General features: G+C 44.2%; 3 protein-coding genes, 2 long non-coding RNA genes and 1 pseudogene across 38 annotated transcripts; 4 read left to right on the top strand and 2 right to left on the bottom strand.

Moving 5' to 3' along the window:
* The first annotated feature begins 32,977 nt into the window (after window positions 1-32,977).
* Window positions 32,978-106,046, top strand: TSR2 (TSR2 ribosome maturation factor). Of its 4 annotated transcripts, XM_086388558.1 has the most exons (5): window positions 32,978-33,076; window positions 33,240-33,330; window positions 35,907-35,998; window positions 36,556-36,729; window positions 36,956-37,938. In XM_086388558.1, the coding sequence occupies exons 1-5, from the start codon at window positions 32,993-32,995 to the stop codon at window positions 37,088-37,090; spliced, it is 576 nt and encodes a 191-aa protein (XP_086244684.1). In that variant the 5' UTR covers window positions 32,978-32,992; the 3' UTR covers window positions 37,091-37,938. The 4 variants fall into 4 exon arrangements, with proteins under 4 accessions (XP_086244684.1, XP_086244686.1, XP_086244685.1 ...); XM_086388560.1 differs by lacking the exons at window positions 35,907-35,998; window positions 36,556-36,729; window positions 36,956-37,938 and adding exons at window positions 80,838-80,910; window positions 105,739-106,046; XM_086388559.1 differs by lacking the exons at window positions 35,907-35,998; window positions 36,556-36,729; window positions 36,956-37,938 and adding exons at window positions 80,838-80,910; window positions 105,715-106,046.
* FGD1 (FYVE, RhoGEF and PH domain containing 1) lies at window positions 37,893-76,067 on the bottom strand. Of its 5 annotated transcripts, none has more exons than XM_086388550.1 (19): window positions 75,055-75,502; window positions 57,841-57,945; window positions 57,588-57,761; window positions 57,105-57,282; window positions 56,541-56,979; window positions 55,166-55,255; window positions 54,341-54,489; window positions 52,285-52,441; window positions 52,041-52,179; window positions 47,531-47,589; window positions 47,251-47,397; window positions 46,757-46,849; window positions 46,505-46,584; window positions 42,486-42,516; window positions 41,878-41,979; window positions 41,393-41,518; window positions 41,054-41,215; window positions 39,337-39,480; window positions 37,893-38,830 (listed from the first exon to the last, which is right to left on the bottom strand). In XM_086388550.1, exons 1-19 carry the CDS (start codon window positions 75,359-75,361, stop codon window positions 38,525-38,527), a joined length of 2,988 nt encoding a protein of 995 aa, XP_086244676.1. In that variant the 5' UTR covers window positions 75,362-75,502; the 3' UTR covers window positions 37,893-38,524. The 5 variants fall into 5 exon arrangements, 3 of the variants coding, with proteins under 3 accessions (XP_086244676.1, XP_086244678.1, XP_086244677.1); XM_086388552.1 differs by lacking the exon at window positions 75,055-75,502 and adding an exon at window positions 59,795-59,829; XR_015159271.1 differs by lacking the exon at window positions 42,486-42,516.
* On the top strand, window positions 65,293-69,096 carry LOC147340311 (uncharacterized). The gene is made up of 2 exons (XR_015159298.1): window positions 65,293-65,386; window positions 68,890-69,096. It is a non-coding gene; the product is annotated as an uncharacterized LOC147340311 (long non-coding RNA).
* Window positions 93,366-105,920, bottom strand: LOC147340308 (uncharacterized). 5 transcript variants are annotated; one of them, XR_015159296.1, is made up of 4 exons: window positions 105,648-105,701; window positions 105,219-105,268; window positions 104,674-104,770; window positions 93,366-94,755 (listed from the first exon to the last, which is right to left on the bottom strand). It is a non-coding gene; the product is annotated as an uncharacterized LOC147340308 (long non-coding RNA). The 5 variants fall into 5 exon arrangements; XR_015159292.1 differs by lacking the exons at window positions 105,219-105,268; window positions 105,648-105,701 and adding an exon at window positions 105,727-105,920; XR_015159293.1 differs by lacking the exon at window positions 105,219-105,268 and having other exon boundaries at window positions 105,648-105,732.
* On the top strand, window positions 98,538-99,997 carry LOC147340309 (ras-related protein Rab-21 pseudogene; annotated as a pseudogene). Its single transcript, XR_015159291.1, has one exon. The product of XR_015159291.1 is annotated as a ras-related protein Rab-21 pseudogene (transcript).
* Window positions 105,850-133,370, top strand: GNL3L (G protein nucleolar 3 like). 22 transcript variants are annotated; one of them, XR_015159278.1, is made up of 18 exons: window positions 105,850-105,939; window positions 108,213-108,280; window positions 112,839-112,972; window positions 115,338-115,378; window positions 116,294-116,401; window positions 117,541-117,657; window positions 118,389-118,472; window positions 118,635-118,770; window positions 119,685-119,788; window positions 121,534-121,678; window positions 124,098-124,185; window positions 124,681-124,855; window positions 124,937-125,079; window positions 125,719-125,855; window positions 127,767-127,796; window positions 127,983-128,110; window positions 131,266-131,485; window positions 133,061-133,370. XR_015159278.1 is itself a non-coding variant. In XM_086388554.1 (17 exons), the coding sequence occupies exons 3-17, from the start codon at window positions 112,924-112,926 to the stop codon at window positions 133,141-133,143; spliced, it is 1,758 nt and encodes a 585-aa protein (XP_086244680.1). In that variant the 5' UTR covers window positions 105,850-105,939; window positions 108,213-108,280; window positions 112,839-112,923; the 3' UTR covers window positions 133,144-133,370. The 22 variants fall into 22 exon arrangements, 4 of the variants coding, with proteins under 4 accessions (XP_086244680.1, XP_086244679.1, XP_086244681.1 ...); XR_015159277.1 differs by having other exon boundaries at window positions 105,850-106,045; XR_015159283.1 differs by lacking the exon at window positions 112,839-112,972 and having other exon boundaries at window positions 131,349-131,485.
* Window positions 133,371-142,883: the final 9,513 nt, after the last annotated feature.

Genomic DNA, 142,883 nt, shown 5'->3' with positions numbered 1-142,883 from the left:
GACAGTAAAACTCATGAAGGGTGAAAACTTCAGTAGGCTAGATATTAATTCTTTGCTCCCTAGTGTGTTGAAGGGAGTTGATTTCTAACCTTAGTCAACTAGGTGCTCTTTTTGAATTATAAGCAAAGAATACAAGAATAGGGGCAGGGGAAGAGGATAAAGTTTTTCACTTCTCAGAGCATTCCTATAGCTCTCTTTCTTATTCCTGCCCTGTTCTTAACCTGGTCCTCCAATCATGCATAGATTCTAGAAGCACAGAGTTGATTTTTGTTGTTCATAACCAACAACCTTAATGGAGATGCAGGATCAGAGATAGGAATATACTAATCACTAAGTTGTGCACTCTATTTCCTTTGTTTCATCAGACAAATATAACTCAAGGCTCTTCATCCCTGGGGGAATTTCCTGGCAGTCCAGTGGTTAGAACTCTGCACATCCACTGTAGGGGGTATGAGTTTGATCCCTGGTCAGGGAACTAAGATCTCACATGCCGTGTGGTGCAACCAAAAAAAAAAAAAAAAACCTTCTCCATCTCTGTTGGTACTGGTTCTCTGCTCAACCAAGCAGCCACTCCATAAGTGCCTGGCTGGGTTGCAAAGAGTCAGACACAACTGAGTGACTTTCACACATAACATAAAATTTACCACCTTAACCATTTTTAAGTATACAGTTCAGTAGTATTAAGTATATTCACATTGCTGTGCAACCATCACCACCATCTATTTCCAGAACTCTTTACCTCTTTCAAAACTGAAACCTTGTACCCATTAAACAATCACTCCCCATTATCCTATACCCCAGCCCCTGGCAACCATCATTCTACCTTCTGTCTCTATGGATTTTGCCTATTCTATGTATCTCATATATTTGGAATCTTACAGTATTTGTCTTTTTGTTACAGGCTTATTTCACCCAGCATAATTTCCTCAAGGTTCATGCATGTTGTAGCATGTGACAGTATTTTCTTGGATAAACCCTTCTTAAACCATAATTCTGCTGCTTCTTGGACCCACTTTGATTAGCAAGATAGTAGGCCATACTAAAAATCTCAGGATAAGGTCTTGAAATCTTAATCTTTGTGTTTTACTTTTTTGGCTTACCCTTTTTAACTCTTTCACTGGGAAACAAGAGCATCCATGTTTGTGTTAGTTTGTAATAATTAGTAATTATTGTATAATTAGGACTTCCCTGGTGGTTCAGATGGTTAAGTGTCTGTTTGTATTAGTCTGTAATAATTAGTAATTATTGTATAATTACAATACAGTTATTTGTATTCGCTGTTGTAACAAAATACCACAAACTGGATGGCTTCAAACAGCAGGAATTTATCCTCTCACAGTTTTAGAGGCCAGAGATCCAAAATCAAAGCGTCAGCAGGGTTAGTTCTTTTAGAAGGCTCTAAGGGAGAATCTGATATATGACTCTCTCCTAGTTTCTGGTCACTGCTGGCAATCCTTGGTGTTCCTTGACTTATAGATCCATCACTCCAATCTTTGCCTCTGTCTTTATATAGTTTTCTCCCTATGTGTCTGTCTTCTGTGTTTCTGTGTCCTAAATTCCCTCTTCTTATAAGGACATTGGCCAGTGGATTTATGGCCCACCTCAGTCCAGTATGACTGCATCTTAACCTTGCTATATCTGCAAAGACCGTATTTCCAAAGAAGGTCGTATTCATAGATTCTCAGATCAGATGAGATCAATCGCTCAGTCGTGTCCGACTCTTTGTGACCCCATGAATCGCAGCACGCCAGGCCTCCCTGTCCATCACCAACTCCCGGAGTTCACTCAGACTCACGTCCATCGAGTCAGTGATGCCATCCAGCCATCTCATCCTCTGTCATCCCCTTCTCCTCCTGCCCCCAATCCCTCCCAGCATCAGAGTCTTTTCCAATGAGTCAACTCTTCACATTAGGTGGCCAAAGTACTAGAGTTTCAGCTTTAGCATCATTCCTTCCAAAGAAATCCCAGGGCTGATCTCCTTCAGAATGGACTGGTTGGATCTCCTTGCCATCCAAGGGACTCTCAAGAGTCTTCTCCAACACCACAGTTCAAAAGCATCAATTCTTCGGCGCTCAGCCTTCTTCACAGTCCAACTCTCACATCCATACATGACCACAGGAAAAACCATAGCCTTGACTAGACGAACCTTTGTTGGCAAAGTAATGTCTCTGCCTTTCAATATGCTATCTAGGTTGGTCATAACTTTCCTTCCAAGGAGTAAGCGTCTTTTAATTTCATGGCTGCAGTCACCATCTGTAGTGATTTTGGAGCCCCCCAAAATAAAGTCTGACACTGTTTCCCCATCTATTTCCCATGAAGTGGTGGGACCGGATGCCATGATCTTCATTTTCTGAATGTTGAGCTTTAAGCCAACTTTTTCACTCTCCACTTTCACTTTCATCAAGAGGCTTTTTAGTTCCTCTTCACTTTATGCCATAAGGGTGGTGTCATCTGCATATCTGAGGTTATTGATATTTCTCCCGGCAATCTTGATTCCAGTTTGTGTTTCTTCCAGTCCAGCGTTTCTCATGAGGTACTCTGCATATAAGTTGAATAAGCAGGGTGACAATATACAGCCTTGATGTACTCCTTTTCCTATTTGGAACCAGTCTGTTGTTCCATGTGCAGTTCTAACTGTTGTTTCCTGACCTGCATACAAATTTCTCAAGAGGCAGATCAGGTGGTCTGGTATTTCCATCTCTTTCAGAATTTTCCACAGTTTATTGTGATCCACACAGTCAAAGGCTTTGGCATAGTCAATAAAGCAGAGGTAGTTGTTTTTCTGGAACTCTCTTGCTTTTTCTATGATCCAGCGGATGTTGGCAATTTGATCTCTGGTTCCTCTGCCTTTTCTAAAACCAGCTTGAACATCAGGAAGTTCACGGTTCACATACTGCTGAAGCCTGGCTTGGAGAATTTTGAGCATTACTTTACTAGCATGTAAGATGAGTGCAATTGTGTGGTAGTTTGAGCATTCTTTGGAATTGCCTTTCTTTGGAATTGGTATGAAAACTGACCTTTTCCAGTCCTGTGGCCACTGCTGAGTTTTCCAAATTTGCTGGCATATTGAGTGCAGCACTTTCATCATCTTTCAGGATTTGGAATAGTTCAACTGGAATTCCATCACCTCCACTAGCTTTGTTCGTAGTGATGCTTTCTAAGGCCCACTTGACTTCACATTCCAGGATGTCTGGCTCTAGGTCAGTGATCACACCATTGTGATTATCTGGGTCGTGAAGATCTTTTTAGTACAGTTCTTCTGTGTATTATTGCCATCTCTTCTTAATATCTTCTGCTTCTGTTAGGTCCATACCATTTCTGTCCTTTATCGAGCTCATCTTTGCATGAAATGTTCCTTTGGTATCTCTGATTTTCTTGAAGAGATCCCTAGTCTTTCCCATTCTGTTGTTTTCCTCTATTTCTTTGCATTGATCACTGAAGAAGGCTTTCTTATCTCTTCTTGGTGGATGTAAATTTGGGGAGACAATGCTATTCAATGCAGTACATTGTTGCCTCTAAGGAAATTTGGAATTAAGATCATTAGAGAAGGAACATAAAGAGAAGGAAATAGATAACACTCAGCTTTTTGTTTTGTTTTGCTCCTAACTTAGACCATTGTACAAAGTTAATGCACTTTGTGCAAAAGAAAAATCCTTGATTGGAACAGAACATAGTATAATAAAGATTAGAAAAAGAGGAGAGGAAAATAGAGACTGCCTTGTGGGGCTCTCCCCCTACCAAATGCTGCCTGAGAGTCTGGTAAGGGGGAGGAAAGAGTAGAGACAGTGGCCTTAGAGGAGGTTAAGGGGGCCTAAGAAGAAAGGATTGAATGGTGGGACCATGAAGAGGAGCAGGAACAGGGTGAAAATAGTGTCAAGCACTGTTGCTGGCAGCTCAGGGAAGCCCCCATTGAAAAGGGCAAGAGTGGCTATGCCACCTACCAGGGCAGTGCAAAGCAGAGGTAGAGCCCAGAATAAGTAGGCAATCTGACCAGAATAAATGAAATTTTGCCAAGAATTTTCAGCAGTTTTAAGGGAAATACTGGGTTTTTCAAGTGGCTAGGATTTGAGTCATTTTTTGAGAATGTTGAAGTAAGAGACCACATTGGGATGTACTTTTCAGATATATTTAGGCAGAAGGCATTTGGATAACTTTTGGATTTGTCCAATATCAATGCTTTTGTCTTGAGACCCCTACAACATTAACATCCCTACCACAGTCATTCATTCAACAAATATTTGTTGAGCATCTACCATGTGCTTGATACTGGAGGTCCAGGGATGAGAGAGTCAGACAATCTCCCTGTCCTTCTTGGTGTCTTCTGGTTGGAAAGAGAGGCAGTGAACTAACAATTTATATAAGAACACATGTAGACTATATGAATAGCTTTATGACTCTTGAAGAGCAAGAAGAGTCACATCTTTCTTATTTCTCCAAATTAGATGAAAACTGACTTGAGCTTTCAGGAGCCAGAAGAGCAAGAAGCTCAATACCATCCTCTTTGGCTCTTCTCTTCCTCTGGTTTATCTATTAGCTTATTTAGATTACAAAGGAGGTTGGTCTGTTTGTCCATGCCTCAGCAGAGAAAAGCCTCTACTGCCATGCCTTCCATTGTACCTCATTGCCACAATATATGACTAGTGAACACAGGTCTGCTTCCTTCCATCTGACACTGCTGGTCCACTCCTGAGCAAAGCTTCCGGTGCAGGTCAGCAAAGTCCTTCAAAGTCTTCCCAAGTGGCAACTCTAGTTTTGACCAGTGTTTCTGGGCATACTTTCAGCTCTTCTCAGAGACCTCACTGCCTCAGAGGCCTTGGATTTCAATTGAATCAGGCATTTGCCCATCACAGACACTTTTACTTTCCATTCTTTAGGGATTCATCCCAGGAGTTGAGAGACTTTCCTTTTTAGGCCTCTGAAATTCCCTTTATTGGGCAAAATAACCCCATTACCTCCAAGGAAGGCCCAGATCTAATCAACACACAATTTTGTTAACACTTCCTAGGAGAAAAACCTTACAAACCTCACTCTCCCAAAGAAGTACAAGAGTGAAATGGATATTTAATTGGTTCTCAACCACCCAGCATTCATTCCTCACTATTTTGATAACAGCACCCTGATTTGGGAGATTTGAATGATTATTCTCCTATTGGATATAGTCTGGTCGGACTGTCAACTATTGGATATAGTAAACTATTGAATATAGTCTGGATATATCCAACTATTGGATACAGTCTGGTAGGACTGGCAAAGCATGACTATCATGCTTTCCTCTAGTCAAGGGAGTGGCACATGACCCAAACCAAACCAGCTGGATCTTGAAGAGGTCAGCGCTTTACTGAACTGTAATGTGCATATGAATCACTTGAGGGTCTTGTTACAGTGCATATTCTGAGCCAGTGGGGCCTGAAATCCTGCATTTCTAAAAAACTCCCAGATGATGCCAGTGCTGCTGTCCCACAGATCACCTTTTGAGTAGAAAGGGAGTAGGGTAAGCAAACAGTACTTTCATCTAAAACTGGATGGAATACCTTCATTCAGATGGAATAGCCTTAAAAGCTCATCAGTCTACAATTGCTCTGGATCCTGTCCTCTCTGACCTGAATGTTCAGCCTTTCCTTCCATTTCTACAAGCTTTCTATATCCTTAGAGTAAATTATATTTCATATTCAAGATGACAGAATTTATTTCTGATATTTGCAACCAAAGTACAGAAGGAGAAGAAGGAATGAGGGAAGAAGGGAGAGAGAGAGCAATTTCCCTCCAGCTTGTAACTAGGTCAAAGTACCATTGTCTCTCTATACAGCTAGCAACTAGTTTTCAGCCTTTATGTGCTGCTGATTTCAGCAAAGACATTCTGTTTTGTGAACCTCTTTGGGAGACTATTAAGGATCTTGGGCTTCTTCAAAACAGTAGAAAGCTTCTTCATCTAGCAACAACTGAAGGAAAACATTGGGGAACTATGTGCATAGATGCTTGAATATTCATCTTGTTTTGGTGTTTTGATAAAGGAAAAAATTCTGCACATCACTGTGATTTTTTGGATTGATGTCAAAGTCTCCATTAATAATTGTTCAGGTTCATCAAATTTCTGGAAGGCCATATTTGAAGGAATTGGCATTATAAATGCTATAGCTTATTAAAGGCTTCCTGGCAGGAAGGAGATATGGTTAAGGATGATCTGAGCTTGACGTCCCAAACTCACTGTTCTCACAACTCAGGTACAAAGCTGCGAGACAAAATATGAGTTTCTCAGTGTGTACCTGAGAGATTGTTACTAGTTGATAAGAACAGTTCAGAAAGCTCCTCTTTAAAAATAAAAATAAAACCAGACTTAACATCTCTGCCAGGGTTAATCTTTGAATAAAGCCCTCATATGAAGCCCTGGTTCCCAGAGATGGAATGAATGCCTGAGGACATTGGCATTATTGTGGATGAAGCCCAGCAGCTGGGAATTCCAGGAAATGTTCAGCTCTGGTTTCTCCTAGGCAAGTAATGTAACACTCTTATAGAGTTTCCATCTAGGACCATATTTGGAATGGAGCAGAATCTGTAATGGATAAAGCAAAAATATGGATGAGTTTTGCTTGTCCACACTGTTTTCATAATCAATGGTTCTTGCCCGCCCAACATTTTGCCAAGATGACTCTGTTTCCAAGGCTCCAGAAATTTTCTGACAGCAAATAATATGAGGTATTATGTTCATTTGAAATTTGGTTTGTAATAGGCTTGTTATTCCATATCACATAGTAATTTGAGTTCACTCATAAGTAGCAAAATTTGAATCTATAAGACATCATTCATTAGTACTCAGAATGATATATTTAAGGGTCTCCTCTCAAAATCATTCTTGTAAGGTTGGCAGTTCAGCCCAACCTCATCTCCTCTCTTGTAACTGTGAGGGTTTAAAAAAAGTTTATTAATTTATTTGTATTTTTGGCTGTACTGGGCCTTAGTTTTAGCACACAGGATCCCTCGTTTCAGCACAGAGGCTTAGTTGCTCCCTGGCCTGTGGGATCTTAGTTCCCAACCAGGGATGGAACCTGCATCCCCGGCATTGCAAGGCAGATTCTTAACCACTGGACCACCAGGGAAGTCCACAACTGTGAGTTTTGATCATAAGTCTTTGCTTGCAAGTAACAGTAAGTGACCCTGGCTACCTTAAACAAAAAGGGAATTATTTCAAGGCTGGGGTCGAGAACTCACTGGATTGAAAGGAAGGCTAGGTAGACAGAAACCATTTAGCTACCAAGGGAACTTCAGAATAGCAAAAAATTTATTAACAGTTTTCCCTAGATACCGCTCCTAGAGTGAATGAACACCAATCATTTTTTCTATCTTTGCATCACTGTATACAAATCCCTGACATTCCAATAGAAGAATAAGCAAGGAAGATGGTCAAACCAAAATCAGATGGATTATATTCTTTGTAGCTGAGGATGGAGAAGCTCTATACAGTCAGCAAAAACAAGACCAGGATCTGACTGTGGCTCAGATTATGAACTCCTTATTGTAAAATTCAGGCTTAAATTGAATAAAGTAGGGAAAATCAATAGGCCATTTGGGTATGACTTAAATCAAATCCTTTACGATACAGTGGAAGAGACATAGAGATTCAAGGGATTAGATCTGATAGACTGCCTGAAGAACAATGGATGGAGGTTCATAATATTATACAGGAGGTAGTGATCAAAACTATCCCCAAGAAAAAGAAATGCAAAAATGCAAAATGGCTGTCTAAGGAGGCCTTACAAATAGCTGGGAAAAGAAGAGAAGTGAAAGGCAAAGGAGAAAAGGAAAGATATACCCATCTGAATGCAGAGTTCCAAAGAATAACAAGGAGAGATAAGAAAGCCTTCCTCAGTGATCAGTGCAAAGAAATAGAGGAAAACAATAGAATGGGAAAGACTAGAGATCTCTTCAAGAAAATTAGAGATATCAAGGGAACTTTTCATGCAAAGATGGGCACAATAAAGGACAGAAACGGTAAGGACCTAACAGAAGCAGAAGAGATTAAAAAGACGTGGCAAGAATACACAGAAGAACTATACAAAAGTATCTGAATGACCTGGATAACCATGATGTTGTGATCACTCACCTAGAGCCAGACACCCTGAAGCACAAAATCAAGTGGGCCTTAGGAAGCATTCCTACAAACAAAGCTACTATAGGTGATGGAATTCCAGCTGAGCTATTTCAAATCCTAAAACATGATGCTGTGAAAGTGCTGCATTCAATATGCCAGCAAATTTGGAAAACTCAGCAGTGGCCACAGGACTGGAAAAGGTCAGTTTTCATTCATTCCAATCCTAAAGAAGGGTAATACCAAAGAATGTTCACACTACCACACAGTTGCACTCATTTCACCTAACAAGGTAATGCTCAAAATCCTTCAAGCTAGGCTTCAACAGTTTATGAGCGGAGAACTTCCAGATGTACAAGCTGGATTTATAAAAGACAGAGGAACCAGAGACCAAATTGCCAACTTCACCTGGATCACAGAAAAAGCAAAAGAATTCCAGAAAACATCTACTTTTGCTTCACTGACTACACTAAAGTCTTTGACTGTGTGGATCACAACAAACTGGAAAATTCTTAAAGAGATGGGAATACAAGATCACCTTACCTGCCTTCTGAAAAACCTGTATGCAGATCAAGAAGCAACAGTTAGAACCGGATGTGGAACAACAGACTGGTTCCAAATCAGGAAAGGGGTACGTCAAGGCTGTATATTGTCACCCTGCTTATTTAACTTATATTTAGAGTACATCATGTGAAACGCTGGGCTGGATGAAGCAAAATCTGAAATCAGGTTTGCTGGGAGAAATATCAACAACCTCAGATATGCAGATGATATCACTTTTATGGCAGAAAGCAAATAGGAACTAAAGAGCCTCTTGATGAAGGTGAAAGAGGAGAGTGAAAAAGCTGGCTTAAAACTCAACATTTAAAAAATTAAGATCATGGCATCTGGTCCCATCACTTCATGGCAAATAGATGGGGAAACGGTGACAGACTTTATTTTCTTGGGCTCCAAAATCACTGCAGACAATGCCTGCAGCCTTGAAACTAAAAGACACTTGCTCCTTGGAAGAAAAGCAATGACAAACTGAGACAATGTACTGAAAAGCAGAGACATCACTTTGCTGACAAAGGTTCATCTAGTCAAAGCTATGGTTTTTCCAGTAGTCATGTATGGATGTGAGTTGGACCATCAAGAAGGCTGAGCACTGAAAAATTGATGATTTTGAATTGTGGTTCTGGAGAAGACTCTTGAGAGTCCCTTGGATGACAAGGAGATCAGATCAGTCAATCCTAAAGGAAATCAACCCTGAATATTCATTGGAAGGACTGATGCTGAAGCTGAAGCTCCAATACTTTGGCCACCTGATGCGAAGAGCTGAATCATTGGAAAAGACCCTGATGCTAGGAAAAATTGAAAGCAGGAGGAGAAGGGAACAACAGAGGACAAGATGGTTGGATGCATCACCGACTCAATTGACATGAGTTTGCGCAAACTCTGAGAGATAGTGAAGGACAGAGAAGCCTGGCATGCTGCAGTCTATGGGATCTCAAAGAGTCGGACATGACTGAGCTACTGAACAACAATGAACAGACCATTTGCAGAAAGTACAGTGGAGGAATGACTATATGAATAGAGATAGTCCCTGCCCACAAAGGGTCACATACACTATCAAGCTGAGTGCTCCCTAGGGCAGGGCCCTGGGCCCAGGGCCCACAGCCTTCTCAAGGACTCCCCATCAGATGCTTTGTTTATATCAGCTCCTTTAATCCTCACAGCAACACTGTAGAATAAGTATGATTATGTCCCATTTGTCCAACAAAGGAACATGCTCAGACAATGAAAATGACTAGCCCTAGATTGTCTAGATATGAGGTGGCAGAGCTGAGGTTGACCTTACACTGATCATTTTTCCTACACATGCTGCCTTGGCTGCCATACATGGTTGTGCAGTTTATGCATTGTACAAAGTGCCCAGTCCAGAGGGCTTCTCAGGCGGTGTTAGTGGTAAGGAACCCGCCTGCTAATGCAGGAGACATAAGAGATGTGGGTCCCATCCCTGGGTTGGAAAGATCCCCTGGAGGAGGGAAATGGCAACCCACTGCTTGCCCGAGAATCCCACCAGGCTCCTCTCCTCTGTCCATGGGATTCTCAAGGCAAAGATAGTGGAGCAGATAGCCATTCCCTTCTCCAGGAGATCTTCCCAACCCAGGGATTGAACCCGAGTCTCTGCAGTCCATAGAGTCGCAAAATGTCAGACATGACTGACGCAATTTAGCATGCATACCCAGCCCAGAGGGCTTCCCCAATAGCTCAGTTGGTAAAGAATCTGCCTGCAATGCAGGAGACCCCAGTTCAATTCCTGGGTCAAGGAGATAGGCTACCCATTCCAGTATTCTTGGAGTTCCCTTGTGGCTCAGCTGGTAAAGAATCTGTCCACAATGTGGGAGACCTGGACTCGATCCCTGGGTTGGGAAGATCCCCTAGAGAAGGGAAAGGTTACCTACTCCAGTATTCTGGCCTGAAGAATTCCATGGACTGTATAGTTCCATGGGGTCGCAAAGAGTCAGATACAACTGAGCAACGTTCACTTTCACTTTCACTTTCCAAGTCCAGAGGACTGGGGCTAAGCTGAAATCTAACCTGTGATTCACTCAAGAAGCCTACTGCCCCTTTGTAAACCTGTGCCTATCTGGAAGAAGGGGCTCATTTTTCTAATTTGTCCATCCAAGGGAGTGTCTTTTTCACTCTATTCAGGGAACAGGGCTAGTAGAAGTCTTACCTGTTGCATCTCTTTGAAGAAGGTGTGCAGAGGGGGTCGTTAGAGGTGGCTGAATAAGGAAGAGATGGCATAGGATGAGTGGCTGTTAGCTTGACAGAGGTGGAGGAAAACATGAAACATTGCATGAGACCCAGGAGGTACTCAGAGCAGGAACTTCTACATAGGGAAAAGGACAAACAAGGGGCATTGCCTCTCCCTGGTAATTTATTCAGGCTTATGTGAGCTTCTCAGTACAATCTTGGGGCTTGATCTGAGGGGCATGCAATCTGTGGTGTTCTACTTTAGGATCTCAGTTTGAAGGCTCCACTTGAGGGGACAGGGCTCAGTTTATAAGGCATAGATGACCCATCCACCATCCTGGCCTCTCAATTTTCTGACCTCTTCAGCTTTACCTTATCCTTCAGCCATCTCAACCTCCTCCTTCCATGGTCACAGCCTAGCCCTTGTCCTCAGTGAAAAAAGGAGACTCCTCCCTGAACCTCAATTTCAAATGTACCACTCTAATCATCATTTCCTGGTCCTCTAGTTGATCTACTCTTTTACCTACCGTGCATAATAATTCTTCGATCACATCTCAACCTCTGATTCTTCCACTCCATCACCCTTTCACTGCCCCTCACTCATCTCTTGTCCTCCCTTACTTTCTTAACTAGTGTGACAGGAAGAATTTTGAGATGACCTCTGTGATCTGTACTCACCTGGTATTACTCCTATATAGTCCCCTTCCCTAGAATATAAGCAGGACTTGTGACTTGCTTCTAACTCAAACCTGGGTCTCCTGCATTGCAGGCAGATTCTTTATCATCTGAGCCACCAGGGAAGCCCTTCTAACCAACAGAATATGGCAAATATGATGGGAATTTATATATTATGGCTCCATTTTGTTACCATGTGAGGAATGTAGCTGCAGGCCTTGAAGAGATAAGCTGCTAGACTGTGAACTTCCTATTGATAGGGCCACATGGCAGGAAATTTCAAGAAGACCATAGGATCTGAAGGCCTCAGCTCTATAACCCCCCCCCAAAAAAAACGAAATTCTACCAATAATCATGTAAGCCTGGAAGAGAATATGGAATAATACATGGCTTCATATGAGACCACACCCCTGGCCAGTATCTTGATTTCAACTTGTGAGACCCTGAACAAAGAATTCTGATAAGTTGTGTCTGGACTTCCAACACATGGAAACTGTGAGTAATAAACATGTGTTGTTTTAAGTTGCTAAGTTTGTGGCAATATGTTCTGTAGCAATAGAAAACTAATATGCCCAGCTTAGGTTTTCATTATCCATCATTGTAATCACTCCCTTGCAAACATCCTTACTATTCTAGCCCTTGTGGCTGACAGACCCTAAAGTAACCCCCAGTAATCCCCACCACCTGGTGTTCATGCCCTGTGCAATCCCTTACCCTGAGCAGAACCTCTGAGCTGCTTCTAGCCAAAAGAATATGACAAGAATGATAAGATGTCACTCCCCTAAGACTCCATCTTATCAGACTAGAGTTTAAGAGACTCTTTTTTTCTAGCTTTCAGAAGTAAGCTGCCATATTGTGAGAGGGCCAATGGAAAGGACCACATGGTGAGGAATTTGGATTCTAGCAACTGAGAGCCATCTCTGCCTGAAAGCTAGCAAGAAAATTAGGACCTCAAAGACAAAAAAAATGAACAAAAAATAATAAAATAGGACCAAAAAAACTTAAAAAAAAAAGAAATTTAAAAAAAGAACCCCCCCAAAAAGAAAAAGAAAATGTGGACCTCAGTCCTGGAGCTTCGAGGAGATGAATTCTTCCAACAAGCTGAGGGAGCTTGGAATTGGATATTTTACCTAGTCAAGCCTCTGATGTGACTGCAGCCCCAGCTGATATTGGAGCCTGATGAGACCCTGAAAGAGAAGACCCAGCTATTTGTTCCCAGATTCCTGGTGCATAGAAAATGTGAGATGATAAATGCATATAGTTTTAAACCTCTAAGTTATGGTAATGTGATATGCAGTATAGAAAACTAATACAGTCTTCCTCTTCCATCTTTATACTGACTTGACCAAATATAACCCAGGTTGGCAAGAACCTAACAGAAGCAGAAGAGTTGAATAAGAGATGCAAAGAATATACAAAATAATTATACAAAATAAACCCAAAGATTTTAATGACTCAGATAAGAATGATGATGTGGTCACTCATCTAGAGACAGACATCCTGGAGTGTGAAGTCAAGTAGGCCTTAAGGAAGCATTCCTACAAACAAAGCTACTGGAGGTGATGGAATTCCAGCTGAGGCATTTCAAATCCTAAAACATGATGCTGTGAAAGTGCCACACTCAATATGCCAGCAAATCAGGAAAACTCAGCAGTGGCCACAGGACTGGCAAATGCCAGTTTTCATTCCAATCCCAAAGAAAGGCAGTACCAAATGATGTTCAAACTACCACACAATTGCACTCATTTCATATGCTAGCAAGATAATCCTCAAAATCCTTCAACTAGGCTTCAACAGTATGTGAACCAAGAACTTCTAGATATACAAGCTGGATTTAGAAAAGGCAGAGCAACAAGAGATCAAATTGCCAACATCCATTGGATCATAGAAAAAGCAAGGGAATTAAAAAAAAAGAACACCTACTTCTGCTTCATTTATTACATTAAAGCCTTTGACTGTGTGGACCACAACAAACTGTGGAAAATTCATAAAGGTATGGGAATACCAAGCCACCTTACCTGCCTCCTGAGAAACCTGTTTGCAGGTCAAGAAGCAACAGTTAGAACCAGACATGGAACAGCAGCCTGGTTCCAAATTGGGAAAGGAGTACTTCAAGGCTGTACATTGTCACCTTGGTTATTTAACATATATGCAGAGTACATCACATGAAATTCTGGGCTGGATGAAGCATAAACTAGAATCAAGATGGCTGGGGGTGGGGAGATTGCCGGGAGAAGTATTAACAACCTCAGATATGCAGATGATACCACCCTAATAGCAGAAAACAAAAAGGGGCTAAAGAGCCTCTTGATGAAGATGAAAGAGGAGAGTGAAAAAGCTGGCTTAAAACTCAACATTCAAAAAACTAAGATCATGGCATCCGGTCCCATCGCTTCATGACAAATAGATGGAGAAAAATTAGAAACAGTGACAGACTTTATTTTGCTGGGCTCCACAATCACTATGGATGATGAATGCAGCCACAAAATTAAAAGATGTTTACTTTTTCAAAGAAAAGGTATAACAAATTTATGTTGTTGTTGTTCAGTTGCTTAGTTGTGTCCAACTCTTTATGACCCCATGGACTGCAGCATGCCAGGCTTCCCTTCCTTCACTATTTCTCAGAGTTTGTTCAAACTCACATCCATTGAGTTGATGATGCCATCCAACCATCTCATCCTCTGCCATCCGTTTTTCCATGCCCTCAATCTCTCCCAGCATTGGGGTCTTTTCCAATGAGTTGGCTTTTTGCATCAGGTGGCCAAAGTATTGAAGCCTCAGCTTCAGCATCAGTCCTTCCAATGAATATTCAGGATTGATTTCCTTTAGGATTGACTGATCTGATCTCCTTGTCATCCAAGGGACTCTCAAGAGTCTTCTCCAGAACCACAATTCAAAATCATCAATTTTTCAGTGCTCAGCCTTCTTGATGGTCCAACTCACATCCATACATGACTACTGGAAAAACCATAGCTTTGACTAGATGAACCTTTGTCAGCAAAGTGATGTCTCTGCTTTTCAGTACATTGTCTCAGTTTGTCATTGCTTTTCTTCCAAGGAGCAAGTGTCTTTTAGTTTCAAGGCTGCAGGCATTGTCCGCAGTGATTTTGGAGCCCAAGAAAATAAAGTCTGTCACCGTTTCCCCATCTATTTGCCATGAAGTGATGGGACCAGATGCCATGATCTTAATTTTTTAAATGTTGAGTTTTAAGCCAGCTTTTTCACTCTCCTCTTTCACCTTCATCAAGAGGCTCTTTAGTTCCTCTTTGCTATCTGTCATGAGGGGAGTGTCATCTGCATATCTGAGGTTGTTGATATTTCTCCCTGCAATCTTGATTCCAGCCTGTGATTAATCCAGGCCAGAATTTCTCATGTAGTCTTCATATAAGTTAAATAAGCAGGGTGACAATATACAGCTTTGATGTACTCCTTTCCCAATTTGGAACCAGTTTACTGTTCCATGTCCGGTTGTAACCATTGCTTCTTGTCCTACATATAGGTTTCTCAGGAAGCAGGTAAAGTGATACGGTATTCCCATATCTTTAAGAATTTTCCATAGTTTGTTGTGGTCCACACAGTCAAAGGCTTTAGTATAGTCAATGAAGCAGAAGTAGATTGTTTTTTTGGGAATTCCTTTGCTTTTTCTATGATTCAGTAGATGTTGGAAATTTGTTCTCTAGTTCTTCTGCCCTTTCTAAATCCAGCTTGTACATCTGGAAGTTCTCAGTTCATGTACTGTTGAAGCCTAGCTTGAAGGATTTTGAGCATTATCTTGCTAGCATGTGAAATGAGCATAATTGTCCAGTAGTTTGAACATTCTTTGAATTTGCCCTTCTTTGGGATTGGAATGAAAACTGAACTTTTCCAGTCCTGTGGCCACTGCTGAGTTTTCCAAATTTTTTGGCATATTGAGTGAAGCACCTTCACAGCATCATCTTTTAGGATTTGAATGCCTCAGCTGGAATTCCATCACCTCCACTAGCTTAGTTCTTAGTAATTCTTCCCTAAGGCCCACTTGACTTCACACTCCAGCATGTCTGACTCTAGGTGAGTGACCACACCATTGTGGTTTTCCAAGTCATTAAGACCTTTTTCGTACAGTTCTGTGTATTCTTGTTACCTCTTAATCTCTTCTGCTTCTGTTAGGTCCTTACCATTTCTGTCCTTTATTGTGCCCATTTTTGCATCAAATATTCCCTTGGTATCTCCAATTTTCTTGAAGACATCTCTAGTCTTTCCCATTCTATTGTTTTCCTCTATTTTTTTGCATTGTTCACTTAAGGCTTTCTTATCTCTCCTTGGTATTCTTTGGAATTCTGCGTTCAGTTGGGTATATATTTCCCTTTGAAACAGGACAGAAAGGTGCAGGGCACACCTTTTGAAAGAATGCCATAGCCCAAGGACACAACATAAACTGATTAAAATCAAATGGTCCAAGATGGCAGACAACACAACTTTGACTAGATCTTTCTCCTCAACCAGCAAGCTAAATGACACACCCAGAGGTGCCATGAAAGTTCCAAGGCACCATCATAAGACCAAAAAGTGGATGGTGGCCCAATTCCTGGAAATCTCCACCCCTTCCCCAAATAGTTGGAAAAATCCTCCCACTCATTAGTTTATGAAATTACCCAGCCCATAAAAACTTAGCAGGCCACATTTCACGGCCGTACTCACTCTCTATGGTGACCCATAGTCTGTCTATGGAGTGTGTTTCTCTCTGAATAAATCCACTTCTTACCTATCACTTTGTCTCTCATTGAATTCTTTCTGCCCTGAGACATCAAGAACCTGAGCTTCATTACTGTGGGTTTTGGTTGGGTTCGAGTCCCAACTACATAGGTTCAAGTCCCAATAAGAGGTAAACGGTTTTACCTTTCTCCTTTGCCTTTTGCCTCTCTTCTTTTCTCAGCTGTTTGTAATAACAAACCTAGACAGTGTATTAAAAAGCAGAGAAATCACTTTGCTGACAAAGGTCCATATAGTCAAAGCTTTGAGAATAGTAGTCTTGTGAGAGTTGGACCATAAAGAAGACTGAGCAGCAAAGAAATGATGTTTTTGAAATTCGGTGCTGGAAAAGACTCTTGAGAGTCCTTTGGACAGCGAGGAGATCAAGCCAGTCAATCCTAAAGAAATCAACCTTGAATATTGATTGAAAGGACTGGTGCTGAAGTTGAAGCTCCAATACTTTGGCCACCTGATACAATGAGCTAACTCATTGGAAAAGACTGTGATGCTGGGAAAGATTGAGGGCCAGAGGAGAAGGGGATGACAGAGGATGAGATGGTTGAGTGGTACATCCATGTGGTGGACATCCATGTCTACCAACTCAATGGACATGAGTTTGAGCAAACTCTAGGAGATAGCGAAGGACAGGGAAGCCTGGCATACTGCAATCTATGGGTCACAGAGTCAGCCATGACTTATCAACCGAACAACAACAACCCAGGTTAATTGTAATGCCCTACCCATTCTGCATCTGTATCAGACCAGCTGAATGTTATCGGAGGAAACCAAAACCACACAGGTCAATTGATTTCACTCTAAATTATTGGTTGCATACCTCAGATGGGCATTGGTAGCATTGCAATTCTGCTATGCTCACAGAGAGAACTATTTCATACTTTCTCTTCTTCTCCCAAATCTCCCACATCCCAGCTTCTGACCTCACCTTTAGCTGATGACCACACATCACCCTTCATTAAGAAGATAGATGTATTCAAACAGGAATTTCCTTATCTTACCACCAGATCTACTATCCTCTCTATACACAACTTCCTCTTCACAGGGAAAAACTCTCCCTCCTCATATAAGACCAGTCCCTCCACCTTTGCTTTGGACTCCTCCCACCTACTCAAGGACTGCATTCCTTCAGTCAGTCCCATCTCATGTCATCATGCATGCACCTGCTCTATCATCTACCATCTTTAAGAATCCCCCTTGAGATTTCCTGGTGGTCCAGTGGTTAAGAATCTGCCTTCCAATGTAGGGGTCTCAGGTTTGATCCGTGGTATGATGCTAAAGCTGAAACTCCAGTACTTTGGCCACCTTATGTGAAGAGTTGACTCATTGGAAAAGACTCTGATGCTGGGAGGGATTGGGGACAGGAGGAGAAGGGGACAACAGAGGATGAGATGGCTGGATGGCATCACTGACTCGATGGACGTGAGTCTGAGTGAACTCCGGGAGTTGGTGATGGACAGGGAGGCCTAGCGTGCTGTGATTCATGGGGTCGCAAAGAGTCAGACACGACTGAGCGACTGAACTGAACTGACTGACTGACTGGGTAACTAGATCCCACAGGTTTCAGGACAACTAAGCACCCACATGCTGCAACTAGAGAAGCCCAAGCAGCACCCCCCTCAAAAAAAAAGAGTTCCCGTTGAATTCCACAAGCTCTTCCTGCTATGCATTATTTCTGTTTCTTTCATGGCAAAACTTCTCAAGATTACACGTTGATTTCTCCACTTCACCTCCCAGTCACTTTTCAACCAACTCCTGTTTAGTTTTGCACCACTCAGTGGAAATTGCTCTTGTCAAAGTCAGGAAAGACTATGTTGTCAAATCCAACAGACAGATACTTTCCTTTTTTCACCTTACTTGTCTCCCAATAGCATCTGACACAGTTAACCAGCCCCTCCTTCTTGAAACATGTCCATTTCTTCTCATTCTCCTTTACACACTTCTAAATGTTGACATTCTCTGAGCTTATAAACCTAATTGCCCCCTTATCATCTGCACTTGAATATCTCACAGGCACCTCAAATTGACCATGTCTAAAACAAAAATCTTGATATTCCCCTGAAATCTGTTCTTCCTGCTTCCTTTCCCTACTTCAGTACAACTGAGACAGGAGATAAGGGGACAGGAAACAACCTTTAGAAGAATGACATAGCCATTGAGGATGTGATATAACCTGGTCAAAACCAACTAGGCTCAAGATGGTGGAAGATTTGACTTCCAATGGACTTTGAGCCTCACTCTACTCTGATACATTAGCATATGCTAAATGACACACCCACAGGTACCATGACAGTTTTGAGGCTGATTGTAAAAGGCAGCAAAGTGGATGATGCCCCAGGTCCTCAAAATCCCTGACTCTTCTCAAAGATAATTAGATTATTCCTCCCACTTGTTATCTTATGAAATTACCCAGCACATAAAAACTAACCACCCCCACACTTTGGGCTGCTCTCCCCTTCTGAAATGGCCCACAGTCTGTCTGTGGAGTGCGTATCTCTCTAATTAAACCTGTTTTCACTTTACTATGGCTTGCTCTTGAATTCTTTCCTGCTCGAAGCCAAGGACCCTCACTTGGCAGCCCATCCAAGGGATTCACCAGAGACCTGGGATATGACTATCCTCTTGTGCCCCATTTTTCCTACAACACAATCACCAGTTATGGAACTAGAAAGCTGAGAATCAGGAACTCCCTGGCGGTCCAGTGGTTAGGACTCTGTGCTTTTACCACTGAGGACATGGGTTCAAAATCCTGCAAGCCATGTGTTAGAGACAAAAAAAAAAAAAAAAGAAACTGAGAATCATCTGTTTCCCTCAACTCCTCCATACTCAGTTCTTATTATGGAGTACTATTGGGTTTATCTCTAAAATTTATCTTGAATTTGTCCACATCTCTCTGTCTCCACTATCACTAACCTATACCAAACCACCGTTGTCTCTTGTCTGAACTATTATAATAGCTTCCCAATGGTCTTTCTGTGTCCACTTTTGCTTCTTTATAATTAATTCCTTCTCTGTATAAATAGGTAGAGTGGTCTTTCAAAAAAAGTAAATTACATCATTTTATCCCCCTGCATACAACAGTTTCCACTGCATTTCAAATAAAATTCAAACTTCTTACCATGACTAACAAAGCCATTGCTGGGTGATGAGCCACACCTCATCTCCTGTAGGTCTTTTTTTTTTTTTTTCTTTCCTGTAGCTCTTTTCATCTCATACTAAGTTCTGATTCCCTGGCTTTTGCTCTTGTCCCTTTTCTTGGAACCATCTTCCTTGTCCTCTGTCTTCTCCTTAAGGGCACAGCTTAAATGTTATATTCTCAGAGGTGCTTATTCCCAGGTAATGCTAGTGGTAAAGAACCTGCCTGCCAATGCAGGTAGACATAAGAGTTGTGGGTTTGATCCCTAGGCTGGGAAGATCCCTTGGAGGAGGGCATGGCAACCCACTCCAGTATTCTTGCCTGGAGAATGCCACGGACAGAGATCCTGGTGGGCTGCCATCCTTGGGGTCGCAAAGAGTTGGACATGACCTCTGCTTGCACGCAGAGGTGCTTTCCCTGACCACCCTATTAAAAACTGTTCCTCTCTCCACTGTTATCCTCACTCACATTGTAAATCCTGTGAAAGCAGAGCCTTTGTCTGTCTTGTTAGCTCCCCCGTGCTTAGTGCAGTGCCTGGCATTCATTCAGCACTCAATTAATATTTGGTTAATGAATGACTGGATGAATGACTGAGTGAGGCAGTTTCTCTGAGGATCTGGCTACCTCAATGTGGTAGCCATTGTTGTAGCCTACCTCAATGAGATTGGCATAAAAGACAAAATGCACTGGACAATTAAGGAGATGATTTTATTCATGTTGGTGCAATAGAGAAACTGTACAACAGGAGAAATGTTTGAAAGAACAGGGATACTGGGATACTATGGAGGCAAGTAGACAAGGGTAGATGATTTGGGAGCTTCATGAAGTGATGAGGAAGGAAAGAGACAGGTTTTATCTGAGTCATTAAAGAAAGGTGGTGTTGAGCCTTATCTTGGTCAACACAGGAGCAGGGAAGTCCTTTGCTGTTAACCCTTTCTTAGAGCCCAAAAGAGAGGGAGAATTTGGGGACCATGTTGCTTTACAGAAACAAAGGGCTCAGATAAGTTTCAATATTGTTGCTGTTTATCTCAGCTTTCCAGATGACACCACCCTAATGGCAGAAAGCAGAGAGGAACTAAAAAGCCTCTTGATGAAGGTGAAAGAAGAGAGTGAAAAAGCTGGCCTAAAACTCAGTATTCTAAAAACTAAGATCATGGTATCCAGTCCCAACACTTCATGGCAAATAGAGAGAGAAAAAGTGGAAACAGTGACAGATTTTATTTTCTTGGGCTCCAAAGTCACTGTGGATGGTGATTGCAGCCATGAAATTAAAAGACACTTGCTCCTTGGAAAAAAAGCTATGACAAACCTAGACAGTGTATTAAAAAGCAAAGACATTACTTTGCCAACAAAGGTCCATCTAGTCAAAGCTATGGTTTTTCCAGTAGTCATGTATGGATGTGAGAGTTGGACTATAAAGCTGAGCACTGAAGCATTGATGTTTTGGAACTGTAGTGTTGGAGAAGACTGTTGAGAGTCCCTTGGACTGCAAGGAGATGAAATCAGTCAATCCTAAAGGAAATCAGTTCTAAATATTCATTGGAAGGACTGATGCTGAAGCTGAATCTCCAATACTTTGGCCAGCTGATGACTCATTGGAAAAGACCCTGATTCTGGGAAAGACTGAGGGCAGGAGAAGAAGAGAGCAACAGAGGATGAGATGGCTGAATGGCATCACTGACTTAATGGACAGGAGTTTTAGCAAAGTCTGGGAGATAGTGAAGGACAGGGAAGCCTGGCGTGCTGCAGTCCATGCGGTTGCAAAGAGTTGGACACGACTGAGTGACTGAACAACAACAACAATCTCAGGTTCAGTATAGGAGCTTAGCCTGAAGATTTCAATGTGAAAAAATAAGTTCAGGGGTCTAGTCCATGCAGTCACTCTGTGGACCTTTATTTGGGTTCAATCTGAACAACCCAAGTGGACCACGTAGGGCTATCATCGCATGTAAATTAATATGGAGTCCTAACCCTAGAGACTCAAACTTGGGGCCTCAGTTTGGCAGATCAATTTCAGGGACCTCTATCTGGGAATTATACTCTGAAGAACTCAATTTGGAGGCATCAGCTGGTCTACCCTGTTTACTAGGCATAGTTAAAGGGGGCTTTCCTGGTGGCTCAGTTGGTAAAGAATCTGCCTGCAATCAGGAGACCTGGGTTCCATCCCTGGGATGGGAAGATCCCTTGGAGAAGAGAAAAGGTACCCACTCCAGTATTCTGGCCTGTAGAATCCCCATGGACTGAGCCTGGTGTGCTACAATCCACAGGGTTGCAAAGAGTCAGATACAACTGAGAGACTTTTACTTCACTCACTGGATGTGAGAGACTGGTACTCCATCTGGCAGTTTATTCTGATGTTACTCTGATGTACCCTGAGTTTTGTTTTGGTGGGGGTTCAGTGTGGTCTCAGTATGGGGGTCTGAAACTTTATTCTGAAACCTAAATCTCTAGTACACAGCCTGGGGAACTTCTTCAGGAAGGTTAGGCAAGATATTTGTTCTGGAGACATCATTTTGGTGGTTTGACGTAGAAACTGTTTGAGTCACCTACCTTATGGTTGCCTGTCTAGGGACTCAGGCATTGCTACCTTAGTACCAGGATCAATCTCACAATACTGATCAATCAGGAGTTCTATCTGAATCATTCATTGTTGGGTGCTCAGCATGAGAATTTGGGTTTAGAGTGCTGACTCACTGTGGCTCAGATATCAGCCCATTCTAGAGGGTTCGGCATCTCATCAGAGACACTAAGGATGGTTTGAGCCATAAATGAATAGTTTGAACCATATGTGAATGGTTTGAACCATATGTGAATGGTTTGAATATGATGAAAGCCTTTATTTATTTCAAGTAAAAACAATCCCAAGGAACTGCCCCTCTCTTCTGTTCAGATCTCATTAGCCAAAGCCTATATATCACATATCAAATAGCTGTACCCAGTTGCAAGGAAGACTTGGAAATGTCTTTTAGTGGGGCTTGCTTATGCCCACTCAGCTAAAAATATGGATTCTGTTCCAAAGAAGGAAAGGGGCAGTGTAAGTTGGAGTGTAAAGCTAGCAGTCTCGCTACACAGGTAGCAAGAATCCTGGGATTCCCAGTCTGAATCCCTGGTTCTGTGAATACAATTTTGTGTACTGATTCTGAGGGTATGAACTTAAGGACTAGATGATTGAAAGCTCATTCTGGGGAATCAGTTTCATGATCACAGCTGGGGGACGTTGGTCTACAAACCTACTCTAAAGGATTCAGTTCAATTTCTGAATCTTTGGACAGTATGATAGATTCAGCCCACATAATCCCATTCTTGACGTTCATTTTATAGGGGGTTTGGTCTGGGGGTGCTCGAGATCATAGTAGTATTTCAATATGAGAGTTCAGGGGCTTTCCGGCAGTCCAGTGGTTAAGAATCCACACTTCCACTGCAGGGGAGCTCAAGTTCAATCCCTGGTAAGGGAACTAAGATCCTGCATGCCACACTGCACAGCAAAAAAAGAAAAAAACCATTAGAGTTCAGAGCTCAGTTTAGGAGCTTGATTATTTGGATTCTACCTGAGGGCTCAGTCCAGGGTCTGTCTGATCTATATCACCAGTCTGGTGCTTCATTCTGGGCTTTGGGTTTGTTTTATGGGCCCAGAGTTTGGAGGTTCAATCTAAGGAAAGTGGCTCAATTTGGAGGATTAACCTTCAGTCATCAATTTCAGGAGTCAGTGTAGGGTTCTCATTCTGGAGTGTTAGGACTCCCTCTCGGGATATTTGTCTAGGAATTCATTTTTGGATTATGTCATGACAGCTCAGACATTGGTAGCTGTCTGGGGGCTCACTGTGGGAGCTTCCTCAGTGGGGGTCTTAAGAGGAGCCCATTCAGTGGCAGTTAGACTGGGGGCTCAGTTTTGGCAGGTAGCCCTGTGAACCTAAGCTTAAAGTTTTCAGAGTGAGAATTTCATCCGGAAGCCTTTGGGGGTCCACCAGGCTCACTCCTTCTTTCATACAAGCCTGTGAGAACTCACTCAGACTGGGCTGTTAGTCTGAGACTGAGACCTTGGAAGTTCATCTGGGAGCGTGCTGGCTCCTGATCTCAATCTATAGGCTCACTCTGAAAATGGGAGTTATGGTTCTTAAACATTGACAGCTCAGTCTGGAGCAATTAACTTCACTGTCTCATTCCTTGGAGCTTGTGTTAGTTCTGAGAAGCAGACACTAAGATGGGGTTAGTGTCACAAAAGTGAGTACACGTTTATCAGGGGGGATGCCCATGAGAGAAAAGTCACTGGAACATAATGCAGTCTGATCCAGACTAAGAAGAGAAGGAGGGAAGGTTGAGTGAAAGAGCTCTAGAGTGCTGTGCAATGTATGGGAGATTTGGCAAGACTGTCTGGGATTCCTTGAACCAGTCACCAAAGTATCCCTGCCACACTCAGTCATTGACTGAGAGTAGCTCATGGGAAGTATGGTCTCTGCACAAATGAGAGGATGGATTTAAGAACACATCAGCTGGGGCTCTTGATCAATTATGCTTCCTGAAGTTCAAAGTCTATAAGATGCATCCTCATAGCTTTCATGGGGTGCATACTGGTTGTTCTCTCTGAGGATTCCCTCTAGGGCTCATTCTGGGCATGTTATTTGGGACATTAAGTTTTCAGTCTGAGGGAATCTGTTTCAGAATATGGGATTAGTTTGTACTTTTGGTGGGGGGATATCTGTGGCCTCAGTGTGTGAGGGGTCCTTCTGGGAACTCAATCTGGGCCCACTTCCAAGGTATCACCCCCATTCTCCTTCAAGGAGCTAAGTTTGAGGTCTTAGTTCTATGGCTCTGCCTAGAGGCTCATTATGGAGAACCTGACTTTGAGGGTTTAAATGTTGACAATTCACTCTTGAGACACCTAAGGATTCAATATGGGAGCCTGATTTGTGGTTTAAGATATGACTGAGCCTCTCACCAAGTGAGTGCCAGGCTCAGGGCTCAGTCTGGGTGGCTGAGTCTGGCTGGCTTTGGGAGGCTCAGATACTGGGGGCTCAGTCTGGGATATTTTAGCCTTAAGGAGTCATGCCTAAGGTATCTCAGTGTGATGACCTTACCTGGGAATTTCTGCCTGGTGGGCTGTCTTGGAATCCTAAGTAGGGTCCTTGACTGAAAATTTTCATCTGGAAATACACTCTGCATTTATACTCTAGCAGTTCAATTTGGCAGTTCAACCTGCATTTCAGTCTTGGAGCTCTGTCTGAGGTCTCATGCTGGGGACTGAATTTTGGTTTAGGTTTTGGGAGTTCAGGTTTTACCATATCAATATGGTCATCTTCATCTGAAGGCCTAAGGTAGCCTGAAATGTTCCCTCTAGAGGGGTCTAGGAGTATTAAACCTGGGATTCATGTATTTATAAAGCATCATGTATATAATTTGGAATGTCTATGTATATGGATGCTAAAAAATTTTATTTTCACCAACTTCCATTTGAAACTTGACATTTTTTCCATAATGAATGTAGGCAACTGAACACAGTAGTATTAGCAGTACATATGACTTGTCTGACAGAATGTGGTCCACTGGAGAAGGGAATGCAAACCACTTCAGTATTCTTGCCCTGAGAACCCCATGAACAGTATGAAAAGGCAAAATGATAGGATACTGAAAGAGGAACTCCCCAGGTCAGTAGGTGCCCAGTATGCTACTGGAGATCAGTGGAGAAATAACTCCAGAAAGAATGAAGGGATGGAGCCAAAGCAAAAAGAATACCCAGCTGTGGATGTGACTGGTGATAGAAGCAAGGTCCGATGCTGTAAACAGCAATATTGCATAGGAACCTGGAATGTCAAGTCCATGAATCAAGGCAAATTGGAAGTGGTCAAACAGGAGATGGCAAGAGTGAATGTCGACATTCTAGGAATCAGCAAACTGAAATGGACTGGAATGGGTGAATTTAACTCAGATGACCATTATATCTACTACTGCGGGCAGGAATCCCTTAGAAGAAATGGAGTAGCCATCATGGTCAACAAGAGTCCGAAATGCAGTACTTGGATGCAATCTCAAAAACAACAGAATGATCTCTGTTTGTTTCCAAGGCAAACCATTCAATATCACAGTAATCCAAGTCTATGCCCCAACCAGTAATGCTGAAGAAGCTGAAGTTGAACGATTCTATGAAGACCTACAAGACCTTTTAGAACTAACACCCAAAAAAGATGTCCTTTTCATTATAGGGGACTGTCATGGCACTGGTGGGTGAGTCATTTAGCATGCTAATGTGTTTCAATGAGCAAATAATGAAGCTCAGGGTCTACTGGATAGTCGACTATTCTGCTCTCTTGGACCTAGTTGGTTCCAACCAGCTTATGTTGTGTCCTCAATGGCTGTCATTCTTTTAAAGGTTGTGCCCTGCTCCTTCCCTCCTGTTTCATTAGTTGTTGTTGTTCAGTCACTAAGTTGTGTCCGACTCTTTTTGACCCCATGGATGGTAGGTAGCTCACCAGTCTCCTCTGTTCTCTACTATCTCCCAGAGTTTGCTCAAATGCATATTCATTGAGCTGGTGATGCTATCTAGCCATCTCATCCTCTGCTGCCCCCTTTTCCTTTTGCTTTCAATCTTTATTAGCATCGAGGTCTTTTCCAGTGAGTCAGCTGGTCACATCAGGTGGCCAAAGTATGGGAGCTTCAACTTCAGCTCCAATGAATATTACTTCCAATGAGTATTCAGAGTTGATTTCCTTTAGTATTGACTGATTTGATCTCCCTGGAGTCCAAGAGACTCTCAAGAGTCTTCTTCAGCACCACAATTTGAAAGCATCAATTCTTCAGCACTCAGCCTTCTTCACAGTCCAACTCTCATATCCATACATGACTACTGGAAAAACCATTAGTAGATCATGGTATTTAATGCATTAATAAGGAAATATATATACTGGGAATTCCCTGACGGTCCAGTGCTTAGGACTTGGTGCTTTCACTGCTAGGTCCTAGGTTGTATCCCTGGTTGGGGAACTAAGATACTACAAGGCATGCTCAAAAAGAAAAGTATGTTACAATAAATGCTTATAGTATTTTGGTAACTGTATTTTAATATAATTGGTTTCCTCTGTAACTCTATATTTTAGTTTATGCATTTAAAAACATTATTCTGAGAAAAAGTATACTGTCTACACCAGATTGTTAGATGCTAGATGGGTTCAAAGCACAGAAAAGGTGAAATTTGTCACTTTCAGTCTCACGGCAAAGTCTCAGGGTTCATTCAGAGGCCTTGGTTTGTTGGAGCCTAGAATTGGGCTCCCTATGTGGGAATTTCTAGTGGGTCTATCGTGATATTGTGATTTACAATAAAAATATATATTGGAGAGTCCCTTGGACAGCAAGAAGATTAAGCAAATCAATCCTAAAGGAAATCAACCCTGAATATTCATTGGAAGGACTGATGCTGAAGTTGAAGTTGAAGTTTGGCCACCTGGTGGGAAAAGCTGACTCATTGCAAAAGACTGTGATGCTGGAAAAGATTGAGGGCAGCAGGTGGAGGCGACAGGGGATGAAATGGTTGGATGGTGTCACTGACTCAACGGACAGGAGTTTGAACAAATTCCAGGAGATGGTGAAGGACAGAGAAGCCTGGTGTACTGCAGTCCATGGCATCCCAAAGAGTTGGACACGACTGAAGGACTAAGCAACAACATTGAGTCTTCAGTTCAGTTGCTCTTTGAGACCCCCTGACTGCAGCACACCAGGCTTCCTTGTCCATCACCAACTCCTGGAGATTGCTCAAACCATTCCTAACACAGAATTCCTAAAACCTTTGGAATTTCCTCTGAGAAGAGAGTGATGAAAGGTGTGTTTTGTTATGTTAATGAAGTGACTTTTTTGTGGAGCCAACCACACGATTAGGGTTGGCACTTTCAGTCCCTCCCCTCTACCTCTAGGAGGGGAGAGAGGCTGGAGTTTGAGTTCAGTTACCAATGACCGATCATCTAATCAATCGTACTCTGTGCTGGAACCTCCATAAAACCCCAAAGGAACAGGTTCTGAGAGCTTCTGGGTTGATGAACAAGTGAAGATTCCAGCAGAGTTTCATGCTCAGAGAGCTTGGAATCTCCTTGTTCTCTTCCATGTGGCTGTTCCTGAGTTATATCCTTTTATAATAAACCAATAATCTAGTAAGTAAAATGTTTCTTTGAGTTATGTGAGCCAGTCTAGTGAGGTGAGGGTCACTGGGACTCTGATCTGTGGGCCTGGGCCTGTGGGTCAGAAGCACAGGTGACAACCTTGAACTTGGGGATCGATGTCTGTAGTGCGTGGTGGGGGGGTGGTCGGTGGAGAGGGTGCAGAGAGAGGCAGTCTGGTGACTGAGCCCTTAACCTGTGGGATCTTCTATGATCTAGCACTATCTCCAGGCTTCCCTGGTGGCTCAGACAGTAAAGAATCTGCCTGCTGGGTTTGACCCCTGAGTCAGGAAGATACCCGGAAGAAGGGAATGGCTACCCACTCTAGTATTTTTGCCTGGGAAATCCCATGCACAGAGGAGCCTGGCGAGCTAAAGTCCATGGGATCACAAAGAATCGGACACAACTGAGGTATTTTCACTTTCTTTCTTTCCAGGTAGATAGTATTGTTGCAGAAACCAGTAATCAAGAAACCAAGCACCACATTTGGAGAGTTGGAGAACTCAGGTTTATTATGCCAATGGGCCCAGAGGAGTTAACACTCTAAGCTCTGAGCCCCAAACAAAGGGGTTACAGAGTTTTTATAGACCTACTATAGTGGGCAACACTAGCTGGTAATAGGCTGGTTTAAACTAAGGAGTTTCACACAAATAGGAACAGCAGTCAAGATGGGGAGGGGGATGCCTGACCTTTACACGGACAGGCATGATTAAGCAGGTTGGCAGGGGCTGGGCAATTGCAAAGAGCAGGACCAGGGTGAGTGAGATAAGCTCCAGTTCCTAGTACTGTAAGTCCCCACTTTCTGAGACTTTGTGACTTAAGTGATCCAGACTTTGCAAGGAGCAAGCTGAGTTACAGAGGCAGAATGAGCAGAAGGTTATGTAAAATTTTAACTTTTCCTCTTCAGTATCAGAATTGAGTTGAATTGTAGGACACCCAGCTGATGTTGAAGAATTGCTTGGTGATGTGGGAAAACCCAAGACACATACACTGCAACTGGTGACTAGAATCTTACCTACTCTCTCTATGTACGTTTGAGGCTTTGGGAAGTCACTCAAAAGTGGGAAGTCACTGGGAAGTGCTTAATCTCAGTTTTTCTGTTTGGGCCTCTTTGAACTCAATTTAAGTTGGTGAGTCTGCAGGAATGAGTCTCTAGAGCCCCGTAGGAGTTGACGCCTCCTGAGATGATCAGTCTGGGAGTGCTCATGATTATCATCATACACCACATTATTTTCTGCTTCTGTTTTTTGGTATAGTTTTCTCAGCATTAAAGGCTGTTTCTTTTAGAAACACACTCCTATCCTCATCTATACAAACTTTATCACCTGGCAAAATTCCACTCAAACTTTGAGGTATTATCTCTCATAGGCTTACCATAATCCCCAAAGCTGGATCAGGAACCCCCTCTGCTGGACTCACATAGGCCCCCGTGCTCCTTTCTCCTCTAGCACTGCACAGAGATGGACTTATCATAGAACTAGTAAAATTTAGCTTCCCTAGTGGCTTAGATGGTAAAGCGTCTGTCTGCAACGCAGGAGACCTGGGTTCGATCCCTGGGTTGGGAAGATCCCCTGGAGAAGGAAATGGCAGCTCACTCCAGTATTCTTGCCTGGAAAATCCCATGGATTGCAGAGCCTGGTAGGCTACCGTCCATGGGGTTGCAAAGAGTCGGACACTACTGAGCGACTTCACTTTCAGACTTTCAGTAAAATTTAAGCCTCATCTCCTCACACTTGCAAAGACCACATTCAAGTCTTTGGTGGTTGAGCATTGTAAATTTGAGAAGTACTTAAGACTTGTCACTGTACAACAACAATCAAAATATCATGGAATTTTACACCTCACATGTAAAAAAAAACTATATAGAAGTTTTCCCAAATTTAACAACAGTCTCAAATTTTGTATTACTAATAATGAGCTGTGAAGTAGAAATTTTCCTAAACTACCAATAACAAAATATTTTGATCAGTTGAATGGAATTTAATTCAATTGAATTCTTTTTATTCTCTCTTGAAAATGTTATAAAATAATTGTTCTTTGCTTACAGAAGGATATCAAAGTGCACCCAAAAAGAAAAAAGGCAACATTAGTAGAGAGATGAGTTAGGAAATTAATAAAAATATTTTATTTTTCTAGTTTTGAGGATGTTTTGTGGCACTTCTCCATTTTTTAAATTGGAATTTGTAAATTTTAAAATTTGTTTGATAAATCTAAATTACTTTCACTCTAAATTTGTACTATTTTTCTTAAAGACAGCTTTCAAAATTCTGTCAACCTCAGGCCTTTCAAAATCTGCATTCACCATGAGCACTGATCATAGTCTATGGTCCTGACAATCTTGCATGCCAGGCTGTAAGCTCCTTGAGAATCTGACCAAACCCTGTGACCCAGCAGCACTCAGCATAGGACCAGACACAGAAGCATCAGTACTGTTTGTTAACCTAGTCTAGCCCAGAGTTTGCATCCTTTGCTGTGAGAGGGGATCACCTATAACTCTTTTATAAAAACAATTTTATTGGAATATTATATACTATAAACTTCATCCATTTAAAAAGTACAATTAAATGGTTTTTAGTATATTTTCAGAGTTGTGCAACTATATTTGTTTGCTAGGGCTGCCATAAGAAAATACTCCAGACTGGTGGTTTTAACAACAAAACTTTATTTTCTCAAAGTTCTAGAAGCTAGAGGTTCAAGATCAAGGTGTTGCTAGGTTTGGTTTCTTATGGGGCCATTTTCCTTGGCTTGCAGATGTGTGTTCACATGGTCATCTCTCTGTGCATGCATCTGGTGTCTGTCTCTGAATCGCCTCTTTTCTTTTTTTTGGCCTCACCACACTTCTTGCAGAGTACATGAAAGAAATGCTGGGCTGGAAGAAGCACAAGCTGGAATCAAGATTGCCAGGAGAAATATCAATAACCTCAGATATGCAGATGACACCACCCTTATGGCAGAAAGTGAAGAGGATCTAAAAAGCCTCTTGATGAAAGTGAAAGAGGAGAGTGAAAAGGTTGGCTTAAAGCTCAACATTCAGAAAACGAAGATCATGGCATCTGGTCCCATCATTTCATGGGAAATAGATGGGGAAACAGTGGAAACAGTGTCAGACTTTATTTTGGGGGGCTCCAAAATCACTGCCGATGGTGACTGCAGCCATGAAATTAAAAGACGCTTACTCCTTGGAAGAAAAGTTATGACCAACCTAGATAGCATATTGAAAAGCAGAGCCATTACTTTGCCAACAAAGGTCCGTCTAGTCAAGGCTATGGTTTTTCCTGTGGTCATGTATGGATGTGAGAGTTGGACTGTGAAGAAAGCTGAGCGCTGAAGAATTGATGCTTTTGAACTGTGGTGTTGGAGATGACTCTTGAGAGTCCCTTGGACTGCAAGGAGATCCAACCAGTCCATTCTAAAGGAGATCAGCCCTGGGATTTCTTTGGAAGGACTGATGCTAAAGCTGAAACTCCAGTATTTTGGCCACCTCATGCGACGAGTTGACTCATTGGAAAAGACTGATGCTGGGAGGGATTGGGGGCCAGAGGAAAAGGGGGTGACAGAGGATGAGATGGTTGGATGGCATCACTGACTTGATAGACGTGAGTTTGAGTGGACTCCGGGAGTTGGTGATGGACAGGAAGGCCTGGTGTGCTGCAATTCATGGGGTCACAAAGAGTCGGACACGACTGAGCGACTGAACTGAGCTGAACTGAACTGACACTTCTTGTGGGGTCTTAGTTCCCCGACCACGGATCAAAACCCCCTGTGTCCCCTACAGTGGAAGCTTGGAATCCTAACTGCTGGGCCATAATCTTCTCTTCTTCTAAGGTCACCAATCATGTTGGACTAGGGTTCACTGTATGGCCTCATTTTACCTTAATCATCTCTTTAAAGACTCTGCCTCCAGATACAGTCACATTCTTGGGGGTAGGGCTTGAATATATGAATGAGAGAGGGGTGCAGGGAGGACAAAACTCAGGCCCTAACAGCAGGTGTCACCACACCTAATTTCAAAGCATTTTCATTTTCACTAAAAGAAACCCTATACTCCTTAGCAATCAGGCCCCATTTCCTCCCTTCCCCTACTCCTGCTGCTGCTGCTGCCTAGTCACTTCAGTCGTGTCCGACTCTGTGCAACCCCATAGATAGCAGCCCACCAGGCTCCTCCGTCCCTGGGATTCTCCAGGCAAGAACACTGGAGTGGGTTGCCATTTCCTTCTCCAATGCATCAAAGTGAAAAGTGAAAGTGAAGTCACTCAGTCGTGTCCGACTCCTAGCGACCCCGTGGACTGCAGCCCACCAGGCTCCTCCATCCATGGGATTTTCCAGGCTAGAGTACTGGAGTAGGGTGCCATTGCCTTCTCCGTGCCCTATTCCTAGGCAACAATTAATCTATTTTCTGTCTCTATAGATTGGCTTATTCTGTACATTTCAGATAAATGATACCATATAATATATGGGCTTTTTTTGACTAGTTGGGAGTGATGTCACTTTTCATTCCTGATTTCAGTAATTTGAATCTTCTCTTTTTTCACTTAGTCTATCTAGCTAAAATTTTGTCAATTTTGTTGATCTTTCTTAAAAACACTACTTTTGGTTTTATTGATTTTCTCTATTGTTTTTCTACTTTCTGTTACATTTATTTCCTCTCCAATTTTATTTTCTTCCTTCCTTCTGCTTGCTTTGGGATTACTCTATTCTTTTTCTAGTTTCTGAAGGTGGCGTATCAGGTTATTCATTTAAGATTTTTCTTTTTTAATAGGGATGTTTATATCTATAAGATTCCATTTAAGCATTGCTTTAGCTGCACCTCATGAATTTTGGTGTGCTGTGCCTTAGTTTCAAGTTATTTCAAGATGTCTCGTTTTCCCTTGTGATTTTTTTTTTTTTTTACTCATTTGTTATTTAGAAGTGTGTTAAAATACACATATTTGTGAATTCCACAAACGCCTTTCTGTTATTGAATTCTAATTTCACCCCACTGTGGTTGAAGAACCATCTTTATATGGTTTTAATCCTTTTAAACTTATTGAGGGCTGCTTTAGGACATAACATATGGTCTATCCTGGAACACGTTCCACTTGCACTTCAGAAAAATGTGTATTCTGCTGCCGTTGGGTGGAGTGTTCTGGATACATTATTAAATGCAGATTTGTAGGCATTGCTATCTGAGGTTGCTGTCCAAGGGCCTGAAATCTGCATCCTTAGTAAGTTCCCCACATCTTCTCTACGCAGTACCCTGTGTCCCGAATTCATGGACCTAGGGGTCCTCCACTCCTGGTTTCCTTAGATTTAATTATAGGTGAGCAACAGTGTTGGTGTCATCGATTCCTCGACAGACTTTTCTATTGCTCTTGTCTTGCTACCAGGTCAGCGGAAAGGCGAATCTGCATTCTCAGGCTCGGCTTTCGACTCCTTCTGTCTGGGCGGTACTGCGCAGGTATTGGCCCGCCTGGGCGTCACGTGGTCCGCGGCCGGATGATGGCGGACGCTGCTGAAGATTCGCGAGCGCTCTTCGGGGCGGCAGTCCGTGCGGCGCTGGAGGCCTGGCCCGCCTTGCAGGTGAGCGGAGTCGCGGCTGGGATAAAGGTTAGCGACCGGGAGAGAACAGGAGTTGGTTTAGCGAGCCGCCTGGGGCTTGGTTGGGCGGCATAAACAGCGGAATTCTGCGCCACTGCAGGCGGGCTCCCAGACTGACGTGATGGGCTTGGGTCTGTATTCGCAGATCGCTGTGGAGAACGGCTTCGGAGGTGTGTATAGCCAAGAGAAGGCTGAGTGGCTCGGGGGTGCAGTGGAGGAGTATTTCTTCCGCAATGGTGAGTGAATGTAAGGCTCTGGGACTTGTCTCTGTGGGGGCGTGAGGAGGCGGCGGCTGCCGATTCTAGTGAATCCGCACTTCTTGAGCAATTGTCGGTTGGTACCTGAGGGCGAGGTGGAATGAACGCAGGCTTTGAAGTCAGAATCCTGAGTTCGAATGCCTCGTTGGCCGTGCCATTGACTCAGGGTATCATGCTGGACAACTATTATCGCCCTGCCTCGATACTCAGTTTCCTAATTTGTAAAATGGATGTAAAAGTATCCACCAGCGTGATCCTATATATTAGTCGCGTCATGTAATTTAAAATTTTTCAGCCGCCACATTAATAAAGTAAAAAGAAGCAGATGAAATGAACTGCTCACCTCAATAGATCCAAAATATTTCAACATGTAGTCAGTATAAAGCGCTGTTAATGAGATGTTTTACATCCTTTTTTAGTATTAAATTTTCAAAATCTGGTGGGTATTTTGCAGTTTTAGCACGTCTCATTGTTTTTTTGCCTAGCCACATTTTAAGTGCTCAGTAACCACATTTGACTATTTGGACAGCAGAGATCTACATCTTTGATGCGTCTTGAGGGTCGTATAAGAACAAAGGGTCCTACAGGGAGTCTTTTACGAAATAAGGTTTTTTACAGTATTCTTCATTTAGTTTTTTAGTCTTGGAGGTGACATTAGGCAGAGTCCTTTCTCTCAAGGAAATTTACCATCTAGTGAGAGATCCAGATAAGTAAATAGGCATTTGCAGATAGGGTGATAGGTGTTCTAATAATGAGGAGCTCAGGATGCTTGGGTAATGTGAGCTGGGGGAGAAGCCGTCTTTCGGAGATCTTTAGGGAGTGGTGGTGATTGGGCTGAATCTTAAGGGATGAGAAGGAGTTAACAAGGAGGGGAGGCAGAGAGAGCAACACTCAGAAATAAGTCCTGTGGTATGAGGAGATTATGTGTTATATTTGGATAGTGGCAGGGAGCTCAGTGTTAGAATAGGGATGTGTGTGTGTGCTTGTGGGTATGTGGAAGGGAGGAATGGTGGAGAATGAAGATGGGAGATGGGGAAGCCCCTGGAAAAAGAGTGAGACATGGAAGGACTTATGTGCCTTTGATTTTTGTCCTTTAGGCCAGCGTTTGCCAGAATGCATGGTTTGGAAGACTAGTTCTATTAGATGTTCTGTGAAGAAAAAGCTTCTCCAGTCAAATTATATAAGGAAAGCTCTTTTCTTCAGCTCTTACTTAAGAGTCACAGTAATCATTAACATATTAAAGGCTTGGATAAGGACAAGAACCACCGAAAAGAAACCTGTTTACCTTTGTTTCCCTTTAGTTTTTTTTTTTTAATAACTTCCCTTAAAATCAAGGAGGCCAGTTATTTTTCAAAAGCAGAATATGAAACACTGCAGTTAGGTGATTAAAAATTCATGAGCAGGATCTAATAGGATGGGGTTTTCTGGCTAGAAAGTTCAGAAAGTAGTCAGTATGGAGCATGGACTTTAGAGGGAAAGACTAAGGAGAGGGCTGTGTTTGTCTAGAGAACGATGAGGCCTGAATTAGGGCATTAGTTATGGGAAAGAAGGGATGGCTCTAAGGAAATTGTTTGACTGTAGAGGGGGAGGGAAAATGGGGCAGGTTTCTAGTTTCTAGTCACTGGGTGGCTTAGGTGCCTTTCATGGACTAGAAGAACACTGGAGAATGAAAATTAGGTTTGGAGGGTAAGATGATGAATCTGGCTTTGGATATGGAGGGTCTGAAGCACCTGTGGAACAGGTGGAGTGTAGCCTGGGTTGGAGACTGATTTGGGGGGTATTTGAATGGTAGGGAAAGCGAAGAGGGTGAATGAGCTCTCCCAGAGGGAAGAGAGAGCAAGGAGCTTTGTGGAAGACTTTCTTATTTTCTAATTCAGAAAAAGCAGAGCATGGGCCCCTAAGGTAACTGAAGCTGAGAGAGGAAGTCTCAGCTAAAGTCATACAATAGGACATTGAGGTCAAGGCTGTGATGATTTCATCATGGCAAGTACTGAACATCTGTTTCTTCTTACCTATCCCATTGGTGTGTGGCCTCCTGTGTCAGTGGAACCACAGTTGTGAAGTCTTTACATTTCAAAAACTTCAGCCCTTGAGTAATGGAAATGAACATGGATTTCCATTGTTCCAAACAAACAATGCCTGTCTAGGCATTGTTTGGGTGAATTCTCATAACAGACCTTCAAGGAGGTTACCATTAACCTCACTTTGCAGAAGAGAAAACAGTCTTGGAGATGAGTAACTCACATGCTCAAGGTCATGTGAGGAGGAGGCTGGTTAAAATAGGCCAGCTGAAAAGAGGGTGAGTGTGGATGGAATGCTCCAGGAATAGAGGACTTGGTAGAGTGCAGGTTGGAAATTAGGTATTTAATGTTTTTTTTTCTTTTTAAAAATCATGTTAAAACCTGGAATGTAGAACACTTTAGCAAATAAAAAGCTCATTCAATCTTAATCCACCAATCAGATGTGGATCCACCAAGTAGGTACTTAAGAGTAGTGGGCAAGGGTGATGAAGTTGGCTGGTCTTTGACCAGAGGACTTTATCCTTTCATACTCAGCTGACTTGGAGCTAGATGAGGTGGAGGACTTCCTCGGGGAGCTAATGATGAACGAGTTTGATACAGTTGTGGAGGATGGGAGTCTGCCCCAGGTGAGCATGTCATGGATACAACTACCATCTTCCTGCCTGCAGCCTTTCTTCTCCCTAGCTGTCTGTTTTAGATGAACACTTTTGGCTGTAACCATTCTTTTCTTGAGTCCTGTGCAAGAACTTGCTATGACCCCCGTTGCCTAAAGGAAAATCTAGTCTTCCCAGGCCTTTCAAATCCTGCTTGTGTTATTTCTCTCCATGTATCATTCTCAGTCAGGTCTGTTTGTCACCTCCATCTCAGGGGCACACCATGCAGGTACATTTCCAAATGTTCTGGTTAAATCACTACTCCTGCTAGTATTGCTTTCCCTTTTTACGTCTTCTGTCTTTCAAACCCAGTTCTAGTGCCTTCTGTGGTAGGAGGGCCTCCTTCAACACTTCAGGCCCTTAATGAGCCCTTCATATGTGGTTGCTTCAGTAGTGAACTCCTTGGGGAGGAAAGATCCCCATTCTCTTCTGGAAAATTCCAGACCCCTCCCCACTCTTGTTGCAAACACGAGCTGGTTGTATTGTAGGTTCTCTAGAAAATCGAAGTTGGTTGAATGTTTTCTTGGTAGGTGAGCCAGCAGCTGCAGACCATGTTCCACCACTTCCAGAAGGGTGATAGGGCTGCTCTGAAGGAGATGGCCTCTCTCATCACCCAAAGAAAGTGCAAGGTCAGAGCCACTGCACTGCCGACAGCTGGAGAGACCGATGAGGATGATGATGCAAACAGCGTGGAGGAGATGGAGGTGAAAGGGGTGCAACTCTTGGGTGTGGAGATGTAGATATTTTCAGTCTTATGGGAGATCAGCTAATTTCGCAGGGAAGTGATGGGGGGTGGTGGTTGTATTATCCATAAAGGGCAGGAAATTTTCCCAAGGTCTCATGGCCAGTCCTGGCAAAGCTAGGAGAGCCTGGGTCTCCATTGGCCATAGCTGGGGGTTTATTTAGCTCTCTCTTGTATTTCTCCCCTAGGTTGCAGCTACGAATGATGGGGCAGCTACAGATGGGGTCTGCCCCCAGCCTGAACCCTCTGGTCCAGACTCCCAGACTATTAAGGAAGAGGATATAGTGGAGGATGGCTGGACCATTGTCCGGAGAAAGAAGTGAATGGGGCTGGAAATGGTCTGGGTCCTTGTATGTTAGTTGTTTGGGATTTGTTTGTAGGGTTTTTGTTGGAGGGTTGCAGACCTGTGGACTGGTTATCCCATATCCACCCTCTCCCCATTCCCTTGTCCAGCTCCTTCCAGGGGAAGAAGAGCCCAAGGGTCCTTGGACTTGGGGTGGTCTGAGTGATGAGGCCTGATTTCCTAGCAAAGTGCCTCTTGGGTGCAACCAGTGTGAAGAGGGAGGGATGAGTGGGTGTGGGAATGACTGGAGGAGAAGCTAAATGCTGGTTGATAGTAGGCAGGTGAATGTGTGAAGGGGGAGAGCCAGCAGGAGAACCAATATTCCTGCTGGGTAAGGAGTGGTGAGATGAGCTTGCAAATAGAAGAGAGATCAGTTGAAGATATGAAAGTAGCTGTGGTACCTGCTCCCTCCCAACCCCCACACAGAACAGCTCTGTGCTCCTGAACCTCCCAGGGATATTTCCTTCCTGCAGCCCAGGGTCTGGCCCTAGGTTCCTTCAGGATGTCTAAGACCTTGTCTAGGCAGTGAGTTCAGGGGACCTGGGCTTTGTTTTCTGTCTCCTCCAACCTCTTTCCAAACACCTCATCCCATTGAAGTCACCTCAATAAATAATACCTTATTGTTTAATTTGTGGCTTGACCTGTGAGTAGTTTTGGAAGCATCGTTCTGGGAGCTGAGCTTCGGAGCTCAACAAGGGAGCAGTTTCTGGGCCTACCCCAACAACCTGTTACTTTGGACAAACAAACAGATGGACAAATGGAGCACAGCTGCGCTCTGAAAGTTTCTGTAAGCTTGAAATAAACTGTATTTTTCTTTAAAAAACAAAACAGAGTATTCTTTGTCCTCCCCCGTGTTCCCCTGTCCTGCCCAGTGGCCCTGCCATGGGTCTAGACGATAAAATACTGGGTAGCCCTGGGGGCCAGGTAGAAGCTGTAAGCCATGGGAGAGGCAGGAGGGGTCTGGTCACCACCCCACATAGCATCATACATATGAAGACACTAGTTGAAGGGGCAGGGGTGGGCCAGGGCCATGGGATCTGTGGCAGAGCTGGCACTTGAATCCAGATCTCCTGCCTCTGGTGCTTTGGAGGGAATTGGGTGGAGGCAGGATCTGTAGGGTATTGAGGGGTTGGGGGAAGATGGCCTAATTCAGGAAGGTCTAGCAACAGCCCCCACCCTCCCTGGGGGGACAGGGTTTAAAAAAAATTAACCACACTGTACGAATATTTTTTTTAAAAGCCCAGGTTTTGTGAAAAGATGAATTAAAAAAACCCGAGACCCAGCATTCAGGATTGAAAGTGCCCATGATGGGAGTTCAAGTATTGACTGAGCTGGGAGGGTGGGGGCTGGGGCCCTTAATTGGACATGGGCAGCTAGAGTGTAGGGCAGGGGGTACCAGTTACCCACAAACCCCCTAGGTCTTATCTCGGGTCTGGGGGGCTTCGGAGGGTTCAGCAGTGGCTCCTGAAGCTGCCACTGGCACCTCTTCCATCTCCCTGTCCTCAGACAGTGTGGGCCCTGGGCAGAACGTGTCCCCACGGCCTGCCCGGCCAAGCACAGCCATCCAGCGCCGCTGTAGCTCCTCTGTCTCAGGACTGAAGTACCAGCTCAGGTGGCTCTGGGTGATCTTGAAGACATGCCGTCTGTCAGGCCGCTCCCCAGCCTCAGGAGGCCCCACCTCAAAGCCAATGAGGGGCAGGCTGCGCTGCGCTTTCACATCCTGGGGGACAGGGACAGAGCTAGGGTCACCTTGGGGTTGGGCTTCTCACTGGTTTTACATCTTCTAAACCCCTCTTTTTCTTTCCCTGCTCAAGAACCTTAAATGGTTTAACTGAGCAATAGGAAAATGAACTGGGGCTAGAACTGCAGGCTGATTCAAATACCTCTTTCCTTCCACACCCCAAGCCAGCTAGGCTAGTTTAGAGCCTATAATGTTTTCAGGCCTTTGCCCTCTTCTCCATCTTGCTCACTCCAAATTGGATTAAGCAGTATCTCGTCTCCACTTCAGCTTCCTTCCCCCATAACTCACCCGACTTATCCTTACATACGTTGATCCATAATCACTCCTTGTCTCGAGCCTGTCTTTGTCTCATAAGGGTGGGGGCTTCTGATTTCCCCTTAGGTTCACACTATCCTCCAAGGCCAAGGAGAGGTGAAGGACTGAGAAGAAAGGAGAGTAGCCTGGCTTTGCCAGGTGGCTGAAAGGACCAGGAGTAGGATACATACCTGAGGGGCTCCGTAGATGTACAGCACCAAGGGTTCGTTCTCAGGGACCACAAACCATGCCTTGTGCCAGCCTTTTCCACCCTTCTCCATGTAGTGTAGGAAGCTGCAGATGACACTGTTCTCCGCAGCCACTGAGGCCTGTTTCTGTGACCAGAGACATGAGGGGCATCAATATTGATAGGAGGCCTACCTTGGCTCCAGCACCACCTCAGCATAGGGATTGCTATTCACATGTCTCAGGAGAATATTGAAGCTCAGGTGGCAGGAGTGATTTGCCCACTGTCAACCCAGTGAGGGAGAAGGCAATGGCACCCCACTCCAGTACTCTTGCCTGGAAAATCCCATGGACGGAGGAGCCTGGTAGGCTGCAGTCCATGGGGTTGCTAAGAGTCGGACATGACTGAACGACTTCACTTTCACTTTTCCTTTCATGGAGAAGGAAATGGCAACCCACTCTAGTGTTCTTGCCTGGAGAATCCCTAGGACGGGGGAGCCTGGTGGGCTGCTGTCTATGGGGTCGCACAGAGTCAGACCGGACTGAAGCGACTTAGCAGCAGCAGCAGCAACCCAGTGAGAGTTGAAATTCAAAGCCAGGCTTATCTGCTGGATTCGGGCCATGGCTACTGCCTCTAAGGCTTGGTGGGAGGGGTGTGTAACTCTCAGTGGAAGCCCCTAAATGTCAGTCAGGCATTCTTCCATCAGTCCATTTATTCCTCAAGTCATTTATGCATTTACACTTCATCTTTTTTTCAGTCTTCCATCACATGCATTCCCTATACTCAGTGAGAAGCAACTTAGCACTGTGGTTAAGGGGTTGGGTGGGTGGGTGGGTAAGGTAGTCAGGCTCAGAATCCCAGCCCTAGATGGAAATGTTGACTTGGAAGGAGAGCATATAGGGCTGTTCTGAGGATTAAATTAGTTACTATATGTAAAGTGCTTAGAAGAGTGCCTGGCATGGAGTTAGCTTTCTTTAAGTGTTAAATAAATACCTCAATTTAGTTACAAAGCATAAGTTTATGTATGTGCATGTATCTAGAAAGATAGGAAGCATAAGCATTAATGGTGGTAATCTCTGGGTCGAAGGAATTTGTAGTAGTAGTTTAGTCACTAAGTGATGTCCAACTCTTTTGCGACCCCATGGACTGTAGCCCACCATGCTCCTCTGTCCGTGGGATTTCCCAGGTGAAAATACTGGAGTGGTTTGCCGTTTCCTTCTCCAGGGGATCTTTCCAACTCAGGGATTGAACCTGTGTCTCCTGCATTGGCAGGTAGATTCTTTACCACTGAGTTACCAGGGAAGCCCTGGGTTAAAGGAATATGGTATTTTTATTATTTTTGGTTATGATGTCTAACTTTCTTCAATGCACATATCCATTGTAATAAGAAAAGGTATTTTGTTAGTCAAAAGAAAATCCCAGCTCTGCCACTCACTGTGTAACTTGGGCAAATATACCTCCCTGGGCCTCAGTTTCCTCCTTTGTAAAACAAGAATAGGAAAAGCATTGATAGATAAGTTACTGTGAAGATTAAACATCTAAAGCACTTAAATAAAAATTACTCTTTGATTCACTTTTGTACTCATTTTATTCACTCGAAGCCTGGGGTCACTTGTTCAGCGCATGCACATGGTATTACAATTTCAGAGATGCCCAGGCCTTAGTCACCACTGCATGAGTGGCTGGTGCCCCTGTGGTCAGTTGAGGGGCCTGGGTCTTACCTCCAGGATGGACCTCCGGCGCTGGGGTGTATGCTGGCTGCAGGCTGGGCTGCTCCCGGGTACCCCATGCAAGGCCACGTAGCAGTCAGTGCACACACGGTTGGAACGGTTGTTGTCATAGACAAGGCGAGCCCGGAACTCGGAGCACTTCCCACAAACCACCTGGGGTGGCAAGTGGGTAAGAACAGCCTGATTCCAGTGGGTCTTCCCCTTCAGTGTACCAACTCCCACAGTGAACTTCACAACCTCCCCCCACTTAGAGGGTGCCCTCTTAGAAGTGGGCCTTTGGGTTGCCAGCCTGTCTGTTCCATAGCTCTGCCCCTGCCTCTCAACACTTACATGTCCACAGGCCTTGCAGTGGTGCCTGCGTTTTGTGATGGAATTGAAGGGCTCCTGGCAGCGCATGCACATGGTGACTTCCTTTTCTCGGATGGGCGTAGGTGCCCGCTTTCCAAGATCCACATTCTGGAGAGAGGGCCAGGTCTCCAGTCAGAGAGTCAAACTCAGACTCCCCAGCCCAGTCCATCCAGCCCTCGCCCAGGCTTGGATCATCATTGGTAGGCAACCGACAGATTCCGAAGACCTGCCTTTGAGTCCTGGCTCTGCTCTACTTCACTGTGCTATTGAAAACCTGTCACTTGTACCAATACTTTTCGGGCATTAGTTTCCCCAATAATTTCTCTATGACCCTACCAACAGAAGCCTGTGCTTCTGCAGTCATCTACTGCCTCTCTGGGAAGAGGAGAGGAGTATCTCAAGGTAAGGTGGGCACCTGGAGGTCTGGAGGGGATCCTGGTGCAGAAGGAGGGGATGTGGACTCTTACCGGAGAGTTGGGGGGTGTGTCTTCATCTTCCCTGTTTGTGGAGTTTAACAGCTTGAAGGTCTCCAGCGTCTGTTCGTGCTTCAGGAGGGTAGAGTTGATGGCCTGGGAGAGGTATAAGAAATAAGAGGTCAAAACCCAACTATCTATTTCCACCCTTACCTCACTGTCCTATAAACTAGCTTGGAGTCAGAAAAGTTGGATTCTAGACCCAGCTCTATACCTTGCTAGATGTATGACCTTGGGTAAGTCCCTTCCCAAAATCCAGGTCTCAGTTCTTATATTTGTGAAATGGGGGAAGGGGATTGATCAGTGGCTGAAAAGCCACAGAAGGCCTTCCTGACAAATGTCTGGGGTTAAATGTTTTACAGGGCTTAACTCACTGAGGTTACACCTTCAGAGGAGCCAGCTTTCTAAAGAACTGGGTAGTTTCTCCTTAACCTCTGGACCTCAGTTTGCTTATCTGTAAAATGGGGATGGTAAAATTTATTGGAAGGCAGATGTCCAGGCCCATTATGGTCAGATGTGAATATTAGGGTTGAGCCCCCCACCCCCAGAAGACCTGTTAATACTCTTCCAGCCCCCTACCACAAAGCCTTCTTAGATGTTACCTGGACCCAGTCTTTCTTCTCTTCCTCAGTCCTTGGGTAGGGAAGGTGGTGGGGGCAGGGGGAAAGAAAGATGTTGGGTTAGGCAGGCCAACCAAAAGCAATTGGAGTGGTAAAGAGCAGATGTTTTGGAGTTGGAAAGATCTGAGTTTGACCTTCTTGCTCCTTCACTTACCACTTATGTGACCTTTAGGCAAGTCATATAACCTGAGTTTACTTATTGAACAGTTATTAATACTTTCCAGACCCTGTGTTAGGAGCCTGGGCCTCAGAGCAGACCCTACATCAAGGAAGGAGCTCACGGGGGCAGACATGGACAATACAGGGGAATCAGTGCTGTGACAGAGGGAAAATGGGGCTGAGGAGCCCAGGAAACCTGTCCCATCCTGGAGTTTGGGTGGGGGCTACTAAAGATGTTTTCCTCAAGGAGGTGCTAGCCCTCAAGTAGAGGGGGTTAGGTTGAAGTGTGTGAATTAGCATATAGAATGTACAGGAAACCATGAACAGTTCCCTGTTTGTGCTAGAATGTCAAGTTTGAGAAAGGAGGGCAGTTTATTTTTCTTCACTTGTAAGAATGGATGATAATTATCGGCCTGGGTTGTTCTGAGCAGTAACTGGAAAGTGAAAGTTGTTCAGTCATGTCTGACTCTTTGTGACCCCATGGACTATACAGTCCATGGAATTCTCCAGGGCAGAATACTGGAGAATTTCCCTTCTCCAGGGGATCTTCCTGATCCAGGAATCGAACTGGGGTCTCCTGCATTGCAGGCAGATTCTTTACCAACTGAGCTATTAAAGCAGTAACTGAGGTGATGTGTAAAGTGCCCAGCACAATCCTTGATACACTAGGTGCTCAGTCAGTGTGTTGCTCCTTCCTTTTGCCTTCCTTCCTCAACTCTCCTGTCTGCCCTGGTGCAGGCCCATTAACAGCTCACTAGGAGTAGGAGCCAGCCTCTTGGCTGACTCCCACCTGGCCTCCTCTAATCTCCTTCCACAGTTACACTCCAGTGAAAGCCACTCAATCATGTCCGACTCTTTGTGACCCCATGGACTATACAGTCCATGGAGTTCTCCAGGCCAGAATACTAGAATGGGTAGCCTTTTCCTTCTCCAGTGGATCTTCCCAACCCAAGGATCGAACCCAGGTCTCCCGCATTGCAGGTGGATTCTTTACCTGCTGAGCCACAAAGGAAGCCTTTGTTGATAGACTTTAGACATCAAAAGTATTTTTCTAATATGAAAATATGACTGTATCCTTAGGATCATTTCATGAAAAATCAAGGATGTGAGTCAATATTTAGCTACAAGAATATCCACTGCAATGCTGTTTTATTGTCATGAAAAATTAGAAGCAGTCTATGTGTCCAACAACAGGGGCTCAGGTTTTAAAAAAAGAAATGATAGTATATATCACTACTTCCACACAACATAAGTGAAAAAGCTGTTTATAATATGTTAACTCAAAGCAACATATATAAAATAAACATAGCATTCCCTTTTTGTTTAAAAACACATGTGCCATGAGTGTTTACATTTGTCAGAACTCATCGGTGGTACACTTAAGACCTGTGCATTTCACTCTGAAAATTTGCCTCAAGAAAAAGGAGGAGATCTTAAACAAATATTGAATGCTAGTTAACGATATGCATGCCAAAGTCTTTAGGAGTGAGGTGTATGATATCTGCAATTTACTTGGTGAAATGCATTAAAAAAATTGGATTGGTAGGTGGATGAAATGATAGATTTATGATCAAGTAAATATACCACAATATTAACACTTGAATCTACATGGTGAGCTTGGGTGTTCACTGTATTTAAACTTTCCTTTATTTTGGAAAATACTCATAATAAAATATGGAAAGGAAACATTGTGTGTTTCTGTGTGTGTATACATATGCAAATAGAGGAGAAGTCAGAAAGACTTTCTGCCAACACATCAGCACTGACTGTCTCTGGGTGGTATGGTTCTAGGGGATTTTACTTTATTCTGATTGTACTCTTTTTTACAAATTCTTTTTTATTTATCTATATTTTCTAACTTCTTTGCACTAAACAATATTGCATTTGATGTTTAAGAGCCACAATAGTGTTTTTGGCAGTTCATACTTAAGTATATAGGGGTGAAGAGTCATGTCTGTAATTTACTTTAAAATGGTTCAGCAAAATATTTATATGGCAAAAATATATACTGATTCCTAAGTCAGTGGTTCTAAACCCTGGTGCCAAGTTGAATCATACGAGCAACATCACCTTCTTTGTTCCTGCTGGCAGAGCAAAGTGAAAGTAAAAGTCGCTCAGTGGTATCTAACTCTTTGCAACCCCATGGACTGTAGTCCATGAATTCTCCAGGCCCTGGTGCACATAATATTAAAATCATTTGGGGAGCTTTTGAAACTCCCCATCTTCAGGCTATACCCCAGACAAATTAAACCAAAGTCTCCAGGGGTGGGTCCCAGACATCAGTATTTTTTAAAGCTCCTCAGTTGATTCCTATGTCACCAAAGTTGAGAATCAGTTAAGTGGTGGGCATATGAGTGTTTGTATTTCTACTTTTGTGGTTATTTGAAAATTTTCATTAAAAACAACTTTTTAAAGGGCAAAAAAGCAACTGCAAAGCAAACTCTCCATGCCTTCCCTCTGCTACTAGGAGAAAACCCTACACTGCTCGGTGCACCCTTCTGGGCCCAGTATCCCTCTTCAGCCCTCTCCTTCCCATCCTAGCTGATGACCTGTCCCAGTCACTTAGGCTCTGTTGAGCCCTGACTGGGCCCCACATCTGCCCTCCCCTGGCTGTGCCTGTTGTCACGTTTGTTCTCACTTTTCTGGCTTCAGGCCTCTGAGATGCTTAGTCTCTCAGAGCATCAAACCCAATTCCCTTCTCTCATCTTCCAGGACACCCTCTAGCCCACATTCATCTCTTTCTCCTGCCTCCATGCAGTCCCAGCAATGAGAGTTCTGACTCTGATTTCTTAATTCTTTGCTGCCTCTCAGAAGTAGATCATCTACCCACGTGCATTCACTCTCCAGCCCTGACCATGGCCTCGATACCCTATCACCAATTCCAGCTCTGCTTCTTTCTAGCTGTGGGATCTTGGGAAAGGTGTATAACTCTTCTGTGCCTCAGTTTCCTCATCTGTAAAATGGGGTTGATAGTAACAGAGGCTACTTCAAGGGTTTTGAGAGTTCAACTATTAAATTTAAACTTAAGTTAAAGTTAACTTAAAACTGTGCCTCTGGCACAAGAGCAAGTCTTCATTAAATGTGAACTATTATTATAATCATTCAAGTAGAGAATGGATATGAAGGCCCCTTTGTTAAATGGCTGGAAATTATTCTAAAATTTGTTCTTTAAAGATTTTTTATTATGCAAGATTTCAAGCATACAGAAAAGTAGATAGGATAACACAAATACATTAAATATATATTCACTAAATAGATGCAAATTTAAAAAATATTTTGCTATATCTTATACATATGTGTGTGTGTGTATATATATATATATATATATAGGCTGATATAAATCATTTAAAAATAAGTTACAGATATCATGATACTAAATCATCATACATCACCAAAAAAAAAAAAAGGCCATTCCCCTATATCCTCGTATACCATTATCACACCTGAGAAAGTTAGCAATAATGCCCTGGTAGCTAATGCCCAGTTCATGTTTAGGATTTTCCCTACTGTCTTGAAAATGTCTCTTAGGGCTGTTTTTCTCAAACAAGACTCCTATCATGGACCAGGCATTGCATTTGGTTGTTATTTCTCTTAAATCTCTCAATCCACAATAAACTATTTGTGCTCCTGTTACTCATGTTTGGATTACTATCTCATTCTTCCCTCTCCTCTAACAAAACCCATCAGAAGAGCAAGCATCTTTGGGGAAAGGGACCCATCCTTTCTCTGGAATACTCTCTTCTCTAGGGAGGTAGCCAGTGCCCTGGCACTAGGTCTAGAATGCCTCAGCATATCTGAAGGCAACAGGAGGCTGGAGAGAAGATATAGGCAAGGGCAAGTACCTGGCCTGGAGCTCCAGGGAGCGCTGCTTTCCTGACACCAGGAAGGTCCGAGGCAGATTGAGGTTGGAACTTTCCTTCAGCTGGATGGAGAGAGAAAAGGGCTTGGTGAACTACTGAGCTCACCTACTGAGCTCCACAGGGCCCTTGCCCTCTGCACACATGCACACACTTGGGGTCAGAGTCAGAACATCTTTGTTTCTCCCAGCACCAAGGTCCCACGCCAGGTTCCCCTTCCCACCTCCCGGTGCTCACCTCCATGCCATCTACATCAATGCGTGCCCGCACGCTAAACTTCTGGCCAAGGAGCCGCAGCCTGGGCACACAGTAAAGGAGGCGGTCGTTGAACTAGGAAGGAAAAGGTTTTGGATGTATGTGTGGAGGCCCCACAAGGCCTATGGCTCAGCTCCTTTCCCTTACAGGACTCCTGAAGCTTTACTGCTGGGGACTCAAAGCAATAGATGGAGAAAACAGACCAGATTGGGCACAAAGGTTGCAAGGAAAGAGCCTAGGCATGGGAGTCACTTCCTAGTTGGTTGGCCTTGGGCAAGTCAGTTCTCTCTAAGTCTTAGTTACATAATCTGTAAAGTTGAGAAAAAAAATGCCCAGTATAGGTGGTAAAAATACAGTGCATTAGTAGAGGAAGGAATGGAGAGCAGGAAGTACAGCCTTGAGTGAGTACCGGGTCAATGTGGCATGGCAGGGTAGGGGTGGTGTAGCCCACTTGCACCCCTACCCCTGGCACTTACTAGTATGAGGTATCGGTCTTGAGTGGTCCCATTTTTTGCTGACAGCTTAAGGATGTGGCCTTCTTTTATGAGCTCTTTGGTGGGGCTGACAATGTCTTCCTCACCTCCTAGCAACTCGTATACCTTCAGCAGCTTGTGCATTCGCTCCTGGTAGTGAGTAAAGGGCAAGGTTTGAGGTTCCGGCCTCCCCTCAGATGTCCACAAGTTGCAAGCCTCCCACTCCCCAGGATGGAGATAGGTGGCTGGCCAAGGAAAGGCAGGGGCTAGAAGGGCCACTCACCATTTTGCGGATGGCAGCATTAGAGTGCTCTGCTGCTGTGGCTATCAGCTCCAGAGACTCTGCAGACAGAGTGGGAGGTCAGATAGGGGCTAGCAGAAAAAAAGGCTTTGGGAGCTTTTCTGCTCCCTGAATACCTCCTCCTGGCCTGACCACACCCTCCCCATTCCAGAAAGTGCGAGCCTCAAAGATGTCCATAGCAACATCACTTAAAATCAGAAAACGACTCGATTAATGCCACAGTAGTAGCAGAACCACAGGACATGAAATAGCTGGCAGCCAATAAAATGGAAGCTTAAGATTATTATTACCACTAACAAAATAACTGTAATAGTTACATCTGTAACTGGAAGGACATATACCCATGTTTAACAAATTATCTCAGGAGCTTCCCTGGTGGCTCAGTGGTAAAGAATCTGCCTGCCAATGCAGGGTTTTATGGGTTTGATCCCTGTTCCGAGAAGATCCCATGTCAGAGGACAACTAGGCCCATGTGCCATAGCTATTGACTTGTGCTCTAGAGCGGTTAGCTGCAACTACTAAAGCCCACGCACCTAGAGCCCATGCTTTGCAACAAGAAAAACCACTGTAACTAGAAGCCTGAGCACTGCAGCTAGAGAGTAGCTCCTGTTCACCACTAGAGAAAGCCCACCTGCAGCAAGGAAGACCCAGTGCAGCAAAAAATAAATAAATAATTAAAAAAAAAAAGTTGTCTCTGCAGCAAAAGAGACACAGATATATAGAACAGTCTTTTGGACTCTGTGGGATAAGGCGAGGGTGGGATGATTTGAGAGAATAACATTGAAATATGTATATTATCATATGTGAAACAGATCGCCAGCCCAGGTTCGATGCATGAGACAGGATGCTCAGGGCTGGTGCACTGGGATGACCCGGAGGGATGGGATGGGGAGGGAGGTGGGAGAGGGGTTCAGGATAGGGAACACATGTACACCCATGGCTGATTCATGTCAATGTATGGCACAAACCACTACAATATTGTAAAGTAACTAGCCTCCAATTAAATAAATTAAAAAAAAAGTTGTCTCTGGATGATGGGACTATGGGTGATTTCACTGTCTTCTTTTTCCAAATTTTTGGCAAAGAATACGTATTAACTTTTATAATCAGAAAACAAGTCATATAAAGAAACAGAGACAGTTCTATTCTTTGTCTCAATAATTCTGATGATAGGAATCTATACTAAGAAAATACGTGTTCTGTGTACAAATACACTTTGTTGCAGTGGTGTTTACAGTAATGTCAAACCAGAAATAATGCAACTGTAGGGGTTCAGTTAAACAGAGTAATGTGCATTCATATAACACAATACTAAACAACCTTTGCAAATGATGCTTTTGTAGGATTTTTCGTGATCTGTGAAATGCTCAGGGTATTTTAGGAAAAGGAAAGGATACAAACTTGTGTATACCACATGATTTCAATGCCACAAATATATGTATAAAAAATACCAGTAAGGAATTATGTCAAAATGTTCCTCACTCTTATTCTCTTATTTGTATCATAGATGATTTTCTTCCTTGCCTCTTTCAGCTTTCCTGTATTTCCATACTTCCTATTGTGACTAGGTATCAGAAAAAAATACGAAATAAATCCCTATGCATCTCCACACACTAATGAATCTTGTCCATGCTTGAGGCCCAGCTGCACTGTACCCCACTCTTGTTTGCATGGTGCTGGATTTTCCCATTCAGAAAATATGCACAGGTGCTTCTGAAGAGAGTCCACATGGTTGACCAAGCAAGTGTTATTTTCCCAGGAGGCTGTCTCTCAATGACCAAGTCTTGGTGCTCAAGATCTGTGATCCCTAACCCAGTTCAGGCCTTTCAGGTGCCAGTCTCCAAGTTCCCAGCCCTTTTCCACCCTAGCTGTCAGAGGGCGCGTTTTTACACACAGCTTGCTGTCACTCCTCTGTTCAAATCTGTCAGTGGTTCTCCTATGCCTGCAGGGTAAAGACCCAGTCCTTTAGCCTGGCATTCTAAGCCCTTGGTCAACAGAGGCGTCTGTTGACCTCTCCAGCCTTCTCCACTTGCACCTCCCTAAACATGTCCTGTCTTGCTTCATCTGGCCAACTCAGTCTTCTGGATTCAGCTCACCTCCTCCAAAAAGCCTTCCCTCAGTACCCAGGCTGGGTTAGGACACTGTCTGGGTTCCCACCTTCCCCTTTGCTCCCTTCTGTCCTGCCAGTCACACTATGTATTCACCATGTATTTACCTATCTGTATCCCTCAGCAGACGAGGAGCTCCCTAGGATGGGGAAAAGGTTCTACCACCTTTTCCTGGGCTCCTGAATAGATGCTTTGCCTAGCATTCTTCAACCCTCATAACAACCTTATGTGCCTTGTTTGTCCAATGAGGAAACTGAGAATCAGAGAGAAGAGGTGCAACCCTAGGCTGTGTGCCCCAGGAGGCAGCAGAGCTGACATTAGAGCTGCCCTTTCTTCCACACATTCTGCATGGAGTATGCTGGGTCGTGGAGGTGGGCAGTGCCCAGGAAAGGGGGCAGGAAGAAGACTCTGGCAAGCTGTGGTCATATAAGCTCAGGCCTGTAGAGGCCACTGGGCTCAGACTAATTTGCTATCAGGAACTCTGTCTGGAGGTATCCTGTGTGAGGGTATAGATGGGCTTTTCCAGGGGTCCAGTGGGTACAGGCTCTGTCTGGTGATTCAGTGTGGGGATTTCAGTCCAGGATTTCTTTTGGGGGTTCAGGCTAGGGAGTGTGGTTTGGGGAGCTTTGTCTAGGAGCTTGGTAGTTTGATCTGGAAGCTCTGATGGGGCCTGGTCTGGGCTGGGCAGTCTAGGATCTTGGTTAGAGTTCAGTCTTGGACTCGGGGGTTGCTGCTCAGGCCAGGAGTTCCAGCTGGCCTGGTTTGGGGAACTCAGTCTAGGGTCCAGGCTCCAGAGTTCAGTCTGGGAAATATAAAGTAGGAAAGTCACTGTGAAATCAGAGATACAATTCAGTGGGGCTCAGATCTGGAGGCACTTTCTGGGGCTCTACCTGGGGATTTTAGTTTGAGGGGTAAAAAAAAAATAGGGAGGTCAACTTAAGATCTTGGACTGGGGAGCCTAGTGAGCACATCTCAGGCTGGCTGTCCTTCAGAAATTCTCATTCTGAGCACCTCAGAAAACTGGACTGGGAAGTTTTCTGAGAGGCTCATCTTTGGGCTCAGTGTGGGGAGTTCAGCTGGCCAAACTCAAGCTCTGAAGTTTATTCTAGGAACTCATATAGGGCTGAGATTGGTATAAAACAGGAAACTAAGTTAGGTGAACTCAATCTGAGGGCTGATTTTAGGAACTCTGTACCTGCTATTGCTTCTGCCTGGGACATGCTCCTCCCTACTCAGCACATGGCTCTCCTCTTCTTATTATTCAGATTTGATTCAAATATCCTCTCTTTTAAGAGGTCACCCAGTCTAAGGTTGGCCCCCCCAGTCATTGTCACATCACCCTCTCATTCTCTGAATCACACATAGCACCTATCTAATGTTCTCCTGTGTATTTATGACTTTTGTCTACTGTCTATCTCCCCGACTAGAATACACATTCCCTGAGTGAGATCAAGGACCTTGTCTGTCTTGTTCACCTTCCATATCCCCTGTGCCTAGGACAACGCACAGAGCACCAAGGTACTCAGTAAATAGATGAAGGAATGATCTATTATGTTAATGAAGGAATAAATGGAAATAACAGTCTGGGGAGAGAAAGCTGGGAAGACTCTGGGGAGCACTCTTGGGGTATAACCCTGAGGAGTGGGTCTCATATTGAAAGAATCAGAATGAAATCCTTGCTAGTGGTTCAATGTGTGAGTACTTGTCTAGGGAGGTGGTATTTTAGCCTAGAGATCCAAATCTGGGAGGCAGAAAATATGGAGTCCAGTCTGGGGTACTCAGTACTAGGGAGGTGATTTTATGGGGTTCTGATGAAAGACTTGGAGGTTCTTTTGGGAGGGTTATTCTGGGTAGTGACTGGTGGGTATGGAATGAAGCTCTAAATGTGGAGAATGGAAAGTCAGGGGCTTGATGAGACACGTCTCTTTCTGGGGAGCTCAGCAGTGGAGATTCAGTAAAGAAAACTTGGCGTGAGAGGGTCAGTCTGGGCTCTTAGCCTGTTGGCTCAGTCCCTGAGGGTTTAAGCTCAGCTTCATTTTGGATTGGGGACAACTTCATTTGAGACCCAGTCAAGGGGTCAGCCTTGGGGTCTTAACCTAGGGAAGAGATCCCTTTAGGGGATCTTTCTGAGTACACCCATCAAACTCTGGAGTTCCAGTTGGAAACTTCAGGCTGGGGGACTCATGAATGTCCTGTCTAGGTGCTCAGGCAGAGACCTCAACCTGGAGGTTCATCTTGGGGTCTCATTCCAGACACTCAAGGTGGGCTTTTCAGTTTGGAGGTCCTACTCTGAGATCTCAATTACATGGCAATGGAAGGCTGACCCTGTTAGTTGTCTTTGGCGGGGGTGGGGTGGGGAGGAGGGCCCAGTTGTATGTACTCACTTTGGGCGTCCTTGCTGTCTGGGGAGCCATGGGGCAGCTTTAACAGATAGTCCTTGAGAAGCAGCTCATAACGGGGGATGCGCTGCACGGGCTCCAGCATGTGGTGCTGCAATGTCAGGTTGCCACAGGCTTCCTCCTTCTGTGACAGGCAGAAGCAGGAGGGTTCAGGTCTGGCCCAAAACCCCTGACCAGGTCCCCACAGACTTGTCCATCTCAGCTGGTCCCATCCAGCTTCACTGCTTACCTGCACCTCATGGATGATCACTTTAAACTGGGTGGAGCGCTCTGTCCAGGTGTTGACCAGCTCCACAGCTCGGTCAAAGTTCTTCACATACTCGCCATACATTTTGAGGAAGGGTGCCAGCTTCTGCAGGATGTCTCCGATGCGTGGGTAGCGGTCCCTGGGGTGGAAACAGGGGCTGACCTGGTTCTGCTGATCCTTGTCCCACACAGTGCCCCCACTCTACAGGCTATTCTTATCCCAGTCCTGGAAATCTACTTCTCAGCCAGTCTGTTCCTTTGGAAATGCTGCTTATATTATAGAATAAGTAGGCTGAAAGGCTCAGCATGACCTAAGACCACAGCCTGGGCCCACCCACCCCAACTCTGCCCTGCCCTGAGCACAAGGGAAGACTCGTCCTGGGATACCTGAAAGGGCCACTTCATACACTGCCTATTGATTCTGTGCCCAGCCTTGTACTGGGTTATTCTGGTGACACAAATAAGCCACACTTAGCTGATCCCTGAGAAGGTCATGGTCTGGTAGGGGAGTCAAAGTAACCAGACCTGGTTGCACTCCTCAAGAGTCACAGTCTATTGGAGGACACACAGAACCAGACCTTCATTGGTCACAGTCTGCTGGGGGAGACAACAAGAAGTGGCCTTGGTTCAGCCCTCAGTGGTCATAGTAGTTGGGGAGATGTAGGAAGTGACTTCATGTAGCATGAACATGCACTTTATCCTGTGGGTGTGGGGAGCATGGAGATGATTTAATCAGGAAGTAAAATGGTCTGGTCTGATTGTTGTTCAGAAAGACCATTATGGAAGGTGGTATAGACACTAAAGGATGAATTGGAAGAGGCGAGCCTGGAAGCCAGGAGACTGCCTATGAACCTTGCCTTTCTACCCCAGGACTCAGCTCAGATCTCACCTCTTCACTGAATCCTTTGTTAACCCCTAAGCTAGTTTTGGTCCCTTTGATTCCCACAGCCTCCCATTCTCAGCTCTATCATAGTACTGATGTGAAAGTGAAACACGGCTGCTCAGTCGTGTTTGTGACCCCATGAACTATAGCCCACCAGTCCTCTGTCCATGGAATTGTTCAGGCAAGAATACTGGAATGGGTAGCCATTCCCTTCTCCAGGGGATCTTCCTGACACAGGGATTGAACCCAGGTATCCTGAATTGCAGGCAGATTCTTTACTGTCTAAGCCACCAGGGAATAACAACAACAACAATCATAGCACTGATTAAAAAATGGCTCACATTCACTTCAGTTCAATTCAGTCACTCAGTCGTGTCCGACTCTTTGCGACCCCACGGACCGCAGCACGCCAGGCCTCCCTGTCCATCACCAACTCCCGGAGTCTACCCAAACTCATGTCCATTGAGTTGGTGATGCCATCCAACCATGTCATCCTTTGTCGTCCCCTTCTCCTTCTGCCTTCAATCTTTCCCAGCATCAGGGTCTTTTCAAATGAGTCAGCTCTTCGCATCAGGTGGCCAAAGTATTGGAGTTTCAGCTTCAACATCAGTCCTTCCAATGAACACTCAGGACTGATCTCCTTCAGAATGGACTGGTTGGATCTCCTTGCAGTCCAAGGGACTCTCAAGAGTCTTCTCCAACACCACAGTTCAAAACTTAGCACTTAACTATATACTGGGTACTATTTTAAGCTCTCTACATGTATCAACTCATTCAGTCCTTAAAATAACCCTACAAGGTAGGCCATTATTATTACCCTCATTTCACAGCTGAGGAAACTAAAGCGCAGTAACTTAAGAAACTTGCTTAACATTACAAATTTAGCAAGTGGCAGAATTGGAATTTGACCCCAACCAATTTGGCTCCTAACCTTATACTTTTTAGGGCTTTGCTATTCTGTTGTAATTTTCTGAGTCCTGATCTTGTTTCATTCTAGATTGAGAGGGCCTGGAAAGCAGAGTTCAGGCCTGATTCTTTTTGTGAAAGGCGATGAGGGGAGAGGGCAGGTAGGAACAAACTCTAGTGCACACATTGGGCCTGGGCTCAGCAGGCAAGTGGACAGGAAGATGGGCAGCCTAGATCTGGGGCCCCTCACCATTCCTCCATGCGCTTCTCTAGCTCAGGCAGCAGGAACTGCTGGTGGAAGCAATAGATGGAGCAGATGTTAGAGAAGATGCCGTGGACGACGTCAGCTGGGAAGGAACTGCGGTTCCGAGCTTCTTCTAGCAGCCGAGCGCAGAACACCTGTGGGGCAGGGCATGTGTGCTCAGCCCAGTGGGGCCTGGGGCTTGGCTGGGAAAGGAGCAGCTTGCAGGTGAGGGCAGTGTTTGTGGGCAGCTCTATGGAGCTTTGGGATCAGCACTGATCTTGATACTGAGGAGTGAGGGAACGGAGTGAGGCTTGTGTGTGGGGTTGATTTCAGGTTGTCAAGGTTAGGATCTAGAGGTAGACATTGGAACAATTAAGTCAGGATCAAGGTCAAGGTAAGAATTTGACTCAGGGTCAGAGAGAAGGTTGGAATTAGATCCATTCATTTAACAAATATTTTTGAGTGTCTACTGTGTGCCAGGCAGTGAACAGACAAAAATTCCTACCCCTAGGGATTCTAGTGGATTTGGGGGTCAGGAATAGGGCCAGGTTTAGAATGAGGGTCAGAGTCTGGTTCACAGCCAGGTTAATTCAGGATCTGGATTAGAGTTGTAGTTAGGGCTTAGGAATGAGGGTTGATACAAAGATCAAGCTTAGGGTGATGAATCAGAGTTGGCTTTAGGGGGACAGGATGGGGGTCAAGGTCAGAGAGGAGCCTTACCACCTCTAGATTCTGGCCCCACTGATAGGGTTAGGCTCAGGCCCTCTCACTTCCTCTTTGGCACCCACCTACCAGATCCTGGTGCCCTGGTGCCCTTGCAGGACCATTCACCTGATCCAGGAGATGGAGCCTGGAAACGTAAGCCTTCTCAGTTTGCAGGAGTTCATTGGCAATGTGGAACACCTTCTGCTGCACAGTCAACTGAAGAGAGAAGAGGCAACTGCTGGTCTATCATCCTGTACCCTAACCTTCACCCAAACCCCTAGAATTCTCAGAATACCATAAATGCTGCTCTATACCTAATGCCACTTAAAGATAACTGTACCTCCCATCCCTGAAGCCATAAGCCCCACAGCTTCACTCCAACTCCCCTGTGTGTCATAAAGGCCACCCCTCAATTCTGATACTGTGTACTTCTCATTCAGCCACTCATTCACCAGGCCACCTGCTCCCTCTATTCACTCTGCATAGTGTAGTGGGTAAGGTGTGGGCTAGAAAGTCAGACTTCCTAGCTAGGTTCAAATTGTAGCTCTGCCATTTACTAGCTTGAATAAGTTGTATAAATGTTCTGTATTTAAGTTTCTTCATCTACATATACAGATAATAATAGGACCTAAGTCCATTTTTAATTTAGTCAACTAAATGATTTAATGTAAGTGAAACATAGCACGCTATGGATTAAGTAGACTATAAATGTTAGTTATTCACCCACTCAGTTCATTGTCAGTAAAGGCTTGCTGAGTACCTGGGGTGCGAGGAAAACCCAAAAGAATAAAAGTGTATAAAACTCATTGCCTGTTGGCCTTCTTGCCTGTTTACTGGACACACATTTGCTGAGTCCCAGACCTTGGCTCCCACATCTGAGCTGGGTTCTGGTGACACAGGTATTCTGGCTATGACCTAATTAAGTGCAAGGATACCTCAGAAGCAGTGTTAGGCTGCTGGGGCACAGAAAGGGATTCCTGCTGCCAAGAGCTTTTGTCCCACAGCCTCAGGCTCCTAGGGGGCTCTAAGTTCTTGTGCCCTTCCAGAGGCCAGCTGTCTGGAAGTCTCTCTGGATGTGACTTTCCATTTTACAAATAAGGAAACTAACATTATGGTGGGGCAGCAGAGGCTTGCCCAACCTCACATAGCTACTGAATCTGGGGATTGTCCAGCTGGAGCAGGACTCTAAAGATCCCCAACCAGAATGCCCATCTTTAAGATGGAAAAACTGAGGCCCAGCTGGTGGTTCTCAGATGAGGGTACAATTTTCCTCATGGGCACTTGGAACTGTGAATGGTCATTTTTGTAGTTACAGTGATGCAGGGACACGGTACAGGTCTGCTACTGATATTTAGTACCAGGGAACCAGGGAAGCCAAACATTCCAAGTGGAAACAATGCCCTATTTTGAGAAATACTGAGCTGGGGAAAGAATCAAGTGTAAAACCCAGGCTTCTGGTTTCTCCACACAGTCCTGCCTCTCAGTGAACGTGGGTCAATACCTCCACGGACTCCTGTCTCTCCACCAGGGGTGCTGGGACTTCTCTGTCCTTCTCATCCTCCTCCTCGTCGTCCTCCTCCTCCAGGTCACTATCAACCTCCTGGGAGCTGGGCCGGTGGGGGTCGGCCAAGGCAACAGGGACACTGGCCAGGGCAGGGGGCCCAGGGCAGAGGCCGTGGCTAGGGGGCCCGTCATCACTGATGAAGCAGGTCTCCTCGCTGTTGGATGGTGAGCTGATGCTGTCAATGCCGCTGTCCCGATTGGGTACCTTCTCGCCATCCCGGGGCCCAGGAGCCAGCAGGAACAGGCAGCGGGATGCCTCGCCCTCGGGGAGCTGGGGCACTGGTGGCTGTGGGGGTGGCTGTGGCAACATGGCTGGCTCTGTGGGACTTGGGCTGGGGCCAGGGGCTGGCCTATCCGAGGCAACAATCACAGGCTCTCTGAGGTGGGTGGTAGACACACATGGAGGCAGGGCATGAGCTTGACTGAGAGGCCTGTCTTACAACTGTCCTTTCTATTCCAGGCCCACCCTCCCCCCACAGGGTCCCCTGGGAGCTGGACTCACCTTTCAAATTTCTCAATCAGTGAGGATACTGCTGCAGAACTGGGGCTGGCCTCTGTCCTGGAGGCCAGGCCCTTGGCTACTCGGGGGTCTGCAGGCAGTGGGCGTGATGGTGGGGGTGGGATGGGCTCAGGTGGTGGGGGCATCCGGGGCATCTGCAGGTAGCTGGGCTTCGGGGGGACTAGAGAGATGGATGGGATAAAGAGGGGAGATCCCAATAGGCTGAGTTTGAAGTTGGCTGTTGCAGCCAGGCCACAAGCCCCTCCACAAACCCCCGGTCTGCACCTTTGCCTGAGACAGGCACAGAACTGGCCTGAGGTGAGATGCCAGTATGTGCTCATTAGCTTTAGGTCATAGCCCTCTGCTCCTAGACTGTGGTGCTTCCTGTCCTTCTAACAAGCCTTCTCCTTGGCCACTGGCAAACCTTCCCCTTCCTCTGTCCCCTCTCCTGGGACATTTCTTTATCCCCTCTCTGGAACCACTTACCCTGTGGCTTTGGGCCCGGTGCCCGCTTCAGTGGCGAAGGACGCTGGCTGGGGGTTTCAGTGGGGGGGCCTGGGTCTGAGCGAAGTCGCTGGGGACCTTCTGGATGAGGCTCAAGGCCCTGGCCAGGGTCAAGGGACAAACTTTTAACCAAGATCCGGTTTCCCTGGTGCATCCCTGCAGAAAGGGAGAAACTGTGCGTTAAGCAACTGATTATCCCAAAGGAGACTGGAAAGTTGTATGTCTTAGCAGGTACCTGTGGTATCGAGTTCCTCTGAACCCCTCTCCTGGCTACATTGTCTTTCTGGGAAACCTTTACTCCAGCAGTCAGATGGGGAGCCAGGCCCAGGGTTGTGGCTAGCTGTTTTCATTAATAGACAAGAGTTCTTTGTGGTTAGTACATTGATTTCTTGTATGTCAGCAGGCATCATTACTAGGGAGTTTAACCAGGCTGGGGGCAGGCACGAGAAGCCTACGGTTTGTGTACATGCTTGCACCGTTTTTTATATAGTCATAGTGAGATGCTGAGCCTAAACCGTTCTTCACATTTTCTTCAGTTCCTGAGGATATCTGGACTCCCTTTTCTACAATTTTATATAGCTGAAAATAATGAAATTATATTTCATGAATAAAAGTTTTGCTTCTTAAAATCCAAGCTTCTCACTAATCTGTACTATCCTCCTCTATTTCCACACCTACACACACCCACACACAGCCAGCACACAGAGTTCAGGTTACAGGAACATCTTTAGGACACCAGGCAAAAAAATTCAGTAAAGTGAGGCCTTTCTGCATTGTCCCTCTTCCTTCACTGTGGGGTCCCTAAACCCACCTCTGTCTTTGGTCCTGGGGGAGATGATGGTCACCCTGAGGTGAGAAGATTCAGTCTGGGAGGTGTGAGGGGACCTCTGCACCCAGAGATGACACATTCTAAGGCAAAGAGTGTGGCAGGGATCTGTGTGTGGCAGGTCTCAGATGATAGAGAAGTCAGGGAGGAAGCAGAGTAGAGAGGGCAAGCCCCGGATGGCAGTTTGATGAGCTGGGTGACCAGCCTGTGGGCAGAAGAGAGCTATGAAAGACCATCGTGTAGGGAAGGATGCAGCAAATAGGTGTCAGGACAAGAGAGGGAGTGGCAGCCAAGAGCCCCCAGAACTCACACCCACACATGGTGCCAATTTTGCCATGCCACAGTCACATGACCTCTCATAGCCACCGAGAGTCTGTTACCCTGTGTCACAGTTTCATACGTGACCAGTCACAAATGGGTTCACTCAGTCACAGAGACACAGGTGTTATTCACACTGTTTCACTGAACTTTGGGGACACAAAATTCAAACATCCAATCGTGCCAAAACGCTTCTGAAAGCCTGGTCACACATAGTCACAAAGATCCACAGTCACAGCTTCACATATTATCATACACCCTCACAGTATTACATGCACTGTCAAACATGGCCATGCACAGTCACAAAGACATAAGTCACACAGTGGCAAATCTACAATTTCACACATAGGCTCATATAACAATCACCTAACCACTTACCATCGTATACCCACTTATATACTCCTCAAATATGGTTCCACTGAGTCACAAAGATATACAGTGCCATTTACACCGTATCTCACAATCTCAGGGCCACAGTGTCATACACACCAGGATATGGTGTTACAGGTTTACACCTGCAAATGGTTCACACAGTCACAAGACTATAGCCATCGGGGGTTATTATACCATGTCATACACAACCTTGCACAATGACTAAACAATACAAAGTCACCTGCCACCATGTACCCAAAATCACAGACACACAATCACACATGGCGTAACTTACTATGTCATACTCATGAAACAAACATGTCCGTGGAGCCCCTGGGTCTTAGGGGCTGAGGTATACACACGACATTTGCCTCCTGGTCTATATAGTCATGGTGTCACATGCAGCCTCTGTTGCAAAAACATACAGCTACAACACAGAAATACTCTACTGGGTCACAGGCAAAAAGAGGAGCAGGAAATTTCAGGTCTCCTAGTCCTGGAGGGAGGGAGTAGCCCAACCTACAGGGTTCCAACAGGTTCCCAGGGTCTCTGACTCCATCAGGCCACAATCCAGTCACAAAGACCCGGGGGTCTCAGGCCATGGTCCCCTCCCAGCCCTGAAGGAACAAGGTGCCCTAGGCCCTGAGCTGAGCCCCCCTCCCCCACTCAGTACCTGGCTTTGGGTGCAGTTTCCTCACTTCCTTTCCCATAGCAGGCAGGGCCCTGGCTGGGAGGGAGGAGGTGCTCCTCTCAGCTCAGCTGGGCTGCTTACCCTGCTCTGCTCAGCATATCCTGGCCTGGTCCTGCCCTGCCCTCCCCCTGGGCGTGGGGTTGATGAGGATGAATCACCTTGAGGGCGGCACATACAGAGACATACTTTGAGAGACCACATGGCCAGAGAAAGTGAAAGACAGAGAGAGAACAGCTGAGAGGTCCAGAGATCCACAGAGCAAAGCCAGACACCCCACCATGCAGACCCCTCTCAGGGTAACACACACGGGTGCCAGGGTCCCAGCAGGTACCTTTTGTCTGCCTCCTTGGGCCTGGAGGCACTCACCTGGCCCTGTCTCCATACCTCAAAGAAGGCAGGCCTCCCTGGGTAAGCCCTCCCTACCCAGTCCATCCAGGGTGGTCAAGCCCCTCTCTAGTTAGGACCCCTCTCTCTCTCTCCACTGTTTGTCCTGGGGATAGGGTAACCATGCCACCCTCTGTGGCCCTGCTCTGGCTCACTCTCTGCTCCCTTCCCACCCACTTCACCTGGGAGCTCACAGGTGAGCTTGCCTCTCCTTTCTCTCTGTCTCCTTGCAGGCAGCCCTGCAGAATGGGACTGATATATTCAGGGACACCCTGGATTCCTAGGTGAGAGGGGCAGATTCTAGCAAAGAGACGAAGGCAGTGAGAGGAGCAGTGACTTGCCCAAGGTCACAAAGCAAGTCAGTGACAGACTTGCAGCAGACTGATCTGAGACCAGACTTCTTAACTCTGCTTTCCAAGAGGTAGCTGGGAAAGAGGGGAACCTACAGGGGCAGAGGTGTGCCCCAGTGCTTCAGAAAGTCAGGAGCCAGTGCAGCTGGTGAGAACAACACCCCCAAGCCTGCCCACAGATTATGACAACAGGGTTTCAATTCAGGAGCCTGAGCCTGGCCAAGAACCAGGCAGGGCTCCACTGAGGGAAGAAGATAGAAGATCCCTCTCTTTCCTATTGCAGTGTTCCCTCCATGTTCCTCTGCCTACATTTTCCTGTCTCCTCCTATGTTTCCCCTTAGTGTCCCCCATGGCTCCACGTGTTGCTCCCTGTAAGTGGCTAACGGACCTCCAGCTCAAGTCATACCACTTATCTGCATAAGAACCTGCCATGAACTCCCCATTGCCCATGGGGAAAATAGAAGCTTCCCAGCTAGTTCTCTATGGCCCCTCACGACCATGCTGAACTCTCTGGCTTCCCTTGGCTTAGTTTAGTCTCCCGAATACTTCTGAGCCCTGCTCTGATCCTAGTAGACTAGGTGCTGGAGAAGGTGAAAATTCTATCTCTGCCTTCAGGGAGCTCCCAGGGGAGGTCTTCCCCTGCCCTAGATACCAGAGCTCTTCCCACTGCCCCATCCCATCCCCACCCCCTTAAGTCCTGCATTGATTTTCTCCAGTCCATTTTTTAAATTAAATTAATTTTTTTGGGCCAAGCTGCTTGACATATGGGATCTTAGTTCCCTGACCAGGGTTGAGACCTGCATCCCTTTATTGAGAGAGTAGCATTGAAACATATTGAAAGCATTACCATATGTAAAATAGATAACCAGTGGGAATTTGCTGTATGATGCAGCAAATTCAACCCGGTGCTCTGTGACAACCAAGGGTGGGAGGTGGGAGGGAGGTTTAAGAGGAAAGGGACATTATATATACCTGTGGCTGATTCATGTTGATGTGTGGCAGAAACCAACACAATATTGTAAAGCAATTATCCTCCAATTAAAATTAATAATAAAAAAAAACCCACCTGTGCACCTTGCAGTGGAAGTGGAGTTTTAACCACTGGACTGCCAGGGGAATCTTCCAGTCCATTTTTTATGGTTGATAATCCATAATATTCTCTCTCACACTTGCACCCACACCCACACACCTGACAAGGTCTTCCACCAGCACTGTCCCTTGACCACTGGGTTTACCAGAGCCCCCAGTACCCATTAGAACAGAGGCCACAAAGGGCACGCCCCCATAGAAAGTCACTTGACCAAAGGCTTTCACTGCAGGGGTCACAGGTTTGGTCCCTGGTCTGAGTGGGGGGACAGTGAGGAAAATTGCAAAGACCCATTGAGAACCACAGAGCTGCTCACAGGTCCACATGCAACGTGTGCAGCACAGGGTGTGCACACATACTTATGCTCAGACATCTCTGGTTGCTAATGGGAAACATGCCCTGGGCACCCTAGGATGCCTAGGTGCAGCCCCTGCTCTGCTGTGGGATGGGGCAAACCCTCCAACAGGCCCTCAGCAGGCCGAAGGGCAATCTTGATCCTGACCCTCAGGGAGCTCCCAATCTCAAAGACAAGAGACTCTCATTCAGGAAAAGCTAAGTTCGGCTCAGGAAGTGCAAGGGGGTCAGCCTGTCGGGACTGGGGAAGCTCAAGGGAGGGAGAGGCCAGGGACAGGATGGCCAGATAAAATACAGGATGCTTGGTTACGTCTGACTTTCAGATAAGCAATGAATAATTTCTTAGTATAAGCATATGTCATGCATACTTAAAAATGTATTTGTTGCTGTTGTTTATTGTTTTAGTCGCTAAGTCGTTTCTGACTTTTTAGCGACCACCATGGACTGTAGTCCACCAGGGTCCTCTGTTCATGGGATTTTCCAGGCAAGAATACTGGAATGGGTTCTCATTTCCTTCTCCAGGGGATCTTCCCAACCCAGGGATAGAACTTGCGTCTCCTGCATTGGCAGGTGGGTTCTTTACCACTGAGCCACCAGGGAAGCCCCAAAGTGTATTATGCTATACTAAAAAATTTTTGTTGTACATTTGAAATTCAAATCTACTTTTTTGGGGTGAGTTCCAAAAGCTCTAGTCAAGAAGGGATTCTAATAAATGAGGAGAAGCCAGGCCTCTGAGGTGGCATGAGGCAAGCTGTGGGTTCTACCCAATTTCCCTTCAGTGGGTGCCTGAATGCTCATGACAGTGACATTATTTCAGGTATAACCTTGAATCTGGTCTTATTTACTAAAAAAAAAAAAAAAAAGTCAACAATTTAAAAACCTGTGGTACTTGACTATTCCAAAGAAGGGTGGCCTGATCACACTTGCTGACCAAACTGCATGGATTAAGATGTTGTGAAGCCTTCACTAGGAATATCTGGCTCAAGAGTAACACAGACCTCAGTTAAATCCTAACACCCTCACTTACTAACTGTGTGACCCTGGGCAAGCCTCTCCATCTATCTGAGCCTCAGTTTCCTTGTGTGGAAAATAGGATAACAATCACAGCCCCCTGGTTTTGAAGAGTCCATGAGACAAAGAAGGGAAAGCACATAGTGCCCCCAGCCCCCCAGCAATGTGGCTTGAACTTGAAAGCCAATAGAACTGCACATCCACAAAGAAACAAAACTATGCACACAGATATATAAACCCAGGGGCCACAGGCTGCAACCCAACACAAAGCTATCAACATACTGAGAAACATGTGCAAACCCAGTCACAGATGAACACAGAATCCAGCCCCACTCTCTGACAGTTCCTCAGATCAGGGCAGGATTTCTACTAGAGACAGAGTGGCAGAGAAAAGACAATGGTACCCCATCCTCCATTCAAATTCAATTAAAATATAGAAACCAAATGCAATCGTAAGTTTCAAGAAGTATAACAGAGTTTGGAATTTTCTCATGACAACTTATTGGTACTGAAATAGCAAAATCACTCCAGAAATTGTTTCTGGTAGCTTCACGGCACTGATTGGCAGGTGCCCTGAGCATGTGCTTCTGGGCTTACTGGCAGAGCAGGTCTACCCCATAGCTGAGTTTGAGGACAAGGACTTTTCCACTGGAACTGGACCCTCACCTCTTTCTGGGAATTTCAGCTCCCAGTTCTCCCCTTCCCTGGCCAGCAGCACCCCCTCTCCCTTCTCCCAGATGTAGCCTTGGCTTAATCTCAAGACAGCTAATAGGGCTGCAGACTGGAACTCAGCCATTAACTCCCTGGTGACCTGGGGGATTGCTTCACAACTCTGGACCCCAATTTCCCCATCTGCAAAATGGGGAGAGTATGTGTGTGCTTCTCATTGTAGGAACTGGTGAGATGCTACTGTGGGCAGAAGCCAGCCCTGGCACTCAGGCCTCCTGACCCCCAGTGCATGTTTCTCTCAGCAACCTCCAGATCCCTGCCTCTCTAGGGTGTGAGATAGGCCCCTGAGACAGCTGAATTCCTGGGGGTGGGGTGGGGTGGGGAAAGAAGAGGGAGTGGAAAAGAACAGCAAATAAGAAAGTGTCCTTTGGGAAGCCAGCTCTGTTGGGGGTGGGGAAGGGGAGCCCCTCAGCTTGAGAAAAAAGCAGAGGATAAAGGTGGGGTAGCTGCCCCACCTCTTTCCACCAGCCCCTTGAATGTGAGGTCCAGCCCAGCTGCACTGCTCTGCTTTTGCAGCCAAACTTGTTTGGCCTGGCAGATGTTCTCTCTGAAAGTTTCAACACAAAGCTCTGTCAAGTATGAGAAGTGCAGGGGGAGCTGTCTATAGGAACCCTGTGGCTAGCTCAGAGTCCTTCCTTGAAGTAGACTGGTCTTGTGAACATAAGGACTCTGCAGAAAAATGGAGGCATCTTCTGCAGAGTGAAGGCATTTTAGGAAAGTAGGAGCCATTCTGGCAAGTAAGGAGCTTCCTAGAGTGTTCCCTTTTGAAAACTGGAGAAACATTCTGTAAAATGGAGGTCTCTTTGATAAAAAAGGAAAAAAATTTTTTCAATTTCTTTGCAATATTCCATTTCTGCAATGTGGAGAAGGTTTCCTCAAAGTGGAGTGACATTCTATAAAGTGAGGAGCGTTCTATAAAGACCCTTTTGTGAAATGCATGACATCTGTAAATGGAATCTGACGAAATACAAGACTGTTCTGTAAAATGGAGGAACTCTTTTGTAAAATGAGATTCCTTTTGTAAAGTGTGGATTCTTGTGTAAAGTGAGGATCCTTGTGTAAAGTGAGAACCTTTCTGTAAAATGGGACAACAATAGAGGATGGTGAGGGTGGTGGTAAACTAGAGAGCATATGCCTCACTTAAAGCAGGGACAGCAGCTTCTCCCCTTTATCTAATTGTCACCTTGCAGTAACAGGGCCCTTACATTTTCAGGTCTTCCAATATTTCAAGAAAATCAGAAATCCAGATTTTGTGTGAAATTTCCTAATTTTAAAAACACTGAGTAGGTCAAATGAAATTTGTGAGTTAGATTCAACTTGTGGGCCACCACTTTGCAATATCTGAGTTGGATGGTCCCTAAGGCCCCTTCCACATCTGCTGTTTACTTCCTGCCCTATCTGACATGCTATGGCCCTGGGGCAGCAGCTTTGGAGTCTCTCCTCCACCCTCTGGAAGGGCCCAGTCTCCTAGGGACCTGAGGAGTTTCAGAGAGCTGGCTCATGCAATACTTGTCAGCAGTTCCCTGAACTGGAACCTGCCTTTTGTTCTGTCTTGTCTTCTGCCCTGTTTAGGATGCCTGGTGAAAAAAGCAGGAGATTGCAAGAACTTTTAGAACTCTCTGGAACTCAAGGTGCTTACTTTTTTATGGAGGATATAAGGTATGAGGATTCAACTGTTTGTTGAGCTCCTACTCTGCTCCAGGCATTGTTTCCTATATGGCACTGTCCTAACAACTCTGTATGCTCAGTTCAGTTCAGTCGCTCAGTTGTGTCTGACTCTTTGTGACCCCATGAATCGCAGCACACCAAGCCTCCCTGTCCATCACCAACTCCCGGAGTTCACTCAGACTCACGTCCATCGAGTCAGTGATGCCATCCAGCCATCTCATCCTCTGTTGTCCCCTTCTCTTCCTGCCCCCAATCCCTCCCAGCATCAGAGTCTTTTCCAATGAGTCAACTCTTCACATGAGGTGACCAAAGTATTGGAGTTTCAGCTTTAGCATCATTCCTTCCAAAGAAATCCCAGGGCTGATCTCCTTCAGAATGGACTGGTTGGATCTCCTTGCAGTCCAAGGGACTCTCAAGAGTCTTCTCCAACTCCACAGTTCAAAAGCATCAATTCTTTGGTGCTCAGCCTTCTTCACAGTCCAACTCTCACATCCATACATGACCACAGGAAAAACCATAGCCTTGACTAGACGGACCTTTGTTGGCAAATTAATGTCTCTGCTTTTGAATATGCTACCTAGGTTGGTCATAACTTTCCTTCCAAGGAGTAAGCGTCTTTTAATTTCATGGCTGCAGTCATCATCTGCAGTGATTTTGGAGCCCAAAATAAAGTCTGACACTGTTTCCACTGTTTCCCCATCTATTTCCCATGAAGTGATGGGACCGGATGCCATGATCTTCGTTTTCTGAATGTTGAGCTTTAAGCCAACTTTTTCACTCTCCTCTTTCACTTTCATCAAGATGCTTTTTAGTTCTGTATTCTCTGTATGTTTTTAGCTCCATTTTACAGATGAGGAAACTGAGGCACAGAGAAACAAAATAACTTGCTTGAGGAAGTGGTTGAACTGAGATTGGATCCCAAGTGTGTTTGTGTCCAGAGTCACAGAGCACATCCTCACTCAATGTCTGCTGAATTGGGGAAGAAATCACACTGAGGAGGGGGGAGGGAAGAGAACTTTCTAAAGGAAACGGGTTTTGAGTTCAGTCGTCCAGGAAGTGTTTTTTCATGTATAGATGGACTGGGCACAGTCCTGCAGGCAAGGGAAGAAAACTGAGCAAAAGTTTGGATACTAGGGGTGGGGCGGTAAAGCATGTGTTTGAAGGGCACAGTGAATAGAATCCTGGGTTTGTAAGAATAGGAAAGAATAGAAGGAAGGGGCCGAAAAGGCCACAAGACAGGCAGGCGCTCTCCTCCTCCACCAACCACTGCTACCAAGATACAGACCCATAGGGGCCACGCAGAGATAGGCACTAGTACAGAAACACATACACACAGTCTACATACAGAGAGACCCACATACAGAAACAACTGGAAAAGGCTCAAGGGTTCAGACAGAGCCAAGGTGACACAAAACAAGAATAAAGGAACACTTAACATATACAGACCTAGAGACACACACAGACACACATGGGTATATAATAACATACACATGGAAATACATAATAACAAGAATATTAAGATATACACAAAACAGACCCATGGAGACAAAAACACTTAGGCAGCCAGGCACATGTGCCCTCATGTGCATACATACACACACACACACAACAGCCATAAGGGAGCACAGACAGCCTATCTCTCTTCTAGTTTCTTGATTACTGTGAGGGCCTAACCAACTCCTCCCAGCGTCTCTGGACCTGAGGCCAGAGAAGGCTGGGAGTGGTAGCTCCACCCCCAGGGAGGGGCTGGGGACTTAAGAGGACAGGAAGGGAAGGGAGTGGAGCTGCAGCTGGGAGCACTGGGGGCAGTAATTACCCGGTGCTGGGGCTGCCACGCTGGCTGGGATTTCCCTCCCCTTGAGGACAAAGCCACTGGGGAATGGCCCCTCTGACCCCTGCTGTGTGTGACCCCAGAGCCCCCAACACTTACCCATCCCTCCTCCCCACTTCCCCGAGACCCAGTCAAAATTGAGATTTCGTGACACAGAGAAATCATGAGGGGAAAAAGACAGAGAGAGACCGGGACAAAGACAGGAAAACTACAGAGACCCAGAAATTCGGACAGCTAGAGAGGGAGTCAGGAAAAAAGGGGTGGGGCGAGTCAGAAGAGAGACAGTGACACTGAGAGATGCAGGCCCAGAGAGGCAAAGGGGACAAAAAGGGCAGACCAGGGCCACTTGTTGAACATGGCTACAATGTGCTCTACTTGTGGCATTTAATCCTAACCACCCTAGGAGGTGAGGATGCTAACTCCATTTTGTATATGAGAAAACTGACGTTCAGAGGGGTGAGGTGATTTGCTCAGGATCACATGAAAGTAGAAAGTGGCAGAGCTGGGGAGGGGGCTCTCACCACTGCCTGCCCCTGCCAGGGACATGGGAGAAAGGGGTTCTCCGGAGACAGAAGCTGTCTGGAGACTCAAAGTCCTGAACTCCCAAAGAGATGCAGTGTGAAAGAGCCCAGCACCTTCCCTGCCCCCCTCCCCTGTGTCCCCGGTGGGGGAGGGGGCCGTGGCTACACCTGGAACGCATTAGGCAGGGAGGCCCAGTCTAGGCGAGCAGGGAAGCTGCAGAAGGGGGAGCAGGGAAGGTGAAGGTGAAGTTGAAGGCAGCAGCGTGGGAAGTGGCAAGGGCCTAGAAGGCCCAGGCAGAAGAGCTTCTGTGCCAGCTTGAGCTTCTTGGGGCTGTGCTGCCAGTCCCGCCCTTCCCGCTTTCTTCAGGAGCCCTCCCTCCCTGACTTAACCCCTTCTCAGTGGAAGTGCCGCTGAGGGCTGAAAGCTGCCAGCAACAGCAATGGGAAAAGCCTTCAGTTCCCTCTCTGGGCCTCAGCCACACACCTGTGCCCCTCACCCTCCCGTCCTTAGTCTGGGGCCCAGATGGACACAGTTGACACTGACTGGGCACTGCCACACAGATGCCCCTTTTCCAGGCTCCTCACACTCAGTGCATTCTAAACCCCAGCTCTACCCCAGCTCCTAGTGGCTCCTCCTCCTGCTTCCCCACCCCAGGAACTGCACCTCCAGCCACCCAGTTCCCAAAGCCAGAGATTTGGCTTTCTTTGAGACTCCTCCTGCTCCTTCAACTCACTTGAGTCCAGCCAGACCCCAAGTCCTGTAGACTCAACTTCTTTGGAGGGCAGGAATCCATAGGCTATTTTTCCCAGTCCAGCCTCCTAACCGGTTTCCCTCCCATCCTCAGGGTCCTCCTGAGGTATTCTCCACACCACAACCAGCTTATGAAAACACAATCCCCTTCAATTTTTGCAGCCTGGTGGTGGGCTCCCATTGCCTCTGGAGTGAACTCCAAAACTGAGTGCAGGGACAAGTAAGGCCCAGCTAGAGAATACTTCCCCACCCCCACCCTCCAGGCACAAAGGCCTCTTGTCTGTTCCTCGAAAGTGCTCTCCTCTGCCTGGGGCTTTGGCACATGTCATTCTCGTGGGCCTGAACAGCTTTTCTGCTTCTCCTTACCTCTGGACTCCTATTTATCCTTCAGATCTCAGCTCAAGTGTCCTCTCTTTTACCTGCCTGCCCCCTCCTCATCTGTTCCTGCAGCATCTGTGCTTGGAATTACCTGTCATGTCTTCCCTGCTAGAAAGGAGCTCCACGAGGACAGGGACTGAGCCTGCCTTGTTGTCCAGCCAGCAACTCAGAGGGCCAAGCAAAAAGTAGGTACTCAATAAACATTTGTTAAATAAAGAAATGTCCTCCTCCCTCCTCTCTTTCACTCTGCCTTATCTGCTTACCAAGAACTTATTGATGCCCTATTATATACCAGACAAATGTGATGAACAGGTCCTCCTTGTTACATATGGGGAAATGAAGGCGTTGTGGTGGGAAGGGAAGCCTGAGGGCACAGTGAATTAGGAGTGCTGAGTTCCTTCTGCTGCTAGCCTCATCCCTGTCTCCAGTCCTCTGTGTTGTGGTAGCTTTTGGAGACGTCATGCCTTCCAGGTCCAAGGAACTGGGTATTGGACCCTGGAGAGGCTGGACTCACTATTCCAGGGAAGACTGCTCTCTACAGTTGAGGGCAGTTAACTCTTCCAGGCTGGGCATCAGGAGACTACACTTCCTGTCCTCTTTCCAGACAGGTCCTAGCCACACCCAGACAGTGTCTGGCCAGCTCCACATCTGCCTAAGGCATTTAGCTAACTGGCCTCCAGAAAGCCATGGCTGGCATCTGTCTGGGGCACTGTTAGCTACCACTCACCCTTGAAGGACGAAGTAGCCCCAGCCAGGCCGTCCCCTAGAGGCAGAGGAACCTGAAAGGGTGGAGGAATGGGGGCGCCAACCATCTGCAATTGGAGACTTCAATTCTTTTAGTCCTTTTTGTAGCTACCTTTGTTGTATTTGTTTGGGAGGTCCCAGGTGACTAGGAACTAAATCTGGGTCCTTTCTCAGACACTCCTCTGGAATCTCAAACTGCTGATCTCCAAAAACCACCAGCAGAGCCCACTGCCCCCTCCTTTCAGGAGTCCTCTCTTCTTTCCATGAGCAACCTTCCTCTAAGGCCTCTCAGGATGCCCTCATCAGGGAAAACATGGAGGGAGTCACAGGAATTTACTAATGTTTGGTTTGCTTTTCAGGAATACTCCCTTCATTCTGTGCAACAGCCAATACCCTGGGTATATGTGAAATGGATCTCAGCTTTATGCAAATATACTTTAAAAACTGCTCCTCCCCCTATCCCAAATGGCATTTCTAAGGCAAATTTTGGGCAAGTAACAAATGATTCACCAGAAGGTGACTCTGCTGACCTCACTATCTATGTCTTCAAGGATGGGACTGGCCCCCAGAACCATGTACACTCTCCCCATGAGCTGCTGTGTGGCTGGTGGTACTCATTGGTGGTGGAAAAATGCCCAAACATCTCTGGCCTAGAACTCTCTTCAGAGCTTTCCAACCCTACATCCAAATGCCTGTTGGCCACATCCACCCAGGTGTCCCTCCAGGACTCTCAAATGCAACAGGTTTCAAATGTACCTCAGTATCTTCCCTCAGACCTGCTCCTTCTCTTGCAAGTAGGTGGCCCCACCACTATCTACCAGGTCACTGTAGTTGATTTCAGAAAACAACTCAGAAACATCCTGGACTTTTCTCTCTTCCTCAGCCTCTACATCCAAGATCTGTCCATGTTAGCACCAAAATACCTCTCAGATCTTACCTTCTGCACCTGCCATTTCTCTAATCCAAACTATCATCACCTCTTGCTTGGATGACTGCAATCTCTACCTGCCTGTCTCCGACCCCACTCTTGTGGGGTCCTACCATCCACTCTTCCACATACAGCCATGGAGAATTCTTAAACACCCATATCTGAGCACATCAAAATTCCCCTTTGCCATCAGGATAAAGTTCCTTCACCAGCCTTATCTTTCCGCTTCTCCCAATGTCAACCCCTGTGCCAGGATGCCTCATGTCTCAGTGCCTTTGCTCATACTGAACTTCCTACCTGAACTGCCTCCATGTTCCTCCTAGCTCTGAAAACCTTGCTGACACCCTTCTAGAGCCCTTCCTTTGGGCCAGGCCTTGTGCTGGATGCTGCTGATACCAAGGTTTCCTCTGTCCCAGAGTCCCAGAACTGTAACTGCCTTCCAACTTGAATGGCCAAATGGCAGCCATTCACAAGAGCTGGGCATAAAGGGTAAACTGAGGCTCCCAGTGTCTGTGCTTATATGGGTGAGAGGTTGACTCACTCCCTTTAGCTTAGATCCCATGCCTCCCTTCAGGGTTGGAAGTTATGGTGAGGTGGCCAAAAAAGGGCCCTGGGAAAACAACGTCAGAGTAGAGGCTGATGTGGTATCCTAATGATACTGACTCACTGTAGGATCACAGCTAAACTGCCTCTCAGAGTCTCCATGGTCCCAGCTCAAGAATGGTGCCCATTCTAGGCTATATATCAGAATCACCTGGGGAGTTTTCATAATTGATTCCTGGGTTGCAACCCCAAGATTCTGGAGCTCTGAGGTAGAGTCTGGAAATCACATTTACTTTTTCAAAGTCAACAAGGGATTCTGATTTTCATCTAGTTTAGGAAATCCAGGACCAGATTGTGACAAGGGACCTTTCCAGCTCCAATTCTAACTCTTAGTGTGTCAGATGATGCCCTAGGCTCCAAATCAGGAGAAGCCAGCCCCTCTTGCTGCCTCCCTCAACTCAGTCCTTCCACTACCCACTTTAACACCAGGCTTTAATGCTTTGCAACCCTTTCAACCGAGCTAAGGTCAAGTCCCAAGCTATCTCCCAACCAGCATCTAGAAAGATATTCCCAAAGCTGAGGAAGAGGGTAGGGTTCTTCCCAAATCTCTATGAACAAACCTATACCTGGGAACTCCTTTCTGACTCTCTCAAAGCACTCTCTTGTATCTCAGAGAGGTTATCTCAGTAACCCAATAAGGCCTCACATTTTATTAACCTGGGAAATGGGCATAAAAACAATCATCCAACCCCTGGATAGGAATCAGGGTAACTAAAAGACAAAGCACTTTGAAGCAATTCAAAGCTTTCCCATGGATAAGATATTAATATATTATTTTAAAAAGCACCCCCCCGCACACATATACCACCAGGATGGACCGCTGGCTCCTAAGGATGGTGATTCTATAAAGGCTTCAGCAGTCTGAGGGAGGAAGCCAGGAGGCACACAGAAATGTTAACATATGGACTAAAAATGTTTCAACCCTTTAATTGAAACTTAAGACTCTCTCTCTCTCTCTCTCTCTCTCTCACACACACACACACACACACCCTACAATCACCAACCCTGCCCTCTTTGGGCCAATTATAGGCGAGTCCTGTAGAGAAAGAAGCAAGTCACTTGTGCCTACTCCTGGGTTGGCCAGGCAGTGGGGGAGGAGGGCTCTCACGCCCCATGCTGCTGTGAATCACATGGCTCAGTGCTTGTCTTGCCAGGGCCTGAGTAATTCCTCCGCCTCCACTTCAGAAGGTTTTTCTTTTTTTAAATTTTATTTCATTCTGCAGGCTTTGCAACCACTATCTCATAGACTCCTCATGGCATTCTATAAATGAGGAAATTTGAGGCTCAAAGAAGGAAAGTCACTCACCCAGGGTCCTACAGTGAGTTAGTGAGGAATGGTTGAATGAGAAGTCAGGTCCTTCCCTGACACCTTTCTTATTCCCACTTCTCATCTTGAAGTGAAAAAATAGAAAAAGACACCCACCAATGACTAAGGCCTTTTAATACTGTTTGTCAGTCCTAAAAGAAATCAGCCCTGAATATTCATTGGAAGGACTGATGCTGAAGCTCCAATACTTTGGCCACCTAATGCAAACAACTGACTCATTAGAAAAGACCCTGATGCTGGGAAAGACTGAAGGCAGGAGGAGAAGGGGCTGAGAGGATGAGATGGTTGGATGGCATCACAGACTCGATGGACAGGAGTTTGCACAAGCTCCAGGAGTTGGTGATGAACAGGGAAGCCTGACATGCTGCAGTCCATGGGGTTGCAAAGAGTTGGACACGATTGAGTAACTGAACTAAACTACTAAGGCAGGGACTTCATTGGGAAAAAAGAGTGTAGGAAATTTGTGCTGCTTTTTGTGGGGAGGAGGGGAGTGATTCATGATGGGTATTGTGATTGTAATTTGGAAGGACTGGTGGAGTGGGAAGAATCACTGCTGTGTATTGATCAGAGGCCAGAGACCAGGGGCCCAGATGCTGCCCAGCTACTGACTCCCATACCAAGAGTATCTGGAGGGCAAGAGTTCAGTTGTCCTTCTCTTAGACAAATAGTTACTGAGCTCCTACTATGTGGCCCCTTTGTATCTGTTTAGGCATTTGTTCAACAAGGATTTATTAAGCATCTATTGTATGCTAGCCACTATGCCAGTTGCTGGGGATCCAATGATGAACAGAACAGATACAGTCCCCTTGCCCTCATGGAGCTCACATTCTAGTTGAGGAAGACAGGCAATAAATAAGTAGACACATAGAATAAGATAACTGCATATGTACCAAGTGCAAGGATGGAAGTGCACTGGCAACTTCGATGGACACCCACAAGGGCCCCTACCTAAAGTGATCAGGGAAGGTCTCTCAGAGGAGTTGACATTTGAGCTGAGACCTGAAGGGTAAGAAACAAGCCAGGTGGAGAGCTGGGGGAAGAGCTGCCAGGCAGAGGGAAAAGCAGATGCAAAAGCCCTGAGGTGGGAGTGCTTGTGGCATGTTTTGGAATCTGAAAGAAGGTGCTGCAATAAAGTGGGTGAGTAACCTGCTCCACACAGTGTCTGTCAAGGGGAGTTTGGAAAGTCAGCAGGAGCAACATGCAGGCAGGGTGTTAAAGGCCTATTGTTAGCTGATTTATCTCCAGCCCATTTGGAGGGAGCCCCTGAGGTTCCACGACTAGCTCAAGGTCACAAGAGCAGCAAGGGACACAAGTTGCTCATACTTATATGCTTTGCTAATGGTACTTGGTGCTGGTCCACAGTCCCCTAAATCTGAGGAGCCTGGGATGTGGGCCCTGGGAGGTCCCAGAGGCTCAACAGCTCCTTCATTGTTGCCTAGTGGAAGGCACTGTTCTTCCTCCATGGCTCCTGGGCTCAGGTCCACATGGTATGTTCCCAGATAGAGGAGGCCCTGCTGGACTCCTCAGACACTCAGGTCTTTGCAGCATGAAGGCCTCTCCAGGCAGTGGTCAGTGGTCCCAGCTTGACCTAGAGCCACTCCAATCTGCAAATCCAAGTTCAAGCATCCTGACTTCTCACAACCAATCTTGTAGTCCTGCACCTCTCCAGCTCTGCTACAACTGGCTTTTGCACCGCCCCCTCCAACCATCACCACCTTTCTGCTATCCCCCTACCTATCACCACCTCCAGCCCTTCCCTCCAACTTGATCTCCAAGGTCCACCTCTTAAGACCACCTTTCTCTCTCATCAGCACCTTTCACTCCCTCCTTCCCTTGTCCTCCTGCCATACACACTGGCAAAACCCCAACCTTGGATCAATCCACCATCCCTCTTTTTTTTTTCCACTCATACTCCAGAGCTGCTGAATAGTACAGGAGAAAATCACATAAGCAGAAGGCTTGGCATTACTTTCATGGTCTCCAAGCTCAGTTTGGGGAAGCAGAAAGACCATAGACTTTGGACTCAAACAGATCTGTTTTGGAATCCTGTCTCCATACTAGCTGTGTGACCTTGGACAGGTTACTAAACTTCTCTGAGCCTCAGTTTCCTCACCTACAAAATGGGGCTAATGATATCCACTTCACAGGAGGCTCCTGAAGATGAAATAAAAACCCATGTAAAGCATCCAGCCCGGTGCCTGGCACAACGTAGGTGCTTGGCAAATGGGAGACTCCTTTTCTCCCATTCCCCCAAACAAGCCCCGGTTCCTCCAACCAAATCCCCCTTCCTGCCTTTCAATCCTACCCTTTTTTCTTAGAGTGTTCCCTCTCCCATTAGCCTCAGCAGATAGAAGAGAAGGGGGTCGCAATGGTTGAAAGGGCACAGCGGACAGAGAGGAGGCGGGAGTTGAGGGTGGGGGTGGGACTGGGGTTGAAAGAATTAGAAGGCCAAGGAGCGAGGGAAGGGGTTGGAGGTTGAGAAGAGTCGAAGGGCTGTGGTGAGCGAGCCGGCCCTGAGAACAAGAACCCGCTCCCAGGCCCACGGCTGGGGCTCCCATTCTCTCTCAATCACTCACCAGGCCGGGGCTGCGAGCCCTCCAGGTGGTAGGAGAAGCGTAGGGCCCGGTGGTGCTGTGGACTGGGGCCGCAGGGCAAGACCCGGGGGCCTGGAGCGACGCCCAGGCTGGTGTCCGAGGGTCCGGCAAACTGGGGATCCAAGAGGCTGCCGAGAGCCGAGCCTGAGCCCCTGGGCACCGGCAGTCCGGGTTCCGAGGCTCCAGGGTCCGAGTCAGCATAGGCCGGTGACGCGGCGCCGGGGGAGTTCGCGGTTGGGTGTTCGGGCTCTGAAGGCCCGGCGCCCCCCGGGGCTCGGTGGCCGTGCATGGTCCGGGCCTGGGCGCGGGGCCCGGGCTCCCCGCTTGGCTCCAGCTCCTGGGGCGGAGGCACGGGCGGAGGAGGCCCGGCGCCCGGCGGAGCAGCGGCCTCAGGCTCGGGGGGCGGGGCTGCGGGCTCAGCCCCACTGCGGAGACTCTAGCCCCCAGCCCGGGCCCGGGCCAGCAGCCGTGGCAGCGGTGGCAGTACCAGCAGTAGCCGCGGCCACCGCCGCGGCGGTGCCAGGCATCGCCGGCCCCGGCCCCGCGCAGGGAGTGGGTTCGGCGGGGCCGGGGGCCCTCTGGGGAGCGCTGTCTATGCGGCAGCGGCTGAGTGAGGGTCGGGGGGTAGCGCTCGGCGTGGGCTCTCTCGCGAGCAGTGAGCCACTTCCGTGGCCCAGGGGCGAGTGGCCGGTCTGTTCCGAGTTCAGGGTCTCTTCTCTCTCCCCAAATGGGAATCGATCTAGGCTCTCTTGGCTGGTCGGAAAGGGTTCTTCCTCCCGCCGCAGCGGAGGCTAGGGGGCGGAGGGGAGGAAAGGAGAGGGAAGGGGAGGGAGGGAGGAGAGGATGGCGGTGGCGGGGGGCGCGCCTGTGTGCCGCGCGCTCGGGCTGCGGGGCTCTCCCTCAGCCAATGTCTCCAGACGATGCTCCAGCAGCGGGGGCAGGGGAACAGTCTAGGCCCGGCTCCACCGTCCTCCCCAGCCTCGGCCTGGGTCTCTGCGGTGGCGGGCGGGAAGGAGCCTGGAGAAGGGGGGTGGAGAGGCGGGAGTCGTCGCTGATGCAGCCACAGCCACAGCGGCGCTGGGACCCAGTTGCCTCAGTCCCGCCCCCTTGCTCATGATTTGAGCCTGGCCACGCCCCCTAACTAGGGCCGGCCTCTATTCTCGCTACGACCGCCCTCTAGGCCCTCCTCCTTAAAAATTCCGGCTCAGCCTGCCGTTCGCATCACCCCCTGGTACAGCATAGGCAATTCAATGGGCTCAGCCGTCCCAAATCTGCCTTTCTGTCCCATCTTGGGTCTGTCTCTCTCTGCTCATCCTCAGTCTCTTTTCTATCAACCTTTCCAAATGTTCCAGTTTCTCTAGAGCTTGGCTCATAGGGGACTTGCCTTTCATACTCTTCACTCAGCTCAGATCAGACCTCGTGGTCATTTTGCCACCTTTGACCAATAGCCTCAATTCCCAGGATTGTCGCATCTGCCTGGCAACGTCCCAACCTCGAATCAGCCCAACTGTCCATCTTTTCTATGCCTGTGCCCAGGCAACTAAACACTGCGGGAGAAAACTGTTCAACCTCACAGATTTGTGCCACTATAAACTCATGGTTCCCAGCTTCTACCAGGTCTTCCGTTCTGATCCACAACCCTTCTGTGCCTTCCCGACAGCCCCCTCTCCCATGCTCCACAACAGCCATTTCTAACGTCCCTTCTCCTCAATCCCCCTTCTTCATCTAATCCTTGACCCTCAGCAGATGACCCCACCTCCTACTTCATAAAGTAAACAGAAGTCACCAAAAAAGGAAGTTCTGGACTTTTTGCTACCAAACCTACAGAGTCTGTCCTTTGCTCCTTCCTATTAGCATTTAAACATACTCAGGTCTCTTCCTGCTAAAAATAATTACCAAAACATCTTCCTCTCCAATCACCTCCCTCTCTTCTCTCTATAAATGTCTCAAAAGAGTCACCTGCACTTAACTGTCTTAATTTTCCCACTTCCCACTTATTTTAAAACCCACTCCAATCTGCCTCTATTTGCCTGATACTGCTCTCTTATGAAGGTCTACCATGGCCCATGTCACTAAATCCAATAGAATCTTTTCAGAGGTTATCCTTTTTTTTTTCTACTTGACTTCTTGGTAGCATTTGGCACTAGTGAACATTCCCTCCTTAAACCACTTCTGTGGCACCATACTCTTGTTTTCTCCTACTTCCTTGGTAACTCCTTTTTACTTACCAGTCTCCTTGTCCGACTGTTAAAGCTGGTGCTCTTTAGAGTGTTTCCTGAGCTCTCTTCTCTCTCTCTGCTCTTTTCTACAATTATTAGTCATTCCCATAGTTTCAACTATCATTTATTTGCTGATGACCCCCAAATTAATACCTCAAGTTCAGATATTTCTTCTGACCTATGAATTCAATAGGTTAATAAACAGCTCTACCTGAATACCCTGGAGACACCTAAAGCTTCAGCTTCTCTCCAACTCATGGCATCCTCCCTGCAGCCTTTTTGTCCATCTTTGACCTTACCTTAGTGAATGACTCTAGTTAAGACAGAAACCTGAGCTATACCCTCTTTTCTCTCCTCCACCCCCAATGCAATCACCAAGTCCTGTCATTGTTATCTCCTGAATATCTCCCCAATTTATGTAGTCTCTTCATTTCTGCTGCCACTACTCTAATTTAAGCCAGCACTATTTCTAACCTGAATACTGTCATAGCTTGTTTCATTCTTGTTCCCTGGCATCTAGTCTCTTCACTGTAGGCAATGTGACTTTTGAAAAGGTAAACCAAATCATATTACTCTCATGTTTAGAACCCTTTAGTGAGTCCCTCCCAGCTCAAAAGGAAAGCTGCCTTCCTCAACAGGCAAAATTAAACTGGGCCCTTCATGATCTGACTCCCACTAGACTTTCCAGAGTCCATGCTTGAGTCAAAGCTGAAATTCTTAGACTGCTCCTTAGTCTGACTAGCTTTGAAGGCTTTGCATATGCTAAATCTGCAAGAAATTTTCTCCACATCTCCCCAATTCCATTTCATCTGTTCTTCAGATCTCTGCTCATTTGATGAATGCCTTTTGGGCACACACTTAGGGCCAGGCACACTGTGAGGCACTATTTATGTAGTGGTGAATTAGATAGATATAAACAAGATCATGGTGAACAAACTTGGCCCTCAGAATTTCAGTCTGGTGCTGGAGAGGACTTGAAGTAAACAAATACATAATTACAACTTACAAACACACAAAATTACGAATTTTGATAAGGCTATAAAGAGCCAGGACAGGGTGATAGGAAAGAGAATATGGGGGCAATTTAGCCTCAGAGTCAGGCAGATCGTGATATTTAAGCTGAGTGAAGTGGGAGTTAGCTTATGAAGAGTGGAGGCAAAAGTGTCCTAGGCAGAGGCCATGGCAAGTAAGAAGGCCCTGGGAAGAAAGGGAAATGATATACTCAGGGAATGTAGGAAGACCAGTGTGGCTGGAGCATAGAGAGCTGAGGGCAAGAGGATGGGATGTGAGGTTGAAGAAGTAGGCTGGCAGAAACCAGCTTATGTTGAGCTTTATAGGCCATGGTAAGAACAGATCTTATTCTGTGAGCAATAAAAAGGTACTGAAGCAGTGCTTTTAAATGTGGGTCAAACTGAAGAAGGTATTGAAATCAATTTGATAAAAGAAAATATCAAAATGTATTATAGGATCATGTAGGAAGGGTAAGCATGTCTCATGAAACTTTTGTTTCAATTTGTATCATTTATAATCGTGGTGAAATAATATCTCTTTTGTAGATACTTCACACACCGCAAATGCTGAAATACACTACATTGAAGGTTTTTAAGCTTGGGGTTTACATGGTATAGTTAATATTTAAAAAGATTACTTTGGCTGCTGTGAATTGAATTGGAGATAGACAAGATTAGGAGTCTACTGCAATCAGAGATGATGGTGAGTGCGACTAAGGTGGTAGACTGTGAGATGAAGAGAGGTAGATAGATTTGAAAGATACTTAGAATTGAAAGGGCTTGGTGTGGTGGCTTGGGGGTGGGAGGGAGAGGTAGGAATCAAGGATGCCTCCCAGGGATCTAGTGATGTGAAGCCAGGTCATTCATTGAGATGAGGAAGATGGAAAGAGGAACAGGTTTTCAGGGGACGATCAAGAGTTCAGTTTTACCTGCCCTTGAGATAGCCAAATGAAGAAGTCAGGCAGATAGTGGTATATAGTGTATAGAGGAGAAGTATGGTTTCAGATATAAATGAGAGTTGGCAGTATAGAGATAGTATTAAGAACCATGAGAGAAGTCAGTCTGGGACAGAACAAAGAGAAAGGAAGAGGACTCATGACCAAGCTCTGAGGAATTTCAACTTTAGAGGTCTGATGAAGTAGGAGGTGGCAAAGAGACTGAAAACAGGTAAACAGGGACATAACTAGGGTTGGGAAAACCAGAATGGATAAAGAATGGATACACCATTGGTGGGAGTGTAAACTGATACAATCTCTCTAGAAAATGTTGGGCGTTTTCTAGTAAAGCTGAATGATGCACAAACTCTAGGACCAGCACTTTTAGGTGTCTATCCCAGAGCAGTAGTTCCCATAGTGTGGTCTGGGGATCCTGAGGGCAGGGATGGGGAGTGGGGGTGCCAAAACCATAACTCTAGAAAGGTGTTATTTGCTTCTTTACTGTCATTCTCTCAAGCATGGAGTTTTCCAGAGGCAAACATGTGAATGTGATATATCATAACAGATTGAATGCAGAAGCAGATATGAGAATCCAGCTGTCTTCTACTAAGCCATACAGTAAAGAGACTTGCAAAAATGTAAAACAATGCCACTCTTCTCACTACATTCTTTCTGGTTTGGAAAATATAGTTATTTTTCATAAAAATATTACTTTTGTTAAACGTAATGGGCTTATTTAAAATTAATATATTTACATTTTCTCAGTTTTAATTTCTAATACAGCAAGTATCAATTGGTATAAGCCAATACATCAAAGCTCTTTGGGGTATGCAATAATTTTTAAGAATGTAAAGGAAGTCTTGAGACCAGAAAGTTTGAGAATTTCTCCCCTAGAGAAGTCCTTGCACGTGTGTACTGGGAGACACTACAAGTGTTCACCAAAGCCTGTTTGACAACATGAAGCAGAAACAAGAGCATAATAAGATTAATAAATTGAGACACGTTTATACAATGGAATACCACAATGAAATAAATGAATGAACTCCAGTTACATGTATCAACATGGATGAAACTCAGGAAACCTAATACTCATTCCAAAAAGTTATGGAAGAATATGTTTCTATAAATTTGAACAACATGCAAAATTATACAATATATGGATGCAGTCATATGTTGTAAAACCATACGGAAAAGCAAGGCATGAAAAATGACAGTGGTTGTCTCAGGGAGGGGAAGGAGATGTGACTGGGGAGGGCTACACGGTGGGTTTTGTCATTCAGAAATGATTTTTTAAAATAAGTTTATGTATTTATTTTTGGCTATGCTGGGTCTTTGTTGCTGTTCGGGATTTTCTCTAGTTGTGGTGAGTGGGGACTACTCTTTATTGCAGTGTGCAGGCTTCTCATTGTGGTGGCTTCTCATTGCAGAGCACAGGCTCTAGGGCATGAGGGCTTCAGTAGTAACGGCACGTGGGCTCAGTAGTTGTGGTTCCTGGGCTCTAGAGCACAGGCTCAATAGCTGTGATGCACAGGCTTAGTTGCTCAACGGCATGTGGGATCTTCCTGGACCAGGAATTGAACCTGTGACTCCTTCTTTTGCAGGCAGATTCTTTACTGCTGAGCTACCAGGGAAGTCCAGAAATGATCTGTTTTTGAAGCTGGGTGATGTGTACAGGTACATAGGTATTTCTTCTATAATTTATTCAAACTGTACAGACATGTATATTCTAAAATTTATAATGTATTATCATGAAAAATAAAGTTAAAAAATAGGAATAATTGGATAGAATGCTGGTGGGAGGGTATATTGTTTTAGGACCTTTCCTGAGGTCAGAGGAAATAAAACACTGCCCTCCACTCTGCTGAAGTGGAGCTAGGTGTGTAGGCAATTCCCTTTAGAAACATGGCTATGAATGGGAACAGAGCCCAGAGAGTTCAGGTGATGGTAGGAGGGGCAAAAAATGACTTTTTTTTAAAGACGGGAGATACTAGACTATGCTTGTTTGCTGCTGGGAATGACCCAGAGATCATAGAAAGGGATAGGATGGGAACACAGAAGAGAAAGCAAAGAATGGAAAGGAAAGGGGGGGCTGGGATCTGGGGTACTGGGCCTCAGAGAGGAGGAGAGGTCCTCAGGCCCTTCACTGTAATAGAAAGGAATGAGACAAAAGATGAACACAGATACTGGGAGGTTTAGAGTCAGTGGTGGGAAGAGGAGGGTCTTGGAACAATGTCTGATGGCTTTTATCACTGAAGCACGAGATAAGATCAATTTTCTGTAGAGAGACTAGAAATATTAGTCAGTCTTTCTTAATAGCATGGTTGATAGAAATCTGTTTTTCACTATTGACAGTTTAGAAAAGTTTCAGCTTTACAATAATGTACATTTTTAGGACTATGATCAAATGTGGGAAAACCTCTGTTTAATTTCTTTCGAATATGAACTGTAAGATGTCAGGGCATTTCAGTTTTTTTGTAGAGTGAAGAGTACATATCTTCAGTACACTTTGACTTTTCCCTGATTGTTAAGCAGGGCCTTGGAAAAGACCTGTGCAAATAAGGGACCCTGAAGCTTTGTTGACTACCATGTAAACCTCTCTTTGGCCTCTTTGAGGCATTCTCCTCCAGGAAGCATTCTCTGCTTTTCCCTGGCTGCTGTTCTCCCACAGGGCTTTATTCCTTCCACTCACGGGACTTTTCTCAGTCTCTCTGAAGTAGCCAGGTCATCCTTTTTGATAGAGGGAACTCCAGAGGGTAAGGAGTCAGGATACACTTACCTTGGCTCAGCAGTCTTCCATTAGTCTGTGAGTGAGTCTGCACTGGAGTAGTGTGGCATGGTGGACAAACATGCAGGCCTTGGAGTCAGGCAGACTGGAATTTGACTTTTTGCACTTTGGGTGCACAGATAGAACAGGGTTCATTCTAGTCCTTTGTTCATGACATACTCTCACCATTGGTTCACATAGGGGACCAATTGGTCCTAGCTCCTCTGTGTGATCCTGGGTAAGTTACTCATCACTCAAAGTCTCAGATTCCCCATCTGTAAACTGGGGATGATAATACTATCTACCACATCAGAGTTGTGAGGATTCGATAACATAATCCATGTAATGCATGCACAGTCCCCAGTACCTAATGTTTAATAAGCACATGATTGGGAGAATATTGTGGGTGGAGAATACATTATTGCATAACAAAGGCCCAGGCCCTGACTTCCTGAGTTCACAGCCTATTGGGCACCACACAGTCCGGTGCCAGCCCTGATATATCCGAGACTTGTGAATGGTAGTTGAATCAAAATTACTTCATCTTGTGTCTCTATTTCCCTTTTATTTTTTACTGTCACCCCAGTTCACCATCACTGTCACCACTTCTCAGAGGTCTCCCATCTGTCTTATGCTGCTTGCTTGCCTTTCCATTTACATCTCTCTGGTGGTTTCTCTTTCCTGTCTCCTATTCTCTTTCCATCTCTCCCCTTCTTGCTCCTGCTCTCACTTTCTCTCTGTTGCCTCTGTTGGGGGTTGACTTGTCTCCATTTTATTCTTATTTAACTTACGGCTCTCCTCTTGGTCTGTCTCTGTCCTCACATACATAATACCACATTACCCTTCCTCATGTATTTCTGAATTTGTGTTCCAAGATTTCAGTCTTTTCTGTTTTTTTTTTTTTTTCAAATTTCCTTTGGCTCCTTGGCCTCTTTTCTGTCTGCCCCTGTCTCAATCACACTCTACCTATTTATCTTACCTCTGGCTGTCTCCCAGTTCTCATCTTTCTATTTGTATTGCTGCATCCATCTGTCTCTGTTCCCCACCTATCTTTCTCTATTTCTGTTCTCACCTTTCTGTTCCAATCTCTGTCTTCACCCCTGTCCCCCCAACTCCCCCCAGAACTAACATTTACATTCTCTGTTTCTGTCTCACACACATACCTCTCTGTTGGTCTTATCCTTTTCCCCTCTTTGATACTCTCAGCTATCACCCCTTTTCTACCTCTGTTACCATCTCTCTTGTTGGGTGGCTCTCCTCATGTGCCTGTCTCTTGCCTCCATCTTTCTGTTCCTATGTGTGTTTTATCTGTGTGCTATCTTGTCTCCAGTTCCCTGTCTGTCTCTATCTGTCACTGACAAAGTTGAGAGCATGGTCACTGATGTTAGATTGTTTGGACTCCAATCCTAGTTGTGTCCTCACCTGTAAAACAGCAGTACCTACTTCAGTGTTACCAAGAGCATTAAATGAGATAACACATGTAAAGTTTGTAGAACTATGCCTCAGACAAGTGCTCAAAAATATTATCTCCTAAAATTAAACAACAAGGACCTATGGTATAGCATAGGGAACTATATTCAATATCCTGTAATAACCTATAATGGAAAAGAGTCTGAAAACACACACATACACACACATATATGTACATATAACTGAATCACTTTGTTGTACACCTGAAACACTGTAAATCAACTTTACTTTCATCAACTTCTTCCTCCTCTTCCTCAATACCATCTCCATTTCTGTCTTTATCTAATCTCAGTCACTCTCCCAGTCACTACCTGGCTGTTATCATCTTTCTGTCCTCATGTTCTATGTAACTGCCTTTCTAACCCCATTCTGTCTGTCTCTGTCCCCCTCTCTCCCACTCCATACATTCCAGTCTCATTTCTGTCAGTCCCTCTTTTTCTACCCTGCCCATTCCATCTGTCTATACACCTCTCTGTCCCCAATCTTGTTTCTTTATCATCATTTATTAGTATCTGTTGCTACCATTCAGGCCCTATTTCTTGGTCTCTGTCTCTTAGCCTCCTGTTCTCATTTCTCTACCTCTTGTTCCCACATCTATTTTTATTTATGTATTTGTTTTAAAAACCTTATTCTGTTTCTTTCTCCTCATTTCCATGTGTCTTCTTCTGGCCTCTCTGGACAATTTAGATCAGAATTGGTCTGGTAGATAACGTGGAGCTATAAAAGGGTTTAGGAGGAAGAAGTAGGCCTGGCAAGAGGCGAGTGGCAGGGTGTGGAATTTCATGGCTCTGCCAGATCCTCCTGAAAGACACTGCCTCTGAGGTCAAGGTTAGCATAAACCTCCTTAACTCAGTCTCTTCAGGAAAGACAAAGAATGCTGCAGTTATTGGGAGGACCAGGAAGGGGTATTTTTCTGAGTGAAATTCCATCCGGAAGCTGGAATCCAGAGCATTTCCTGTTGTAATGTTTCTTCCAGACTTGGAGAGTCTGAACTTGCCACGTAGCATGTGCACTGCATGCATATATTTCTACAGTAAAATACAGAGATGCATACATAATCCCCCACCCGCAGGCATGTACAGAGACATAAAGATACACATAGAATGACGAACCCTCACAGTTGCAGATACTCAAACACATGGAAAAACACACAGAATGAATTACCAGCTGGCAGAGATGCAGATGTACACAGGGATATTAGAGACCCATGGAAATACCGCCATCACAGTTCATGGACCCATGCAAACAGATACAGAAAAATAATTACCCAGAAAAAAATTTTTTAAATTACTCATTTTCAGCCTGACATTTTAATATAAACAGAAACAAACCAGAGCATCATGTATAAAAACACACCTTTATAAAAGTGTACATATTCATTATATAATCACAAATATCCAAAGCAACAGAAAATCACATATAGCCATTGCTCTGCTGAAAATGCAGAGGTAGTCAAACTTCCTATGCCCCCAAAAGACAGACATACTTCTCCTCTTGTGCCCCTCTCTTTGTGAAGGCACCGCCAGGTACTAGACAAATAACTGGAAAGATCTAGGTAAAGTTTTTTCCTAGAAAATGTAAAATGATAAAAATGGCATAGAAGGTAGAAAACTTGAAAAGGCCACTAGGCATTAGTGAAATTGAAAGGGTAGGTAAGGATCTCCTCTTCCTCCAAATCCAGGCCCAGATGGATTTACAGGTATAGTGTGCTGGATTCTCAAGAGTTATTTCTCTTCTTACACAAGTTATTCGAGAAAATAGAAAGGAGAGAAAGTTGCCCAACTCATTTTATTTGTCTAGTAAAATCTTGAAATCTTGATTTTAAAACCAGATAAAGACAATAAAAAAACTCCATAGACTCATTTCACTTATGAATATAGATGTACAAGTCTTAAACAAAATATTAGCTTATCTAATTAAACAGAATGTTAAAAAATACATCACAATTCAAGTGGAGTTTAAGAATCCACGAAGAATGCATTCAACCTCAGAAAATCTATCAATGTAATTTACCATGTGAATAGACTAAAGGAGAATAATCATATGATTATCTCAATTAACACATAAAAAGTATGTTACATGCCTACTTATGGTGAAAACTCTTTAAAAGAATATGAATAGAATGTAAATTTCTTAACTTGTGAAGGTTACATACCAAAACCCTACATCATATTGCAAAATATGATGTAAATGGAGAAACTTAAGATGCTTTACCTTGAAGATTAAGAATAATACTAGATACTTACTTTCACCAAGTACTGTTTAACATAGAACTGGAAGTCTTGCTTAATATTATTAAGGGAGAAAAAGAAATGAGAATTGTAAGGATTAGAAGAGATAAAATCAACAGATTCAACTGACATACTATTAGAATTAAAAAGAGTTCAGCAAAATCAACTTACAGGACTTCCCTGGTGGTCCAGTGGTTAAGAAACTGCCTGCCAATGCAGGGGACATGGGTTTGATCCCTGATGTGGGAAGATTCCACATGCCATGGGCAACTAAGCCAGTGCACTATAGCTACTGAGCCTGTGCTCTAGAGCTGGTGCTCCACAAGAGAAGCCACTGCATTGAGAAGACTGCGCCCCACAACTAGAGAATAGCCCCCACTTGCCACAACTACAAAAAAGTCCGCACACAGCAACTTAGCCAAAAATTAAAATAAATCACTTTTTAAAGGTCTTGCTATTTAGAATAAATCAACCTATACAACTCAATAACATTTCTTTACACTAGCAATAGATAATTAGAAGAAAGTAACAAAAGATACCTAAAATTAATCACTAGACTAAAATTAATCACGGTGGACAGTGACTGCAGCCATGAAATGAAAAGATACTTGCTCCTTGGAAGAAAAGCCATGACAAACCTAGACAGCATATTAAAAAGCAGAAACATCACTTTGCCGACAAAGGTGCATATAGTCAAAATCTTTCCAGTAGTCATGTATGGATGTGAGAGTTGAACCATCAAGAGGGCTGAGTGCTGAAGAATTGATGCTTTCAAACTCTGGTGCTGGAGAAGACTCTTAAGAGTCCCTTGGACTGCAAGGAAATCAAACCACTTAATCCAAAAGGAAATCAACCCTGAATATTCATTCACTGGAAGGACTGATGCTGAAACTGAAGCTCTAATACTTCGGCCACCTGATGCAAAGAAATGACTCATTGGAAGAGACCCTGATGCTGGGAAAGATTGAGGGCAGGAGGAGAAGGGGGCGACAGAGGATGAAATGGTTGGACAGCATCACCAACTCAATGGACGTGACTTGGAGCAAACTCTGGGAGATAGTGAAGGACAGGGAAGCTTGGTGTGTTGCAGTCCATGGGGTCACAAAGAGTGGGCCATGACTTAGTGACTGAACAACAACAATCACGAGACCAAAATATAAACTTCTCTAAATGTCAGGACAATTGAAAAAAAATCAAAACAGACTACATAAGTAATATGCTTTTTTAAAATTTGTAATATTTGCAAAAAGTTTGTCAAACAAAAAATAACCTAAATGTCTATTCAGATGAATGGATAAAACAAATGTGCTATGTCCATATGATGGAACACTGCTGCTGCTGTTGCTGCTAAGTCACTTCAGTCGTGTCTGACTCTGTGCGACCCCATAGATGGTAGCCCACCAGGCTCCCCCATCCCTGGGATTCTCCAGGCAAGAATACTGGAGTGGGTTGCCATTTCCTTCTCCAATGCATTAAAGTGAAAAGTGAAAGTGAAGTCACTCAGTCGTGTCCGACTCTTAGCAACCCCATGGACTGCAGCCTACCAGGCTCCTCCATCCATGGGATTTTCCAGGCAAGAGTACTGGAGTGGGGTGCCACTGCCTTCTCCGTGATGGAACACTACTCAACGATAAAAAGGAATTAACTATTTATACAGAAATAATATAGATGAATTAAAAATAATTACACTGAGTAAAAGGAGCCAGACAATAAAGAGTACATAGATCATGATTCCATTTATATAAAATTCTAGAAAGCACAAATTAGTCTATAATGAACAGAAGTAAACCTGTGACTGCCTAGAACATGCTTTTAATATACAAAAATATAACTAAAAAAGAAAATAAAATAATGTGACAATATTAAAATCAAACATCTTTTGTATCAATATAAATAAATGATCTTACCAGCTGAGCCAAAAGGGAAGTCCAAATGATCTTAGCTTACATATTTAAAGGAAAACATTTTTCTATTGGATCACTGAGCAAAATCCAAGTACTATATTCAGGAGAGTCAACTAGAACAAATTGATTCAGAAAGGTTAAAAATACAAGAAGGGCAAAAGTATACCAGTCAAATGCAAATAAAGGAAGCAGAGGTTGCAATATTAATTATCAGACAATTTAGAAACTCAAAATGAAAGGCATTAATTGACTGTCAAGGTCATGAAAAGACAGGAACTGTCCACAGTTTGGAGGAGATATGATGACTAAATGCAATGTGGGATTTTGGTTTGGACCTTGGAACAGAAAAAGGACATGAGTGGACAAACTGGTGAAATCTGAATAAAGTCAGGAGTTTAGTTAATAGCAGTATACAAATGCCAATTTCTTAGTTTTGACAAATGTAGTCATATAAGATATTAACACGAGGGGCAACTAGATGAAGGGTTCTATAAAACTAAAATTATTCTAAAATAAAAAGCTTATTACAAAAACATTAATTGAGACAACAATAAAAATATAAAGTTATGACTATTTTTGTATCAAATAACACAGCAACTTTCACAAAGCTGAAATGTTAAGAAAGACAAGGAGAAATAGATAATAGATTGAAACACTCTAAAAATAGGAGAAATATAACTCACCCTTTCCATTCTAAGACAGATCAATGAAATAAAATAACATCAACAAAAGCCCAGTAAGAATATAGAAAACATAAACAAAATCAGTATTAGGCCAAGAAGAAAATCTCAGTAAATTCCAAAAGGTAGAACTAATATTGATAAAATTCTTTGGTCACAACTGGATAAAATAAGAAATCAATGTAAAATCTTCCATCTAAATATATAAAACTTCTCTGTCAAACAATTCTTGAGTCAAAGGGCAAACTCAAACCGAAACTGCTGAATTTCTGGACAATAATGATAATGAAAACATTACATATCAGAATCTACGGATGCAGATAAAGCAGCAGTCACAGAAAAGTACATTGCCTCAAGATATATGTATTAAAAACAGGGAAAAAATTAAATGAATAAGCACTCAACTCAGAAAGTCAGTGAAAGAGAAAGAAAATAAGGGGAACAGAAGGAAAGAATTAACAAATAAAAGTTCAAATAAAGGAGTTAGAAAACAGATAATAGTAGAACTCTCCTTCATGGATCACTGCCTTGTTGTGGCAAAGGGGCTTGTGTTAACACAATGAAGCTACGAGCCATGCTATGCATGGCCACCCAAGACAGATGAGTCATAGTGGAGAGTTATGACAAAACGTGGTCCACTGGAGGAGGGAATGGCAAACCACTCTGGTATTCTTGCCACTAGAATCCCATGAACAGTATGAAAAGGCAAAAAGATATGACACTGGAAGATGAGCTCCCCAGGTTGGCATGTGTCCGATATGCTACTGAGGATGAACAGAGGGCAATTACTAATAGCTCCAGAAAGAATGAAGTGGCACTCAGTTGTGGATGTGTCTGGTGGTGAAAGTAAAGTCTGATGCTGTAAAGAATAATACTGAATAGGAACCTGGAATGTTAGGTCCATGAATCAAGGTAAATTGGAAGTGGTCAGACAAAGACAAAGATGGCAAGAGTGAACACTGACATCTTAGGAATCAGTGAACTAAAGTGGATGGGAACGGGTGAATTTAATTCAGATGACCATTATATCTACTACTATGGGTAAGAATCCCTTAGAAGAAATGGAGTAGCCGTCATAGTCAACAAGAGTCCAAAATGCAGTACTTGGGGGCAATCTCAAAAATGACAGAATGATCTTGGTTTGTTTCCAAGGCAAACCATTAAGCATCACAGTAATCCAAGCCTGTGCCCCAACCACTAAAGCCAAAAAGGCTGAAGTTGACCACTTTTATGAAGCCCTACAGCACCTACAACTAACACCAAAAAAGATGCCCTTTTCATCACAGGGGATTGGAATGCAAAAGGAGGAAGTCAAGAGATACCCAGAGTAACAGGCAAGTTTGGCCTTGGAGTACAAAATGAAGCAGGGCAAAGGCTAACAGAGTTTTGTCAAGAAAACACACTGGTCATAGCAAACACCCTTTTCCAAAAACACAAGAGACATCCAACCAACTGTGGAAAATTCTTAAGAGACGGGAGTACCAGACCACCTTACCTGTCCCCTGAGAAACCTGTACGTGGGTCAAGAAGCAATATTTAGAACCTTATGTAAAACAATGGACTGGTTCAAAATTGGGAAAGGAGTATGACCAGGCTATATATTCTCATGCTATTTATTTAACTTCTGTGCAGAGTACATCGTGTGAAATACTGGGCTGGATGAATCACAAGCTGCAAGATAGCTGGGAAAAATGTCAACAACCTCAGATATTCAGATGATACCACTCTAATGCAGAGAGTGAAGAGGAACTAAAGAGCCTCATGATTAGTATGGAAGAGGGGAATGAAAAAAGCTGGATTAAAACTCAACACTCAAAAATCTGTTGGCATCTGGTGATGCCATCAGGTCCCATCACTTCTTGGCAAATAGAAGGGGAAAAAATGGAAGCAGTGACAGATTTTATTTTCTTGGGCTCCAAAATCACTGCAGACAGTGATTATAGCCATGAAATTAAAAGACACCTGTTCCTTGAAGGAAAGCTATGAGAAACTTAGATGGCATATTAAAAAGAAAGACTTTGGGACTTCCCTGTTGGTCCCATGGCTAAGACTCCATGCTCCCAGTGCTGGGTTCGATCCCTGGTCAGGGAACTAGATCCCACATGCCATAAGTAAAGATCCTATGTGACACAACTAAGACCCGGTGCAGCCAAATAAATAAATAAATAAATATATAAAGCAAAGACATCACTTTACCGACAAAGGTCCACATAGTCAAAGCTATGGTTTTTCCAGTAGTCATGTAGTCACGTATGGATGTGGGAGTTTGACCACTGAATGCTGAAGAATTGATGCTTTTGAATTTTGGTGCTGGAGAAGACTCTTGAGAGTTCTGTGGACTGCAAGGAGAACAAACCAGTCAATCCTAAAGGAAATCAATCCTGAATATTCATTGGAAGGACTGATGCTGAAGCTGAAACTCCAATACTTTGGCCACCTGATGCAAAGAACTGACTCACTGGAAAAGACCCTGATGCTGGGAAAGAATGAAGGCAAAAGGAGAAGAGGGCAGCACAGGATGAGATGATTAGATAGCATTACTGACTCAATAGACATGAATTTGAGCAAACTCCGGGACGTAATGAAAGACAGGGAAGCCTGGTGTGCTGCAGTCTATGGGGTTGCAAAGAGCTGAACATGACTTAGCAACTGAACAACAACAGTAGAAGTAATACATAAACAGATGAACTAATTCTGTGAAAAAGAAATATATAAGCCATAAATAATAATCAAGAAAAGAAGAAAGCACAAATACAAACCAGGAAATGAAAAGTTGGACATAACCACAGTACAAAGACATTTTACACATTTTTTAAAGGATTACTCATACAACTCTATTCAAATCATTTTAAAGACTTTGAAGGAATGGAAAACATCCTAGGAAAACATAATTTACCAAAACTCTAAAAAAGCAAAGTTCATATAGACCAATTTCCATTGAAGAAACAGAAAAAGTTATGAAAAGCTACTTTGCTCCAAAAGCACTGGGCCATTATGATTTCACAGGGGAAGTCTACTAACACTGAAAAGCAGATGATTTGATGCTGTTCTTATTTTTCTGAGCCTAGACAAAAGTGGAACACTTTCAAATTCCTTTTATGAAGTGAGTATAATATTGATACCAAGATCTAACAAAGATTCCACAAGAAAAAGAAAATGATAAAGAGCAATTTTTACTTATGTATATTAATACAAAAACCTAAATAAAATATTAGCAAACAGAATCCATGATTATGTAGAGTTTATTCCAATCATATGTAGAGTTAATTCAATATCATTCAAATCATTAATATAATCTAACATTGTGAATCTAAGGAGAAAAATTATATCATCATTTTCAGAGATCCCAGAGAACCATGTGACACAATTCAATACCCATTCTTTATTAAAGGAATTCAGCAGAAGAGAAATATATGGTTTCTCCCTTAACATAATTATGTGTATGTGTATGTATTTATATTTGTATATGTATATATATGTATTTATATATGTATTTATATACATCTCCCCAAATCCAGCACTTAACTGGGGAAACACTAGCAGTGTTTATATGCTAAAATCACAAGGGTATCTACTCTCTCCACTACAAATTAACATTATAGTTAAGGTAGCAGAAGCACTGTGAGTAGAAAAGAGAAAGAAATTACAATTGGAATGGAGGAAGTAAAGCTGTCATTACTTATAGATAAGACTGTATAGTCAGAAAACCCAAGTAAATCAATAGAAAACAATTACAAACAGAGAACTCAGCAAGGTAGCAGGATATAAAATTAATTATAGAAATCATTCAGTTTAGACGATGTACAGAAGAGAAGTCCATTTATCATAACAGCAAAAAGACAAAATATTGTCTTGGTCTGTTGGGGTTGCTATAACAAAACTCAAAAAGACTCAGACTATAAGCCAACCAAAACTTATTATTCACAGTTCTGGAGGCTGGGAAGTCCAAGATGAAGGCCCTCATAGATTTTTATGTCTGGTGAGGGCCTGCTTCCTGGTACATAGACAGCCATCTTCTCACTGTGTCCTCACATGGCAAGAGTGGCAAGGGAGTTCTCTTGGGTCTCTTTTATAAGGGCACTAATCTCATTCACGAGAGCTCCAATCTCATGATCTAATCACCTGCTAAAGGTCCTACCTCCAAACAGTATCACCTTAGGTTTCAACATATAAATTCGGAGGATGGGGGCAAACACAAACATTCAGTCTACCTAGAAACAAACTTATCAAGAAATGTTTAAAAGCTTCAAGAGAAAACATTTATAACACTCTGAACAAACAGAACAGGCAGGGACAAATAGAAAGGCCCCCATTTTCTTAAGAAGACTAAAAATTATAAAGATATAAAGTTAATTTCTAAATTTAGTATAAGCTAACTAAAAATACCATTTTTTCTTTCTCTGAAACTAGACAAGCTGATTTAGAGTTCAAATGGAAAAATAACAAACAAGCACAACCAGGATATCTCTGAAAAGGAAGAATAATGATGGGGGACTATTGCCACAATAATTCTCTGTAAAAAACCAAAATGAATATTTAGATACCCAAACTTAGACATAGTTTATGGTCAAGCTGAGAGATTCTGTGCTCTGAATCAGGCTCTGTTGATGTCACTGCTAGTTCATGGGTTTGCACTAAGTTGGTGGCTTGGCTAGAGGTTGGTTGCTATAGGATGCCTTGGCTCAGAGGCCTAGGCTCATTTCTAAATGTCCCTCGCTGTAGTAGGCTAGCCTGGGTATGTTCTCGTAGCAGTGGTCGGGGGTCCAAGAGAGGAAGCAGCATATGCAAGAGCTTTCTCAAATCTCTGCTTATATCAAGTTTACTACTATTCTGTTGGTTGAAGTAAACTGTAGCCAAACTCAGTCAGTATGGGAGGGTACTACCAAAGGGTATGGAGACACATGACAAATTGGAGTCATTAATCCAATCTATCTCAGAAGTACAAATCAAAATCTAGAATCCATAAAATAAAACGTGGATGAATTTGTTTACATAAAAATAAAGTAAAATTTGCTTGGAAAAAATACAATGGAAAAATCAAAAGAACAACAAACAGGGAAAATAATATTGACAACTGATATCATTCACAAAAGTCTAAGCTCTTTAATTTAATAAGCTTGTAGAAATTGAGGAAAGGTAAATAACTCAACAGAAAAAAACCGAGCATATAAACAGACAACTCACAGAAAAAGACAAAAATGACTCTTAAACATATGAAAAGATGCTCAATGTCACTCATTATAAGAGAAATATAAATTAAAACTACAGTGAGATAACATTTCTAACCTATCACATTTTCAAAAACTTGAAAATTTTTAATAATATACACTTCTTCATGAGGTTGTGGTGAAACATAAACTCATATATGAATGGTAAGTGCTAAATGGTACACCTATGGAGGGAAATTTTGGCAAAGTTACAAATGTGATTCTTACAGCTAATTCTATAGATGTATATCTGTATACATATAAAATGTCTATTCATCATGGCACCATTTGTAATACCAAAGGACTGAAAATACCCTGAACATCTATAAGTAGGGTACTGCAGTCATTAAATTAACTATTATCAATTCAGTTCAGTTCAGTCATGTCCGACTCTTTGTGACCCCATGAATCGCAGCACGCCAGGCCTCCCTGTCCATCACCATCTCCCGGAGTTCACCCAAACTCACGTCCATCGAGTCGGTGATGCCATCCAGCCATCTCATCCTCTGTCGTCCCCTTCTCCTCCTGCCCCCAATCCCTCCCAGCATCAGTCTTTTCCAATGAGTCAACTCTTCGCATGAGGTGGCCAAAGTACTGGAGTTTCAGCTTCAGCATCATTCCTTCCAAAGAACACCCAGGGCTGATCTCCTTTAGAATGGACTGGTTGGATCTCCTTGCAGTCCAAGGGACTCTCAAGAGTCTTCTCCAACACCACAGTTCAAAAGCATCAATTCTTCGGTGCTCAGCTTTCTTCACAGTCCAAATCTCACATCCATACATGACCACAGGAAAAACCATAGCCTTGACTAGACAGACCTTTGTTGGCAAAGTAATGTCTCTGCTTTTGAATATGCTATCTAGGTTGGTCATAACTTTCCTTCCAAGGAGTAAGTGTCTTTTAATTTCATGGCTGCAGTCACCATCTGCAGTGATTTTGGAGCTCCCAAAAATAAAGTCAGCCACTGTTTCCACTGTTTCCCCATCTATTTCCCATGAAGTGATGGGACCAGATGCCATGAATGTTTTCTGGTCTCATCACTTCGTTTTCTGAAGTACTGGAGTACTTCAGTACTTCAGCTCTGTTGAGCTTTAATCCAACTTTTTCACTCTTCTCTTTCACTCTCATCAAGAGGCTTTTTAGTTTCTCTTCACTTTCTGCCATAAGGGTGGTGTCATCTGCATATCTGAGGTTATTGATATTTCTCCTGGCAATCTTGATTCCAGCTTGTGCTTCATCTAGCCCAGCGTTTCTCATGATGTACTCTGCATAGAAGTTAAATAAGCAGGGTGACAATATACAGTCTTGATGTACTCCTTTTCCTATTTGGAACCAGTCTATTATACATCCACATAATGTAACAGTTTGAGGAAGTACTCTATCTTTGCATTTCCATATAGTGTCTATGTACTGGAAACTTTCTAATGCTCTGATATGTAAGGACCTGCAGGATGTATCAAGTGAAAAAAGCAATATATATAACTATATATATATATATATACACAGTATGTTAACTTTTGTGTAAGAAAGAGGGAGATGGAACAGGATATACATTTATACTTGTTTGTAAGTGCATAAAGAAACACCGGAAGAATTTTAAAACACTGGTAACTATGGGCAATGTGTATGGTAGCAACTGGGAAGAATGGAGAAAGGTTAAGTGACAATCCTCAAATTATAATTTTTATATAAGTTTGCTTTCAAAATGCATGTGCATTATCTATTCAAAAAGAAATTAAAATATTCACAATAGTAACAAAAACCAGGCGATAAAGCTACTAGAAATTAAATTAGTAAAATACATAACAATTCTAAAGAAAAAACTTTAAACTCTTAATAAAGAGCCCAGCTAAAAGGTGAACTGAACAAATGAGAACATTCCATACTCTTGGATGGGATGAGTAAATATTTTGATGGTGTCAACTCCCCTAAATTAATCTATAAATTTAGTGCAATCCTAATAAAAATTAGTTGATTTTTTGAAGAGCTCAATAAACTCTTTTTAAAATTTATGTGGATAGTTAAGACAACCCAAAAGAAGACTAAAGAGGAGGGACTTGCCCTATCAGATTTCAGATACATTATAAAATATTAAAAACAAGGTGGCATTAGTACAAGAACAGAAACCATCTATTTGTGTACGTTTCATAATATATGAAAAAGGTGGTATGGCAAATCAGTGAAAAAGGAAGGACTGCTTAGTATTTGGTGGTGGGAAATGTTGCTGTGTGGAAAAATTAAAATTGCATACCTACCTATCACCACATATGAGATGGATTCTAAATGGATTAAAACCATGAAAGGTAAAACTATAAAGTTAATAGAAAAAAAACAGCAGAATATCTTTGTAACTTAGGAGGAGGGAACTACTTTTTAAGTACCCCTCCAAACCCAAAACCATAAAACAAAAGTGTGATGAATTTGATTACAGTAAAATTAACAGTTTCTGTTCAAAGATGGCTATTATGGGCAAAGTTAAAACAAGGAAAGAATATTAGTCCCCTGAACTGAAAGGGGACTAATAGCTAGACTATATATGGAACTCTAGCAGATCAATAGGAAAGAAAGGAACCCTAATAGAAAAATGGGCCAACAATACAAGCAGGCAATTTACAGAAGAGGTATTTAACATACATCTAAAGAAATGCTCAAAAACTAATTAGTGGGAATTCCCCAGTGGTATAGTGGTGAGGATTCTCTACTTTCACTGCTGAGGGTGCAGGTTCAATCCCTGGCCAGAAACTAAGATCCCACAAGGTGCTCAACAGTAGCCACCCCCAAATTAATTATTAATCAGAGAAATGTAAACTAAAACAAGGTAAGATATTACTTTACACCTATTAGACCAGCAAAAACTAGAAAGCTGGAAAATGTCAAGTGTCAGCGAGGATGGAGGGGTCCAGGAATCTTTGTACACTGAGGGTAAAACTGGACTGGTGCAGCCATCCCAGAGAACCATTTAGTAGTATTGGTATTCTTAGTTAAACTAAGTATATGCACACTATGATGCCATCATTCTGTGCCTGAGTATATATTTCAAAAGAAATTCTTATACAGGCCAATAAGGAGACATGTACAAGGATGTGCATCACAGTATTATTTGTGGTGTCATGGAGCTGGAAGCAATCTTGCTGTCCATCACTGGGGTAATATTCAAGAAAAATGTGGTGAAGGCACACTGTGGTTAGCATGGTGGTGTGGAGAAGGCAGTGGCACCCCACTCCAGTACTCTTGCCTGGAAAATCCCATGGATGGAGCGGCCTGGTAGGCTGCAGTCCATGGGGTCGAGAAGAGTCGGACACGACTGAGCCACTTCACTTTCACTTTTCACTTTCATGCACTGGAGGAGGAAATGGCAACCCACTCCAGTGTTCTTGCCTGGAGAATCCCAGGGACGGGGGAGCCTGTTGGGCTGCGTCTGTGGGGTTGCAAAGAGTCGGACACCACTGAAGTGACTTACCAGCAGTGGTTTAGTTTCAAAGTCAAGTCCAACTCTTTCAACCCCATGGACTGTAGTCTGCCAGGCTCCTCTGTTCATGAGATTCTCCAAGAAAGTATACTGGAGTGGGTTGCCATTTCCTTCTCCAGGGGATCTTCTCGATCCAGGGATTGAACCGGAGTCTCCTGAATTACAGGCAGATTCTTTACCAACTGAGCTATGAGGGAAGCATGCTGCTGCTGCTGCTAAGTCGCTTCAGTCGTGTCGGACTCTGTGTGACCCCACAGACGGCAGCCCACCGGGCTCCCCCATCCCTGGGATTCTCCAGGCAAGAACACTGGAGTGGGTTGCCATTTCCTTCTCCAATGCATGAAAGTGAAAAGTGAAAGTGAAGTCGCCCAGTCGTGTCCAACTCTTTGTGACCCCATGGATTGCAGTCCACCAGGCTCCTCCATCCATGGGATTTTCCAGGCAAGAGTACTGGAGTGGGGTGCCATTGCCTTCTCCGGAGGGAAGCATGAGCAGTTTCAGTTTCTAATTGTATTAGCATGAGCAGTGGTTAGCATGAACAGTTTCTAATTGCCTTAATGTACATACAGCAATATGGATACTTTCAAAACAAGGATGAATGGAAAAAAGTAAGAAACAGAATGAAATGCCATTTATATAAAACAAAAATACACAGACAGAAAGCATTCTCCACAGTGGGACAACCTGATGTTATGTGCTCCTGAGAAGATACAATATAAAGTAAATGACACCCTGTATGTACTGTTGTTGGAGAAGGCAATGGCACCCCACTCTAGTACTCTTGCCTGGAAAATCCCATGGAAGGAGAAGCCTGGAAGGCTGCAGTCCATGGGGTCGCTGAGGGTCGGACACGACCAAGCGACTTCACTTTCACTTTTATGCATTGGAGAAGGAAATGGCAACCCACTCTAGTGTTCTTGCCTTGAGAATCCCAGGGACGGGGGAGCCCGGTGGGCTGCTGTCTATGGGGTCGCACAGAGTCGGACACGACTGAAGTGACTTAGCAGCAGCAGCAGCATGTACTGTTATTGCTGAAATTATTTAACCTGAATCTAATCATGTGGAAAGAGGTGAATCCAGATATTCTGTGGGACACTATAAGAAACTGGCCTGAACTTTTGAAAAGTTATCAGTGTAATATCACATGCACACAAAATATAGGGGTACTATTCCAGATTAAAAGAGGCTAAAGTGTTACAATAACGAAATGTAATGCACAAACCTTGATTAGATACTGGGATCAAAAAAATCAGAGATGGAGAAGCTCTATACAGTCAGCAAAAACAAGACCAGGAGCTGACTGTGGCTGAGATCAAGAACTCCTTATTGGTAGGAGGAAGGAGACGCCATTAGAGGGAGGCGGAGAGCGGGCGCTGCTCGCCTCTCCCCAGGTTCCTGACGTGGTGCCCGGGGCCCTGCACTCTCGACTTTCCCCTCGGCGCTTCCAGGCCTCTCCCGGAGGCGCAGTGGGGTCGGAGTCTGGGGCGGGGGCGGGGCGGGGGGGGGGCGCCGGTGCGGAGGGGCTGCGCGGGCCGTGGCTGTGAAGGTGCCGCGGCGGCTGTGGGGAGCTCGGCGCGGCGGGGACGCGACGGGATGGCTGCGGCCGGCGGCGGCGGGCCGAACCTACTCGTTCAAGGTGGTGTTGCTGGGGGAAGGCTGCGTGGGGAAGACGTCGCTGGTGCTGCGCTACTGCGAGAACAAGTTCAACGACAAGCACATCACCACCCTGCAGGCATCATTCTTAACAAAGAAGTTAAATATTGGTGGGAAGAGAGTAAATCTTGCTATATGGGATACAGCAGGTCAAGAGAGATTCCACGCATTGGGTCCCATTTACTACAGAGATTCAAATGAAGCTATTTTAGTTTATGATATAACAGATGAAGATTCTTTTCAGAAGGTTAAAAACTCGGTGAAAGAATTACGGAAAATGTTGGGAAACGAAACCTGTTTATGTATAGTAGGTAATAAAGTAGACTTGGAGAAGGAGAGACATGTTTCCATTCAAGAAGCAGAATCGTATGCAGAATCTGTGGGAGCAAAACATTATCACACTTCAGCCAAACAGAACAAAGGAATTGAGGAACTCTTTCTTGACCTTTGTAAAAGAATGATAGAAACTGCACAAGTGGATGAGAGGGCAAAAGGCAATGGCTCCAGTCAGCCAGGAGCTGCAAGGCGAGGTGTACAGATTATTGATGATGAACCTCAAGCCCAGAGCGTTGGCGGAGGGTGCTGTTCTTCTGGATAACTGTTCACCCCTAAGAAAGTAAAAAAAACAAACTGTGGATCATTGCCCTCAACATGAAGACTGCCATATTCCAAGTCACATTATTTTACCGATGGAGTTACGGAATTAACAGTATTTTAAATTACGTTTATAACTGCAGAGACCTTAAGTGCTAAACTTAGTGGAGTTTGTGACCAGAGAATTGGCATTTTCTACAAATGTTAACAAAGCAATTACCAATGGCCTTTTTACATATTTTTTTCTTTAATAAGAAATAATATGCATGTAGAAAAGACCTACTTAAAGGCTTCATTTATATTCTTTTAAATCAAATCTTTATTTAATAACATATATGTTGTTGGAATGGTATACATTTTTGCAGTCCTTTGTATTTTGTGGTAGTTGAATTGTATCCCTTCTAAACAGCAAAATGTCTTTTGTTTTCTTCTTCTTCTTTTTTTTTTTTTAATTAGCAGATACCTGAAGTACTATTTTTGCAGGGTTTGCACAGGCCCCTAACTGTCTACTACACTTTGATATAATCTATATACATCCTGTATGCTGAGGTGGTAAAATACAATGTAAATTACATATTAAATATTTTATCTGCTTTTACAAGTGCAAGGTGCAAAAATACATACAATAGTCTCATTGATGACTGTAAAGTGAATTAACATTTGGTGATAATGCCTAAGCTTTTTGACTCTGATATAAAGATCATAGCTCCCCTTCACTTCTGTCTTAACTTAAAAGCGGTGTGTTTAAATTTTCTCATATACTTTACTTGAATTATTGCTGTTGTCATGTTTTTTGCCTCTAAATCCATCTGATGATTAATTGAGCAACAGCATTTGCCTTTGGGTTTTGGGTTGTTTTGTTCTTTCTGGGGTTTGTTTTTTGGGGGACAGGGATAAAAGAGATGACTTCTGCCATTTTTGCTGTAGAGTGGTTACCTTAGAAGTATTTGAGTGGAGCATGCTGAGTTTCACTTATGCAAAGCTTTAGTTTTCTCTTACACTTTATATGAAATGGATTCACTGGTATGAGAAGAGAGGAAGAACTTCCAGATAGTAGCCACTCACCAAGACTCTTACACAGCAGCATGTTAGTGGTAGTTTCTGCTCCAGAGGCAGCACTTCTGGATCCTTCCTAAGCAAACTGTATTTGTTCATTGCTTGCCAGAGATGAACAGAGAAAGTTTTGTTTCATTTTGTAAGCGCTATCCTTCTGAGTTTCTTTGAAGGGAAACATTTCATGTAATGTAGTTATAGCGAACACTGGAAAGATTTATTATAAAATTATATTCTTGTATACTTTGTAAAAAAAAAAAAAAGAACTCCTTATTGCCAAATTCAGACTTAAATTGAACAAAGTAGGGAAAACCACTAAACCATTCATGTATGACCTAAATCAAATCCCTTATGATTATACAGTGGAAGGGACAAATAGATCTAATCAAGGGATTAGATCTAACAGATGGAGTGCCTGAAGAACTATGGACAGAGGTTTGGGACACTGTACAGGAGGCAGCAATCAAGACCATTCCCAAGAAAAACAAATGCAAAAAGGCAAAATGGTTGTTTGATGAGGCCTTACAAATAGCTGAGAAAAGAAGAGAAGCGAAAGGCAAAGGACAAAAGGAAAGATATACCATTTGAATGCAGAGTTCCAAAGAATAGCAAGGAGAGATGTCCATTGGCAGATGAATGGATAAGAAAGCTGTGGTACATGTACACAATGGAATATTACTCAGCTATTAAAAAGAATGCATTTGAATCAGTTCTAATGAGGTGGATGAAACTGGAGCCTATTATACAGGGTGAAGTAAGTCAGACAGAAAAACAACAATACAGTATATTAATGCATATATATGGAATTTAGAAAGATGGTAACGATGACCCTATATGCAAGACAGCAAAAGAGACACAGATGTAAAGAAAGACTTCTGGACACTATGGGAGAAGGCGAGGGTGGGATGATTTGAGAGAACAGCATTGAAACATGTATATTATTATCATATGTGAAATAGATCACCAATCCAGGTTCGATGCATGAGACAGAATGTTCAGGACTGGTGCACTGGGATGACCCTGAGGGATCAGATGGGGAGGGAAGTGGGAGAGGGGTGCAGAATGGGGAACACATGTACACTCATGGCTGATTCATGTCAATGTATGGCAAAAACCACTACAATAATGTAAAGTAATTAACCTCCAATTAAAATAAATTAATTAAAAAAAAAGAAGAGGTGGCAAGAATACACAGAAGAACTATACAAAAAAGATCTTCATGTCCCAGATAACCATGATGGTGTGATCACTCACCTAGAGCCAGACATACTGGAATGCAAAGTCAAGTGGGCCTTAGGAAGCATCACTACGAACAAAGATAGTGGAGGTGATAAAATTCCAGATAAGCTATTTCAAATCCTAAAAGATGACGCTGTGGAAGTGCTGCACTCAATATGCCATGAATCTGGAAAACTCAGCAGTGGCCACAGGACTGGAAAAGGTCAGTTTTCATTCCAATCTCAAAGAAAGGCAATGCCAAAGAATGTTCAAACTACTGCACAATTGCATTCATCTCACACACTAGCAAAGTAATGCTCAAAATTCTCCAAGCCAGACTTCAACAGTATGTGAACCAAGAACTTTCAGATGTTCAAGCTGGACGTAGAAAAGGCAGAGGAACCAGAGATCAAATTGCCAACATCCACTGGATGATCAAAAAAGCAAGAGAGTTCCAGAAAAACAACTACCTCTGCTTTATTGACTATGCCAAAGCCTTTGACTGTGTGGACCACAACAAACTCTGGAGAATTCTTAAAGAGATGGGAATTCCAGACCACTTGACTTGCCTCCTGAGAAATCTGTATGCAGATGAGGAAGCAACAGTTAGAACTGGACATGGAAAAACAGACTAGTTCCAAACCCGGAAAGGAGTACATCAAGGCTGTATATCGTCACCTTGCTTATTTAACTTATATGCAGAGTTCATCATGGGAAATGCTGGGCTGGATGAAGCACAAGCTGGGATCAAGATTGCCAGGAAAAATATCAATAACCTCAGATACGCAAATGACACCACCCTTATGGCAGAAAGCAAAGAACTAAAGAGCCTCTTGATGAAAGAGAAAGAGGAGAGTGAAAAGTTGGCTTAAAGCTCAACATTCAGAAAACTAAGATCATGGCATCTGGTCCCATCACTTTATGGCAAATAGATGGGGAAACAATGGAAACAGTGAGAGACTTTATTTTTTGGGGCTTCAAAATCACTGCAGATGGTGACTGCAGCCATAAAATTAAAAGATGCTTGCTCCTTGGAAGAAAAGCTATGACGATCCTAGACAGCATATGAAAAAGCAAAGACATTACTTTACCAACAAAGGTCTGTTTACTCATGTATGGATGTGAGAGTTGGACTATGAATGCTGAGCGCAGAAGAATTGATGCTTTTGAACTGTGGTGTTGGAGAAGATTCTTGAGAGTCCCTTGAACTGCAAGGAGATCCAACCAGTCAATCCTAAAGGAAATCAGTCCTGAATATTCATTGGAAGGACTGATGCTGAAGCTGAAACTCCAATATTTTGGCCACCTGATGTGAAGAACCGACTTATTTGAAAAGACCCTGATGCTGGGAAAAATTGAAGGTGGGAGGAGAAGGGTATGACAGAGAATGAGATGGTTGGATGGCATCACTGACGTGATGGACATGAGTTTGAGTAGGCTCCAGGAGTTGGTGATGGACAGCGAGGCCTGGCGTGCTGCAGTCCATGGGGTCACAAAGAGTTGGACACGACTGAGTGACTGAACTGAACTGAAGAACATTTTGGGCTTAACTGGAAAATCTGAATATAGGGTACCATTTATGATATTATGGAATTAGTAAGTTTTCTTAGGTGTGATAATGGTACTGCTATTATGTAGGAAAATGTCCTTATTCTACAAGATATGTGCTGAAGTTTTTAGGGGTGAGGAGGTGTTATACTGCCTGCAAGAAAATGTACACATACACATATAAAGAAAAGTAGAGCAAATCTGGCAAAATATTAAGAGTATACTCTTTCATTGCACTACTTTTTCAACAGTTCTGAATTTTGAAAAATGAAAAAATGAAAATTAGGGGGAAATATATGCATGTAAAACAATATGCATTTTGCAAGAACACATATAAAGAAAAATATATGCATAAAAGACTTTAAAATGGTTGTCTACATGAGGGAAATAAGAGTGGGAAGTAGAGATGAAAAAGAATGTAAAAAAACAACAAAACCTCTCCCTAAAGTAACATACTCATTGAATACGTGGAAAACACAGAAAAGTACAATGAAGAAAACTGAATTCATTGATAACTTCATTTTCCCTGTCAGTTCTCAAAATGTGGTACCTGGGTTTGCAGAAGCAGCTTCATCATCATCATCATCATTGAGAACTTGTTAGAAATGTAAATTCCTGGGCTCTACTACAGACTTAACTAAAACACAATTCTGGGTGTGGGGCCCACCAGTTGGTATTTTAATAAGCTTTCCCAAGTGATTCTGCTGCTGGTCAAATTTGAGAACCATTTAGACATCATTAATTTTGTTACAGATACAGTCTTTCTTAAAAAATATGAACTACTTCAGGCATACAAATAAGTATGAAGAATAACACAACACATACCCACATACCTAGTACTCAGATAAAATATTAGAGAAACAGTTGCTAAGTCCCTGTCAATTTCTTTCTCATGTTGTTCCCTCGTTTTCTTCCCCAGAGGTAATCTCAGGGCTACTGAGATGCTGCCTCCTGGGTTTTCTAGCTTAAAAAATCCATATAAATGGTCTCACACTTCATGTATCCTTTCACAACTTGCATTTTATCACAGCATTATGTTTTTGAGATTTATGTGGATTGATATACCCAATTCTGCTTCGATTTTTTTCACTGCTGTATATAGTACTCTGTTGTGCGGCTGTACAACTACTTACTTATTCTCCTCTTGGTGAACTTTTAGATTGTTCAGTTATTTTCCCTATTACTAACAGTTCTGCAATGAATACTCTTTTTTTTACTGCTTTAAAAATTTTTATTTTGCAATGAATATTCTTGCACATGCCTCCTTGTGTATATGTGTAAGAATTTCTCTAGGACTTAATGTATATATGTGCACATCTCTAACAGAATTGCTGGGTTCCAGGGCCATCTTCAACTATTTGGATTAATTCTTTTATTTTTTTCTGATTACTTATTTTCTAAAGTAGTAGTACCAATTTTCATTCCTATCAAAGACTTCATACAGTTTTTCCCCCTGGTTTGTGCATTTAGGACTTAGTTTTAAAAGTCCTTCCACCATCCTAGGTCACAAAGATATTCTTTACCATCTCATGTGGAAATAAATAGGGATCCAGTTAACTTTTTCTTGTTATGGTAAGCCAAATTTTCCAGTACTATCTACTAAAATGTCCATTTCCCATTGATCTGTGGTGTAGGCCTGTAAACTTACCCATTTAACAAATATTTGCTTTAGACTGCCTTGTCTTGTGCTGGGTCTTGCAGAGGGCTCAAAGACATAGGCCGCTAGTCTCAGGGAATTTGCTCTCCTGTGGAGATACAGCAACATCAATGATTACCATACTGAGATAAATCCAACAAGGTGCTCTGAGTTTTTAACCAAGCTGAGAAAGTTCAAAGAAGCGACAAGAGTTAAGTCTTAAAGAATTTGCTAATGAAAAGGGGAAAGTGAAGGTGGCCAGGGCTGGTTTGGGGTCCAGAGTTGTGTTTCTCTGGGGAAAAACACATGGATATAGTGGCAGTGAGTCCTGTGTATGTAAGGGGTAGGAATAGGCAGAGGGTGTCCAGGAACATATCCTTGGGATAGAGAAGCTTGGCCTCACCCCAAAGTTTAGGCTAGAGGAAGAGCCGTCACTGTAACTAAATTATCAGGAAGAAGACATTTTCAGACATAATTATTTTTTTTTATGGGGAGACTTGATTCTCCAGCCAGGTCAGGAGTTCCCTGAGATGGTTTCTTAAGAAACCCTCACTTGCCCCTACTCCAAAGATGAATCCATTCCCTCCAGCAGATGCCGCTCCGGAACCTGAGGGAAGGAGGGAGGAGAAGAAAGCAAATGGGTGGGAGAGACTTCCAGTTGTCCGGGTTCCTGGGCCTGGCCGTGGATCTTTGCTAATGCAGAAAGAGCTCCGAGTGGGTCCCTCAGGGTTTGTCTGGGACCCTGCACGCCGGGATGGTTGCTGGGAGTAGTTAGTCATTTCAGGTGGGTATACGCTGCAAAACATGTGACCCTGGCAGCCATTTTCTCACACTCTGCCCGTCGCCATCTTCCACTGTAGACAAAGACACCGACCCCCCCCCCCCACCCTTGTCTGATGCGGCCCTGGAGAAAGCTTGGTCACTAAGATTCGAGAACACACATATTTAGGCCCAGGCAGAGGCCCGCAGACAAGAACTTGACTTACAAGTAGGTTATATGGCCACACCAGCCGATGAACCCCTGCCCCTCCCTCTTCCCCACCTCCTCCTCAGCTATAACCTTACCTTACTGCGCAGCCGGGAGGCGGGGCCAGCGGGGCCGCGGGGAAGGGACGGGCCGGCGCGAACGGTCAATCCGAAGCTCCACCTCCGGGGACGCGGAAAGTACTGAACCGGCTCGGCGAGACCGGGATCCGGAAGTAGAAGACTAGCGGCGCGAGCGCAGCCCCTGGGCCAACAGTGTTGTGCTGTCTTCTCAGAGCTCCGCCGGAAGTGGAGGTAAGAAACTACTCTCTTTTTTTGTGACGAGAGCTCACCTAGCCGGCCGCGTGGAAAGGATCAACTGCGGTGAAACCAGAGGCACCCTCAGCCCCGGAGCAGAGAGGTAAAGAGTCAGGTTCCTTTCAGGGTAGAAGGGCCTGGATGAGAGACAGGGATTGCTCGGCACGTGGACATACGCCCAAACTCATTCTTCCGAGTAGAGGGGCACGGACCACCTAATCTAGATAGGCGTAGACCCCTGTGTGTGTGTTAGTCGCTCAGTCGTGTCCGACTCTTTGCAATCCCATGGACTGTAGCCCGCCAGGTTCCTCTGTCCATGGAATTTTCCTGGCAAGAATACTGGAGTGGGTTGCTATTCCCTTCTCCAGTAGACCCCTGGATACCCTTTATGGAGAGTTACAGACCCCGCTTGTGTGGAGAAGCGTGGATTGCCCTCCTTCTTTAGGGTAGTTAGGCTCCATTCCGCACTTTCCCAGTGTAGATGGGCGTGGACACCCCAAAGGTGTGGCGACATCGACACTCCCCCGTAAAGAGATATATCTTCCCTTCTCACGAGGCTGAACCGCGCAGATTTCTACTGGCAGGTCCACTTCGGCGCACCTTTTCCCTTATGACAGAGGCTTTGATGTATTTATCCCCACCCCCGCCCGACCACTAGAACAGAAGAGCTAATAAAACAGTTGAGTGAACCTCTTTCCCTTAGCGTCAAGACCTAGAGACCTCCCTAACTTGTCCCTGTGTAACTAATTCCTGCAGAAGTGCTAGACCACCCCTCCCTAAGTGTTTCGAGGCACAAGCCTCAGCCCACAGAGAACCACGCAGATATACCCCTTCTAGGCTAGAGTGAGTCCCCATTGAGGAAAGTCAGGCCTGATCACCTTCTTCCCGGGTGCTGGCTTACTGAATTTGTTAAGGCTTGACCCATCAAAAATGCCCTGCAGCAAACAGCAGCAGGCCTTAACCAATGAAGAGAGAGAACTGCCTCTTCGGGGTCCCCCGGGGAAGAGGGACTCAGATTTATTCTTCTTTTCAGGTAGACGCAGATCATTCCTTCTCCCCTGCCCTTCCAAGGATTTAGAATCACCAACTGTAGGAAAGGAGAGACCCCAAAGGAGCAGAGAGGTGCCTTGCAATATTGAGAGGCAGTGACATCACTGATCACCCCATAGTGTAGTGCATATGGGCTCCCCCTTATCCAAGGTAGAGGAGCTCAGACCTTTTTCTCTCCATCCAGGGGGAAAAAAAAAAAAACAAAACCATAGGAAACCATCTCCCCCTCCCCGTGTAGAGAACCAGAGGTCCTTTTCCTTCAGTGTTAACCACACTGCTGACTTCAATAGGTATGCAAGATAAGCAGATGATGCCCCTCCCAACCTCCCTGGAAAGGTCTAGAATAGCCCACTGCAGGCAGGGTGCAGGCCCTGTTCATGGAAAGCTGAATAATTTCCCCCTTTGTTAGCATGGGACTAATGAACTAATGTCATCTTATAGTGGAGGTAGGCATATCAGTCCCATCCCATGGCCCTCCCTAGGGTAAAGAGACTCAAGATACAGACCTGTGCTCCTTTTCCATGCAGCAGAGATGCACACAGCCACTGTGCCAATTTTTTCAGTTCCTCTGTATCCTGGAGTAGAGTGACAAAAGGCATCCTGCTCTCCCTGCAATCAAGGAATCTGCCAAGGAACAGACCCCAGCCATATATACAGGCACAGATTTTTTCCCCCTCTCCCCCAAGATTTTGCACTGATCTAAGTCCACATAAGAGATACATAAAAAAAGCTCTATTCAGAGGTCCCTTGTCCCCTAGGATATGTCTCCTCCCTCACCTCACTTCCAGAATAGATGAGACATAGAACTCCCTATTTGGGGAAAAGAGATGCAGTAAATACTGTATGTAGAAACAGATTGTCCTTGCATACTCCTCTCCCCTTAGAGTAGAGAAGTTTAGAGCTAGTCCCTTACCTAAGGTATATAACACTACAGGGTGGAGGATTGAGGACCCAGGATCCCATCTGATGCATTGAGGCACTGACTCCACCCAGGAAGAGAGGTTTACACCTATCTTCCCTATAATATTATTAATAATCATATTCAGCCATACCAGACACCAGCTCCAGTATAACCCCTTCACTCAAATTCCTCTAATTGTTAGGGCTTCCTTGTCATGTTCTTTAACATTTTATTTTGCCTTCAGGGGGCTTAGAAGGGAGCTTGTGGCATTGTGGTTCCCCTCTCTGTCTTCAAATTGGTTCTTCTCCCATTCCGACAGGAAACAAACGCCTGCAGATTTGAATCTACCTGCTTTCAAGTTAATCATCATGATGAAACTAAGACACAGTGAGTTTCTTTTACTGCTCCTTCCCAGTCCTAAGCTTTAATAAATACAGTATTTCAAGGCAGCTTTAAAAAATTGCCCAGTATAAGCCAGATCATTCAGTCTGTCTTTTATGTATGGTATTATTGTTGTTTTCCCTCATGGTATCCCCTATACCCATTTTACAGATAAGGAAACCAAGGCTCAGCAAGGTTAAGTGACTTGATCAAGAGACTGTGGGTGAATAGTGGTAAATACCATATTACACTGCCTGTAACCCTAACACAGCTTAGCATTTTTCTTTATTATAAGTTGTACCTATAAGTTGGTATCATAGATTGTGCCAATGGTTAAGAGCATGGACTCTGGAGCCAGACTGAGTTTGAATCTCAGTTCTTCCACTTACATGTGTGTGGCCTTGGGCAAGTTACTTAACTTCATTCTCCTTATCTACAAAATGGGTGGGAGTGGGATGGGGGAAGAGGAGAATAATAATAGTTTCTACTTAATAAAGAAATAAAAAGAAATAGTATTTGCCAAATAGTGTTGTGAGGATTTCAATTCAGTTCATTTGCTCGTTCATGTCCGACTCTTTGTGACCCCATGGACTGCAGCACGCCAGGCCTCCCTGTCTATCACCAACTCCCAGAGTTTACTCAAACTCCTGTCCATTGATTCAGTGATGCCATCCAACCATCTCATCCTCTGTCGTTCCCTTCTCCTCCGGCCTTCAGTCTTTCCCAGCATCAGTCTTTTCAAATGAGTCACTTCTTCATATCAGGTGGCCAAAGTATTGGAGTTTCAGCTTCAGCATCAGTCCTTCCAATGAATACCCAGGACTGATCTCCCCCAGGATGGACTGGTTGGATCTCCTTGCAGTCCAAGGGACTCTCAAGAGTCTTTTCCAACACCACAGTTCAAAAGCATCAGTTCTTCAGTGCTCAGCTTTCTTTATAGTCCAACTCTCACATCCATACATGACTGCTGGAAAAACCATAGCTTTGACTAGACGGACCTTTGTTGGCAAAGTAATGTCTCTGCTTTTTAATATGCTGTCTAGGTTGGTCATAACTTTTCTTCCAAGGAGCAAGCATCTTTTAATTTCATGGCTGCAGTCACCATCTGCAGTGATTTGGGAACCCCCAAAAATAAAGTCTGTCATTGTTTTTGCTGTTTCCCCATCTATTTGCCATGAAGCAATGGGACCAGATGCCATGATCTTAGTTTTCTGAATGTTGAGCTTTAAGCCAACTTTTTCAGTCTCCTCTTTCACTTTTATCAAGAGGCTCTTTAGTTCTTCTTCACTTTCTGCCATAAGGGTGGTGTCATCTGTCTATCTGAGGTTATTGATATTTCTCCCGGAAATCTTGATTCTAGCCTGTGCTTCCTCCAGCCCAGCGTTTCCCATGATGTACTCTGCATACAAGTTCAATAAGCAGGGTGACAATATACAGCCTTGACGTACTCCTTTTCCTATTTGGAACCAGTCTGTTGTTCCCTGTCCAGTTCTAACTGTTGCCTCTTGACCTGCATACATGTTTCTCAAGAGGCAGGTCAGGTGGTCTGGTATTCCATCTCTTTAAGAATTTTCCAGAGTTTGTTGTGGTCCACACAGTCAAAGGCTTTGGCATAGTCAATAAAGCAGAGGTAGTTGTTTTTCTGGAACTCTCTTGCTTTTTCGATGATGCAGTGGATGTTGGCAATTTGATCTCTGGTTCCTCTGCCTTTTCTAAACCAGCTTGAACATCTGGAAGTTCTTGGTTCATATACTGTTGAAGCCTGGCTTGGAGAATTTTGAGCATTACTTTATTAGCATGTGAGATGAGTGCAATTGTGCAGTAGTTTGAGCATTTTTTGGCATTGCCTTTCTTTGATATTGGAATGAAAACTGACCTTTTTCAGTCCTATGGCCACTGCTGAGTTTTCCAGATTTGCTGGCATATTGAGTGCAGCACTTGGACAGCATCATCTTTTAGGATTTGAAATAGCTTGTCTGGAATTTTATCACCTCCACTATCTTTGTTCGTAGTGATGCTTCCTAAGGCCCACTTGACTTTGCATTCCAGTATGTCTGGCTCTAGGTGAGTGACCATACCATCGTGATTATCTGAGTTGTTATCTGGGTTGTGAAGATCTTTTTTGTGAGGATTTAATGCATTAAAATAGGAAGAACACTTAGAAGAGTGCCTGGCACATAATAAGCACTCTATTAAGTATTGGCTTAAAAGATTCAGCCTTCATTTCTCTTTGGAATTTAACCCTTCAGAACATGCATACAGTGTTCTGCCACTGAATTGTTGTCTGACATCTCTTGAGCTATGGATTTTTCTTACTGTGAAACAGACAGTGTGGATAAATTGCTGTTGTTTCTGCCTTCAGGACTCCTTTTCCTTCTCATCCTTTAATGGAATAACTCTTGCCTGTTTTTCAGATTTTAACTTATACATCACTTCCTCTGGAAATTTGTCCTATATATCACTTCCTCTGGAAATTGCTGCTGTTAACCTCCTCCCTTGGTTTCCACTTGTCTGTGCACCCATAGGAACCAGGGCTATTAACTCTGTAGATTAGGTCTGTCTCTTCTGCTGCTGCTAAGTCATTTCAGTCATGTCCAACCCTTTGCGATCCCATGGACTATAGTCCACCAGGCTCCTCTGTCCATGGGATTCTCCAGGCAAGAATATTGGAGTGAGTTGCTAGGCCCTCCTCCAGGGGATCTTCTGGACTCAGGGATCGAACCCTTGTCTCCTGTGGCTCCTGTATTGCAGGCAGATTCTTTACCACTGAGCCACCAGGGAAGCCCCTGTCTCTTCTACCATGCTGTTAACTTCTCACTGACACCTGGTTTATGTTTTTGTCCCAAGGGTGCAGCATGACCAGGCATAGCTATTGGACACTTACTGTGTGTCAGGCACTAGAATGTCTCAGTAATGCTAACTCAATTCCCTCTCCTTCCACCATGATGTTTATAGTCTAGAAGGAGAAGACAAATGTGATACATGGACTCTTCCTTATAAGACATAAGGCAAGGGTGGTAGGACAGATTTTGTGCTCCCCTGCCTTTATCCTGCCATAGCCCGAGGAGAAAACAGCATGTGGATAGCACGCTGGATAGACTGGATGAAAACTGTGCAACCCAGTGACCTTGTATTCTGTGTGAATGGTGGCCCTGCCTATGTAGGGCTTGGTTAAAAAAAAATTCACTTACTTTATATAATGATAAAAATTTCATCAAGAGTCAGGCTTTGATTATGTCAGTACCAAAAACAATAATCATTTCTTCAAGCAACACAAGAAAAGTGAACAAAATTAGTTTATACTGTAAGAACATCAAATACAAGATAATAATAGAATTTCTATTTTTTAAATTAATTTTTATTAGTAACAATTATTGGTAGTGATGAAAAAGACAATAATTAGCTGGTTAAATAGAGTATATGCATAGAAAGGAACCCTGGCAATTGAAAGAAGTGAAGTAGTATGGAAAAACAGTTAGATGGAAAGATCTCCAGGATTTGTTAAGTGAAAAAAGCAAGTTACCGACAGGAGTACATAGTATATTACCTTCCTTGGGAGAAAATGGGAAAATAAGAATATATATTTATATTTGCACAAAGAAACTGAATGATGTGTGACAAACTAATAAAGTGGTTTCTTGTGGTGAGAGGACTGCAGGGACTAGGGACAGGTGTGGGAGGGAGACCTCTGAGAATACATGTTTTTATTTATTTTTAATAATTTTTATTGGAGTATAGTTGACTTACAATGTGTTAGTTTCAGGTGTATAGCAAAGTGAATTAGTTATACATATATCCACTCTTTTTTAGATTCATTTCTGATATAGGTCATTACAGAGTATTGAGTACAGTTTCTTGTGCTATACTGTTATTACTGTTGTTGAGTAGCTGAGTCATGTCCAACTCTTGCTCCCCATAGACTGTAGCCCGCCAGGCTCCTCTGTCCACGGGATTTCCCAGGCAAAAATACTTCAGTGAGTTGCCATTTCTTTTTCCAGGGGATCTTCCCGACTTGGGGATCAAACCTGGGTCTCCTGCATTGCAGCTAGATTCTTTACTGTCTGAGCCACCAGAGAAACCCCATTTTTTATAGTAGTGTGTATATGTCAGTCCCAATCTCCCAGTTTATCTGCCTACTTTCCTGCACTGGTGACTGTAAGTTTGTTTTCTACATCTGACATGGTTTTATTTTGGAACTGTATGACTGTATTACCTGTTAAAGACATTTAAAAGATTTACAGCCATCAGTGATTGGTTGCACAGCTATGTAATCCATCATAATGGCAGACTGTGCAAGCTGCACAGGGAGGGAAATGCGGTGCCCACTGAATGAAGAACCAAGTGGCATCAGTGTTTTGGAAGTCTCTGGGAGGTTGAACAAATGTGCTTGAAGATAGTTGAGAGGAATGTCTGAGACTGTTTTTCTTTCAAATAATAAAACACACTCTCCTTTTTAATAGCCATTCAAAAATGTACAACAGTTGAAATTGTATTTGAACACTCTTTCTAGGGCTTCTGAGTAACCTTCCTAGATTTAATCATTATCATTACCATTTGGGTCCAGGGTATCTCTAGCCCAGGATATGGAGAGCTGTACCATGAAGCATCTCCCCTACCTTCTGCTGCTGAATATCAGTGAGAGTTGATAGATGGTGATATTGGTGCTCAGATTTAAGAAAATTCTTCAAGGTCATATAGGTAGGTAGTTACTGAACCAGAACAGAAACCTAGCTCTGGCTGGCTAAAAAATGGTAGCTGTTTTCTCTCTGAAGCTATTAAAGAACAATAACAGGGGCTCCTGCGTGTTGCAGTGTTGTGAGTGGTGAATGCACCCCTACCTTCTTCCCTGTTTCTCCTCCCCCTCCTCTCTGAAGCAGATGTTTTTTCCTCTAAGTGATGTATTTTCTTTCATCGTGGTGCTCATTTTCCAGGGAAGTTAGGTTGATGAAAATTGTTGAGTAAAATGGCCAGACCTGGTTAATTCCAAGCCTCACATTCTTTTCATTGCAACGTGAATGTTGTGGAAGAAAAGACTTGGGATCTGATTTTTTTGTTACAGGGAAATTCAGTCCATTTACTTTCATTATGATAACTAATATGTTTGGTCTGATTTCTACCATCTTATTTTATATTTTTTGTTTGTTTCTTCTTATTCCCTTATTACTTCTAAAAAGTTTAACAAGTTAAATCTTCCACCAGTACTTAAAATTATGTTGGTAATTGCATTCATATTTAAATCAAGTGTAACTAAATTTCTGTATCACTTTATCATGTAACTAAATTTCTGTATCACTTTATCAAAGTTAAATAATAACTATTTTTATCCTAGTCTTCCAAAGTGAGACCTTTAGCATGGTTTTATGCTTATTTTTGCTGATATACTTCCTCAAGTCGTTTTACCAGAAGGTGAATGCAGGTGGTAATCTTTCCACATCTGAAAATTTCCTTTACCTTCACATAAGAGTGATCTTATTGGTCAGTTGTAGAAGTTTAACTTGGAATACTGTCCCTTGTCTCATTACTTTGTAATGATTATTCTTCTGTCTTAAGTGTTCAGAATTGTGGCTTTGAGAAGGCTGTCTATTTCTCTCCTTTGCTGGGAATGCCTTCTATTTGGAAGTTTACAAGATTTTCTCTTTGTCTTTGGGGCTCAAAAATTTCATCAGTATATGTCCAGGGCATCATCTCATGACTCACGAAGTTGCTCAGTCGTGTCTGACTCTTTGAGACCCCATGGACTGTAGCCCACCAGGCTCTTCCATCCATGGGATTCTCCAGGAAAGAATACTGGAGTGGGTTGCCATTTCCTTCTCCAGGGGATCGTCCCGACCCAGGGATCAAACCCAGGTCTCCCACATTGCAGGCAGATGCTTTAACCTCTGAGCCATATGTCTTTTTTTGTTAATCTTGATGCGCCTGAATCCTGTTTTCAATTTGGAAAATGTTTATCTAGTATTTTAAAAAATAATTGCTTCTCCATTTGTATCTTTTCTCTTCTGAAACTCTTCTTAATTTAGATACTAGCTCTCTTGAGTCCATTCTCCATTTTCTATTTTATACTTTTCTTTGTATTTTTGTTCTGTTTTAAAGAAGTTTTTCCCTTGACCTTCTAGCTTATTAATTTGGTTGTTAGTGATATTCCTTCCGTTTTTCACAACATTGAATTTTTATTCAATATCAAGTTTTGGGAATCTTTTTCTTATACAGTTCCTTTGAAGTATCTTCTTGAATCTCCTTAAGAATAAGTAGTATTTAAATCCTCTGTTTCTTACAGTAACACTGCTTTGATGTGAACCACCTGATGTGATTGGGGAGCCTGTCCTCTGTCTGATAATCTCAAGCTGCTCCTATATTTGTTTGTATATCCTGACCTTCTAGAACCTCTTCCTGTAGGAATTCCTTTAGCCTCTTTGTAGATGGTGAGAATTATGAGACGCCATTCTGAGAGGCCAAGTTGTGAAGGAGGTGACAGAAGGGACTTCTCATTGAAGTGGGGAGAGGACTTTTACTTTCCTAGGCTTTGTTAAGGTGTGATTGTAGAAGGTGAGCTCTCTGCTTCTTAAATCAAAGGGAGGCTGCAGTTTGGCTGAGTAGTGTAATTCCCTTGTGAGGCAATGGCATGAACAGGGTCAGCAGGAAAGGACAGTTCTCTCTCCAAGGAAGGGCTGAGGGCATCTACTCTGGTTTAGCTGGGTGGGACTCCTCAGATCACCTTCTCATGCTGCCAGCCCCCCACTTCAGTCTGGTGCCAAAATTGTTGAGCTGCCTCAGCTAGAAGTTGTAAGAGAGAAGTTATAAGTGCATGTTCCTATTGGTCTCTTCACAGGATTCCCTTAAGAATTGTTTCAGTTTGCACTGGATATAATGTTTGGTATTCACTGAAACATTGTATCCAGTACCTCTTCTGACACTGTAGCTGCCAGCTCTATGTTTGTCTTGTGTGCCTAGAGAGACATGGAGTCTGAGGCTTCCTTAGATTCCCAGTGTTGCCTGACCTCCATTAAGGTTCAAAGAATGTTGGGTAGGTGGATGATGGCTTTTTTTTTTTTTTTTTCTTTTTTAGAAAATAAAAAGCCAGGTAAAGGTTCCAAAGGCTGCAAGAAGGTAAGTTGGTACCACTCTCAGGTAAGGTATACCCATTGTTGGGGACAAGGTTAGGAACAGGTTGCCCACCCCAGAAGAGGCCCACAAAACCAAGTAGATATTGGGTGACTCCAAATAGAGCACCACATTGGAATCAGCAGATTTGGCTTTCCCAAAAGCCATTTGGGTGGCTTCAGCAGAGAAGCGGAAACATTTATTAAGTTCCCACCACAAGCCATATACTGCTTTGTGCTTAGTTTACCTTGATAGGGATTGTCATAATCTCATTTTTCTTAGATGAAGAAACTGACCCTCAATGAGAAAGTTCCTAGGTTCAAGGTAGCTCAGCTGGGACTTGAGTCTTAATTCCCAAGTCTGTATTGCTCATGAAGAGGCAGGACTCAAACAGTCTTTGGCCCAGCTCCTGAATCTCCTGGTCCCGCTGGGAAAGTTGTGGACAAATAGGACTTGCATCAGAGCAGCAGTTCTTAAATTTTAGCATGGTTAAAGTTCTCAAACTTTAGCCCTCCAGAATCACCTGGAGTGTTGGTTAAAACACAGATTTCTTGAGTTTCTGATTTAGTGTGTCTTTCTCAGCGTCTGAGAAGTGCCCAGATGATGCTACTGCTGTTCCAAGGGCTTCACTTGGAGAGCTATTTAGTATTCCCTTGGCCTCTACTTGGGAAACTTTTCTACTTACTCCCCACCCCCCACCTTTCCTGGTATTCTTTACTTAGTCTCTGCCTAGCTAGGGGAAGAAGGGTCTCTCTGGTCATATGGACAGACTTCTGGGGACAGAGCCCTTTTTGTTTGCTTCTCTCCTCTTTCCTCCCACAAATCTACTTATGAGCAGCTTTAAACCGCCTCCCCCCTCCGAAGGGTGATTTCTATGGGTTCATTAACTCTTCATTTTTTTCTCTCTTGTTTGGTAACCAGCCTGCAAAGCAGAATGGGAAGAAAGCAGCCACCAAAGTGGCCTACTCTCCCCAGTTTTTCCACTCCAATGATCACGCCAGTCGGGAGGCTGAGTTAAAGAAGAAGAGGGTAAGCCCTTTCCCTTGGGGGAGAGAGAGGGCCTGACTTGACTGCCAGGTCCATGGAAATGTTGAAAGGCAAAGGCCAGAATTGTTAGGGTTGTTGAGGCTGTTTGTGGAAAGGAAAGAAGGGGCAGTTGCTTTGACACTTGATTTAGTGTCTCTATTTGCTCACCTCCCAGTTCATGGCTGTCTGGTTTTTGTTCTCACTGCTCCACTGGAATGACCCTGCCAGTCTCACCAGCATGTTCTCTGACATCAGACTCATGGATTGCTTTCTTCCCTCATCTTTTTCAATTCTCAGCATTTGAGACCATGCTTTTTTAAAAAAATTATTTGTAATTGAAGGATAATTGCTTTACAGTATTGTGTTGGTTTCTGCCACACATCAGCATGAATTAGCCATAGGTATACATATGTCCCCTCTCTCTTGAACTTCCCTCCCATCTTCCTCCCCATCCCACCCCTCTAGAGCCCTGGTTTGAGTTCCTGAGACATACAGCAAATTCCCATTGGCTATCTATTTTACATATGCAGGCTTTTTTATTTTTTTGAAACACTGTCACTTTGGTTTTCCTGTCATTTCTCCTGGATGTCCTTCTTCCTTTTCTCTAGTTTCTTTTGCTGTTCTTTATAGGACAGAATATCCCAGTCAGTTCAGTTCGGTTCAGTTCAGTCACTCAATCATGTCTGACTCTTTGCGACCCCATGGACTGCAGTATGCAAGGCTTCCCTGTCCATCACCAACTCCTGGAGCTTGCTCAAGCTCATGTCCATCGAGTCGGTGACGCCATCCAACCATCTCATCCTCTGTTGTCCCAGGGCCTATTTTTTTTCCCCCCTCTCTGGTCTTAAGTGGTTCCCACTGCCTGGGACATGATCTCTCTCAGCTTTATATACTTTCCTTGTATTAGTGTCTGCCATGCTTTCCCCTCCTTCATCTCTTTGTCTTTCTTTCCCTCAAACCCCTTAACTCTTTATCTCTTGCTGTCACGTCTCTTCCCTCCCTGTATCCCTGCTCCTACCACTTGTGCCAAGTCACACTGTTTTCTCTCTCTGTCACCTGCTCCCTATTACTCTTGATCTTCCATCCCTCCCTTAGATTGCAGACCTCATCAGCTTCAGCCCTTTTGTATGGTCACTTGTTAGGTTGGGGAAATGAGGGAGAAGCAGCAGGCTGCCCGGGAGCAAGAGCGACACCGACGTAGGACCATTGAAAGCTACTGCCAGGATGTCCTGAGACGCCAAGAGGAGTTTGAGCACAAGGTGAGAGAGCAGTCTTTGCCCCTCAGTAGGGCTGGTGTGGGCTTGCTCAAAAGCATCTTTTGCCATTGCTCTGTGAAAAGGAAAGAGGAAGTGTGTGAGATTTTTGGAGGGGGAGTAGGGAACCAGTTCAGAGAGGATGGGAAACGGTAGGGACATGGAGGGAGGGTAAGAAGGAGGTGAAGAGCTGTATCTGTGATTGGAGAGCCCTGGTTAGGTCCTTTCTCCCAAGCTGAAACACAGACTGGGGATTGGGAGTGGAGAGGACTGGGGGACAGGGGGAGAGAAAGATTGAGAGTATGAAGTGAAAGTTAAGAGAGGAGTCGACTTCTTTCTATGACTTCTTACTGCATTTCTGGCATATAATTTCATCTCACAGAATATACACTTCCCAGTTAAAGTTTCTTTTCTAGTATAAAGTACACATTTTGCTTTCTCCATCACATGTTCCCCATAGATTGTTTTTCTCACTTACACCTCCCTCTTTCTTAAATTCCTCACTCATACACTCAGGTGCATACCTGGTCCTCTAGCTGGTACTCAGACACAAACTTACAAATAGGCACACACATGGACCATGTAGGTCTGTCCTTTCCTCTTCTTGATTTTGTTGTTCATGGTGGGCTGGGACTCACATGACTCTCCCAGCCTCACATGACTCTCCCAGCCTCCCATGGTTGCCAAAGACGGCTCTCACTCTCCTCCCCTGGACCATCCTCTTTTTTTTCTTTTAGGAGGAAGTTTTGCAAGAATTAAATATGTTTCCTCAACTGGATGATGAGGCTACAAGGAAGGCTTATTACAAGGAGTTCCATAAGGTATGGGGGCCCATTTCTTAAGGCCCTTTAGGGAGGGCACCAATCCAGTCATGTCTCCTCTCTGTTTCTGTTTTTCCTAAGAGGAAGACCTCTTCTTTCATGGGCCTTTTGATTCCTGCCCAGTTCTTTCCTTGCCTTCTTACCGTCTTCCGTGCCCTGCAGGTGGTGGAATACTCTGATGTGATTCTGGAAGTCCTGGATTCCAGGGACCCATTGGGCTGCCGCTGCTTCCAAATGGAGGAGACTGTCCTACGGGCAGAAGGGAACAAGAAGCTGGTCCTGGTCTTGAACAAGATTGGTAGGTGTTGGACAGGATTGGGTAAGGCAGGGCAAGGGCCAAGCCTTCTTAAAAGACAAGCTTGGACTAGGCCCAGAGACACAACAACTCAGTGGTATTCATAATAGTTGTGCAAGGTAGGAATTCTTGTTTGAGTTTTTAAAGCTAGGGATTTGAGAGGTAAAGTCACTTGTTGAAACATACACACACACACCACACAGTATAACAGAAGTTGAGAATGGAGTTAAAGCCTCTCTGCCTTTCAGTTCCCTGTTTTTGGCATTTTGAGCTTTATTTGTGCCCGGCCAGTGCTAGAGAGTTCCTCTTCTCCCTCATGCTGGATCCCAGATGGTGGGGCATAAGAGCACATGGATGCGCTCAGGAGTCACTCTGGTCTGGGTTTCATCTCAGTTTTGATGTCTATTTTCTCTGGAATCTTGGACAAGTCATATCACCGGAGAGCTTCCATTTTTCTAGGTGTAAAATGGGCTGTGATTGTCCCAATCTCATAGGATCATTGTGAGAATTAATGATAAAGTGCTTGGTACATACATGGTCAGTACTTCATAAATGGTAGCCATTCTTTTCAAGGTTATTTTTGACATTTGGCCCAACCTAGAATAATCCAGGGAGGGAATGGAAAATAGTCTTTGGGAGGCCTCTGGTACCAGGCCCCAGGTCTGGAAGGAAGGCATCTAGGAATATAGTTGGTTACCCATTGTCCTTGAGGAAACAGGTCTACTTAGAGAGGGCCAACTTGTCCCCTAGACTAGACTGTCCTTTCTGACTAACCTGGGGACTGGACAGGAACTGGCAGGGTAGGGAGATATCTGTTGGCAGAAAGTGGGCCAAGCCTGGGTTGTGGGTGGCTGCATCTTTGGAGTGAGCCATCAGGTGATGTTCTTACCAGTCCTATCTGTTCCTATTTTTCCTAGACCTGGTCCCTAAGGAGGTTGTGGAGAAGTGGCTAGAATACCTTCGGAATGAGCTGCCAACTGTGGCTTTCAAGGCCAGTACCCAGCATCAGGTCAAAAACCTGGTAAGCTGGGGCCAGAAACATCTAGCCTCTTACACCGTAGCCTGGGGCTACACTCTTTTCTAATTGTATTATTAACATAGAAATATGTTTACAATGTCAGACTAAATTAAAGTGTACAGAAACATTTGTTGCTTCTAGGGAGAGAAAGTGGGTCCTGGGGGACATTTTTTTCCATTTTGTACGAACTGTAAAACTTACTTATTAAAAAACAAAGTAGAAAAAGTAAAAACAATTACAGTTGACCCTTGAACTAAACAGGGGTTAGGGACATCCACCTTCTGCACAGTGGAAAATCCATGTATAACTTATAGTTGAACCTCAGTATCTGCGGTTCTGCATTTACAGATTTACCCAACTGCAAATCATGTAGTACCATAGTATTTATTAATGAGAAAAATTTGCATGTAAGTGGACCTGTACCATTCAAACCTATGTTGTTCAAAGGTCAACTGTATAGATGAGACTTGAATATCCTTTCACTGTTACCCTAATCCCAATCTCCTTTATCCATATACCAGATTAACCACCATTGTTAGTTTAGTGTATCCTTCCAGATGTTTTTCTGTGCTTTATATTATATGTGGATTTGTATATAGAGAAAATAGTGCTTGGGTGTATCATATATGTTATCCTACGATGTACTTTTTTTCCCTTGAAGATCTTTCTATAGAGTTCTACTTTTTTTACACTAAATAAAAATAGTTTTCAATTTTTTAAATCATTATAAGCAGTACTATAATACATACCCTTACACGTCTTCTTGGCTAGTCAGCAAGTGTTTGCGTAGGTTGGGTACTGAGAGGTAGAGTGGCTGGGTCATAGATATTTTGCATTTTAGATTTTCCTAGATACTGAAAAATTGCTCCCCAGCCCCACTTCCCTCCTCTACCCCCCACCCAAGTGGCTGTACCAATTTATCTTCCCACTACTGGGACGGATGAATGTGTGAGAGGGCCTAATTCCCTCTACCCTTGCCAATATTTGATATCATTAAACATTTAAATCTCTGTTCATCTGGGAGAAGCATGTAGTTCCTTTATAATTTTTTGCCTTTTAGATATCAAAAATGTGATAAGCATCCTTTTATAATAGGTTTTTCTTTGATCTGTATTCCACTTTAAGGATATAGCTTCTTAACCTATTTCTTATTAATGGATATTTAAGTCAGTTTCTATTTTGCAGTACTATGGTAGGTAAGTAAGGACGGAGGAAGAGATGAAAGGGCATTCTGGGCAGAGGAGGTGGCATCAGGAATAAAGAGATGGAGGCTGAAATGGCCTTGTCCTGTGAGAGGAATCAAGGGAAGGTAGGCTCTATGTGGGCCGAACAGTATCTCTTCTTTCTCTGGACAGGGAGGCAAATGTTCTCATTGTGTAGACAGGGTTCACTGAAGCCCAGAGAATGGAATCAGAATTTGCTGGCCACATACCTGTGAGAAGCAGAGTTGGAACTCAAACCTGGCCTGCTTAGAGGCGAGGAGGCTGTCCTGCTCCTGCTGAGGGAGGCAAGCGATGTGTATCTAGGCAGAGACTGAGACAGAAGCCTGGAGATGGAAAGACTGGAAAAAATAGGCCTTGTAGAAGCAGAGAAATGGCACTTGTTCATTCAGGGCCTGTGTAAGAAGCCCTTTGCTTCATGCTGGGGATTTCAGTGATAACAGGGAGGCAGTCCTAAAATTTGGAAATCTGCACTCAAACCACATCTCTCATCTGATGCCTTTTTCTGTAATACCCCTCATTTTCCAGAATCGCTGCAGTGTGCCAGTGGATCAAGCCTCCGAGTCACTGCTGAAGAGCAAAGCCTGCTTTGGAGCTGAAAACCTCATGAGGGTTCTGGGGAACTATTGCCGCCTTGGTGAAGTGCGCACCCATATCCGAGTGGGCGTTGTGGGTAAGGCCTCAGGGGAGGTTATGGGGCCCAGGCTTCTTCCTTGTGCAGGGGCTTCATTGGGGGAAAGGATTCTGGGAACTTCATGTTACTTTTGGCTAGGGAGGAGGAGCTGTTCAGGAAGGGTCCTTCTTTTTTTTTTTTAAGGTATTTATTTATTTTGGCAGCACTGGGTTTTTGTTGCTGCATGGGCTTTCTCTCATTGTGGCAAGTGGGGGCTACTCACTAGTTGAAGTGCTTGGGTTTCTCATTATGGTGGGTTCTCTTATTGTGGAGCATGGGCTCTAGGGTGCGCAGGCTTCAGTAGTTGCAGCTCGCATGGGCTGAGTTGCCCTAAGGCATGTGGAATCTTCCTGGATCAGGGATTGAACCCCTGTCCCCTGCATTGGCTGGCAGATTCTTACCCACTGTGCCACCAAGGAAGTCCCAGGAAGGCTCTTGTGATTTGTAATTTGGATTGGTGGACATGGGGAGGCATACTCAGAATCACCACTGTAGTTGGAGTATTAAAACCATGGACTAAATGTGTGGGGCTGGGCTTAGAGTTGACCCATGTCATCCTACCACTCTGGGGAAGGGGATGGTTGCCTCATCCAGCATTCTTTCCTGGGAGACCCCATGGACAGAGGAGCCTGATGGGCTGCATTCCATGGGGTTGCAAAGAGTTAGACATGACTGAGCACATATGCATGCATCCCACCAGAGCTGTGGGAGAGAGGGGTGAACATCTCCCTTTCATAAATAAGAACACTAGGGCTCAGAGAAAGGAAAGGGACTTGTAGTGTTCACTCCTGTGTGAGACAGAGCTGAGGCTCAAACCTGGAGCCCAGGGCATTGAAGCAAAGCTGTTGGGAAAGGAACTGGGAAGTTGAGAGAGGCAGAGATAGACCAGCAGGGAAAAGAAATGAAGCCAAGAGAAGAAACCATTGGACAAAGAGCTGGAAACAGAAAAAGGTAAAATACCTGAATAGATACAGAAAAATATCTGGAAAACCAAATGGTGGGATTGGTGGGGAGTGGAGAAGGAAGACAGAGTTGAATGACAGAGGCATGCAGACAGAGGGAGATATGATCACAAAAATAGGTGCAGAGACCTGCAGAGAGAGACATGAGAGGGCTAGAGACCCTCTCATGTGAGTAGGGAGGGAGATATGTATACCCAAGGAAAGAATGAGTGAGTCAAACTCAGGGATAAAGAGATTCAGAGGGAGATGCACATAGAAAGAAGCAGGAACAAAGATGCAGACAGACACTGAAGAATGTACACCCAGACCTATACACACATGTGGATCCACAGACACATGTACAGATCCACATATATGAAGACACATACAGATCCAGAGCCAAAATACATGCAGACCAAGCCCTTCCCACACACTTAGCCAACTCCCCTCCAAGCAAACAGAGCCATAGAGAGACACGTGTGCCCAGATGCATTTGACCCTCAGACACAATCATGTCAGAGACACAGACACATATCTATGATGAGACAGATACATATGTATATATAGAGAAATAGAGGCAGAGAGAGGACTAGGGAGACACAGAGAAAAAGAGACACGGTGCTTCATGTAGAGAGACGAGCCCACTGAGAGAAGGACCAGGTACAGAAAGAGCTGAGAGGAGTTGGCATAGAGGGAATTAACAAAGAGGCAGAATTGATGGGGTGGGGAGAATTTGAGAGAAAGGACAATGGCCATAATGAGAGAAAGTGAGACAAACTGGCAGAGAAAGAGTTGCTTAGATACGCAGAGAGAAAGACAGAAATGGGAAAAGCAATGGTATTTAGAATGAGAATAGCCAAGAGAAGATACACAGAGACTTCTACACACAAGAGATACATACACAGGCACATCTATCAGGGAATAAATAGTACACATGTAAGTTCTAGCACACAGAGAAAGAGAATGGTGGGAATGAGAGACCCAGTGAGTAAGAAATAGACAAGGACATCCATAGACCGAGAGGTGCTTACAGATGCCCAAACAGAAAAACACACCACAGACAGAAAGCTCCTCAGACTGACATCTCAGAGAGGAGCCCCACCTCCCATTCCCTACCCGCTGCCAGGTGAATTATACACCAGGATGGATGGTTCTGTTTTATGACACTTCCCAGTGCCCACCATCCATTGGATTGTGTCACAGAGGCCTTGCATCCAGCACCTTTCCCAAGCTGGTTGTAAGTGGGAGGTGAGTGTCACATCTAGTGAGAGGAACACATCTAGCCAGGGTGCTCACATGTAGAGGAAAGGGATAGAAAGGCCATGGAGGGGCTTGGACAGGAAGGCAGAAGCCCAGGCTCTGTTTTTGGCTTCCAATGGCCTGGTCACACTGCCCCTGCCTGGGCCTCCCACACACAGGCTCTCCCAAATAGTTCTGAGGACCCTTCCTGCCATGAGCTATCTGCTGCTCCTTTGTAGGCCTTCCCAATGTTGGGAAGAGCAGCCTGATCAATAGTCTGAAGCGCAGCCGTGCGTGTAGTGTGGGAGCCGTTCCTGGGGTCACCAAGTAAGTACCTGCTTGCTCCCCTACTTCACAGGTCCTTCACCCTACCATTTCCCAACTCCCATGCCTTCAACCCCTGTCCCTTATGTTGGACCAGCTTCTGATTCTGCCATAGGCATGGGAGTTTCATTAATAGCCCTCATTTACCTGGCACACCCTGGGTTTGGGCCAGGCACCCAGCTGGGTGTCCCCCCCCCGCCCCGCCACAGCTCCTTGAAGCCTCCTGACAATCATGCAAGATTGGGCTCTGAGTAAGCAGCTCTGCTTCCTCGATGAAGCAACAGTCTCAGAGTCAGAGGCTTGCTTGTGGTCCTGCAGCTCAGTCCCTGGTGGTGGAAGTGAATCAGACTAGAATCAGACCCTGCATCTCTCCACCTTCATCTGTGTGCCATTTGTCACACTCCTTCTCTCCAGTGGGTGCTTGGCTTAGAGGATGCCAGACACATCTGGGCTCATCACTGTCCTACGTCCTCTCTCATCTCCCCTCTCCTGACCCAGGTTCATGCAGGAGGTCTACCTGGACAAGTTCATCAGGCTGCTGGATGCTCCGGGCATCGTCCCAGGACCCAACTCAGAGGTGGGCACTATCCTGCGCAATTGCATTCACGTGCAGAAGCTGGCGGACCCTGTGACCCCGGTGGAGACCATCCTGCAACGCTGCAACCTGGAGGAGGTATGCAGGGCTCTCACTTACGCCCTGCCTTACTCCAAGGGCCCTTCTTTCTTACTCATGATTTCTTCCTCTCTTTACCAGATCTCCAGCTATTATGGTGTCTCTGGGTTTCAGACCACTGAGCACTTTCTGACTGCAGTGGCCCACCGCTTGGGGAAGAAGAAGAAGGGGGGCATTTATAGTCAGGAGCAGGCAGCCAAAGCTGTGCTGGCTGACTGGGTGAGGTGAGTAGGAGTAAGGGTGAGGCCTTCTGGGAGTCAGGCTCCACAAGGGGGCTCATCTGTTTTCACTGCAGCAGCGGGGCAGCCTGACTTCCTGGGTAGGGAAGGCCAAGGCATCAAGTCATATCCTGCTTGGCAACTCATGCCCAGTGATTATCCAGCAATTCAACCTCTTGTTCAGAAGTTACTGTCTGGGCTTTCTAGTTGACCCTCACTGTTTCTGACTTTAAAACTCATCCTTTCTTTGGTCATTAGCTTTTTTTAACATACAATTAAAATTTTTATTTATTCATTTATTTATGTTTGGCCATGCTGAGTCTTTGTTGCTATGTGTGGGCTTTCTCTAGTTGTGGTGAGTGGGGGCTACTCTCTAGTTGCAGTGTGTGGGCTTCTCATTTCAGTATTTTATTGTGGAGCACAGGTTCTAGAGTATATGGGCTTCAGTAGTTACAGCGTGTGGGGCTCAGCAGGTGTGGCGATGGGCTTAGTTGCCCTGTGGCATGTGGAATCTTCCTGGACCAGGGATCAAACCTGTGTCCACTGAATTAGCAGGTGAATTCTTAACCACTGGACCACCAGCAAAGTTCTCATTTGTCATTTGTTGTCTTAATAACGTCAGTTTCTTCCCACCTCCCAATGCAGTGGGAAGATCAGCTTCTATACACTTCCACCCTCTACCCACACTCTGCCTACCCATCTCAGTGCTGAGATCGTTAAGGAGATGACTGAGGTCTTTGACATTGAGGATACCGAGCAAGCCAATGAAGACACCATGGAATGTAAGTAGGGTTAAGTGGGTTGGCCTGCCCAGCAACTGGTCCTGTCCTAGTGGAGCCACATACACCTGACAACAGGTCCCATATTTGACCTTCCCATGCTCTGGCCCTAGTCTGGTTTGGGGAGAACTATTTTAAACATCTTTAAGTTTAATGTCTTTTCCCACAAAGTGAAGAATTATAATTTGGGTCACAGGAAGATAAGGGTGGTGGTGGAGTGGAGTGGGGGGTTGGCTGGTTGTGGGCTCTTAGTAGATATGAAAAAGTCAACAAAGTACCTGGAACATGGTAAGGTGTTTAGGAAGCATGAGTTTCCTTTCCCCATCTCTTGAGGCCTGGAGTGGACTGAGATATTTCTCTCAAAAACCCTTTCCACAGACACAGAGAACAGACTGGTGGACATAATGGAGGGAAGGAGAGGGTGGGACGAATAGAGAGAATAACGTTGAAACATATACATTACCATATGTAAAATAGATAGCCAGTGGGAATTTGCTGTATGACACAGGGAGCTGAATCTGGTGCTCTGTGACAATCTAGAGGGGTGGGATGGGATGGGAAGTGGGAGGGAGGTTCAAGAGGGAGGGGCATATGTATATACCTATGACTGATTCACGTTAATGTATGGCAGAAACCATCACAACATTGTAAAGCAATTATCTTCCAGTTAAGAAAGGAAACAAAAAAGAAAACCCTTCTCATTGCCCCAGATTTTGTCACAGCCATTGACATGGATATTGCATGTCCATTCCTGCATTTTTACCCTTGTCCCCATTGGTGGGTGAGGCATCTGAAACACAGAAAGGTGATACTTGCTAAATGGTACATGGTTAGTGACAGGCAGATGTGGCATTCAAACTAGCTCTCTTGTCCTCTTGTTGAAGACTCTTCTAGCTCAGTGTATCTGAGTGGTTAGAAGAATGAACTGCCTGGATTAAAATCTGAGTTTTGTTAGCTGTGTAGTGCTGCACAAGTTTCTTAACCTCTCTATGACCAATGACATCATCTCTACAATGGGATGATAGCACATACCTGATAGTTGTGAAGACTATTTAATATGTAAAACCTAGTGCCTGGCATATAGCACATGCTTGGTAAATATTAGCTGTTATTAAGATGGTTATTTTTTGGAGTACAAAGGTATGACTTTCAGAAACTCCTGTGGGAAGTTTATTCTCTTCAGCTATTCTACCATCTGCAGCTCCTTCCTTTTCTACCCCACCCAAGAAAGGTGCCTGGTGCTCTCTGGGCCTGTCTGTGGACACTCTGGGGTGGTGGAGAAAGTCTTGGCTGGCCTGGCTTCTAGTTACTCTGTTTCTCTTGAGGGCCACTAGCGTTCCTTCTCTGGGCCTTATAGTGTGCTTGGATTACAAATGAGGACAAGAGGCTTGCCTGCTTCAGAATATATTCCCCATGTGGCTTCGGGCAAGTCAGCCCTCTTTCTGAACTTTACTTTTCTGTCAAGTGGGCATTTGGGAGGAATTAGAGCTCACATTTTTAGGGCTGTATGTGAGGGCAAGTGGGGCTCTGGCAGTGAGAATGCACTTTAGCAAATGATTGAGGTCCCAGAAGTTGAGAAGAAGGAGTGGTTAATAATTAGAGTTTCCTAGTTGCCCTAGTGTTGAATCTTGAAGAGTGATTAGCAATTAGAGGCCCAGGGAAGGAGATGGGGCAAAGTTTAGAAGAGGTGCGAGGGTAGTATGGGCCCAGGGCAATGTGCACATTTGTGGTCTGCAGTAGAGGCGAGCTCCAGACAAGGCACCAGTGAAATAGGGAGAGAGGCCTGGTCCTGGGGAGGGAATCCCAGTAGCTACCATTTATAGAGCAGTGTCTCAGGCCAGTGCGTTTCAGGCACCCATTGCTGTGATTCACAGCAGCCCTGTGTTACAGGGCTTGTGGCATTCTGCTTTTCAGATGAGGAAACTGAGGCTTCATGACTGGCAGGCAAGTATCCTAGTGGAAAACCCACACCTTTAATCCTTTGTTATATGGCCTCCCAGCAGGAATAAAAGAGCCTTTCTTCTTTACTCCCCTGGGCAGTGTCCACATATTCTTTCCACTGAGGCCTGACTGGGGGGCTGGTAGCAGAAAGGAGCCAGGGCCCTGACAGTGGTATTGATTGTGTTAAAGGCTTGGCCACTGGAGAATCGGATGAGCTGTTGGGTGACATGGACCCGCTCGAAATGGAGATCAAGTGGCTCCATTCTCCGATGGTGAAAATAGCAGATGCCATGGAAAATAAAACCACCGTGTATAAGGTACCTGTCTCTTTCTTCATGGCAACCCTCTCCTCTACCCAAGGGCTCTGGGAAATGGTCAGTCCCTTCCACCTGGCTCCCACGAGGTCCACCTATAATAGTGGGGAGGTACAGGTCATTCATTCACTCCCTGTGGGCACCCTGGCTGTAGGCAGGGTATATCCTTTGCAAACCAATGGTAGATCCAAGGAGGAGATATGCTCTCAGGCAGCTTTCCCAGCCCAGCTTTAGCCCTAGAGAACAGGATCCCCATCTATCTACCCAGCTGTTCAAGTTACAAACCTGGACATCCCTGACTTGTCCTTCCCACTAACTGGTATCTTGGATCCTATACACAGTCACCAAGTGTGTCTTCTCTTTCCTAAATCTTAATAGATGCTCTCGGTGTCTTTCTGGCCTACCATTTCTGTAACCCTAGCCTAATCTTTCAGTTGTCTTTGACCTGGACATATGTCTCATATGGCAGCTCCCAAAGGTCACTTGCCCTTTCATGGGTCCCCAGCACCTACTGGATCAAGTTGATATGCTGTGCTGTGATCTCTGAAGGCTTTTTCAGCCTCTTCATCTGCCAGTCCCCCCTGTCTCTGCCCTTCGAGAGGTCACAGTTTAGTGGTTTAAGCCATAGATATCTACAGTTATGAGAGACACACAGGGATTCAGGGCAGAGGATGGGAAAGCATGGATCTAAGGGCCCTAACCTATACTACTTGTGAGCCAGGGAAGTCTTCCCTCGGGGCTCTGATACTTCTGCCACATCTTGAAATTTGAGGAGTTCTCTGGGCAGGAGGGGCAGCAGCCCTTGGGCAGGGGCTCAGCCTGTGCATGTGCCAAGACCTGAAAGGGTAAGAGCATGGTATTTTGCAGAAATCACTAGTGGTCTGAGGTGGCTGGAGTCAGGGTAGAGGCAGGGAAGGGTGAATCGGTGTCAGATCCCTGAAGGCCTCGAGTTTGACTTTAAACCATGCTGCTAAGTCACTTCAGTCGTGTCCGACTCTGTGTGACCCCATAGATGGCAGCCCACCAGGCTTCCCCGTCCCTGGGATTCTCCAGGCAAGAACACTGGAGTGGGTTGCCATTTCCTTCTCCAATGCATGAAAGTGAAAAGTGAAAGTGAAGTCGTTCAGTCAGGTCTGACTCTTAGCGACCCCATGGACTGCAGCCTACCAGGCTCCTCCATCCATGGGATTTTCCAGGCAAGAGTACTGGAGTGGGGTGCCATTGCCTTCTCCATTTAAACCATGGGTAATAGGTAAACACTGAAAGTTGGCTATTTTACGTGGGAGGAGGAAAGGCAAAGGGTTAAAATTTTTTCCCATTTTGTTTATTTAAGATATTTTGACTAGGTACATGGTAAAAAACTGAAAAGGTAGGAAATTCCCTGGCAGTCCAGTGGTTAGGACTCTGCTTTCACTGCCAAGGTCTGGATTCAATCCCTGGGGAACTAAGATCCCACAAGCCGTGCAGGGTGCCCTACTGCCAAAAAAAGGTAAAGGATATACAATAAAAGTAAATCTCTCCTGCTTCTCTATTCCAGCCACCCTGCCCTCTCCTTGGAGGCAATCACTATTAGACTTGAGTGTCCTTTCAGAGCTATTGCATCTTCACACACATACACATAAAAGCAGATAATGGATCTATTTTAATCCAAATAGTCATATGCTGTTTGTATTGTTCTGCACATTCTTTATTTCACTTACAAATTCATAGTGTAGATTGTTCCATATGATTACTTAACTGCCCTTCATTTTTGATGGCTACATAATATCTGGAAGGGTTCCTTAAGCAGGGAAGTGACATGGCCAAGTTTATATAATAGAACTATCACTCCAGTGACTGCAGTAAGAATCAAGTTGGAAAGAAAGGAGCCAAAGTAGAGGTAGGGAGTCTATGAAGGAAATTCTTGCCTGTGCTCTGTAAGAGATAAGACCTGCCTTAGGGCAGTGGTAGGAATTATGCCCATTCCCGTTTTCATATAGTTTCAAAACTCCCCCTAGTGCTTATAGGAAAATCAGTTTAAAGTTGTAAGTTTAAGGCCATCTCCTAGTATTTCTTACTGAGCCCACAGGCACCCAGAACATAGCATTTTTCCTCATAGACCAGCAGTAGTTCCCTACTCTGTATTACAAGTTCCAGGCTCAGGTTCAGGGCCATGAGTAGGGCCACTCCATTGTCCAACTCTGGGAGATACCATTAGGTATGCTGTGTTATGAATGGTGCCCACCCCCTGCAACCCCAGAGTTGTAGGGTTTATAGCATTGCTTTTCCCCCGCTGTAGTGTAGTAGGTAGTCATACATACAGAATTCTGATTGCTTGGGTTCTGATTTATTCCACTGCTTACTAGCTGTGTGACCGTAATTACCTTGTTTGTCAAAGACATTGTTGCCAGCATTAAATGAGTTAATACGTACGTGTGTGTGAGTACATGTATACATATTCATATGTATGTATATGACACACATACATGTATGTGCTTAGAAAGGTACCTGGCACATAGTGAGCTTTGTAAATATTATGTTTTACTGACCCTGTGTACCTTCTACTCCAGCCCAGTAGATACCCTTTCGGGTGCCCAGGTATGCTCTGTGCTTTCCAGTGTTCAGTCAGGAATGACCCTTCCATCAGCAGTGTGTTGACCACCACCATGCCCTCAGCTTCTGTCACCTAGGCTGCATATCTTTGGTGGGCACTTACTGTATTCTAACTTGTGGTGTGGTTGAGTTTTTTCCACTTTAGCCTGGTTGCTTCCCAAAGATGGGTGTTCATGCAAATCATTTCTCCAGTATTTCCCCATACAGAACTGGGCACAAGATACACGTTGCAATATATTTGTTAAATTGAGTAAGACCTTAAAAGGTCATTTGAACAAAGAATCATTGTAATATCAATTGTCATTGACAAGTAGTTCTACTTTTTCATTTTATTCTTGTAAAAACCAGGCAGCTACCCACTGCCCACCCTTATTTGACAGATGAGCAAATTGTGGCTGAAAGAATAACTAAGCACCTGCCAACCTGTGGTAGAGCCAGACTTGAAGCTTAGTTCTGTGTAACTCCAGACTCCTGTTCTTAATGCAAGCCTGTCCCTGCCTCCTTTGCAGAAGTCTTTGGAGTTATTTTGGGGGCTCAGACCTCACTGTTGTCCTCACTTTCCCCAGATTGGAGATCTTACTGGGTATTGCACCAATCCAAACCGTCATCAGATGGGATGGGCTAAGCGCAATGTGGACCTTCACCCTAGGAACAATAGCATGGTGGATGTTTGCCCAGTGGACCGCCGCCCAGTGCTACAGAGGATCATGGAGACAGACCCCCTGCAGCAGGGCCAGGCTCTGGCATCTGCCCTGAAGAAGAAGAAGAAGATCCAGAAGCGTGCAGGTGGGAGGACCTGACCACCCTCCTGTGTTCCACCTGAGGCCTTAATTAAGGGCTCCTAAATGAGCATCTCCATGTGTCCAACCCTCTGCCAGGATTAGGGGGCAGGGATGGGTTAGGAGGATCACCTGCTAGCAGAGTGGTCCTCAAACTTCAGTAGCTTATTTTAGAATTGCCTTGGAGGTTTATTAAAACACAGGATTCTGTTTAACACCCCCAGAGTTTCTAGTTGAGTAGATTGGCCGTTGGCAGGGGCTGAGAATTTGTGTTTCTAACTGGTTCCTAGTCAGTGCTGATGTTGCTCCTCTGGGGGCTACACTTGGAGAACCACTGGCCTAGTCTTATGTATCAAATGCCACCATTTATTTATCATTTCTTTCTATGTGTTAAGAAGCTTTCAGGCTACATACATATGTTTACTTTATCTATAGATAAAACACTCAAAATCCAAAGCGTACAAAAGGATATACATTAAAGTCTCCTCCAGTCCCCTAGTTCCAGGCTTCCCCCCAGAGGCAACCAGTTAATTTCTTGTATCTCATTCCTGGGGTAGGTATACAGGCAAATATCTATATATTCCTTGTTCTCTTTTTTAGACAAATGTTAGTCTCCTGAACATATAATTTGCCACATCATTTTTCCACTCAACATATATTACAGATATTTCCCCATCAATTTACCAAAGAAGTCCTTTTATTTTAATGGTGGTCCATTGTGTGGCCGGTCCACTTAGGTCTTCATGCTATACTAATTTTCACTAACTCATTGCAAAAGTCTTATTCTCATTCGGTAAGTGAGGAAACTGGGTCCCAGATACTCCAGGTATTTGGGCCAAAACGTGAACCTAGGATTGATTGATCCCATAAGCCCTGTTCTTTGAACTAGACTATGTTCATAACCATTTGCTCTTGGCCTGATTCTACACTGAGTCCTGGGAATACAGAGATTAATTGCTCTTTAACTGCTGGTCTTATTGGAGTGAGGAGGAAATAAGAAAACAGACATTGGGAACACAAAGTGATCACTATGAAGACATAGAAAACAAAATGAGGGAACTTAACCCAGCCTGAAGGTTGTGGTGGGATAGAGGTGATCAGAGAAGGCTTCCTGAAGGAGGTTATGTCTGAGGAAAATCCCTAGGAATAATAGGGTGTGGCTGAAGGCTGGAGGTGAGCATTCAGGTTCAAAGCCCTTACTGCCATCCTGCCGGTTTGCTGTAAGAGCTTTGGGGGTCTTACAAAGCACTGCTGATGGCAGAGTGCTAAGTTCAACACAGTAAAAGAAAAGAGCTCTTTTGATACTAAGAAGAGATAAATGTACTTGAAGCTCAGTAGTGTGACTCTGAGATATAAGCTATTTTGGGGTGATCATTTCACAGGTAGACAAATGGGTCTTTGTGTGAGATTCAGTAGTGGTCTGCCAGTAGCCCACCAGTTGTTTTGTTTAGTGTTGACGGTGGGCGGTTAGGGAGCCAGTTTGGGAGTTTGGTGTGGACAAAGATAAATGTGGCCTAGTTCCTGCAAACCTCCTGTTGGCAAGCCAACCACCAAATGACTTCCTGTTTTTCTCCATCTGCAGACAAACTTGCCAGCAAGCTGTCTGATTCCATGATGTCCGCTCTTGACCTCTCTGGCAATGCTGATGACAGTGCTGGTGACTGATCCACTGATCTCACCTCCCTCTCCAACTCCAGTTCCAATGGAAATAACAGATGAAATGGTTTGCTTCTCCCTGAAGCACCTGCATATTAAAAGAACCCCTCACCTACTTCCCTTCATTCTCCAGGAAAAAAAAAAAAAGGTCCAAGTGTCTCAAGCTGACAAACCTAATACCTTTATTTAATCCCTACTCTGTTTACAAGAGAAATAAAAAAAAAAAAATCAGAAGATCCCTTATGCCAACAATTTATCCCCCACCTTATAGGCTGGACTGGTTGGAGGGCCTACCCCTCACAAAACCCTCTTGGAGACTGCAACTAGAGGCTAGGCTGCTGTATATCTGGGGATTCCTTGTGTGTGTGTGTGTGTGTGATGATTTCTCTACCAGTCCACAACAGAGCTTAGCAGTAAGACATCCCTGCTATGGGCTGCAGGCCACACATCTTCCTCCCACCCAAGTCCACAGATCCTTGCTGTGGCAGTGGGAGTAAAGGGAACAGTAATGAGCCTTCTGATACTCTGGAAGGATCTAGGGATACGATAGAGGAAAGAAGACAACACACAAGCCTGGCTGGTTTGAGGTGTGGTAAGCACTGTTTGTTCACACAGGGAAAATAAGGCACCTGTTGGTAGGTGCTTGTTATGGGGCATTTCTGGGCAGACTGAGTTGGAATCCCTTGAACTGATTGATGTACTCTGGCTGGGCCCCATCCTTGTGTCACCATGTCTCACCCAGTACCAGCATTTGATTCAAAAGAGTTTTGGTGTCATTTATTCATAGGCTGCATCCTCAAGAGCCACCAACTCCTTTCCCAGTGTTTTCTAAACATTATACCCCTTAAAACTGTTAGCTGCCTCTTCTGGAGGAGTCTGCCCTATCAGACAAAGGCCCAGGCAGTGTCAACATTCCTCATTAAGGAACTTGGGTAAATGATAGCAACAGAAACACAAATCTTACTTTACCAGAGCTTGTTTGAGTCATGCTTAGGACCTCAGTTCCCAGCAGTCTACCAGAGACTGGACACATTTGAAGGGAATGGGTCTTAGACTGCAGTCTGCCCCAAACTTCCACATCCTCATCTTTGGAACCACATTCACAGCTTAGCCTTGCTTCTTGCTGTCACCCTCTAATTTACCTATTCAAATCCTAAGACTAGAACCATGTAATGGACTGATGAGCTCTTGGCTGCAGGATTGGCAGGGAAGTGCAGACCATTCCTGCATTCTGGGACAGCCAGAGGAGAGAATTACATACTGCTTGAGCACTATACCCTGATACCTCCCTTAACATTCAATGCAATTCTTCCGGTAAGAGGTTAGTCTCTCCACATGAAAGATAGTAGGCTCAAAGTTGTCAGGAAGTAGGCAAGACAACATACATGTATATTGGAACCTAGGTGTTATCAAAACTATGCCAGGCCCTTTACTCTGCACTGTACTGCCTCCTTAACATTGATTAAGTACCTATGGTGTGCCAGCCTCTGTTAATCAAAATTTTAAATGCATTCTCTTTTTTGGCTTTAAAAATAGAGTCTTGCTAAAATTCTGCTCCACATATCCTTTAATGGGGGCCAACTTCACACTACCTTAGCAAACTCCTGAAAGATAATAGTGCCTCAGTGAAAAATTGGGTACTAGGACAGCTAAGGCCATTTAATAACCATATGACAATTCATAATTTAACTTCATAAATCTTTTCTAGTGCTCCTGAGAGATAAAGTACTAGGAATAGGTATCTTGATAAGGAAGAAACAGCAAGGAAACAAAATTTGGTCCAAGTCAAAGAGAAGAACTAAGGTACTCATGTCAGGATAAGAATTTGGGATTCCAGATTTTCTACAGCATATCACAATTGATCCCTGGTTAAGATTCCATATGTCACAAGAGCAACTAAGCCTGTGTACCACAACCACTGAGACTGTGCTCTGCAACTACTGAAGCGCAGAGCACAGTCTCAGTGGTTGTGGTACACAGGCTTAGTTGCTCTTGTGACATGTGGAATCTTAACCAGGGATCAAACCCATGTTCCCTGAATTGCTAGGCAGATTTCTAGCCACTGTACTACCAGGGAGATCCCCACAGCTTTTTAAAAATGTTTCTCGAGTCTTTTCCCTCTTGCCTTAATAGTATAATTTATATACGATAAAGTTTACCCTTTATAGTGTAAGTTCTGTGAGTTTGCACAAATATATACAGTAGTGAACTACCATCACTATCAAGATATGTGATAGTTTGCGTCACCTCCAAACTCTCGGAGCCCTTTGTAGTCAACCCCTACCCCCACCCTCAGATCCACTGATCTTTTTTTTTCTGCTCCTATGGTTTTGCCTTAATATGAATGTCATGTAAAAAGAATCATACAGCATGCAGGCTTATTTTATGCCATTGCCACAGTGTTTGTGTGCTCAGTCGTGTTCAATTGTTTTTGACTCTATGGACTGTAGCTTGCCAGACTCCTCTCTTCATGGGATTATCCAGGCAAGAATACTGGAGTGGGTGGCCATTTCCTTCTCCAGGGGATATTCCCGACCCAGGGATTAAACCCATGTCTTCTGCATCTCCTGCATTGGTAGGCAGAATCTTTACCTTTAAGTCACCTGGGAAGCTCTTTTATGCTTTATGTTTTAAACTTTTTGTTAAAAATTTTACATAGAATAACTAATGTCTGGTGTACAGTTCAATAAGCGTTGACAAATGCATAGAGTTGTGTAACCAACACAGTTAAGGTACAGAACTGTTCCATTACCCTTTGCCCTCCCCTGTCAAATTCATACTGGCTACTTTATAGTAAAAACTTCCCTACTTCTGACTCATGGCAACCCTGACTTGTTCTGTCTCCTTATAGTTTTATCTTTTAGAGAATGTCATATAAATGAAATTATACAATATGGAGCCTTTGGATACAGGATTCTTTCACTAAGCATAATACATTTGAGATTCATCTACATTGTTGGGTTTAATAGTCCCTTACCTGAGTTATACTCCATTGCATGAATGTACCATCATTAGCTTATCCATTCCCCAGTTGAAGGGACATTGGGTTGATCCCAGGTTTGATCAGTTACAAATAAAACTGGAGAGCAATTATACCAAAGAAGTTCTTACACTGTTGTGAAAGTTCTAGGCCCCACAACAGACTTTCCAACCTAGGGATCCCAGCAAAGGGACTAAGAATTCCCAAGGAATCTAACTTTGAAGGTCAGCAGGATTTGATTACAGAACTTCCACAGGACTAGGGAAACAGAGATTCTTGGAGGGCACAAACAAACCTTTGCACACACCAGGACCCATGGGAAAGGAGCAGTGATGCTACAAGAGACTGAGTAAGACTTGTCTGTGAGTGTTTGGGAGTCTCCAGCAGAGGCATGGGTCAACAGTGGCCTGCTGCTGGTCAGGAGCACTGACAGCAGCAGTCCTGGGAGGCACAGAGTGCTAGCATAAGTCCCTTTGGAGGAGGTTACCATTACCCCTACCATGGTTTGCCATCAAGGCCAAACTACAGGGAGGGAACACAGTCCCACCCATCAGCATAAAGTTGGATTAAAGATTTAATGAACATGGCCTTGCCCACCAAAGCAAGACCCAGTTTTCTCCACAGCCAGTCTCTCCCATCAGGAAGCTTGCACAAGCCTCTTATCCTAATCTATCAGACAGAATGAAAACCACAATCACAGAAAACTAACAAAAATGACCATATGGATAACAGCTTTGTTTAACTTAATAAATTATGAGCAAATGCTATGTAGGGCCACCCAAGACAGATGGGTCATGGTGGAAAGTTCTGACAAGACATTGTCTATTGAAGAAGGGAATGGCAAACCACTTTAGTATTCTTGCCTTGAGAACCCTATGAACAGGATGAAAAGGCAAAAAGATATGACACTGAAAGATGAATCCCCTCCAGGTTGGTAGGTGTCCAATATGCTACGAGAGAAGAGCAGAGAAATAGCTCCAGAAGGAAGGAAGAGGCTGAGCCAATCAGAAATGACGCCCAGTTGTGGATGTGTCTGGTGGTGAAAGTAAAGTCTGATGCTATAAAGAACAATATTGCATAGGAACCTGGAACGTTAGGTCCATTACTCAAGGTAAATTCAAAGTGGTCAAATGGGAGATGGCAAGAGTGAACATCGACATTTTAGGAATCAGTGAACTAAAATGGACTGGAATGGGTGAATTTAATTCAGATGACCATATACCTACTACTGTGGGCAAGAATTCTTTAGAAGAAATGGAGTAACCCTCATAGTCAACAAGAGTCTGAACTGCAGTACTTAGATGCAATCTCAAACACAACAGAATTACTTCGATTCGTTACCAAGGCAAACTATTCAAAATCACAGCAGTCCAAGTCTATGCCCCAACCATTAACGCTGAAGAAACCAAAAGGTTCTATGCAGACCTCTAGAAGGTCTACAAGACCTTCTAGAACTAACACCAAAAAAAGATGTCTTTCTCATCAGTGTTGTTTTTCAGTCGCTCAGTCATGTCCAACTCTTTGTGACCCAATGGACTGCAGCACGCCAGACCTCCCTGTCCTTCACCATCTCCTAGAGTTTGCTCAAACTCATGTCCGCTGAGTTGATGATGCCATCCAACCATCTCGTCCTCTGCCGTCCCCTTCTCCTCTGCCTTCAACCTTTCCCAGCATCAGGGTGTTTTCTAATGAGTCAACTCTGCATCAGGTGGCCAAATTATTGGAGCTTCAGCTTCAGCATCAGTTCTTCCAATGAATATTCAGAATTCCTTTCCTTTAGGATTGATTGGTTTGATCTCCTTGCTGTCAAAGGAACTCTCAAGAGTCTTCTCCAGCATCACAGATTGAAAGCATCAACTCATTGGCCCTCAGCCTTCCTTATGGTCCAACTCTCACATCCATATATGACTACTTGAAGAACCATAGCTTTGACTTTATGGACCTTTGTCAGCAAAGTAATGCCTGCTTATTTATTTATTTATTTACCAACTTTTTGGCTGTACCGGATCTTAGTTGGGGCATGCGAACTCTTAGTTGTGGCATGTGAGATCTAGTTCCCTGACCAGGGATCAAACCCAGGCCCCCTGCATTGGGAGCTTGGAGTCTCAGCCACTGGACCACCAGGGAAGTCCCCTCTCCCAGCAGTCTTGATTCAAGCTTGTGCTTCATCCAACCCAGCCTTTTATGTGATGTACTCTGCATATAAGTTAAATAAACAAGGTGACAATATACAGCTTGGTCATACTCCTTTCCCAATTTTGATCCAGTCAGTTGTTCCATGTCCAGTTCTAACTGTTGCTTCTTGACCTGCACACACATTTTTCAGGAGGCATGTAAGGGGGTCTGGTATCCCTATCTCTTTAAGAATTTTCCACAGTTTGTTGTGATCCACACAGTCAAAGGCCTTAGCATAGTCAATGAAGCAGAAGTAGATGTTTTTTGGAATTCCCTTGCTTTTTCCAGGATCTGACAAATGTTGGCAATTTGATCTCTGGTTCCCTGCCTTTTCTAAATCCAGCTTGTACATCTGGAAGATCTTGGTTCACATAATATTGAAGCCCAGCTTCAAAGATTTTGAGCATTGCCTTGCTAGCATGTGAAATGAGTGTGACTGTGCAGTAATTGGAGCAACCTTTGGCATTGTCTTTATTTGGGTTTGGAATGAAAATTGACCATTGCCAGTCCTGTGGCTACTGCTGATTTTTCCAAATTTGCTGGCATATTAAGTGCAGCACTTTAACAGCATATATTTTAGGATTTGAAATAGCTCAGCTGGAATCCTATAACTTCCAGTAGTTTTGTTTGTAGTGGTGCTTCCTAAGGCCCACTTGACTTCGCATTCCAGGATGTCTGGCTCTAGGTGAGTGATCACACCATCATGGTTATCTAGGTCATTAAGACCTTTTTTCTATAGTTCTTCTGTGTATTCTTACTATCTCTTCTTAATATCTTCTGCTTCTGTTAGGTTCTTACCATTTCTGTCCTTTATTGTGCCCATCTTTGCACTAAATGTTCCCTTGGTATCTCTAGTTTTCTTGAAGAGATCTCTAGTCTTTCCCATTCTATTATTTTGATCTATTTCTTTGCCTTATTCACTTAGAAAGGCTTTCTTATCTCTCTCTCCTTGTTATTCTTTGAAACTCTAAATTCAGATGCGAATATCTTGGAATGTTCTATGTAGATTACTTTGCCTTCTGCAAATTTTAACAGTTTAATTTCTACATTTTCAATATATATGATTTTTATTTTGTTTTCCCATTGTACTGGTGAGAATTTCTAGTATAGTATTTAATTGAAGTGATGAAGGTGGAATTCTTGCCGTGTTCCATATCTCAGGAGAAAACATTGTCTTTCACCATTTTGTGTAATATTAGTTGTAGTTTCTTTTTTAGATGCTGTTGGTCAAATCAAAAAAATTTCTACCATTATTATCCTGAGTATTTTTTTAAATTTATTTTTTTAATTTGGCCCATGCTGGATCTTCATTGCGGTGTGGGCTTTTCTCTAGTTGTGGTGAGTGGTGGCTACTCTCTAGTTGAGGTCTAGGGCTTCTCATTGCAGAAGCTTCTCTTGTTACAGAGCACAGGCTCTAGGATGTGTGGGCTTCAGTAGTTGTGGCACATGGGCTCAATAGTTAAAATTCCTGGGCTCTAGAGCACAGGCTCAATAGTTTTGGTATACAGGTTTAGTTACTTCCTGGCATCTTCCCAGATGAGGGATTGAACCTGTGGTTCTTGCATTGACAGGCGGATTCTTTAACTCTGAGCCACCAAGGAAGCCTGAGCATTATTATTATTTTTTTTTTATATATATCATCAATGGATGTTGAAATTTTGTCAAATGCTTTTCTGTATCAGTTGATATAATTATATGTTATTTCTTTTTCAGTCTGTTGATGTGATGAATTACATTGGTTGATTACAAATGTGGAACCATTCATGTTAACACTGCTTTAGCTTTGTCCCTCAAATTTTCATATGATTTATTTTCATTTCCATCCAATTGAATCCAATTCAATGTATTAAATTTTTTTTTAAATTATTGAGATACAGTACCATATCTTCTTTATTCATTCATCTGTTGATGGACCCTTAGGTTGCTTTACTATCTTGGGTATTGCAAATAATGTGGCAGTAAACATTGAAGTGCACATATCTTTTCAAATTATTGTCTTCATTTTCATTGGATAAATACTCTGAAGTGGAGTTGCTGAATCTTATGACAATTATATTTTTAAATTTGGGGGAACTTCCATACTGTTTTCCATATTGGCTGCACCAATTTGCATCCCCACCAACAATGCTGGAGTGTTCACTTTTCTCCACATCCTCACCAACATTTGTGTTTTGTAGTCTTTTTTGATAATAATCATTCTGACAGATGTAAGGTGATATCTCCTTGTGGTTTTGATTTGCATTTCCCTGATGATTAGTGATGTTTTTGTGCCAGTAACATACTGTTTTGATTAGTGTAGCTTTTCAGTATAGTATGATATCAGGATGTGTGATACTTCCCGCTTCTTTCTCAAACTGTTTTAAGTACTCAAGCTTGTATGTATTTCTGTGATGCCATAGAAAATTTAGGATTCTTTGTTCCAGTTTAGTGAAATATGCTATTGGTACTTCAATAAGGATTGCATCAGATCTTTAGATCATCTTGAGTAATATGGTCATTTTCACAATATTAATTCTTCCAATCCATGAACATGTATATTTTTCCATCTGTTTGTCACCTTCAATTTCTTTCATCAATTTATTCATTTTCCAAGTATGACTCTTTTACCTTCTTGATTAGCTTCATTCCCAGGTAATTTAATTCTGTTTGATGCAACTTGTAAATAGAATTGTTTTATTAATTTCCAGAAAAACATCTATTTCTGCTTTATTGACTATGCCAAAGCCTTTGACTGTGTGGATCACAACAAACTGGAAAATTCTTAAAGAGATGGGAATTCCAGACCACATGACCTCCCTCCTAAGAAATCTGAATGCGGGTCAGGAAGCAACAGTTAGAACTGGACATGGAACAACAGATTGGTTCCAAATGGGGAAAGGAGTACGTCAAGTCTGTATATTGTCATCTTGCTTATTTAACTTATGTGCAGAGTACATCATGAGAAATGCTGGGCTGGATGAAACACAAACTGGAATCAAGATTGCTGGGAGAACTATCAATAACCTCAGATATGCAGACGACACCACCCTTATGGCAGAAAGTGAAGAAAAACCAAAGAGCCTCTTGATGAGAGTGAAAAAGGAAAGTGGAAAAAGTTGGCTTAAAACTCAACATTCAGAAAACTAAGATCATGGCATCTGGTCCCATCACTTCATGGCAAATAGATGGGGAAACAATGGAAACAGTGACAGACTTTATTTTTGGGGGCTCCAAAAATCACTGCAGATGGTGACTGCAGTGATGAAATTAAAAGACACTTACTCCTTGGAAGAAAAGTTATGACCAACCTAGACAGCATATTAAAAAGCAGAGACATTACTTTGCCAACAAAGGTCTGTCTAGTCAAAGGTATGGTTTTTCCAGCAGTCATGTATGGATATGAGAGTTGGACTATAAAGAAAGCTGAGTGCCAAAGAATTGATGCTTTTGAACTGTGGTGTTGAAGAAGACCCTTGAGAGTCCCTTGCACAGCCAGGAGATCCAACCAGTCAATCCTAAAGGAAATCAGTCCTGAATATTCATTGGAAGGACTGATGCTGAAGCTGAAACTCCAATACTTTGGCCCCCTGATGTGAAGAACTGACTCACGGGAAAAGACCCTGATGCTGGGAAAGATTTAAGGCAGAAGGAGAAGGGGACAACAGAGGATGAGATGGTTGGATGGCATCACCGACTCAATAGACATGAGTTTGAGTAAACTCTGGGAGTTGATGATGGACAGGGAGGCCTGGTGTGCTGCAGTCAATGTGGTTGCAAAGGTTCAGACATGACTGAGCAACTGAACTGAACTGAACTTTCAAATAATATATTATTAGTGTATACAAAGGCAACTGATTTTTAAAATTAATTTACTTTTAGTTAAAGGATTGCTTCACAATAGTATGCTGGTTTCTGTCATACACCAACATGAATCAGCCAAAGGTACACATATATCCCCTCCCTTTTGAACCTTGCTCCCACCTCCCCAGAGAAGGCAATGGCACCCCACTCCAGTACTCTTGCCTGGAAAATTCCATGGACGGAGGAGCCTGGTGGGCTGCAGTCCATGGGGTCGCTAAGAGTCAGACACGACTGAACGACTTCACCTTCACGCACTGGAGAAGGAAATGGCAACCCACTCCAGTGTTCTTGCCTGGAGAATCCCAGGGACAGGGAAGCCTGGTGGGCTGCCGTCTATGGGGTCGCACAGAGTTGGACATGACTGAAGTGACTTAGCAGCAGCAGCCCACCTCCCACCCCATGTCACCCTTCTAGGTTGTCAGAGAGGCCTGGTTTGAGTTCCCTGAATCATATAGCAAATTCCCACTGGCTATCTATTTTGCTATCTATATGATAGTGTATATGGTTCCATACCACTCTCTCCATTTGTCCCACACTCTCCTTCCCCAACTTGTGTCCACAAGTTGTTTCTCTATGTCTGCCTTTCCATTGGTTCCCTGCAAATAGGTTCATCACTACCATCTTTCTAGATTCCATATATGTATACATGAATATACAGTACTTGTTTTTCTCTTTCTGAATTACTTCACTCTGTATAATATGCTCTAGGTTCATCCACCTCATTAGAACTGAATGAAATGCATTCCTTTTTATG

The sequence above is a fragment of the Bos grunniens genome, chromosome X (assembly GCF_055505025.1).
Source record: "Bos grunniens cultivar Pamir isolate PY7600 chromosome X, Bosgru_T2T1.0, whole genome shotgun sequence".
Taxonomy (NCBI): domain Eukaryota; kingdom Metazoa; phylum Chordata; class Mammalia; order Artiodactyla; family Bovidae; genus Bos; species Bos grunniens.
The sequence above is the reverse complement of the archived record's forward strand: the minus strand, read 5'-3'. Positions and strand labels throughout refer to the sequence as shown.

Excerpts from the sequence above, each read along its gene's own strand:
- TSR2 (XM_086388558.1), top strand. The coding sequence starts at position 32,993 with ATGATGGCGGACGCTGCTGAAGATTCGCGAGCGCTCTTCGGGGCGGCA. Across the intron at positions 33,331-35,906 it reads GGAGTATTTCTTCCGCAATG|CTGACTTGGAGCTAGATGAG; the intron begins GTGAGTGAATGT and ends TTTCATACTCAG. Across the intron at positions 36,730-36,955 it reads ACAGCGTGGAGGAGATGGAG|GTTGCAGCTACGAATGATGG; the intron begins GTGAAAGGGGTG and ends TTTCTCCCCTAG.
- FGD1 (XM_086388550.1), bottom strand. The coding sequence starts at position 75,361 with ATGCACGGCCACCGAGCCCCGGGGGGCGCCGGGCCTTCAGAGCCCGAA. Across the intron at positions 52,180-52,284 it reads TGATCATCCATGAGGTGCAG|AAGGAGGAAGCCTGTGGCAA; the intron begins GTAAGCAGTGAA and ends TGCCTGTCACAG. Across the intron at positions 39,481-41,053 it reads GCCGGAGGTCCATCCTGGAG|AAACAGGCCTCAGTGGCTGC; the intron begins GTAAGACCCAGG and ends CTCTGGTCACAG.
- GNL3L (XM_086388554.1), top strand. The coding sequence starts at position 112,924 with ATGGTGATATTGGTGCTCAGATTTAAGAAAATTCTTCAAGGTCATATA. Across the intron at positions 115,379-116,293 it reads GTTCCAAAGGCTGCAAGAAG|CCTGCAAAGCAGAATGGGAA; the intron begins GTAAGTTGGTAC and ends TTTGGTAACCAG. Across the intron at positions 125,080-125,718 it reads GTGCTGGCTGACTGGGTGAG|TGGGAAGATCAGCTTCTATA; the intron begins GTGAGTAGGAGT and ends CTCCCAATGCAG.